General features: G+C 49.8%; 1 protein-coding gene and 1 long non-coding RNA gene across 3 annotated transcripts; one reads left to right on the forward strand and one right to left on the reverse strand.

Annotated features, from left to right (window-relative positions):
* Nucleotides 1-5,618: 5,618 nt before the first annotated feature.
* On the forward strand, nt 5,619-7,215 carry LOC129651466 (uncharacterized). The gene is made up of 2 exons (XR_008714156.1): nt 5,619-5,805; nt 6,629-7,215. It is a non-coding gene; the product is annotated as an uncharacterized LOC129651466 (long non-coding RNA).
* Nucleotides 7,216-26,865: 19,650 nt separating this feature from the next.
* LOC129649829 (XK-related protein 6) lies at nt 26,866-112,647 on the reverse strand. Of its 2 annotated transcripts, XM_055577710.1 has the most exons (4): nt 112,367-112,647; nt 67,005-67,072; nt 43,231-43,427; nt 26,866-28,565 (listed from the first exon to the last, which is right to left on the reverse strand). In XM_055577710.1, exons 2-4 carry the CDS (start codon nt 67,070-67,072, stop codon nt 27,601-27,603), a joined length of 1,230 nt encoding a protein of 409 aa, XP_055433685.1. In that variant the 5' UTR covers nt 112,367-112,647; the 3' UTR covers nt 26,866-27,600. The 2 variants fall into 2 exon arrangements, with proteins under 2 accessions (XP_055433685.1, XP_055433686.1); XM_055577711.1 differs by lacking the exons at nt 43,231-43,427; nt 67,005-67,072; nt 112,367-112,647 and adding an exon at nt 31,305-31,520.
* Between the last annotated feature and the right edge of the window lie 31,164 nt (nt 112,648-143,811).

The raw sequence follows: 143,811 nt of genomic DNA on the forward strand, positions 1-143,811 counted from the left end.
CTGAGCCCACAGCGACCAGCTCCTAGCTGCTTCAGGGAGCACCCAAAGCTGGCTGAGGTCTAGTCACTCTGGGAGGCTGCAGCGTTCTTAAAATATCCTAGGATGTTGGACTGACCAGGGCTGAACCAAAACTTTTTAAGAAGCAGAGAGTGGGCTCTTTTGTGTCTCGTGGGCAGCTTTGAGCTTTCAGAAATCCCATGCAACATTCAAGCCTTCCTGCCCTTTGGCTTTAAATCAGACTTGATGGACACCTTCTATTCCTCTGATTTGCCCTCACCTGCAGAGATGTGAGGCCCATAAGCCTGTCACCACTACTTGATGACCTTATTCCTTCTGGCTTCCACTGCACTGAGAGGACCAGAGGAATGGGTTTTAGACACACCCAAGCTGCAGGGAACTAGGCTTTGAGGCAAGCCGTGCACGTGAACACACATGAGCACCCCTTGAGCCCCACTCTGGGAACTCTGGGAAGCCTTCAAGGAAGGAGAGGGTTTAGCCACAAGGGGACGCCATTCTCTGAATCACATCACCAATTGAAGAGAAACTGGCTGCAGTTTGAAGGACTCTCCTTTCAACGAGGCTTGGTGAATGTGAGCAGACAGTGGCATTGCTGGAAATTGTCTTGCGTTCTTATCAGAAGGCAGCCAACACCTCACATGAAGCAATGATGTCACCCGACTGTAAGCATGGTCAACCCAACTGATCTATCTTTACGTATCCTATGGAGCCTTTAAAACCCAACTCAAAGGCCAGTCCATTTGAAGCTTCCTCTTCTCTTTCTGATTGGAAGCATGGCCTTCTGTTCAGGATGCCCCTAGCACTCTGCACTCTCTCAGGGCTCTGCTTGTCACTGTACTATGATTATTTATGTGCATTTCTTGCCTCTCATATTTTATTCCTTGAGGTGTGTTTTCTTTTTAGCGCCCCTACCATTCTAGCCCTGCTGTTGGCAGAGTAGGTGTTTGATACATATTTGAGAGCCAGCTGACAGACCAGATCTGAAGTGGGAATACTGTGTGGCAGGAAAGCTGCAGCGAGGTGAAATGAGTTCATCATCCACCCACCTTGTCCTTGCAAGGGGCAGAGCACACGGCAGACCTGATGGTCCAAGATCAAGACGTCTCTACCACGGCTGTACCACACTTCAAATGCAGAGTAAGAGACATTCTTGCATCCTTTGCCATATCCCATTGAAATACACTTTCCACCTCTAATTTCAAAGTGACTTCAAAGTACCTCAGGCAAACACAGAAGTCATCCTTGCCTCAAAACAGGCCACCAGAAAGCAGCTAGAGATTCAGAAGTGGAGTCCAGGTTGGAGATTTCCCCAGAGGTTCAAGAGCAAGACACAACCGTAAGCAGGACTGAAAGCAACTCTATCTAGAATGATCACCTCCCGGGACAGTGCCCTCTCCCTTCTCCAGGACAGAGATGCGTCCAGACTAGTAACAGTGGAAGAGAATGCATAGCAGCCTCAGGTCAGTGCCCATGCTTTCCACAACAATCCAAGAACAACGGTCAAGGCCAAAGACCAACCCGCCATGCAGAAAACACCTTTTAACAGTGAGGTGAAGCTTAACTCCCTTCTCCCCATCCTCATGCTCACTCTGTCTTGTTGGAAATTCCCTCTCAACTAAGGGAGCTTTGCTTGTGGGCCAGGGGTGGGGCACCACATGGACCATACTGGCTGATCTGGCTCAGAGGTCATGTCACACCCTCTCCCAGGGTTACCTTTAGAGCCTGGTGCGTTTGGGTCCTTCCTCTATAAGAAACAGATTAAATCTGGTGCTTAGGACCATGAACATGCCTACCTAAAATGCCTCTGCCCCAGCCACAGCAAGGAGTTCCTTCTGTTCACCCTGGAATCTCCTAGCTACCTGTATCCTGGTGGCGATTTGGAGGTGCAATGGGTCTGGTCATCCAGGAAAGGTGACCCCAAGTGTGGAAATGCCCAGAACCTACATGGAGAGAGAAGTCAGTCCAGGATCCAGAGTTTGGAAGGGTCTCCAGCAAACAAGGTCTCCCCTATGGGAAAGTGGGGGGCTTGAGATAAGTGGAAAGACGGAACAAAGACAGGGGGGTGTGCAGGGCTCTGTAGTTAAATTTCTTTCAGCACTGGGCGAGCCGGAAGGTGGTGGTGCAAGAAAGGATCCCATAGAAACTCACCTACAAGTGGGCTCCTCTGAATCTACGTTATGTCCCCAAGGGAACAGGGAATAATTAGAATTGTGCTTTCTAGTACCTAAAAAACAAAGCAAAACACTTCTTAGACAATTATTTCAAAAGAAATTTTGGAATCTTGGGAAGCTCAGTGAGGTGGCAAATTCCTCAGAACCTAAAACCAACTTTGGAAGTCTATTGTCATTGTGCCTATGTGTGTGTTTTGTGTGTGGGTGTGTGGATATATCATATATTTCCACTCACCTACTTAAGGTATATAGATAGATTGATAGATAAATATATATTTATCATTAGATTTTTTTTCCCCTTCAAGTCAACACCAGTGTGTTCCATCTTCAGTACACATCTTATCTGCATTTCGATTTATACACAGACCATTATACCATAAAAAGAGAGAAATAGCTGAGAACAGGCAAGGTATAATCTAGCCAGAGCTGTTGGAATGCCGGTTCGGCATTGTTAAGGAGAAAGGCAAACCTCCCCAAACACAAGTGGAAATTCTTAATACACACAAGCAATTCCTTATGATCATCAGAAGGAAAAAAAAAGGAGGAAAACAGGACATAATATGAAATTGAATCGTAAGCATTTTTCTTTTTTTGTAGTCACTGCATGTGTTTCAAGGGAAAACACGGCATTTGTAGAAATTATTCTCCCCTAATTCGATTACAACTTTTCCCTAGCTCCCTGGAGCTGGGGAATTTTAAAAAAAGACATGTACAGAGTATCACTCAAGTATCATTTTAAAGGCTCTTTAACTTACAGACCTTTCTTTATCCCATTGAAAACATATTTAATGAAGTTGAGAAATGTCTTCCATATTTTGGCAAAAGATACAGAAAAACACGAAGTTTCTAGGACTCATGACCTGAATTGCTTAGTTAAAAGAAAGTCATTGTGTTTGAATTAGAGAAAAGGGGAGTCAATTGCAGATAATCCACCTTGAAATTTCTATTCAAGTTCCCTTCACCCTGTACTGTAATTGGTCAGGATTCTTCTGTAATTGGGTCTTTACGGCATCGCTGGCTTGTCAACTACAAACATTCCCCAGGTGCCATTCCTCTTAACACATGGTACGGAAGAGGGTTTCACAAGGCTGGAGATGTAAGGGCTGGGCACAGGGTGGTTCACCACCAAACGGCACAATGCAAAGAAATCAACCTAGAGAAAACGGCGAAGTCAAAATGTCGAAAGCAGCCAAGACAGATGAGAATGCTAGGGAGTTCGTGGGTACCGTGTTCCATGCCAAGAGATTGAAATTAAAAACAGAAAGCTGGGACATAAATCAAAATCGAAAGCTTTGAAAAATCAAAGCCAAACCAATGTTTCCTTTTTCCCCCTGCGCACAAACCTTTTGTTCTAAACCCAATGGCATTAAGATCCATCATTTTATCTGGAAGATTCAAGTCTGCAGGGACACTTTTCTTCCATTTGATCACATGAGTCCACAGAAATAAAGCACCTTTGGAACCAAGAGTTGTTCAAGAATCCTAATGTCTTATTCAATGTGTTGGAAAAGTACAGTTAAAATAATTAGAAGAATTCATCAAATGACAAACAATAATATTGATTCTGGGTGAATCAGCAAAAGGGCTCCCAGGACAATTCACAACTAAGAGGACAGAGCACAATAAAAGGCTGTGGCATTTCATGAATAGTCTGTGTTATAGCTTTGAACTTTATTGCAAAGCAAAAAATATATATTTATATATATATATATATTTTTATCTACATTTCACCTCTGACATTGTACACAACACGAAAGCACAGGAAACCAAAAAAATCATAATGAGGTAGATACATAACACTTACAGATGAAGGAGACTAAAGAGTTTAAATTTGGCTTAATACTGTGGTCACCAATGTATGCATTTTCAACACAGCAGCAAGCGTGGATTCACAGGGCAAGAAGCCCAGTGATCTCAAACCCCAAAATAAGCCCCATTAAAAAAATACCTGCTTCAAAATGGAAAAAAAAAAATTTTTTTTTTAAGTCAGGGAATCATGTGTGTGTTCAATTACAAGCCCTGGTATAATAAAGAAAGTTTGTATTTTTGCTTTTGTGCCCAGGAAAAAATATATAATTATATAATATATCTCTCTATATAATTTTCACCTATGTAATTAGGAGTAACCTGTCCCACAGGGCTCTTCTCTGGATCCCTGCAGGTGGGGGTGGGGCAGCCTCGGGGGTTCAGCGCCTGGGGGTTGACAGTAAGGGTGTCTATGGGCACCCTCGCCTCTGCAGCCACTGCACCGGGGACCACTGGCCTCGGAGGGCCCTTGACACATGCCTGGAAATAGCTGGCAATCAATTCAGCTGTGACGTCTCCAGCATGACTTTACTTTCCGAGGATCCCCTGCTCTCCTAGTGGGTGAGGTCAAGAGCACCTACTGATTTGGGTTGCTGGGATCGTTCCTTTCCCTTTATCACTTCCCTTTACAGCCTTTCCAAAAGAGAGCTTAAAAGGCCACCGAGAAGGTTATCTTCAGCCTTGGTTTTTACTATAATTGCATTTTGCATCGTAAAATGCGCTGTCAGGCAGTGGTAGCTGATGAGAAAGCCAACTAGTCCTTGTCTGATGTCTTGGATGGGAGAAGGATGGAGTGAGGTAAAGGGACCAGGAGGGGACGCCTGGCTGGTGGAGGCAAACAGTGGAAGGACCAGCCAAGAAAGGGTTGGCTCAGCCAAGTGCAGGCAGAGATCTTAGGGGCTCCAACCAGAAGGCGCAGGAGTAACTCGGGCTTGTGGCTAGTGACTCTCAAGGCCCTGGAGACCCTAGAGGAAGCGCGGAGGAAGTGGGGCTCAGAGACACTGACGGGGCAACAAGCGAGCTGCAGTCAAGCTTCCACGGTCTATTGAGTAGGTATTTTGTCTCTGCTTGTGATCCTGTTTTGGATGGGATTTATGTTGCTGGGAAATAGCTGGGAACGGGTCAGCTCAGGCAAGAGGGAAGACAGAGGGGTCCAAGAGGAATGCCTGGTGAGTCTGGGAGACTTAGGATTGGGGGAGGGAACAGGGTGGGAAGGCTGGTGCCTGAGTGATGGCACGTCAGGGAAGCTTAAAGTCCGGCCCATGCTGGGCGGGACCCAGCCCTGCTCTCCAGGATGGGGGCGTTGCTGTGCTGTCCCATCTGTCTGTGGATCATCTTTCTCCTCTGCTGGACTGCAGATCCCCTAAGAGAGCACCTTTCCCCTCTGCCGCCCCAGTGCCTGGCACAGTGCCTGGCATGTGAAGAGCACCACCCAGAGTGGATTGCATTTTAAGAAAATGCAAGGAGAGAATAGTTTGGGGAAGAAGGGAAGGGGCCACAATGTTGTAAGAACTTTAAAGACCCTATAATTTTCTCCCCCAAGACCATAACCAGAAACCTCCTCCTGTCTTCTGAAGTACATCTCAAGGCAAGAGTCATGTTTGAATTTTGAACATAAAACATCATCCTGAGAAGGAATAACACAGCAGCAGAACCCAGTGCGAGAGGAACTAAAAACAATTCATCTGAGGACGTGCGGAAACCGAGTCACAGCAAAGTGAGCAGCCATCTCCAGCCTGGAGCTGGGCTGTGAGGAGGGGAGGAGGTCGATATATCTTAATTTTGCATCATTTCAGGAGACAAAGACAAGGTGAGCTTATGACCATCATTCTCAAGTGATTCCCAGTCTTGCCCCACTAGGAGTTCCTGGGAAGTGGTGGTCGAGGGCTCACTAATCCAGGGACTAGGTCCCCCTTCCCTCAGAGATGGGAAGCAGAAGAAATCAGCCTGCTGAGCAACAGACAGCGTTGGAGTCCTTACAGGAGGGGGCTGTCTGACTCCAGGCATTCAATAAGGAGTATTTTCACTCGAGGGGAGGCCTTGAGAAAAGTCTGATGCCATTTTGTCTGTGACTGTGTGGACAAGCAATAATCAGGTGGCGTCTGAGTCCCCTTCAAACCCTGAGATTCCATTGTTCCTTTGTGCTCTGAAGAAGCCCCAGCTCTGCCCAAGGACTGGGGTTTTTTTTTCTCAGTAGGTAACTGCTCTGACTACAGCAGGATTAAGGTTGTGCGTGTGTGGTGTGTGGTGTGTGTGTATGTGCATGCGTGAGCCCAGGAGGCATCAAGCTGACATAACTGTAAACGAACATGTAAATTAGGAGGCTGACCTACGTTCGTGAGGAAATAGGGCAATAGGGCTCTTCTCTCTCCTCCTCAGCTTTCCCTACTCTGCCCTTTCCTGCCCATCTGTTTGCCCAGGTGCTCCTCCTCTCTCATTTATCTTGTTTTCCTCCCTTAATCAGTTCACATCACAGTGAAAACCAGTTTTTTCAGCCTAGTATTTCCACGCTGGTCATTTCATCCCTCAGCTTAGGAATTTACAGTGGCTCCCGACGCTCATCATCCCAAAGTCTCAGTTGTCAAGGCGTTCGTGAGTGCGTCTGCCTTTCTCGCTATTTTCGTACCTTTCAGGTTGGGACCCACAACGGAGGTCACCAGGCTCACTTCCATGTTTCAGAGATGAGGAAACCAAGGCTCAAGGAAGACAAGTGCCTGGCCCAGGACGCGGGGACAGAGAGACGATGTAGGTTCCCTGGCTGCCCACACCTACAAACTCCGCTTCTCTCTGAATGCCAGGCTTGCACGGGGACTTGCCTGTCGAGAAGCCTCCTCCTCCCTGCCGCATCACAGCCAGTATCTTCAACAACCTTCTCAGAATTTACCCAGTGAAGGTTAAGTTTCTGATTCTGTCCTAATTCCTATTGGACCCTTAGAGAAATAATCCACTTGTCTGGAGATCACCTCTGTTTTCAAGATCAATCACACAAAACCCACCACTACAAAACCCCACGAAAGGAGACACAGAAGTTCTCAGGACACCAAAGCAGACACCAGCTCTCCAAGAACTCACATGGGAAACATGCATCCTTTCCCACGGGGATACCCCGTCTCATAAACTGTCATTAAACTCTTAGTCCTCTAAAACTCACTCTTCTCCTAGCCTCTATGGCCATCTACAAGGACACAAAAATGCCAGGACAGCCTTGGTCCCAAGCTGTCCCTGCCAGGCACTCTTGGCTAGCTGGCCTCTGTGAACCATTGGGAAAGGGCACAAAGAGAAGCCTGGAAGACCAAAGATCCAGGTCTGACCCCCAGCTGGACCCCTGACTGACCACAGGACCCTTGAGCTCCCCACGCCTCAGTCTCCTCATCTGTAAAATGGAATGGGGTTTCTCATCTTGCCAGATTATTGTAAAGGTTTAGATGACATCACTGTTCGCAGGCACCAGGACACGGCCTTCCATATTGTTGGCCTCAGTTAGGGTGAGCTGCATCTGATGCCTCCAGCCCTCCCAGAAGGTTAATGTCACCTGCCCACAGGTCACGCTGATGGGACTTACTCTGACATCCTGAAACTCCGGGCATCCTAAATACTCTTTTCCTCTAAAGCGACTGTCCCCTTCCCCCACAAGAGGACACACAGCATCTCAGATGAGGCTCTTCCTCCACCACAGAGAGGGCTCAGGGCTGCACCTGACTTCTCTGGCCATGGCATCCAGAACTCTACATATCTGGGGCTGGCACGGTCTCAGATACCAATCAGCGGCCACCATCCACCTGATGGAGGGTCAGCTCCTGCTCCACAGTGGGACTCATCCCCTGAGGGGGAAGACTCTCCTGGGCAAAGATTCTGTTTGTGCTTCGAGTGAATCGTTACCTCTGAACAGGCACAGCCACCAGGTGTAGACTGCAGTGGAAACTCAGTGATGCCACAGCCCCAGGAGGTGGGCATGCCCCTTCCCAGAGAGGCTGGTTGTCACGGCCCCAAAAGAGGTGCTGGACACTCTGACCAGGCCATGGTGGAGGAACCATGGATGGAGACCACGTCCCCGTGGCCCTGGTTCATTTGCCCTCAACTCTGAACATCATGGAAGACCCGGAGCCTCTGGGTCCTCTAGGCTGGCCCAGGGCCTGAGCTCAGGTGAGCTGATGGGAGAGGAGTGGGGTCACAGGGTTCACAGGGTCCCACCAGCCCCTCAGTCACTTTTTAAGCAGGGCCAGGGGTTGAGAAATCTCCTGGTATCCTGGCATCCTGGTATTGATTCCCTAGATGTTTTCTGAGCTATAGAGGTGAGCTGGCTTCTAGGAAAGACTCCTAGGTCTGTGTCAGATAGACTTAAAGGTCTCCAGAATGGTACTTCCAAGGGTAAAAGAACTCCTCTTCAGGAGGAAAAGAGAAATAATGAGTGATAAATTCCAGGGATGGGTCTTAGCAGGAGTGAGCTGTGGAACAGGACAGAATGCAAATGAACAGCACTTGAGTAAGATCCCCTGAGTCGCTAAGAGTCTGTGTAGGATGGGGAGGCAGGGAATGAGGCCAACAGAGAAAATGCATTCTTGTCAGAGGACCGACCTTTCTCATTCCAGAGGAATTCCGTTCAAGCTCCCACCAGCCATGGGGTGGAAGCAGGTTGTGCTGGAGCAGTTAGGCAGTGTCTGAATTTATCTTTTAAAAAGTGTCTCGGATGGCTCGGCCACCTTGTGCAAGATGTGTAAACTGTGTGCAAAACTCAGACTTGTGCAGACAACCGGAGAAGTTGAGAAGCTGCCTTCTGCGTGCAGGGTTGCCCCTGCCCACGTTGTGCTTTGTCTAACCTCAGGATCGCTCTTCCACCCAGCAACTCCTCTGTTACCCCTTGTGAAGAAGGGCTTGGCCAAGATGGTTCCAGGGTGGGTTGTAAGTGAAACCTGGAACCGCTGTCTCCAGAGCTAAGGTTGTGTTGCAAATACCTCCAAGTGATGTGCAACCGAGGGCTGACCTCTTCAGTGCTTCAGGGGTCGAGTTCTTGGAGACATCCTTTCTAACTTTCAGATTGAAAGCAGAGGCAGTGGCCCCACTCAGCGGCTGCCAAGGGAGGAGAGGGCGAGCAGGAAGCAGCGCCAAGGCAGGGAACTGGGCTTTGGCACCGGGTGGAGTGCGTCAAGTCGGTGGGAAGGATGAGGCTGGCATAAAGCTGGGTAGGAAATACGAGTTCACCCTCTGGGGACAGGTTACTCCATATAGAGGCCCACAAGTAAGGAAAGAAAAATCCCCGGATCAAATCCTTCCCAGAGTATCTGGCTCCCTGCCGGGGTCTTTATTCAGGACCAAGGTGTAGGTGCTAAGTTAGCTGCAGGTCCACAAACATCCCCACCCCACCCCCACCCCCACCCCCAACGTCACATGCTCATTGTTCCACTTAAGCCAAATTTTTTTCTTGCCTTAAGTCAACACATCCCCCAAATATCCTATAAAAGTTAGACTTTTATCAAGAAAATAATTATTTTGAATAGATAAGAGGATGGAAAGCTTTTTTGTAAACATATAACCGAAATGTAAAAATACACATCAGTTCACTTACAGAACCAAACAGGGTTACATCGAATCATTGGAAAGAAAAGGAACGTTTTCTTGGGAGCTCTTAAATTTAGGAAAAGAATCACTGTAGCATGCTCACCTTGAACCAGAGGTTGGATATTGTGGTTCTGGTACAAAGAAAAATCTGTGCGGGAGATGGAGCGCGGAGGCGAAGGCGGGAGGGTTTGCATAGTTGTGGAAACAGTGGCTTGTCATCAAGGTGAACAAGTGCGTCGTCTGATAAAATAGCATTTGATTTTTTTTTTTTCTGTTCATGTCTGTTTACGGTATTTTTCTCTGTTCATCAAACATTTCATCCATGGAAGCATATATACAGTACACACACACGCATGCGAACACTAAACTCTGGAATTACACAGCCGTTCTTAAAAGGACCCCACACCACTTGTTCCAGGCAAGGTTTCTGTATTTACTCATCCGCTTGTGCTACAGTCTAACCCTATTTCTTGTCAAAACTCATCTTTTGGGTATGTCTCTTTAGCAAGGGAAGGGGCAGCTGAGAATGGGGGCATCAAGGAAAGCACCAGAAATGGTTCTAGTCTCTTATCGATCTTCTGTGGAAATGCCTCATGTTTTGCTCAGGGGTTCACTACTTCCTAAGAGATGGGGGGAAACAACCGCCTCTGTCTTTGAGCTTTTTTGAGGTAAACATGATTTGTTAACATCTTAGGCAGCAGACGCGTACAGTGCTATCGAGAAAACTTAGAATAAGAGAAAACAACACCAAAGTATAACATCAATGCTCCAAACAACACCAAAGTATAACATCAATGCTCCAAATGGTTAGAAAGCACATCTGTGTTTTCATTCATTTCCCTGTCTTCACATTCAACCAAACTCCTTCTAATACCATGTAGAACAGGACAGTAATAAGACTTATTTCCTATATCATACTAGGCATTCCTTATCCCATCCCACCAGAAACCTCTCTTGCTCACGTACTAACAGTTGCAAACCAACTGAAAATGAAAAGAAAGATGAACATACTTTATGCTTTTTCATTCTTTCCATCTGCCTCAAACATATATATATATATATGTATATATATATATGATAGTTTACATTAATATAGGAAATAGTGAAGGTTTTTTAGTTACATTTTATACAGAATCACTGCATCTTATCTTTATTTTCTATTCTCTCTTTCTTTTTTTTTTTTGGATAAACAATTGGCTATAACAATCTATAGTAAGGCTTCACAGAAAGAATTCTGCATGTTTGTTTTTCTCTAAGAACCAAAGTTTATAAAATGAGGTTTGATTCTAGCACCTTATACAGTATTAGTGATGTTGTTCCCTTGGGAGAAATTAGCACTACCCAACCCTTTAGGTGAGGTCTATCAGTTACACGATTTTCAAAGGTATTGCCGAAGGGAGGACATACAATTTGGTGGAGATGGAAAAGCAGGAGGGGAAGAAAGCAAAACTTCAAGATAGCAACATACAAACTAAATCTTAAAAACATGCCAAGTTGCTGTCTCCAAATTAATCATGATTTCATGTTTGAGGGCCATCATGAATCCTCTGAAGTTACCCTTCCCCGTGAGGTAAGGAAATATGATGTCTATTTGAGATGGGGAGACTGAGTCTGGGAGCCATACCCAGAAAACGGTCTGGGTTAAGTCACAGAGTCAGAGACCCCCAACCTCTAGCCTTTTATTCCCAGTCCCCCATCCCCTTTGATGGGTGGGTCGAGGTTTTGGAAAAGAAGCCTTTTAGCCACTGATGAGGAAGCAAAAGCAACAAAGAAATTTTGAAAATATCAGCACCAAAGGAAGTTCAAAAAAGAAGCTGCTCTTGGCTCCCTTCGCAAATGTTCCACGTTTATGGAGACAGCGACTTTTACAAGAAAGGAGAAGAAAACTCATCACCAGAAGTAACCTATCTCATTTGTTGGCGTCCTTCCCAGAAGTCAAAACTCTCCCCCAGAGCTGTGAGTTCCCGTTGAGTAGTGTCTATTTTTGCAGAGGAGTAATCAACTCCCACCAAAGCTGCATCAGAACCTCAATTATATAATTATATAACTATAGTGATATCTCTATATCTATTTATATATGTATACATTAAGTCTTTTACTGCACTGGCATGTAATACCAAGGAAAAGCCCTGACACTGCTGTTTGCTGCAAGTGGCTGCCTTGTCTGGAGAAACACGAGAGAAGCACCACAAGAAAAGGCACCACGAGGTTTCGAGAAATTAAATTGTTTGTTGTCACTGCCCTGACCTCGCCGTGGTGGGGCAACAGAAAAAGTCTTTCCTCTTGAGCAAGAACCCTGGAGCCAGTGATTCAAACAGCCCAACCCACGAGCATCTACCCACTTCAACTCACCAGGGAGAGAGGGAAGACGGAGCCTGATGCGGTTCCTTTTACGGAAACGTCTTTTTGGCTCATAGAAAAGGAATACCTTTCCATTTTTAAAAAGAAAATTGAGGAGGTGGCGGGGGGCGGGGGGCTGACTGAGACACTGAAAACCGAGCCCTCCTAACAAAAGTGAGAGTCAGAACAAAAATCTGAAGCTAAGGAAAGTCTTTTTATGGACATCTGTCTTTCTAATATGTTTCCTTTGTGGCAATGCATTAGCACACACACACACAGAAAAAAGAGATGAAATGAAGGAATTACATCCATAGGCACTGTTAGCCACAGATAGCACCGGCCTAGATTAAATGAGGACAGAGAGATGTCCACACCTGTCCACAGAGCTGAGAACCATGAGTGTTGGCTTAGAATCTACATTAGAATTACTCCATCTTTATAGTCTGGCCAAGAAAACTGGAAGTTTTTGGCCATTCAGAGCACCAAGAATGATGTGTGCCACTGACAAACCAGAAAAGGAAAAGGGGCAGACTGCAGAGTGCATGGGAAATGACATCTTAATTTTTATTAGTCACTTGCCAGCCTTGAAATAGCCCTCCCTGTGTTTCTCGTTCTAGGTGGGGGACCACACTCGTCATGGGCATGGGGAGCCTGTACTTGCTGCAGAAGGTCTGGACCTGAGGGGGGTGGGGCAGAGCCATCCTCACCAGCCACATGCCTTCTGTCATGCCTGGCTGGGGCTGGAAGAAGGGATGCCAACTGGTCATGCTGGTGTGACCTGCAAGGCTTCTGGGACTTGGTGTTTAAGCCCATGGTGACAGGATGGGGGATCCTGAGACTAAGATCAAAAGACTTACTTGCAGGGACCCTTCTTCCCAAACCCTGGTCAATGCAACAACTCAGGAGGCTGCTCAGAGGGAGTCTGACACTGTAGTCTCGGTGGCAGACTTATTTAAATTGAATTATTGCTTTTCCTTCTGGTTCCTTGAATTGTGTTTTTTTTTTCCCTTAAGTTGTTCAAGTTCTCATGTTTATCTATACCAAAAATGATACCCCGATTTCAGTGTGAGGAAAAATGAATTATTCCTACCACTTTTCAGCAATCTATTCATCCACACCTACTTTGGGGTCGTGGCCAACAGGGGCATAAAAAGACTTTTGCCAGAAAAGACCTCTGTTTGCAGACAGCCCCTCTCTAGCATCTTCATGGGACAGAAAGAAGCCACCTGGACACCCCACCCTCCCCTGCCCCCAAGCCTCCATTCATGGTATTTTCAACCTACACACCTCCTGCAGTAACAGACCTGAGCGTTCAGGAGACTGATTGCCCATAGTTTTAGGAGAATGGTCTCTGCCCATTTGTTCCTTCCAGGGGTTCCCAGAACTTCCTTCTTGATGGGAGATGCATTGCTGACCTCTGAGCCCATTGCCTCTCCACAGACCCAAAGTCATTGGTGTCCTGACCACAGTCCCCGTAACCCCAGTGGGTGGAGTTGGGATGGGTGAGTGCAGTTCTGAGCTGCTGGGACTGGGAGGGCCAGGCCCCAGCCTTCCCAGCGCCTCCGCTGCTGCCAACCAGAAGGGATGGCAGAGAGAAGGGAACCCACATCTGTCACTACTCCTGCTCCCTATATGAGACCAAGAGCCAGCACAATCCCTGGCAGCCAGAAGCGCTGTTCTGTAGCTCTGCAGAAGGGAAATATTGATGGACTTGGCTCAGAGATCTCCCCTTACTGTCAGAGTCGAGTGCTCCCTCAGCTGGAGGGGCTCAGCATTTGCTCTGTGGCTCCATTTATTGAGTGCTAAGTCATCAGTCGTGTCCAACTCTTTGCGACCCCATGACTGTAGCCCACTAGGGTCCTCTGTCCATGGGATTCTCTAGACAAGAACACTGGAGTGGGTTACCATGCCCTTCTCCAGGGCATCTTCCCACCCCAAGAATCAAACTCGCATCTCTTTCGTCTCCTGAATTGGCAGGCAGGTTCTTTACCACTAGTGCCACCTGGAAAGCCATCTATGGTATTGGGTTGGCCAAAAAAAGTTCATTCGAGCTTTTTCCATGTTATCAAAATCTAAATGAACTTTTTTGGCCAACCCAGTATTTATCATCCTGCCTTCCACTAGAGCGCTTTGACTTTCCAGCTGAGTCATCGTGGCCAGAGTGTGTTACAGCTGAAAAGAACATTTTGGAAACAAATAATTGGTTCAAGATCACTCTGAAGTCCCATGGGAAGTCTTTATCCTTAGGATGGGTGAATGCCATTCTCAGCCTTTACACTTTCCACGGTTCAGTGAATGTTTTCCCTCCCTTGGTTCATCACCCATGGGCAAGGACGGTGTTGTGCATACAATAGGTGCTCAGTTAAATGAAATTAAATCAAGTTTTAAGAGCTTCCTTTTGCATCCAAAGGGGCCCATTAATTAAGTAGTCTAGGTCACCTGCCAAAGGCATAAGACCTTTCCCTGGCTTTAACATAGGTTTCCCCTAAGCCTTTCCTGGACAGGTGTGATGAAGGGCAAGGGTATCTCCTTAGCCTTCTCCCCACCTCTGGCTAAACCACTTCTCCACAGACCTACTCCGGAGACATGGAGTTAGAAATAGGCTCACTTATCTTCCTTTAGGTTGAGAATTTGGTCAACAGAAAGGTGGCCGTAAACCACCTTGAGAGGTTCAGCTGATAGGCTTAATCCACTGTCTAGAGTTCACTGTTATTTTTGACATCAGCAAACTCAAGAATAAAAGAAGGTCTGGTCTGAAGTTTGGAAGCTATATTTACTCACATATCTACTTCAGGGAACATGGGGAACTGAGGATCAAGATGAGATACACACAGGAGAAGGGCAAGTCTCAGAAGGTTGACTAAAACTCCTGCAGCCAACTCCCACTTGAAACTGCCGGGTTCTAGAACCTTCCTTTTATAAATGTGTGCTGATCATTTGTCCAGTGGGGAGGCAGTTGTTAGAATCTCCAAATGAATGGTGTTGATGACTCTGCTTCCTTTAGATCCTCCAAGATACCTCCCAACCAGCTTCTCAGACACCGCTCACACTCAAGAGTAACCAAGAAAATATTTTATTAGCCCTTTAGGGGAAATTACAAATTTTATGCCCTCTAAGCTTTGATTTACCTGAGAATTTAAAATAGTTCTGCTCTTTAAAGAGCCAGTTAGGAAGTTTCAGCGGGGTTAAAATGGGAAGAATGACTGATAGAAAAGTATCCAAGAGAAACTGAACAAATGATAAGAGAATGTCCTAGAAATTAACCATTATCTGGGGAAGAGAGACTGGATTCCAGCCTTCTGACCCTGCAGGCAGATGCACTGGCAGAGCCAGTGACTGAGTGAGCGTGGAAGTGCCCCCCACATCCCTGCAGGGTAAGGTCAGTGAGGCCAGAGCTAGGACTGCGTGGCCTTTCCTGGGCAGACAATGGGATTAGGAATGCCGAGAAGCTCTACCCGCTGGCAAACCACAGTGACTACTTGCAGATGCCGAGAAATGGCAGAAACTTGATGGGAATCTATTTTTCTTTTTTCCTCTTTTTGCCCTTCTTTCTTTTTTTCCCTCTTTCTTTCCTGTCTTCCCTTCCTCCTGCCTATTCTCCCTCTCTCCCTTCTATTCCTTTCCTGCTCATATATTTTCTTCAATTGTGCACATTTTTTGTTGTTGTTTTTTTAAAAAGCCACCTGAGTCCATCCATGGCTGTATTCCCATCTGCCAGGTCCCACCTCTGCATTTCCCTCCTTATACCCCAAGGAGCCGCTTTCCTGTGACACCAGTAGGAAACGGGTTTCCTGCTGATGTGTCTGGTCACAGGAGTCCGTTCAGGGAAGAGATAACAGAGCTATTACAGGCTGGGGACTGGCGCTGGGAAGAAAGGGACCCGAAAATGGGGGGAGGAAGGGTCCTGTGTGCTCCCGAGGCGGCAGTCTGCAGCAGCGGGCTGCGTGCCACACCACCCAGGGTCGGGAGATGTGCACCCCAAAAGCTGCTCTTCTGGAGTGAGCTTGGAAAGTTTTCCAGGGGTCTTGTCCAGACCCCGTGGTTCTCTCCTACCTGACATGGGTCAGAGAGCCAGCTCCTGTCTGGATCCCAAACATTCTCAGTTCACAGCTCCATCCCTCACTTCCTGCGCAGTTCTGGTCAGAGCAGAAACCGAAGAACAGGAAGCAGGGCAAGAGAGGTTTGTGACTCAAAGCACAAGTGTAGTATCTCTCCTCTCCAGGTAACTCCCTCAAAGTTCTTCTCCGCTCTGTGGAAGGACCCCTCCAGCGTAACCACACAGCCTGGCACTTTGGGTCGCGTGCATCCTGTCCCTTTTCTACACCACGCACACCTGATTCTTCTCAGCTCTGTCCCCAGACTTGTGACCATCACTGTGCTGGGGAGGAATGTGGTGGCCCTGCTCTGAAGTCAGTTCTGCCTCCTAAAGGCGATTGTCCTGAAATGTCTCTGTCTGTTAGAGTCACCAGGAAGGGAGTCACATTCCCCGAGTCCCTGTGGGCCTCACGAGGTAGCTTCATGCCATTTGCAGATACTCATACTGCCCGGCCAAACCCAGGGGTCTGAGTTTCCGTGGCCGGAGTCACTGGCACCAAAGGACATCTAATGCTGTCTGGACTCCAAGCAGTAACTTCCTGTCTTCCCTGTCCCCCTGTGTGCCCCTGTCTTTCCTGCTCTGATGGCCACCATGCTAACAGTCAGAGTTTCTAGGCATGATCTACTTTCTAGAAAGTGGGGAGCTACTTAGTCAGCTGTGGTATGAGTCTCTGGTTGCCTTGCGAACCTGCTTCCCATCCCGGGGGGAAGAGATGCAGGAACACTACGGCTCAGGGGAGCTCAGCATGGCCCCGGCCAGGGAGAAACAAAAGTCCATCTGGGCGAGGTGTATTTCAAGTCCAGCAAGAGACCTAACATCAAAATACTTCATTTCAGCAACTTTTTAAGCCTTTTAAGAAAAAGATACACACAAATACATATGTGTTTGTGCACACGCATGTGTGCATATATATACAAAGACATACACGTCTGTATATATACACACACGTGTACATACACACGCCCAAGATTGGCATGTTCATGTGTCTCGATGTGTTTAAGAAGCTGATGATGCAGTTAGGTGATCATGGACTTCAATCAGGCTCCTCATTTCTGACCAATCCACCATAATCTCAAAATCTCAGATCAGGTCAGATCACCTCCCAGCTTATGTGTCCTCTTTCTCTCTCTCAAGCATTTCATAATCACTATAATTCCAAACAAGTAAAAACGAAGCCCTCAGTAACTAGGAAGTTAGCCTCCCCTGTGAGGGTGGAGGGGACCCCACCAAGCTATGAGTCATCATGTGCACAAAACTTTCTGCTCTTTTGATGAGAAAATGCCCTAGACAGCCCAGGGGACAAGAAAACTTGTGCTTTCCCTTGAGAGCTCAAGTTGGCCTCCAGAATTATCAGCCCCTTTCTCCCTGACTCCCACCCCATTTCTCAAGTCTCCACTGGGACCCAGGGCCATGCCTTTTAAAGACATGTGTATTTAAGTGAAGGAGGAAAGAGAGCCTGCCCTTAACCCCAGGAAGGCTGGGCCAGAGGAGAGTCTGGGCCTCAGCTTGGAGTCCTGCAGGGTTGGCGGAAGTATGCAGCGATGGGGGCGTCCAGGCAAGGTGTGGGGAGAGCCCTGAAGGGACTGAGTTTCTGACCAGCAGCCCCACCCACAGCCTGTGTGTGCTTAAGGACGGGCTTCAGGGAAGGAAGGCCTCTGGACTCAATGCCAGGGTCGGGAGCTCTCTCGAGCACAGGCTAGAGAGGGGCACAGTGGTGGCCAAGGGTGATCTGAGGCTCAGCAGCATCACAGCCGCAACCTCTCATCCTCAGGGCCCGGGTTGGAAGGACAGGACCCTGACACCCTCTCTCCCCGGTACTACCTTGGGTTCCTGAAGGAACTCACATAGGGCCTCCCCATCCTGCGTCCACGGCGGAGGGGACCACTGTGGACTGCTGAGTGTCATGCCTTTTCTCAGCAACAAAAGAGCCACTTTTCAAACCATATAACCTTCCCTTTCTCTTTGTTCTCTTCCCTCTGAAAGGCAGAAGAAAAGGCTTCTCTTCTTTCCCTAAAGACTGGCATCATCTAATACTTTCCAGAATAACAATAGTTTCACTCTGGTTCTGAGACACTGAGGACACCCCCTCTGAGCTCTGACAATGATCTCTCTGTAGCACAAAGATTTCAGAGGATTTAGGGAGACGGCCCGAGTGATACCAAAAGAGCACTCCCAACACTACAGAGGACCCAGGGCACTTCTGGAAGCTTCGAAGTGGGGCTTGGATTTCCAATCTGCTTAGCTCAGTTGGGGGGCTTTGGCTCTTTGTATAAACTAGTGAACCTTCGGCATGGCGCTGGAAAAATCATATGGGCAATATTTTAGGCTACTTCGGAATCCCAACTTGATTCCTAGAGTGTGTTTTGGAAAGGAAGAACTCTGCACATGGAAAAACAAATGAGGAACTTAAAAAAGTTTCATCTTATGGGAGGCAGCTAAGGAACTGAAAATCCCCCCACCCTGGCACCACCAGAAAAAAACAAAAACAAAAACAAAAAAGGCAGTCGCATGTCTGCTTTCTTTTCTGTGCAGACCCTTGTTTTGGAAGCCAAGACTTGCCAGCAAACAACAGTGTATCAGACTCTCCAAGGACACAAACTAACCAGAGAGCACCCAGCTATTCCAGCACAGCACAAGCAACCCTTCTCTGGGTCAGGAGGGAGATGAAGGCAGTGGCAAACAAGCTGAGGCGGGAGCAATGGCAGAAACAATGGACCCTCATCTGCTGGTCGCAGGACACGCTCACTGAGATCTGCCTTCATTTTCCCCCAAAGGAAGAAGAGTAATCAATTATTTGTTTGCTTCTCAGAAGAGCATTCTCTGATGGAAGTCAAAAGGATTTAAAGCTCTCCCTTTTTGCCCAAATACTTGGGGAAAAAAAAGGAGGATAGCCTTTTGGGGGGCAGAAAGACAGAGAACATCTCTCTTGGCCCATACAGAGAAAACTCTGTTATTCTGCCCTCTTATAATAGCTTTAAAATATCCGTTAATCACAAAAGAGAAGAGGAACTAGATGTCTTCCCCTCTCTCCGCAGCACCCAGTGTGGTACCTGGCACACAGCAGGTGCTTGGTGAACGTTTAGAAGGATTTGAAATAGGAAGCAAACTTGGCAACAGTGATACTTTTATCCTCAAAGTGCTTTCCTAGACATTAATGACTTTATCCTCACAACACCCCTGTGAGGTGAGTAATACTCTTCTCACTTTACAGAAAAAGAATTTGGCCCCAAGAGTGACTTCACTCAGGTCTGCAGAAGGATGGAGTCCTGGGTTGTTGTTACTGTTTTTTTTACTTCCAACGACGTAGTCTGTTCATGAAAGCGTGCCTTTCGTGTCCGTAGATGCTTTCTCTGACCTTCTATTGGAACAATAACACTTCAATATGTCACTCCCTAAAAATCAATTTCCTCTATTGGAAAAGGACATGCCTTGGTATTTCTGCCCCAGAGCACATAGGAAGTAGTGTTTAGACAGATGGTGGCCACTGTTTTCTTTCCACGAATTTCTGGGAGCCCACCTCTTCTTGATCGTTCTTCCTACCCATCCACTGAGTCATTTTGTTCTTCTGTGGCTCCAATCCTCGAAGTCCTCATTCATATATGGCATCCAGTTCATCCGCCATCCATTCCCATCCAAAGAGGAGTGCCGCTGAGAACGGGCGTCTCAGGTTTTCCTTCCTCTGGTTAGCATCAGAAATACTTGTGGAAAGAAAGAATTCCAGCACGATTTGGCCTATCCACAGAATGATCAGATATAAAAATCAAACAGAAGTCATTACTGAATTCCAAACTGTGATCTGGTCCCTTGTGCTGTCAAAACAATAATATTACTTGAGAGCAGAGTCAGAGCAGGTGGGAAAGAGGTCTTGTCAGGGCTGACAAAGAGCAGGAAGTTTGCAGTAGCACCTGGGCCTGTAGGACAGGCTTGGGTGGTGCCTTTTTTTTTTTGGTGAGAATTTTTATACCAGGATACAACCCGAACTCCAAGGAAAGGACCAGAACCAGAGCCAGGTTGACTGAGCTACAATGGGTGAGGCTTCTAGAATTTTCCTCTCTCAGAAGGTTCTCAGAGCCCATAGAAAATCTGTGTTGCAGCTGGTCCTCCTGGAGTCTGAGCGTCACTGACCACTGCTCCCACCTGCCCTCACTCTGGTGTAGATCCTAAGAAGTACATGGAGGTTCTTAGGATGGGTTTATTTTCCTGCTCAAAGGGTATCTTTATAGTTGGATTGATAATAGTCACCCCATAGTAAAAAGAAAAGAAAAAAGAAAAAAAGGAAAGAAAAACTCAACTAAGCATTGCCAATTCAAATGATGAGGGGGAAAAACTAGCCGGATTTGGATAAAAACTATTAGTGATATCCACCAGCCCCTGTTTGTCTCTGAATCTTTGCCTGCAGGCTCCATTCAAAGCACACCAGGGAATGAGTAAAATCTGCCATTGGGACCCACATTTTGACTGAAGGGTTTTTTTCCCCCTGCCAAAAAACAAAGTTTTGCTTCTGTATTCTGCAAAGAGGCAAAGAGAAGACCAGTCCATTTGATGAGATGAGCCTCAACGTTGAAAAAGATTATAAGGAAGAACGAAAGTGAGAGACATTTCCTAAAGCGCTTTCAACCACCTTAAAAACAGTGTCCAAATCCTCTCCGAATTCACCCATTCTCTTATCTGCCCAAAGCTCAGTGAACATCAGGTTTTCAAATGGATCCTTCCCACAATCTCCAATAATTTAGGAAAACTTAACATCAGGACATTTGGTTTCAGAATTACAAGTGGCTGGCTTGAGCCAGGGGACCCCCAGTCGCCTGACCAGAATACCGTTGTGTGGGTTCACAGTGCTGGGAAGTATCTAAAAACTACAAGTTTGTGAGACTTCACCCTGTCCAGCTACGCTGCTCGTCCTGGGGGCTTCCAGGAGCTTCTGTACCTGGACAACCTGCTACCTTTCTGCGGTTTCACTTCCCAAGTAACAAGACCGTCACTGGTCCTTATACAATGCCTTCGCTCCAGGCAATAATGACTGAATCCTCACAGCATCCCTGAGCAGGAGAGAAAGAAGCCGGCCTTCTTCCTCTCCACTTTACAGATGGAGAAACCAAGGCACCGAGAGGTGAAGTGAGTTATCCATGATCACAGTGGGGACCCTGAATCAGCCTGTGACATTTCCTGAACTTTCTGGGTCAAAAGATGAGCTTCTTGGAGGTCAACAGCTGAAACAAATCTTCAGCCCCACTCCGGCCCAAGGACCCCAGACCCATATGGAGGACGGAGAACCTGACCAAGGGGGGTCATCTGCTAGGTGACCAGCTGTCTGCATCCACCATGTCAAACGGCCAAAGGCTGCCTCTAGAGAGGGGTTCACTGGGTGACCACTTGGCACTGTATCCAAAGGAAATTGTTCCTTTGTTTTTTGTTTGAGGATGGATTTTTAGGACGAGAACCTCCTGGATGAGCGTGAGTGACCTGACAGACTTCCGTTTCTGGTACGGGGTCTTGTGATTGCTGTTAGGGATTGGCAAGGGCAGGCATCTCCTATTGGGGTTTGCATATTGTTCTGCATTGGATGGGGGCAAACCAGGGCAGGAGCCCCTGAGGTCCTGCCTGCTCATTTCCGATTTGGTCTATTCTTAGCCCTTGACACAAGGGGCTGGCTGTGTGCAGGGGGAACCCCTACGGTGTCCGTCTGCTGCCCTCAGGAGCTGCCATTTATAGGACTCCCGACCTTTGGCTCCAGAACATACCAACCTCGTCCTGCCAGCCACTGCACGGAAAGGTACAGGGAGGAAGAAGGCACAGTTCCTTCCCAGGAGGAGGGGAAGAAGCAGATGATGCCCAGGAGAGTCAAGTAAGGCAGACAGAACCAGGTGGGCAGAGGAATAAAGCTGCAGGCAGATGAAGGCAGTGCCCTTGTCTTTTGATATTTGGCCAATAGCATAAGATGCAGTGTTTTGAGCAAGAAATGAAACCTTTAAAATAGCTAAGGATGGGCAAAAAAGAGGCTTAGGTTGCCACTTTAGGAAATAAGACTAAGCGTCATCTTTTTCCCAGGGAGGGGCTTCAAAAAAGATCTCTGAATGGGCAGAGTGGCCTTTTCACAGGTTTTGAAACTGAGATAGGCACACACTGATTTAGGGTGCTCTGGGGCAGTCCTCTTATGAGCTTATGGTTTTGTAGCCTGCAATAGGCTGACCACCACCATTTCCACGTCCAGGAGGTCGAGCTGTGAATGAGAATGGAACGTGGCTTATCTGGACGGAATGTCCATTTCTGTGCTCCGTGTGTGACTGTCATGTTTGTATGTTGGTGGCCAGTGTCGGATGAGGAGATGGTGATCAGACTTTAACCTTGAGCAATTTCCCATCTTTGTCCATTTCACATATGTCTGGACTCTCGTAAAAAGCTGATGTTGATTTAGATTCACTTCCTACAGGACACCTGTGTGTGCGTCACGAGGTAGGTGGCCAGACAGAATCTAGGAACCAATCAACGTTTGAGGACAAGATGAACAGAACTAACTGGTCCCTCTAAGGCAGGTCCAGCCCCCCGGGGGCTTAGTCTGCCCTCTGCAGCCCCCTCTTCCCCCTCATGCCGAGGCGCTTCCTTATCTCCCCTGAGCCCCTTGAGATTTTTCCTGGCCATTTTCTGGTCTACACTGGGAATCGGGAGAATCTCATTGCAATGAGCCTTCTTCCCTTCACACTCTCCAAATATAGATTTCCCCTTCCCCATGCCACATTTGGTGATGTTATTTTAATATTTTTCAGTTTGGCAAAGAAATCACAGATTTTAGCATTTTGATAAGGAAATCAGGTGACCGTGCACCAGGAGTGCATCCTTCCTGAGACCACCGCCCGCAGCTGCTGTCGCCACACAACAGGGCCTTGAAAGGCCTCCATTTGAGAAAGAAGCCACTTTCCTTGGCAAAGACAATGCCATCACATGTGCCAAGTGACTGCTAGGGGACTCCCTCCCCAGCTGAGAGCTGGGAGCAGGAATATGACCAGCCTTCTTTAGTTTGGGACCTGACACCCTTTCTTCCAGCCCAAAGGCTCAGAGCTTGCACAGTGCCGTCCTTTTCATCCCTATGTTCCTAGATAATGGAGAACGAACATTTTTCTGCGGTCTGGGAGCATCAGGGTCCAGGGCTCATTAGAGCTCCCCCAACCTCCAGGAGCAAGGAGCAGAGCAGAAAGGGAAAGAGGAAGAAAGCTTCCTCCATCTGGCTTATCAACACAGTGAGCGGAGTCTCTGTGGGTGCATTCAGGGCGTCTATGCCCATTTAGAGGGCTGGACAAGATCAGCATCAAAAACCTCTTATTCGGCCCCTGTGACCCTGTGAGAGGGGGAGAAAGGAGAGGGAGAATGGAGAGAATGATGTCATTCGGTGCTTTTTAAGAACCCATAGGTTTTTCTCTCCAAGAATAAGGCTACTGTTGGGATAGGGTCTGATGCCTCTGGCAGGACATGCCATTTGGCTGGTGGAATCACCCTCAGGACCATGGACCAGACAGGTATTTGTATTCTTTCAAACCTCCCTGAGACTCAAAGGGGCTGTGGCTATTGAGGGGATGGGTTAGGCCCCCGGGTGTCTTAGGTGATTTTGTGCCTGGGGAGTGGAGTGGGGGAGTTGTGGGAGAGATAGAGGAGCCCCTGGGCTATAAGGAAGTGTTGTCTCTCCCAAGAGAGAGGGAGCCTGACCCCCACAGCACCCCCGGTTCCCAGCCTGTTTAGACAAGGCTGACCCTGCAGAGCAAGGGGAACCTTCTGAAGACAGAGTGGAAGAGTAGGTTGGAGAAATGAGAAACTCTGGGGCTGGGTAAGGTCAGTGGGGGCTCATCTGATGAATTTAAATCCTCTTAGTTCCCATTTTGGATCCCACAGACCTGTGACAATGAGCTCAGAGGACATCGCCTCGACGCTGAGGGGACCAAGGTTTCCTTTCCTGAAGGGGCCCAAGAAGAGGCAGACCTACCGAGCAAGGGAGAAACAGAGCTTGAAGAAATGATGCTAACAAAATCAGCCTGATTTTAGAGATGCCACTATATTTCTGAGAAGGAAAAGAAGGACTAACAGGGGAGCTGTGGGCAGATTTGATGGGGGGTGCAATGAGGAAAGAGAGTTTCCGAGTTTATTCTTTAGCTCTCGGTACAGTGTGCTTATCTCCTACTAGACCTAAATATTGAGCCTTGTTAATTAGTTTTCATTAGGAGCTCCTGGGCAAAAAGTGAGCCCAAGGATTTTTTTTTTTTAAACATCATAAAGCATCCTCTTGGGGAGCAGCCAGGGCCTCATGAGCTGGTGCCTCAGCGCCCGTAATGGTTTGTCAGGGGTCAGGTTGATTAACTGGGGTGGGATTCCTGGGGTGGGTTGAGGCCCTCACTTCTCATGGGAGTGACAAGACACAGGAAAACTCTCTTTATGTTTCCCTGACTCCCATGATCTTTACTTCTCTCTTGACTTCCTTTTCCTTTGTCTTTGCAAAACTGGACTTCCCTGTTACTGCTCACAGATGCATATTAGGAAAGGCCATGGCACAATAGAAGGCGTGGACAATACTGGCAGGGGAGCAAGAGCCCTCCTGTCTGAGTCCTATGGAGCCCAGTCCAACCCCCGTGGAAAGAAAGGCTTCCTGAAACAGCCTGTGGTCATCTCCTCTGTTCCCAGTGGCTAAAGCACCCCGAAGGCCCTCCCTGAGTCACCCCAACTTTGGGTGCTCCAGGTCAACGGACATCAGCCGTTTTCTCAGTTGCGTGAAACATACACACACATGTATACACACACACCCCACACACACAAGTGCGTACACACTGGATGTGTTTTAGTAAAACAGAGGTGGCAAATCAAAGTCTGTGATTGCCTTGAAATGAAAAAGAGAAAGGAACTAAAGCTAAGAACGGATGAACAAGCCGAAGTGGCCGAGGTCCCAGAGGGATGCACCAGGGACAGCGTCAAGGACCGCTCTGGTGGCGGACATCCAAAGCGCTGAGGCAGACGAGAGCTGGGACCCCAGCAAGCAGGGAGGATGCGGAGAGCCCCTCAAATGGCCTCACCTCCTCTGGCCTCTGCAGAGTAAGCAGTGAGCTAAGCCCTTGGTAGGGAAGCAGAATAGAAAAGAAAAGCACCTCTGACCAGACTGGAACTCCCAATCAACCACCGAGGGGCCCAGGCCCTTGGGCGGGTGGGGACTGGCCAGCAGGGTCCTCCCGGGGCCTGGTGTGCTCTGTGCGGAGTGCTTCCTGGACCTAGACGCGCCCTCCTGCCCCTCCTCTGCCCTCCTGCTTGCTGCCAGGGGGACCACAGGGGACACTTCGGGAAGGGACGGGGCAGGATGGCACTGCAAATCTATTAATCATCAAGGAAATCCAAGGAGTCTGAACAATTTATAAAGGATCCAGTTTTACAACCCAACTGACATTTAAAATTTGTGGGGTTTTTTTTCTGTTTTGATTTTTACAGATTTAGATAAATAATGAAGGGAGGGAGGAGAAGCCTCTTTGAATAATATTTTTTTAAAAAAAAATCCACAAACATAAAAAAAAAGGTCCTCAGTTTTTGAACTTCTCTTAAGAGTAGTTCAGTGTGAGGCCTTGCACCCTAAACAGTTATATCTGGAATTGAGAAAAAAATCACAGCTACACACAACAAAGACTAACAGTATTTTTACTTAAAAATATTGTGTGTATATATATAGAGAGACTTGTATATATATATATATCTTTTTTGTGGAGATTTTTTTCCTTTTGTGATTTTTTTCTTTTCCTTTTTTTTGTTTTTGTTTTTAGTGCCCAAGTAGAGAGATGATGGGATTGAAACGATGACCTAAAATAAAATATTCCTTACAGGAGCAATACTTTGAAAAATAACGTTTAAAAAATGGTTTGAACATACTTGCAACACCTCGAGAAATTCAACTTGGTACAATGAGAAAATAAATAATTGAAGCAAACCTTCACCCGAATGACACGCCTTCTAAGACCCAGAGTATGCTGCTGCTGTGTCTTGCCATCAGACAGAAACTCAAGATCAAGCCGCATCCCCTCCCCAGCTTCCCAGCCCCTTACACTTGACCTTAGCCATACCCAGAATCTCTCTTATATCACTTTTTCTACATTTCTGGCAAGACTTTGCAGCAGACACACACACACACAAACACGTAAACACACACACACACATGCACACACATATGTGTATGCGTGTGTGTGTGTGTGTGTACTATGGGCACACACAGACACACACACACACACACATGCAACACACACAAAATTCCCCACTCAACCCAGATGCACCAAGTGAGCTGAACACCTTTCAGCCAACCACAATGGTGAAAGACAGAAGCACCAAACAGTCTTTGAAATGGGTAGGTTATTACAATTTGATTTTTTTTATGTTCTAATTTTCCTCGTTTTAACTATTTTTAAAAAGCACAAATGAAAAAATGAATTCTTTCCAGATCAATTTAAGGCTTCCCACCAAATGGAAACAGAAGAGGCCTTCCCCAATATCACATGTGATAAATGTATACCTTTCGCGGCCTTAAAATGACAGAACAGATCATTTTTGCCAGTCACTGATTAAGTATTGTGCCTTTAAATTGATGTCGTTCTTTTTGCTACTATGCTGAGTTTTATTATTACTGATTCTCTTTGATGACGTATATGGAAATCTCCTTTAGTTTGCTTTAGAATTTCCTATTCTTATCGAATTATTAGGGTGGCGTTTGTTTTTTTTCTGTTTTGCTTTTCACCAGGAAACAAATGTGATTCTTACTAGGTGAACACTGAAATGGCACCTAGCTGGCCTTCAGGGAGCTCTGCCAACCATCTGAGTTTCAAATGGCCTCTGGCTCCTAGAAGGGGCTGAGAAGTTGGAGGCAGGGACAGGAGGAGAGGGAGAGAAAGCAAAAAAGAGGGAGGGGGTTTCAATGCTTTTGCTTTGGGTCAATTTGTTTTCTTCAATACAAATAATCAGATAGGAAGAATGATTGCTTTGAGTTTTATCCATCGGTTGGTTGTTTTTTTTGTTTGTTTCGTTTCTAGATTGGTTTCATTTGATTGTTTAATTTTCCCTCTCCCGGTGCAAAAAATCACCAGAGAGTTTTGCATGAGAAAATGTGACAGTACTTAATGAAACTCAGCACCTAAGGGCATAAGGCAGTTGAAGGTTTTGTTTGTTTGTTTTGTTTTGTTTTGTTTTGTTCTTTCAATCAGCACCAATCCCGGAAATGATCTACACTTGGTGTAAGGTATAAAACTGTTTTTTTTTTTTCTTTTGGAGTGGAGACAACCGCTCCTTCTCCACCCTATAAACCATAGTGTGGGATTTTTTTTTTTCAATACTGTTACTTATGTGTAAAAAACAAAAGAAAGGTTTTCTTTTTGTTTTTACTTACAAAACATAGAGAATATCTTTGTATACATACAGCGACTGGAAAGAAAGCTTATCTGAAGGGGTTGTGACTTATTATTTTCTTTTTTTTGGAGCATTGTTGGTGGTGGTGGTGGTGGTGGTGGTGGTGGTTCTGTGTTTTGGGGGAAGGGAGGGTTATATTTCTTGCAGGCGGCTTTACCGCAAACCAAACTTCAGGTCCCCTTCTCAACTTGGGTCAGGATGCTCTCAGAGCGAAGACTCATACTGTAGCAGCTCGTAAAGGAGCGGTCCGTCCCGATACCGGATGCCCACCGCGGTGGGCGTGACATACTGCAGAATGTTAATAGTCCTTCTCAACCTCCTGTCTACAAAATGAGCATCCCAAGCTGGGTATCTCTTTCTCGGCATGTCAATCTTAATGAGGGGCCCTTCTGGGAGGTAAGGACGCCCCGTCGGGGTGGGGGGCCCCATGGGTCTCACTTGGAACACGGGCAAGCAAGTGTCAGCCGTGAGATCCTCCTGTTGTTCCGTTACGGCTCTGGTAGGCGTGACCTGGGTCCCCCGGTACCCAGGGGTCTGAGGCGCCATGGGCTCAACATCGGGGGGCAAAGGGATGCCCCAGAGCAGCTCGGCACAACAGGAGCTGGCAAGGACCTTAACTCGCGGCCCCGTGGGATGCAGCACGCCATAATATAAGAGCATCAGTGCAATCCCAGCCACAAAGCTAATAAAGACGCAACACAGTGCTGGCACCGCATAGAAGTCAGTGGTCTCTGGGTTTCTGTAAAAATACCAAAGGAACGTCAAGGCAGCATTCTCGGTCAAGACTATCGTGTAATAGGCAAACATTCGATATCGAGTCCGCCCTTCCTTGACGTTAAACCAGCAGAAAATGTACACAATCCCTACCACCATGTTGAAGAGGATCTCCTCCCACTTGGACATGCAGAAGTCTGTTCCGCCATGGATGATCCAGAAGGCCATGGCGCACCAGTGGACCACCACGAAGATCCCGAAGTAGAGCTGGAAGATGGAAGCAAAGAGGGCAAAAGAGATCACTCTGGATGAGATGGTGAAGAGGCGCCAGAAGAGGTGGATGAGGGCCCCTCTGTAGCTCATGCTCTTCTTGTCGTCCCTGGAGTCCCGCAGCAGCTTGTGATAGGAGGCTAGCACCCAAGCCAGGGACATCAGGGAAGTCACAGAGGAGACACCTGCCGGAAAGACACAAACCCACACCGTCAAAACCGGGGACGTCCACTGCCAGGCACTGCAGGGCTGCCGGGCCAGGGAGACGCCCACACACAAACACACACACGCTGCAATCTAATGGAGGAGGGGGAAGAGACAAAGCATCAGGAACCAAGCTGGGAGGCCACGGCTGCTCCCTAAGCTGTGAAATCGTGAAACCATGTCAGTAACCCAGTCCAGAACCTCTGGAGATCCACAGCTGCAGGCGGAGGCTGACGTGCTTTGCCAAGGGGCTGGGGAGCCTGGACCACCTGGCTGGCTCATCACCTCTGCTGCGGGTGGGACCACGTGTGTCTCCACTGTAAGAAACCATAAGCTCACCGTGGGGTCCGTGTCCTTGTCACTAGCAGGCTGTGTTCTCAGAGGAGCCAGCAGAAGGGATTATGGGGTGTGAAGACCAAGAGCTTACTCGCTGCCCCAGGCTGCACAGCTCTCCTCCTCTCAGAAGGTGCTCGAGTCACCCTTTGCCTTCTCGTAAGCTCATCCAATGCCCCACGGAGCCCTCAAAAGGCTCTTCTCCCATTTAGCGTCTTCTCATCCACTCCCTGGGCTTCCCTGGTGGCTCTGCGGTAAAGAATCTGCTTGCCGATGCAGGAGACTTGAGTTCGATTCCTGGCTCAGGAAGATCCCCTGGAGGAGGGCATGGCTACCCACTCCAGTATTCTTGCCTGGGAAATCCCATGGACAGAGGAGCCTGGCAGGCTACTATGGGGTTTCAAAGAGTTGGTCACAACTGAGCAACTAAGCAACAACAACAACTACATGTCCACTCCCTAAGGCCACTCTGATCAAGGACCAGGACAGCCTGTGTTTCTTGGGCTGCTTCCTCACTCACTCTTGGCCTCCCCATGGTGCTTTGCCTTCTCCCTCCAACCACTGCTCACGGCTCCTTAAAGCCTTGACCGGTGAATCCCGGTCCCTCTCTGCCCCCGTCCAGCGATGGGAGGGAGCAGGGTAACTCGGGTTTTGGGGATTCTTTGCCCCTCCCTAGCATGGTGAGCTCTCCAAGGCCTCTGCATGTTCTTCCCTCCAAGATTCTTCAACAAGCAGGTGAGCCTGTCTGATCCCAAGTTGTACTTGAATCCCTGTACAGCAGCTTTATTTAGGACGCTGCCTATCTGCTATTTGTAACTCAGTCACACTGAACACACTGAACAGTGACCAGAGTCTCTCCAAATCCACCCACCAGCAGGCAATCATTACTCAGACGTCATCATGAATCCCCTCTAGAGCAAGACTCCCCATCACGCCTCTGCTCCTCCAAGCATCATCTCTACTCAGTCTACCCAGCGCTGTTTTTGTTTTCCCTCTCTCCCCAAATTCCAGAACTAAATGCAGCTCAATTCAGCTGGAGTCCTGAATACTGTCCCGAGGGCCACATCTCCTAACCAAATCCCCCTCCCCCGCCCCAGAGCATGATTTCCCTTTGGCGTTCTTCCAGGCTGACATAAAAGTCACCTGGTCATTTTCTGTCTTCAGCTCCAAGGTCAGGTCCAGAAGCCCTATTCTTAAGAGTAAAGGAGCAGGCCATTCTGCTTGTTTTTCCCTCAGCCCCTGTTCACCTCTCCACTTCTCTCCCAACCTCAGTGAAGGATCAAAGTCCTCTGTCACTTTACCCTCCCACCCACCCCACGCCCTACCCTGCACGGGTTCTTCCTCTCCCAGGCCCCTCATCTCCTCTTTTCCAACATTTCAAGAAGCTGTGCTGGTTTGCAGCTTGCAGAACTTCAGAGTCTGATAACAAAAACCATCTTGCTGGTGGAAGCAGAGAAAAAGCCTGAAAGGTTAACTATTACAATGAGTATGCTTTGGTCTTCTGATCATAACCAATGTGGAAAATACACAGAAGAAATGATCCCAATTTCTCCATCGAAGCCAATCTATCCTGCCAATGCTTCTATCACTTTTCTGGAAAGTTCTGAACACAGTAGTCATGTGTGTCCTGTTTTGCCTGTTGTCACGCAGGACATTTCCACCAGCCTCTCCTGAGGCCACGTGGTGTCTGTGACCATGTCACAGTGGTCATGCTAACCTTTGAGCCTCCTGCATGCCTGTCCTTTGGGAGTTGGGGCTGGGAGGGGGATGGGTCCCCTTGGGAGTCACGTGACTTGGGCTGTTGGTTTCTGGAGGGCAGGGAACATGCCAGGCTTATTACCAGACACTGGAGCATCCTCAGAAAGCTTCTTCGTAATGTCACCTCGCTTCCAGTGAACACTATCACTTTTTCTTGATGCTAAAAGTGATACATCTTTGAGGTGCTTCCACCCTCAGTGATCAAAGGGGAGTTCTACAGCAGCTGCATGGGAAGAAGGCTTGATTTTCCTGTTCCTTCTAATAGAGCAAAATGTATTACTTCCCCTGTCCACAGAAAAGCACGAGTGCCGAGCTCACGAAGTAAGAAAAGGCAGTTTAGCTTTTGCTGAAGCGTGGTCTAATCCAGTCTCTGAGTGTGCTCTCGAATAAACTTAGGGGGCAGAAGCAGGACAGGCCCTCAGCTGTCATGGTCCTGATTTCGTTGCTTGGTGTGTTGTGACGGTAGCCCGGTGCATGCCACATACTAGCAAACTGGAATTCAAATGTCCACTGGCTGCATGTGGTGAAGCCACATCAATCCTCTATCGTCAGTGTAGCTTCTGGGTCACCTATGCCACTTCCAGATCTGTTCCTTCAGGTGGCTTCAGGGTATTACAGAAACCACTCACCTCTGAGCCAAACTGCTTGCTGCCTCAGTCCACGGTCAGTGCTTCTGGAAGTCCTCTCTAGGATGTGGTGTTCCCCAAATGCCATAAGACATCACTGCTGAATTACGAGGAGAGGTTCGGGAGGCGGTCACGTGGAGGACTGAGTGCTGGAACTCGGCCGGGGGTCTGCGGGTCTGCTGATGTCCAGCCCACATCTTACCTCTCTGCCTCGTCCATGTCCAACCTGGTGAAGCTGTAGATCACTAAACATTATATCCTCAGCAGCTACACAGACCACTCACTTCCACCCACTCACCCCACAGGAAACAGGCATCCTCGTGAAAAAACACGCCTGTGATTCACTGAGCAGGAATCTTACTGAGAAGAACAAGTGATGTAGTGACGTAGGTACTTGCTATGGGCTGTGTCTCCATCTCCTCCCCTCTGCCCAGAGTCTTAGGTTGAAGTCCTAACCCCCCGGAGTTTAGTATGTGACTGCATCCCAAGACAGGGCCTTCAAAGGGGCACTGAATTTAACATGAGATCATGAGGGCGGGCCCTGATACAACATAACCTTATGAGAACAGATCACTTGGGCCGAAGGAGATGCCAGGGATGCGCTCATACAGAAGAAAGGCCACCCGAGGACATGGAAAGAAGATGGCTGTTTCTATCAAGAAGTAGAATCAAGATTTAAACTCAGACTCTTTGGCCTTAAAAGTAGCCACTGTACTGAGAGACCCTTCAGATTTGGTCTTAGAAGGGGCTAGGAGCCCTTGGAGTGAAGGATCTAAGCCCTTCTTGGAGAGTGGACAGGAAGTGTAGCACTCACAGGTATCTGAGAGAGGCCCCTGATAAAGGAGCTGAAAACTAAATCCAAGTTCTCCTCTACCTTCCTCAGGAAAGGAACATGCAAGCCACAAAGAAAGAGGTGACCACCAGAATTAGCTGAGATCACTGTCCTCCTGTTAAGTGATCAAAGTGATCACTCTTCAAAGGCCTGACTTTCCTGCTAAGTGATCACTCTTCAAAGGCCTGATTCTCACTCTTCAAAGGCCTGACTCTCCCTCTTCAAAGGCCTGACTTTCCTGCTAAGTGATCACTCTTCAAAGGCCTGACTCTCACTCTTCAAAGGCCTGACTTTCCTGCTAAGTGATCACTCTTCAAAGGCCTGACTCTCACTCTTCAAAGGCCTGACTCTCCGCCTGTTAAGTGATCACTCTTCAAAGGCCTGAGTCTCTGCCTATGAAGGGATCTCTCTTCAAAGGCCTGATTTTCCTGCTGTTAAGTGATCACTTATCAAAGACCTGATTCTCCTCCTGTTAAATGATCACTCTTCAAAGGCCTGACTTTCCTCCTGTTAAGTGATCACTCTTCAAAGGCCTGACTCTCCTCCTGTTAAGTGATCACTCGTCAAAGACCTGATTCTCCTCCTGTTAAATGATCACTCTTTAAAAGCCTGACTTTCCTGCTGTTAACTGATCACTCTTCAAAGGCCTGACTCTCCTCCTGTTAAACTGATCACTCTTCAAAGGCCTGACTCTCCCCCTGTTAACATCACTCTTCAAAGGCCTGCCGTGTATTTCATTACAGAGGGAGGGGGTGCAGGGCTTTCCCTCCACAGCAGCTCACTTGGAAGATTTCTGTCTGGCCTGAGGTCAACCCCAAAGTCAATGTATGACCCTGGCCAAGACCCAGGCCCACATTGTGCTCAGGCTGGGTGTGTTTATGATCCCTCCCACTTACAGCTCCATCACCTTCTGCATTTCAAAGATCAAGCTGGAGACTGCTGAACACTCCTCATTCAGCCATGACGAGTTCCAGGCAGTGACCTTCATGGCTTGTTCATTTTCCCTGGTGCAGCCCATGAGGGGTCGGGGGGACGGTGCAGCTGGCCCCCTGGGCGACCTGAGTCCAGCCTCACCAGCTGGGAGGTCACTAAGTCAGGGCCTCCTGGGGGGCCACCCCCTGATAAAGGCTTGGGTCAGGGGTCTTGGGGCTCTGATCACCAGACTAGGCATCTAAGGTTTCTAGAAAGAGGACGTCTGCACCTCAAGACCAACGAAACGGAGCATGACGGGCACAAGTCTCAGCTGGACATCTTTGACCGGGGAGGCCCTTAAACCCAGTATGGTCACCCTTGGGGGGCCAACATGCTGTTTTGGCCAGGGTTAAGTCTTCAGTCCTTCTAAGGCCCGAGGGGCCTCTCAAGACACTGCCTTGAGTTATGAGCACCCTGTCCAGTCCCTGCTCGTGCTCCTCAGCGTCCCCTTCTCCAGTGGCCTCACACCGAAGTTCCTGTCATGCTGCCAGGCCTTCATCCTGGGCCCTACTCAGGACAGCCCCTGGCTGCTCTGAGGTCACCTCCAGCTAGCTCCTCACACCCACTCTGTCCCACGTGCTCCAGGCACAGTCCCACTGCGGGACATGTGTGCTGGCTCTGTCCATCACCTGCGTGGCCCTTTCCCAGGTCCCCAAGTGTCACCGCATGAAGGCTTTTACCAGAGCTTGCCTTCTCAGCCAGGCCATGGCCAGCCAGACACTGCAAACTTAAGTTCCCAGTACCTCCTGCCACCTTCCAGGCCCTCAGTCCAGTTCAGTCGCTCAGTCGTGTCTGACTCTTTGCAACCCCATGGACTGCAGCACGCCAGGCTTCCCTGTCCATCACTAACTCCCAGAGCTTGCTCAAACTCATGTCCATTGAGTCGGTGATGCCATCCAACCATTTCATCCTCTGTCATCCCCTTCTCCTCCTGCTCCCAACCCTTCCCAGCATCAGGGTCTTTTCTATAGAAGCAGGTCGTCACATCAGGTGGCTGAAGTATTGGAGCTTCACTTCCAGGCCGTATTTCCCACTTTAGTGTCATTCACCATCCCATACACTCTCTGACTCCTTCCCTTTTTCCTTAAGTATGTTCTCACCTTCATGCAGGTGAGCCCCTCAAGGGCAGGGCAGCAATTGGTCTGGTCCTTCTGAAACTATGTGCAAAATCGCAGGGGCATTTTGATTCTCAAAGGGGCTGATGGAGAAATGAGCCCACCAGCTGTCTCACCCTCCCACCATTATCCCTGAAAGCGGGAAAAGAGAACTCCGGGGAGCTTCCATTTATGTGTGCGTCTTTCAGAAGAAACCTTGAGGGCAGAAGGCAGAGGTGAGGAGGATAATACCCACCAAGTATTCCCAATACAGCAGGCATTGTGCCAGACACTTTGCATAAATTATTTCCTTTAATCCTGACAATAATCCCCTGAAATGCTTACTGGTACCCCATTTTATAGGATAGGAAACCAAGGCGCCAGGAGGTAAAAGGATTTGTCTAGTATTAAGGCTTGAAGCGTGTGCTTGTATTCTGATGGTTCCCCTTTGGGGCCATGCTGATCCTGGAGGGACCGCCCCTCTCAGGTTTAGCAAATTTCTAGAAATAGCAAACAAGAGGTGCTTTTCATATACAGACCAACCAGAACAGAGCTCACACCTCCTTCACTGGGCCCTGACACTTTGGGCCACTGTTCCCCTGTCCTAATCACCTCAGGGCCAGGTACCAGACAATTAGGGACAGCCCTGGACCCCAGAGCTTCCTGATATTATTCAGACTAGCCTATCCCAAGCCCCCCACGATGATGTGGCATGCCGGCCTCTTCTTGGGAATCTGTGACAAGTGATTTTTTCAGTGGCAGCTGTCTCCTGATCTATTGGCCTTGAGATGCCTAAACAGTAACAAAAATCTGCCTTTTAAAACAACTACAACATCAGCAAACTGCTGGTGAGGGAGCTTCCAACCCAGTACCTCCAGCTCCAAAGGCCCCAATGCCCTGGGCTTACAAACTCCAATAGTTCCCCTTCTCCCATGGACTCACATGCCAGCTCCCATTAGTGGCGCCCGAGACCTCGGGGTCTATGCCCTGCTCCTGGCCCATGGTCTAGTGATATTAATCCACTCACAGAGGCAGGAGAGCACTGTGGTTCTGCCAGCTGGGTAAAGGCAGACTTTAGAGATTCTAGAACAAATGTCAGCCACTCAGCTGGCCTGGCAGAAGCCGCACGAATGCCAGAATTCTGGCGGGCCTGGAGAACACTGTGAAGGAAGCTGTCTGCCATCACTGGAAGAAGTGAAGTGAAGTCGCTCAGGCTTGTCTGATTCTTTGCAACCCCGTGGACTGCAGCCTACCAGGCTCCTTGGTCCATGGGATTTTCCAGGCATGAATACTGGAGTGGGTTGCCGTTTCCTTCTCCAGGGGATCTTCCCAACGCAGAGATCAAACCCAGGTCTCCCGCATTGTAGACAGACGCTTTACCGTCTGAGCCACCAGGGAAACCCGCCATCACTGGAAAGTCCCGGTAAATCTACCCTCATTGAGGGGTAAACAGCCGACAAGACTCAAAGCTCTGATGCTCCCATGATGATAGCCATTGAACTGTACACTTCAAATGAATGACTTGTGCAGTATACAAACTGTATCTCAATAAAGCTGTTTAAATATATATATTTTTTAAGAAAGAAGAAGAAGAAAAGATGCTCTGCTGACAGGACCATGGGCAGGGCTGAGGTATGGAAGCAATGGAGGCATCATGCCCCATCTTCCCAGCCTCCTGGCTGCTCCCGAAACACTGGGGTCACTTTCTTAGCTCAAGGCCTTGCGTTTGGCTATGTCCTCCTCTGGTGCATGTGCCTCCAGCGACCTGCAGGCTGGCTCCCTCCCTGCTCTACATCGTTGCTCAGAGGTCCCCTTCCTGCTCCCTTATTGAACGCTGGACACAGCTCTGCTCCCCTGTGGCTCTCTTTCCAGCTTTAGAACTCTATATACCATTTTCTAATACAGAAGACAAAATATTTGTTCTGCTCCTTGTCCATGTCTCTGTCCAAGACACATAAGCTCCATGAGAGCAGGGCTTTCTGTCTGTATTATTACTCTTCCCCCAGCTCTTGGAACCATGCCTGGCACATAGTAGGTGCTTAGTAAATAGTTACTGAATACATGGTCACATTATAGTTACTGCTCAGGCTTCTGAGCTGGCAGCTCTCAGAGCCTCCCCCTTGAAGCACTGCTGGTCAGCCTGCCTCAGTGTCCGTCTTGTTACAGCATTTGATGCACAAACATTTTCAGGTGGCCAACTGTTATTTCATCTGTGCTAACTGTTGTTGTTCAGTCGCTCTTTTGCGAGCCCATGGACTATAGCCCACCAGGCTCCTCTGTCCATGGGATTTCCCAGGCAAGAATACTGGAGTGGGTTGCCATTTCCTCCTCCAGGGGATCTTTCTGAACCAGGGATGGAATCTGCATCTCTTGTGCTTCCTGCACCGGCAGGCGGGTTCTTTACCACTGTGCCCAATGAAATTGATGAACCCTGCCTTTCTTAGAGCTGTCCTACCGCTTTAAGGACTCTTCCTCATAGGTACCTACTGCACTTTCTTTTGCACTTAAAATTTGTTAAGAGGGTAGATCTCTCTTGTTCTTACCACAATTAAAAAAAAACAAAACAAAAACAAAGAACTACTCTCTTTTTCTCTTGTTGTTAGGGGCAACCTCAGCCAAAAGGCCTCTGAATTGGATACAAAGTCAAGTTACACAGATGCACTGAAAGTGTCATGTCTCTGTGTAAAATCCGTGCAGATTCTGTTTAAGAGTGTGAGGTTTTAATGTTCTGTTTGATAAGAAGCCACTGGGAGCTGAAGCAGGGCTGTGAGCTGGAGTTCGTTGTTCAGGGAACTCTGTGTGTAGACACCAAGCAAGTATCTGATGGGAAAGAGGGAGGGGTGACTCCTCAGAAGGAGACAGAAACAGAGCTGAGAGAGATCCTCCTCCAGGGAAGTGAGAGAGGCCGAGTCTGTGTTCTGGTGGCAGAAGGCAGGCATGCCCCTCTTCATTGCAGCTATCTGTGAAGATGCAAGGCAGCCAGGGGACGCACACATCTTCCCTTTTATTATTCCAGGAAGAGAAGACACAGACGTGGGATGAGCACCCTGAAGTCCAGACTGGAGGCTGGAAGATCTTTGTATCAATCTGGTCGGAAGCCCAGGAATATCAGCGCCAGCAGCTAGCTCCAGCTCAGCACCAGGGGGGTGGGGGTGGGACAGTAGGTGGGGAGTCAGGGAGGAGGGTTAGGCCAGGTGGTGGCCAACATCACAGAGGATCGGGGCACCAAAACTCCCTATCACTTTGTGCAAGGTGGTTCATTATCTGATGGTGTTTGACACAGTGGAAATTCACAGGTTGGTGTAGAGCACAGACCTGTCACCTTCAGGCCATACAACCACGTAATTGTCACCTTCTGGGCAGCAGCTTTACCGAAGTGTAAATGATCAAGTAACCAACTTAGGGGATTCCCAGGTGGCTCAGAGGTAAAGAATCCGCCTGCCAATGCAGAAACTGTAGAAGACATGGGTTCGATCCCTGTGTTGGAAAGATCCCCTGGAGGAGGAAATGGCAATCCACTCCACTATTCATGCCTGGGAAATCCCATGGACAGAGGAGCCTGGTGGGTTACAGTCCATGGAGTTGCCAAGAGTCTGACACAGGCAATGCACCCGTGTACATTGAGCGACTGAGCATGTACGCAATCAACTTTTGTGACCCAGATTTGGAGGGTAACAACTGATGTCCATACAAGCAGGACTGGAGAAAGCACTTTTCTCATTAGAGGAAAGAAATCTCCCAAGAGGAGAGAGGTGGTCATCTTTGATCACGGGGAGAGGAGGGCGAGGAGGGCCGGTTAACCAAGCCCACAGCTGGCCCTCCTTCCCCTGAGAAGGGAAACGTGGGCAGACTGGTCCTCACGCAGAAGTGAAAGCTGATTAGGAGAGGGAGCTGACGCCTCCTCCAGGATGCGAGCGGCTGAAGAAACAGGCACAGACAGGAGCAGCAGAGAAGGCGGATGGACACCTGCATCTCTGTGGAGTTTCCCATCAGCTCTTGCTGGAAAAAGGAGCAAGTGTGAAGCGGGAGGGTTTCTGATAGAAGAGGAGCCAGCAAGTGAGCTTAAGAAAGAAAAAACCAGAAACTTCCAGTGGTCCAGTGGTTAAGACTCCGCACTCCCAGTGCAAGGGATCTAGGATTGATCCCTGGTTGGGGAGCTAAGATCCTGCATGATGCACGGGAGCAGCTCAAAAAAAAAAAAAGAAGAAGAAGAAAACTAATTAGGGAGGTTAACACCAAAGGGATGGAAAGACAGGGGCCTATTTGGATCTTAGAGTTCAATGTTTCTCTAAAAGAAAACCAATGTTTAAGGATACCCACCGAAGGATAAGCGTGTTTGCAAACCCATTCCTGACACAGCATCTTGCCTATAGCAGAGCAGATGCCTGACACGTGGCGGGTGGGAGGCCGCGAAAAACAGGTCACAGAATCATGTAAGAAGGACAACACCTCAGTGTGAGCTCAACCCCAAAAGGCAGACTCAGGCACTGTGTGGGTGAAGCAAGTGGCACTCCCCAACCCCGGCCAAAAGCAAAAGGCGACAGAGCTGCTAACTCTCAACCCCATCCCCAGAGAGCAGCTTTCATCTCAACATACCCCATCTCAACCTCCTCCCATCACCACCTCCCCCAGGCCTGCTAAGTGTTGCTGATTTCTGCTCCAGAGTTGCCTGCCAATCCGTGCGTTGGCTTCCTCTTCCAAGCACTCCAAGCCCTGGACCAGCTGCCTCTAACAGGTGCTCTGGGCTCTTGGTTTCCTCCCTGCACACCAGGAAAGGGATGTTCTTTAAAAGCTAATCTGGCGCCAATGCAGGAGACATGGGTTCAACCCCCGATTCAGGAAGATCCCACACGCCCTGGGGCAACTAAGCTGTGAGCCACAATTATTGAGCCTGTGCTCCGGAGCCCAGGAGCCGCAACTGCTGAAGCGCCTAGAGTCGGTGCTCTGAGACAAGAGAAGCCACTCCCCACAACTAGAGAGAAGCCCGGGCAGCAATGAAGTCCCATCTTAACCAAAAATAAATTAAAAAAATAAAATTAACAAAGCTAATCTGGGATACCCACCAGTGTTTTAGTGGCCAAGACTCTGCACTCCCAATGCAGGGGGCCCAGGTTAAATCCCTGGTCAGGAAACTAGATCCCACATGCTGCAATTAAAATTCGTGCAGGCAAATTGTTTTTTTAACTAATCTGATCACATAGCTTTCCTACGTAACCCTTCCCACTGCACTTGGTATACACCCAAGCTGTCAGGCCCACGCCTTCCTCTCCACCCTCCCCCACATCATTCTCCGTCCCCTGACTGCTGACCTGCAGCCACACTGAGTCCTGTCATATTCTAGAATAAGGCAGGCTTTTCCCACCCCAAGGCCTTTGTATATGCAATTCCCTCTGCAGGGAAGGTTGTTTCTGCTCCTCCCATAGTTGGTTCTTCCTCATCATTTATATTCAGGCCAAGTGTCAACTCTCTAGAGAGGCTTTCTCTGATGTGTGTGTGCTAAGTCACTTCCGTTGTGTCAGACTCTGTGCAACCCCATGGACTATAGCCTGCCAGGCTCCTCTGTCCATGGGACTCTCCGGGCAAGACTACTGGAGTGGGTTGCCATTCCCTTCTCCAGGGGATCTTCCTGGCCCAGGGATCTAACCCATGTCTCTTACGTCTCCTGTCCTGGCAGGTGGGTTCTTTATCACTAGTGCCACCTGGGAAACCCAGCCCTGCACAAATAAGCTCTCTGCACACCCCACCCCAGGTACCACAGTCTTGGCATCATGTTTGTTTGCTTAAAGCATTTGCCACAATATGCCAGCTATCTAACTGCTCCTGTTATGTCTCCCAAGAGAGAATGGAAGATTCATGAGGGCCTGGACTACCTCTGTTATGCTCCCTGTCACCCTCTGCACGTAGTATGGAGCATGACTGAAAGCATCTTTGTTGACCGGAAGACTGTGTCATATACCCATAACACACCCGCCAAAGTGCTGTAGATGGGTATGTGCAGTTCACTAGACCTTCACAACCACCCAGAGGAGTTATTATGCCCACTTTACGGACGAAGAAGCCCAGTTAGGAGATCAACTTGTAAAGCCAATAAGTGGTGGAGGTGGAATTTACACACAGTTCTGGTGGACTTTTCTTACCATGCGGGGCTGCCTCCCCATCCCTGCGATAGCCAGGAAGACTCTGGAAGCTCCCAGCTGACACCAGGCTCATTACCAGTGAAAAATGGCACTATGTTACCAGGTAAAATGTATAATTTTTATCTTTATTTAAACTTGACTTGAGACATCTGATTTAAGGAGTACTCCAAACGACCAAAATATTCAAGTGAAGGTGAAAGTTGCTCAGTCATGTTCGACTCTTTGCGACCCCATGGACTATACACTCCTTGGAATTCTCCAGGTCAGAATACTGGAGTGGGAAGCCTTTCCCTTCTCCAGGGGATATTCCCAACCCAGGGATTGAACCCAGGTCTCCCGCATTGCAGGCGGATTCTTTACCAGCTGAGCCACAAAGGAAGCCCAATAATATCTGCATGATTTAATATTACCACAACGATTGTATTTTGAATTGATAAGCATCAAAGAATTGATGCTTTTGAATTGTGGTGCTAGAGAAGACTCTTGAGAGTCCCTTGGACAGAAAGGAGATCAAACCAGTCAATTCTAAAGGGAATCAACCCTGAATATTCATTGGAAGGACTGAAGCAGAAGCTGAAGCTCCAATACTTTGGCCGCCTGATGCGAAAAGCCAACTCACTGGAAGAGACCCTGATGCTAGGAACGATTGAAGGCAAAACAGGGGACGACAGAGGATGAGATGGTTGGATGGCATCACTGACTCAGTGAACATGAGTTTGAGGAAACTCTGGGAGATAGTGAAGGATGGAGAAGCCTGCTGTGCTACAGTCCATGGGGTCGTAAAGAGTCAGACATGACTGAGCGACTGAACAAAAACAACCAGTTTTACAGGTAAATTGGATACAAATCCATCTTTCAGGCTGACTACTATAATGTTAACCCAGTTATAAAAGAAGAATCAAAGGTGGAGAGATGGCATAAGGAGAAAAAGTGGAAGAGGCTGGTATCTGGCAAGATCCATGGAAACTCACCTATTACAAAAACAGTGATCTACCTAAGCGTCTACTAGCATTAATGGTACAAAGTGGACAGGTGTCACCAAAGGCCACCAGCTGGCCATGATGTCATTAGCAACGTGTGGTCCAGTTCTACCATCACCATCAACACAATGGCCAGATGCTGCCTGAGGCCCTTGACATTTGTCATGTCAAAATGTTCAGAACAACCCTCTGTGGTAAGTACCAATATTATCTCCATTTGAGAAACGAGAAACCTGAGGAACAGAGAGGCTCAGTACCTTGCCTAGGTCACACAGCTGTCAAGCAGCAGGGGGAGTCGCCCCATCTTTCCAGGCTGCTGCCCTGCAAGAACGCACAGTGTCCACGTCACCAACAAGCTCCTTCCAAGTTCGCAGACTTGGCTGTCCTCTCCAGATGGTGTGGAGCAAGGGGGGATCCCATTGGAGACTGTCCTACAGGTGCCTGTGAACTTGGTGACACCCAGGGCCCACTGCAGCAGCTTGGGAAGCCGGGGGCCCAGAGGCAAGGACCCAGGAGGCCCGCAAGCCCCAGTGGCCAGGGACCCTCTGCCCCAGCTCCCTTGCTACCACGGATCATACACACTCACATCCTCTGGAGTCAGGAATCTCTGCACTGAGTCCTTTCAGCAACATCTCTGCTTGAATGCTCCCCATGACGGGAAACTCACTACCTCCTGAGACAGTCTCTCCATCTCTGGATGGCTCCTGCTGTTTGAAATGTCTCCCACATGGTGAATCGATAACCATCTCCCTGTAGCTCCCTCCCGCTCTTTGGAATGATCATGGTTCCCCTGCTGCTGCTGCTGCTGAGTCGCTTCAGTCGTGTCCGACTCTGTGCGACCCCATAGACGGCAGCCCACTAGGCTCCTCTGTCCCTGGGATTCTTCAGGCAAGAACACTGGAGTGGGTTGCCATTTCCTTCTCCAATGCATGAAAGTGAAAAGTGAAAGGGAAGTCGCTCAGTCGTGCCCGACTCTTAGCGACCCCATGGACTGGAGCCTACCAGGCTCCTCCGTCCATGGGATTTTCCAGGCAAGAGTACTGGAGTGGGGTGCCATTGCCTTCTCCTACATCCCTTCAAATGCTGGGGTTCACATAGCCTACATCTTCCCCAGGATGAAATGTCCCCAGTATTCCCCAAGCATCGTGATCTCCAGCCCCTCCTCACCCTGGACCTTTGCCCCAGTCAGAACTCCAGCCCCACTGAAACAAGTTCTGACATGACTGGACACTTGCAGGCTGGTCTGACTGGGGTCTGCCCTGACATCAGCAACCCAGGGGGACAGTGTGCTTTGACCAGAGGAGTCCCACCTAGAAAGGGCTTCTTGGGTCACTGGGTGGCCTCCAAAGGCTTCTTGCTGCTGTAGAAACCAGTGGTGCCCAGTCCAGCTCCTGGGCACTTGGAGACTATCTGGAGCCGCAGGGGCCAGGAGTGGGGGGTGGGGTCGGCGGGCGGGATACCCTGGGCTCTGGGCCCCCACCCTCCATGTACCTAGAACACAGCTGCTTTAGCCTGTTTTATAAACGGGGCTTCTGCATTTTGTAAACGCGTTTGAAGCACCACGGCTCAAGAATGTCTAAAACTGCTGATGCCGGTTAGCCTCTTGGGCACGTGCGGTCTCACTCACCACATGTGGGCAAACGCCACGGCTCAGGCCAGCGCCAAGATAAGGGGACTTTTCCCTGAACTGGGAGACCCAGGCCCCCTGCTCTGCCGCTCCAGGGACACTGGAGACCCAGCTCTGCTCTGCGCACATGAAGGCCGCGCAAGTGCACACGGGACGGCGGCGGTACGGGCGCCCACACGGGGGCGCAAAGATGCTGCGCCGGGGACTTGGGGATCCGGATGGGCGACGCCCCTTGAGTGTGCGCGGAGGGTGGCCCCCAGCCCCGGGGTGGGGGTGGGGGGACTCACAGGGCAGCGTCTCGGCGCGGCTCTTCTGGATCATTATGCAGAGCTGTAGCACCAGTTGGGGGGCGCTTTCCAGGAAGGTCTCCAGGAGGCGCAGCATGTTAACGTCTGCATATTCGTACATCATAGCCCAGTAGAAGCGTCGCTGGTGTTCCTTCTGCCGCTGGCTCTGAATCCCCAGGTACATGGTGCGGATATACCTGCGAGAGACGGGACAGAACACAGAGAGAGGCATGGGTTGGGATGGGGGTTTTGGAAGGGCCAGGCCCTCCCGGGCAAACCAGCCGCCCCTCCTTGGTTCTGAGGTCTTCCAGGTGCTTGGACCAGCTCTAGGGGTTCTCCCAGCCCACGAATGAGGTACTGAGGCGTCAGGGTGGGGTGGGGTCAGGCCAGGGAAGGGGGCCTGAGCAAGTTGTCTCCTTCCCCACCTCGGTTTGCTCATCTATAAAGTGAGAAATGGAAGAGTGGGACCCAGTGACCTTGCTGCCAAGGAAGTATCACAGGTGAGCTCAGGGGGCAGGTGGGCTCGGTCAAGTTCAGGGTCCCAGGGGGAAAATTTCAGCAGGGTTTTCACCTCTCTGGAGGAGGAAGGAAAGGAATTAGCATTTATGAAATTCCTACTGAGGATCACTGGTGGGCTGCCTGGTGTGGCCTGGGTCCCAGGTGACAGGCTGAAGTATACCCATGTGGGACAGGCAGGCAGGGCTCACAGGCACAGGCTCCAGAGATGGATGCGGGAGCCACCAGGAGCTGGCCGAGGCTGTTTGACCCCAAAACTCATGTGTGCCCCGCTCCACGCTAGGGGGAGCCTACAGTGGCACCTCTGTCGAGGTGTGGCCCAGGACTCAGCCACACAAACACATGGACCCCACTCCCTCTGGGAGGGACACAGGGCCAAGGAAGCGTGGGCTCTGTCATCTGCTAATTGTGGGGACCTGGACTCATCACCCCAACTCTGTGTCTGTGTTACTCTTCTTTAACATAAGAGAGTTACAGCGTTGTGAGGCTGATGGGGAGCTTGGGGAGATGATCCAGCTGCTGGCTGTGGATCCAGGCCCACAGAAGAAAGCCCCCATGCCCGCTGCAGTTCTCCCTAAACTGTAGACACTTTCTCCAAGCCACAACAAGGGGAGGATGGACTGTATCATCTAAGCCAGACTTGGGAAGATGCCCTGGAGAAGGAAATGGCAACCCACTCCAGTATTCTTGCCTGGGGAATCCCATGGACAGGGGAGCCTGGCGGGCTACAGGTCATAGGGTCGCCAAGAGTTGGACACGACTGAAGCAACTTAGCACACACAGAAGCCAGACTCAGCCAATGGCCTCTGGGGCCAAGCCCAGCCCAGAGGAGCTGGCAGCGCCAGGACCAAAGCAAGGTTCAGAAAGCACAGTCGGCCCAGTTAGGATCAATCGGGGTCATGCAGCATCAGTCGGGGTCATGCAGCATCAATCGGGGTCACAGACAACAGGACAGAATGACACCTGCATCCCTGGCCATCCCCTGGGAATGTGTCTTCTAAACCACCAAGCCAGAATCACAGAGGTTGAGAGAGTGGCTGGCCCCCTACATGGTCCCTGCTGTCCCCAGGCACCCCATCAGGGGCCCACTTGGGGGTCTGTCTCTATCGCCACTGCCAGCCTGGTCTCCGCCATCACCCCCTCTCTCTTGGATCAGAGCAGAAGCCTCCTAACTGGCCTCCCAGGGCCCACTCTTGCCCCCAGAACAACCCACTCTCTGCCCAGCAGCCAAGGCACTTTGTCAAGATCACAGACAGCCCTCCCTGACTTCCCATCATGCTCAGAAGAAAATCCCACCCCTCCCTCGACTCCTGGGCCTTGCCCGCCCCCCAGCCCCGTCACCGGTTCTCTCCCCAACTTTCCCGTGTCTTGTCTATCTCTCATGGACACGTGAGCTTGTCTCTGTTCACACCTTCCCTCCCCGGGGTGGGGGGCTGTGGAAGAAGGAAGACTCCTGCCCCCCCGGGCTGAGGCCCCCTCCAGGACACACTGTCACAGCACAGCAAAGGCAGCCCGCTTCCCCAGGTACACCGACTTTCTAAGAGGCTCCCAGAGAAGGGCTCTGTACTCCCCTCCCTGAAGCAACGGGAAAGGTGGGCATTGCCCAGGAAACTCACGTGGATTTTACAGCGGATTTTACAGCAGCCCGTGCTTTAGAAGCAGAGGTGACAAAGCCTACATTTGCAAAATAATACAAAACTACAGTGATGCTCCTATGTAAGTCCAAACTGGTGGGCCCCCTACCTATGGAAAAGACCTTGAAGAAGACCCATCGGGAGGGGGCTGAGAGGGACGCCTTATTTCCTGCATATACACTCCCTGGGGTGAGCGGAGAACAGCCCCGCAGGAAACTGCAGGGAGGCAGGCGCTGGAACAGGAATGGTGTCAGGCTGCAGTGAACAGTGCGAGGCGCAGGGCGTGACAGCTCTGGTTACCGTCACTTAACACCTGGCGAAACAGAAGCTCTGAAGCAAAGCAGGGCGTCGAATCCCTGTCTGCTCCAGGTTCTGCCGCGTACTGGCTGCGCCGCGTCCCACGAGTCACTGCCTCCCTCTTGGCCTCTGTCTGTAAGTTCCCAAAATCACGGGACCAGGGGAGAGGCAAAGGGAAGGAGGGGGATCCCCGGGGGTTGCTTGTTGAACCTGACCTGGAAAGCTACAGGGCCACTGCGAGAAAGGGGCAGAGACTGAGAGACACAAGAGATGGCAACAGAGAGAGATGGAGACAGGTGGAGAGACAGGGAGAAAGAAACAGACCTGTACACAGAGGGAAGGGAGACGGACAGAGAGCTCTGGAGGAGACTGAAAGAGAAAGGGACAAAGGAGAGGGAAGCTATGTCAGAACTGAGGGCCTGAAGGAGACCGACTAGACGAGGTGACCGTAGCAGCAGGCTGGGCGGGGGAGGCCGCTCTAAGGACATGTGGTCCCAAGTAGTTGGAAGGGGCTGGGGAGCCGGACTCCAGAACCCCGGGCAGAGGTCACGGTCAGATCAGGTCGGATGGTGGCCTGGGGAGACAGAGCAGGAGGGGTCGAGGGTGCCCTGGTGAAGGGGCTGAAGCAGGGCTTCGAGTCCAGAGGCTCCGCACGGGCACCCAGAATAGCCACGTGGCCAGGAGAGCCCTGGTGCCATGGGTCTTCCAGGTCGGATATGGTCTCTCTGCTCCTAAACTCCTCTCTACTCAGATGTGGCACCTGCAGGGCACAGTGCCGGGGGCCACAGACTCCCTCAGGGGCAGACCACACAGCTCTACTTTCTCAGGTCTACTCTCTCAGACCACAGCCTCTGCCTCCCCCAGCCTCACAAGCGGGCCCAATGGGGGAACGATTATGTCTCATAACCCAAGCCTATCTACGCATTCAGGCCCCCAGGCGAGGTAACACCAACGCTCAGGTTCACCCAGGTCAGCCTCACCAGGGCAAAGGGAGCTCTTGGTCTGCCCTTCCACACCCGTGTTCCCCAAGCCACTAGCCCCTCTGTCCAGCATGGCCAGCGAAATGGAAGACAACGAGCCCAGAACACGTTGCTTCAACCATAACATCTGCCAGAGAAACCAAGCTTGCCTCTATGGTAACATCCAAGATATGGGAAGAGATAAGGTAGGAGTGGGCAGAACCGGAGCCAGTCCCCACCCATAAGCAGACAGATGCTTAAGCCCAGTGTGCACTGGGATCAAGTCTGAGACCAAAACTGGCTATCGTGCCTCCTGGGACACGAGCTCACGTAGCCTGCCACCTGGAGTAGGAGCTACATCAGAGTCCAGTTCAAAATTCCCAATCAAGGGCCTTCCACCCAATTCTCTGGCTCCTGCACCCTCCTCTTCTGTCCTCAAGTCCCGGGGTCCCTGGTAGACCTTATAGAGTCCAGAGTGGGGTCTTGATGACCTCTGCGGAAGCCCAGCCAGCAGCCTCTTCTTGCTAAGCTGTCACCCCTGTGCAAAGACAGCCATGGCCCATGGCCACTAGGTGGCGCCAGACCCTAAGCCACGCAGGAAGGCTGCTCCTCCGCACCGTGATCTCATTCCCAGCCGGCGGCCTCTCAAGGCATGCACCTTTCAATGCGGCAGCATCAGGGTGCAAGGGGGCGCCTGGCCAGGCCGAGGGGCAGTCCCAGATGTGCCACGTCCCCACGAGAAAGCATCTGCAGGAGACACAAAGTGGGCTGCTGCTCCCTCGCCTTCTCCCTCTCCTTGGCAGGTTCCAGAAATCTCACCTCCCCTAGAAAGGTGGTTTGGGAGGAAAAACATCCAACTCTCCTCCTCCTGACTGGCTTCCACCTGGATTCTGTGTCACCTGCTGTCACACTATTTCTCTCCTAAGAACATTGGATCATGAAAGGCACGGATCTAAAGGCAGGCAGGCAGCTGTCCTTGTGGAGTGAGGACTCAGGAAACCTGTGTCTGGTGTGAGGTCTGCAGGGCTGCTCGACCTTGGGCAGTTCACCCATCTCAGAGGGGCAGGCCGAAGGATCGCTAAGCCGAAGGATCCTTTTATTAACTCCATCTTTCTCTGGCCGAGCCTCTTGACAAGTAACACCCAGTGTTTGTGTGGCGCTCATATGTGCCTGGCACTGCTGTGAGCATTTTGTATTTATTAACTTAATCCTTGCAACAGATAAATAAGGTGGATGCAATATTACTCCTCTTTAACAGATGGTAAACTGAAGTGCCAGGGTTACGAAATGTGCTTCGGTGTACCCAGCTCAGTAAGGGGTTGAGGAGGGCCGTAAGCCCAGAAGTCTGCTCTGGAGCCAGTGCTCGGAGTTCCCACTCACACAGCTCTATGGTAGACCAGTTGTCTCCTTCCTTCTGCCCTTAGTGCAACTTGCTTGCTTTTACTGCAGTGGAAAATCATGGTTTGCCCCTAACACCTGGGTTCTTTTTCAGTTCTGTTCCTGGCTGTGTTGCCTTGGGGAACATCTCCTACCCTCATGGAGCCTCAGTATTCTCATCTATGCAATGCCTGGCCCAGAGGAGGACCCTAGGACATGGTGAACGAATGGATGCATGTTATCGTGGTCCCCTTAGCGGGCCTCAGGGGACTCAGATGAGGCAATGCCTGTGAGTACAGACGGGAGACCAGAGGCCAAGGATGGCACCTATTACTGACCCCCACAGAGGGCTCTCCTGTCTTCCCTTCAGTCTATTCTCCTTATTCCCCTTCCAAGGCTATCTCCTCCCCTTACTTCATAAACCACAGAACTGTTTAAAGTTCCTTATGCCTCCAGGAGAACTCTCTAGTTCTCTGAGCACATTTTCACCTCTTACAGCACACTCTGAAGGAGACATATTTGTCATCTTCTCCTCTTTGGTTCATCGGAGACTCAGAGAGGCTGAGTGATTTCCCCAAAGTCACACAGCAAGTCATGATTGAGGTACATCAGAGGTCTTGGCCAAATTATGTTGCCCCACTGGCAGTTAGCTAAGGGAAGCTAGAAGCGAGAGGCTGAATAATTTCACCTGTCTGGACCTACAGTACCCTGCTGCTTCTTATGACACAATGTGAAGTCTCTATTGTGGACAGCAACTCACCCTCAAAGTCCCAGACAGGGCGGAGTCTAGGTTTGGGGGCACCTGAAGCTTTGGGAATCTCTAATAGAAAAATAAAGTCTACGAAACACTGGAAGTAGAAATACTGACAGCATCAATTCTATACACTTTTTTTCCCAGAAAAATAAAAGAGAGAACACTTCTGTATTCACTTTATGAGGTCAGCATTACTCTATCAAAGTCAGACACATACCACACAAGAAAATAAAACTACAGACAATATCTCTTATGAAAGTGAAAGTGTTAATCACGCAGTCGTATCCAGCTCTTTGCAACCCCATGAACTATAGCCTGCCAGGCTCCTCTGTCCATGGAATTCTCCAGGCAAGAACACTGGAGTGGGTAGCCATTCCCTTCTCCAGGGGATCATCCCAATCCAGGGATAGAACCTGGGTCTTGTGCATTGCAGGCAGATTCTTTACTGTCTGAGCCATCAAGGAAGCCCCATCCCTTATAAACACAGATGCAAATACCTTTAACGAAATACTAGCAAATCAAATTCAGTGATATATGGAAAGAATAGTATTTGATAGCCAACTGGAGTATATTTGGGGAATGTAAGACTTATTCTGTATTCAGAAATCAATTACTGCAATTAATGATATTAACAGGTAAAACCACACACTACATTAACTGATGCAGAAAGAAAGCATTTGACAGAATTCAACATCCACTGATGATTTTTTAAAAAAAACTCTCAGCAAACCAGAAATAGAAAAGAGCTTTCTTAACCCGACATAGATGAAGGACATCTATAAAAATTAATAGTTAATATCACACTTAATGATATAAAGACTGAAGATCTTAAGATCAGGAACAAGACAGTAATGTCTACACTCACCATTTCTATTTAACATCATACTAGAAGTCAGTACAATAAGTCAGGGGAAAGAAATAAGATTATACAAACTGCAAGGAAAGGGACTTCCCTGATGGTCCAGCAGTTGAGAATCTGCCTTCCAATGCAGGGGACGAAGGTTCGATCCCTGGTCAGGTAACTAAGATTCCACGTGCTGTGAGGCAACTAAGCCCCCAAGCCACAACTGTGACCTGATGCAGCCAAAAATAATCAATCAATTAAATTTTTTTTTTTAATTGCAAGCAAAGAAGTAAAATTGTCCCTATTTGTAAATGATATGACTATCTGGATAAAATCCCCAGGAATAAAAACAAAGTTCACAGAACTAATTAGCAAGTTTAGCAAAGTCTCATGATACAGGGAAGACAGAGGAAGGAGCCTGATGTGCTGCAGTCCATGGAGCTGCAAAGAGTCTCACCCGACTTAGCGGCTGAACAACAACAACACAATACAAGGTCATCGTGTGGAAACTGAATGTATTTCTGTAGACTACTAATGAACAATTGGGAATTGAAATAAAAAAAAACCACATACCACTTAAACGAGTTCCCTTAGGGGAAGGCAGGACAGGGGAAGGGGATTAAGAGGGACGGACTATGAGGCATTGAATAAATGAGTCACAGGGATGAACGCAGAGCACAGGAAATACAGTCAGTACGTTGTAGTAACTTTGTTCAGAGTATAATCTACAAAGACGTCGAATTACTCTGCTGCACCCCTGAAGCTAGTATAATACTGTAAGTGACTTATACATCAATTTAAAAAACTTTTATATTTTTTTACTGTTTAAACACAAGCAGCCCATGCCTCCGGGGGCATGTTGATCCTCGTCCTGGGTGGGCATGGAGCACTGTCTCACAGGCACACACAAACCACCACCACCACCACCACCAAGAACGCTCCACACAAACACCACACAGACACTCATGCACGCCGCACTCACAATGTGGACACACCACCACGTGTGTACATGCCAACCACGCGTGAAGTTCACGCAGCCTCAGCCGCATGCGTGTCCTATGCAGCAAGACACACACGCACACGCCGCCACACACCCGAACACGCTGCACGAGTTCAGGTCCTCGCGTGTACAGACCCCCGGAGCCCAGGATCATATCCTGGTGTCAACAGGCTCCAACCCGGGATCCCTGAGGGGGTGGGTCCCTGCCTGCCCCTGGCATCACAGCTGACTCAGAGGACGGACGCAGAGGGAAAAAGGCTAAAGCACGTCACTTCTGGGGAGAGGTGGGAATCTACCACTTCTCCCACTGGTAGCCGGGAATCGCCAGAGAGAGGGTGCTGCAGCCACTAGACAAGGAGAGAGGGGATGCAGGGCTGTCACCATGGGAGGAATCCTGCCCCCGACATCAAGGACAGAGCTGGGCCAGCTGCTACCTCCACACACCCTCGAGCTCACTGACATCCGAACTTGTGCAGCCCTGGCCCTGCTCACACCTGTCCTTCTTCACCTCCACCTGAGCCTGGCAGATGCGGAAGCCTGGCTTATGGTCGTGGTGAAGGCGTTGAGAGCTGTCATGATGATGTCTGATCTGCACTCCCGTCGGGTCCCTCCTTCTAGGTGGAGGGGCTCCTTCCCGTGTGTCCTCTGCATCGCTGACTGCATCCCAGGGGCCCAGGGCCAGATGGCTGTGCCCCAAAGCAAGGTGGGGCGGTTTCAGGGTTCTGGGCTGCGTGGCGCTTGTGCAGGAACCTTGCTGGTCTGCGGTCTATCGCCTGCTGAGGATGGAAGCTGACCGGGGTCCCCAGGCGTTAACGGGGGCTCCAGGGCTGCAGTGTCAAAAAGGGGGTGCTCCCACCTGTAGCATACTGACTCCATGCCCAGGTGGGAACCCCTGAGAGTCTTCCCTGGGGCCCCAGGTCAGTACAGAGAGAAGTCCTTCAAGCTCTTCTAGGCCATCACAGATCTTGGGGGCACCCAAGCTGTGGCAGACAGGATCAGGGTTCAGCCTGCCTGCCTAACCTCTGCCAAATACCGATACTCCCATTTTTACAGATGAGGAAAATCAAGGCTAGCCTGGATCCAGTATCCCAGGGGGCTCCCTAGTGGCTGTGCAGTGAGGTATCCAACCTCCTGCCTCCGCCCCACCACCCACACACCTGCTGGTGCTCCCCGCCCCTGGCCACACCTGCTGGCCTCCAGTCCCAGGCCTTCCTGGCATGTGCTCGTCTCAGTGTCTTGGCTTCTGCTGTCCCCATCATCCTCAAAGGGCCCAGTTCTCCCCATGTGTCTCTCTCCATGCCCAGGTCACAGCATTTCCCTTCCCCACTCCTGTTACACTGGGTCCTCAGTACAGTAATAACTCCTATTTGTGGGGTTTTCCCTACATAATAGGCACAGTGTGAACCTTCTACACATATTACATCATTTAACCTGACAACGTCACGATCATCGGCAGATGAAGAAACTGAAGCGAGAGGAAGTCCTGGGACGCGACTGCCAGCCTCATCCAAGACCTGGACTCCAGAGGCGGTGCTTCTAACCCAGAGACGCTACATTCTTCTATTCCTTATCATGTCCCCCTTTCCTCTCCTCCCACTTCACTTTCAATTCTATGAATCAGATCATCTATCAGCTCCGTTTTATAGAATCAGAAAACTGAGGCTCAGAGGCGTTACACCGCACACCGGGTTGGAAAGTCAGATTTCAGCCTTGATTTGATTGGCTACGCCACACACCTGGTCTCCACCCCTAGAGGTCCCTCCCTGCTCTCAGCCCATCTGTACTGGAGTCACATACCCAGAGGCCTCTCCAGCTAGATCTTAACCCCCGGGTTAAGCTGCTGTACAGCCGCTGCCCCTACCCCACCACGGTAAGCATCCACGCAGAGGGTGCTATGGTGCATTTATCCCCTGCTCTGATGGTCTCATTTGACCAAGAGATGCCTGCAACACCACCTTCAAATACATAGCATACATGTTCCCCGAGGCAGATGGCCAGAGCGGGTGTGAGGAGCACAATTAAAGCAGGAATGACCTGGGTTGGAGAAAAGAGAGAACCTACCAACCAGCCTGGCAGGACACCACTACGACAAGGCAGGATTTCTGCCCTCTCTGGACAGTTTCAGAGAGAAGCAAAGCTCCGGGGCTGTGAGGGGTCAGAGGCCCACAGCTCACAGAGCAGAGGGGCTGAAGCCATCTTTTCCAGTGTATCACAGGCATGGTGCGGTGCACCCAGGGCCCACCTGGGCATATACACGTAGGTGTCCACACAGAAGTCCTAGCTGAGAACCCCCTCACACTGCCCAAACGCTGATGTGGGTGGCTCACAGGGCCCCTAAGCTGGCACACTGGGAAGAGTGTACCAACACAGCCCCGGCTGAGGGCTCTGGGCCCTCTCTGAGTGTGAGAATGGATTCTGGAAACTTCCACTGCCTGGCTGGCCTGGAAGCCCCCCACCCCTCCCCTCCCCCCACTCCAGCTGAGACGTCTTCAGTTCCCAGGAAAAGGTGGAGGGGCCAGATGCCGGCTCAGCCCCGGAGAGCAGCGCATCAAATCGGAGCTATTTTTAGCCCTTCTCTCCAGCGTCTAACATCAGCTGAGCAGTGGTGGCCGGCTTGGGGCACGCATTTGAGAGAGCATGTCTTAGCAGGGTCCCAGGGAGATGACGGGGAAAGCGCCCCCAAGCTTCAGGGAAGGGAGGTGGCTGTACTGGGTGCCACCTGGTCGTCTTCCTGGGTCTCAGGTCCTGGTGGCAAGGTGGCCTCAGCATCCCTCAGAGCATGGGTGTGAAGCGCCCCACCCGCCTCAATTCCCCACTGGCACAGGGGGGCCCGAGCGATTGCTTCTTCTCTGAGACTCTGCAAGACACCTGATTTAAAAAATCAAAACGCCTTTGCAAACGTACATGTTGGAGGAACGCTGTTTCTCATCAGCTCCCAGAAGGACAGAGAGCCAAGTTTTGAGGTGTGGGTTTATCTCGGCACACCTGGTGCACGGCACGCTGCTGGACGCCTGGTGGACATTCCGTGTTTGTCTCATGAATGAGTGAACCAACTGGTCAGCCTGCTAGTCAAATCCTTGTGCCCTGGGAAGTGTAGAGCGCAACAGGTATAAGGAAAACCCCTCTCTTCTCCAATATCAGCTCGGAGTGTCCACAGGGGGCGTCCGGGAGCTAGAGCCCAGAGTGGAAGCTGGAGCCCTCTTCCCTGCTCTTTTCCGGCCTCCCCATCTGCCCCCAGCTCGTCCTCAAGCCTCACTCTCTGGCTTGCTAAGTCCCCAGTCCTGAATGAACAAGGGACTGCCTTTCTCTCTTAACCAAGTGAGCAAGCCCGTCGCTGGCCCCTCCCATCCTTGTGAGTCTCTGTGGGCCTCTGCTGGGAGCTGGAACCGCTGCTGTGTCCACCATGGAAAGGCCGCTTCACCTTCATCTGGATGAGAACTGAAGACTCTGACGATGGCCCTCCAGCGCTTGCTTTGCCTGCCTCTTGCTGGAACGGCTTTACTGGTCTGCACCCGAGCACTATGGGAGGAGGTTGGCCCTGCCCAGCGAAGGCCACATTCAGAGTGCCTCACCACCTCAGCAGGGATTCACTGGCCCAAAGTAAAGTCACGTGCACTCTGGTATGAGCTCTGAATCATGTGACCAACATATAAGCGCAAGCCTGCCCAGGGCAACGGCGCTGAGGATCCCTGGGCCCGGGTAGCAGGACACGCCTGTGCCTTTGCCGTAAGCCTCTGGTGCAGGGTGTGGCCAGCACATCCCGGTGTCCCTTTTCTACCCCAGAGTGGTGGTGTTATTGTTCAGTTGCTCAGTTGTGTCCGACTTTGTGACCTCACGGACTGCAGCCCGCCAGGCTTCTCTGTCCTTCACCATTTCCCAGAGTTTACTCAAACTCAGGTCCATTGAGTCTACGATGCCATCTAACCATCTTGTCCTCTGTCATCCCCTTCTCCTCCTGCCCCCAATCTTTTTCACCATCAAGGTCTTTCCCAATGAGTCAGCTCTTTGTATCAGGTGGCCAAAGTATTGGAGCTTCAGCATCAGTCCTTCCAATGAATATTCAGGGTTAACTTCCTTTAGGATTGACTGGTTTGATTTCCTTGCAGTCCAAGACTCTCAAGAGTCTTCTCCAGCACCACAGTTTGAAAGCATCAGTTCTTCAGTGCTCAGCCTTCTTTATAGTCCAACTCTGATCCGCACATGACTACTGGAAAAACCATAGCTTTGATCATATAACTTCTTTCCAAATCTCCACGTCTGAGTGGACAGCCGAGCAGACACCCTTTGTGGGAGGGTGATAATCGTGGCGATGGTAGCAGTGACGTGGATGGAGCCACGGGGCCGGGGGCCACTCAGGTGTGGGCGGGGGGTGCCTTGGATGGAGCCAAGGGGCCGGGGCAGCCACTCAGGTGTGGCGGGGGGTGACTTGGATGGAGCCACGGGGCCGGGGCAGCCACTCAGGTGTGGCGGGGGGTGACTTGGATGGAGCCACGGGGCCGGGGCAGCCACTCAGGTGTGGGTGGGGGGTGACTTGGATGGAGCCACGGGGCCGGGGCAGCCACTCAGGTGTGTGGGCGGGGGGGAGCTGGCTGCTTCGGCCCGGGCTGAAGGAGGGGTGGGGTGAGAAGCAGCATCTGACCTGGAGCTCAGATCACCTGCCGGGGAGGCGTTTCTGAGGTCACTGCCCCCCCAAACCCCGTTTTCAGGCAGCAGCACTACTTCTCAGGCCCACGCCAGATGGGGTTTAAGAATAATAATGAACAATACAATGACTCTACAGTGTCTCTTGCCATGCGGGTACACTTTTTGACCCCTCTGACACACCTGACTTCCTCATCGCCTTCTTAAGTTTCCAGCAAGGTGGTCTGGACTCTCCCCTGAAGTCAGGGTGGAAAGCAGGGCTCCCCTGGCAGCACAGGGCACAGGCTGTATGAGCAAGAGACAACCCCGGGCCCTGCCTCTTCCCCGCGGCTCTGACCTCTTGCTCTCATGGCCAGGAAGGTACATCATTCATGGAACAGTTAGTTACCTGAGAGGAGTGCCAGAGGCCTCCCACGTGCCAGACACAGAGCCAGGCACAGTCCAGGCCCGAAGGAGCTCCTGTTCAGCAGGGAGAGGAGAGGGCACTTAGTCAAGGGCCAAAGGCTACGGACTGCATGGTCCCCCAAAGCAGGAGGGGCTTTGGGTAAGGAAGAGGAAGTTTCCAACACAGTGGGGGAAGTGAGGAAGGTTCCAGGAGGAGGTGAAGTCTGGGCAGAATCTCAGATACTCAAGAGACCAATTCTACAGGCCATAAGCCCGTTTCCCAATCCTGTCTGCCTTGACCCAGGGGGCATGGGGCCAAGCTTTGGCTTCTTCATCGTGGCCCTCTCCTGAGATAACCCATGGGGTTGAAACTGGGAGCTTTCTGAGGTCGGGAGTGGGGTCATCCTCACCTTTCCTTCCTAGCCCAGGAAAGAATGGATAGATGGATGGGTGGACTGACGGTCGGATGGATGAAGAGGGAGTGGCTAGGACCAGAGAAGGTCCACATAAAGAGGGAGGGGCAGTTTTTGAGCAGGGGAGGGTGGGATTCTGCCTCCTCCAGCAGGTGGGCTAGGCCTGGCTGGTAGGTAGTGTGAGGCTTCCGCTTTATTCTCATTCACTATTCTTTCTGCCTCCTGGTGGCTCAGACGGTAAAGCATCTGCCTATAATGCATCTGCTTTCTAACATTTATTGAGTGGAGATCTATGTCAGATGCAGATCTGAGTGGACTGTGCATATTAGCTCACTTAATGTGACCTGTGGGGTAGGGTCTACCATAGTCCCATTTTACAGATGAAGAAACCGAGGCAGAAACTGACTTTTACCCACTAAATTCCTGCACAGCAGCGCAGGCTGGTCTCTTGGGGGTTTCCAAGACCACCCTCCAAGATCAGACGACTTGGTTCCCAGCTCCTCGTAGCCCCTGCAGCCATGTTCCTCATAATCATCCTGGAATACTGTCACCGGGCTTACAGAGAAGTCACTCCCAGAAATGTCTGCTTAAGACCCAGTTAGGGGCTAAATTGTGTTCCCCCAAAACCCATATGGTGAGGGTAACCCCTCAGACTGAGTATCCTTGCAGATGGGACCTTTAAAGAGGTAATCGAGGTAAAATGAGGCCATAATCGTGGGCCCTGACCCAACATGACAGGTATCCTTATAAGAAGAGGGGATGAGAACACAGGTAACACACAGACTGGGGGGGGGCGGGGACCACGCGAGGACACGGCAGGAGGCGGCTGCCAGACTGAACTGTGTCCCCCCCACCCCGCCCCTAATTCCTATATTGAGGCCCCCACCCCACAGTGACAGCATCTGGAAGTGGGACAGTTAAGGAGGTGGCTGAGGTCAAATGAGGTCTCTAACCTGATGGGGCTGGAGACATCTCCCTCTCCCTCTGTGCACACCCAGACCAGACAGAGGGCCATGTGAGGACATGGGGACAAGGCGGCCACTTACAAGCCAGGAAGAGAGGCTTTGGCAGAAACTAACCCCGCCTGCACCTGATCTCAGACTCCCAGCCTCTAGAACTGTGAGAAGATACGTTTTTATTGTTTAAGCCTCCAGTTGGCGGCACTTTGTGAGGAAGTCTTGGCAAACCAGCACAGTCCTGGGCCTGTCCTTGGGGAAGAGGCGTCTCTGTCTGTTCTTTCAGCTGACAGCTGCCGCCTGCTGCCAGGGCCAGGCCTCGTGGTCATCAGGCCAGGAAGCAGGTGGGTAGGTGTCCGACTCTTTGCGACCCCGTGGAGTGTAGCCTGCCAGGCTCCTCTGTCCATGGGATTCTCCAGGCAAGAATGCTGGAGTGGATAGCTATTCCCTTCTCCAGGGGATCTGCCTGACCCAGAGATCAAACCCAGGTCTCCTGCATTGCAGGCAGATTCTTTACCATCTGAGCCACCAGGGATGCCAGTTTGGGTGCAGAGTGTGGGTTAAAGGGCTCTGAACCTGGAGGTTCAAATTCTGGTTCCATTCCTGCTGTTACACAGTCATTCCTTTGACTTCAGCCAAAGGAGGTAACACATTCTATCTCATTTTGCAAGAATAACAGAAAGTTAGAAGTGAAATGGCCAGGAATCCAACCAATTCCTTTACAGATGAAGAAAACTGAGGCTCCAGAGAGGAGCCTGGCTGTGATGATCCACCCCAGGTCTCCTGACTTCCAGCCTGTGGTTCAGCACCGTCTGCTCCCTTCACTCATGGGGCTCTTCTGGGGTGCTGCGGGGGCAGGGTGAGGGGAAGGGGCAGACAAGAGACCTGGCACAGCATGACTCTCACAGTTTGCCTCGAGCTGGATAGGAAATCAGCCTCACCTTCCTCAGCAGCCTGAGGCACAGACTCCCCCGTTCACCATCCCACCCCCCAACCCCGGGCGGCAGTCCTTTACCTGGCTCCATTCCCCAGTACCTTCTGCACCGCCCAACCTGGTGGACGGCGGGGATGGATGCTGGCGGCTTGTCATGCTTCTAGCCCTGCCTTGGTCTGTCTTCTCAGCCCTGGGGGGCCAGTTCCACCCTTCCTGCAAGGCAGAGCCTGACCCTACTCAGAGGAGACGTGCCCCAAGAAGGCAGAGAGCTCACCTGAAGGGGGGAGGGACGCTCGGGCACAGCGATGCTCGGACACCACCAGAAGAACACCGAGGTGCAGAGCCAGGTGAGCCCCAGGGGGTGAGGGTCTGCAGCCACGCAGGGGGCTTCCCAGAGAAAGCAGTGGGCACCAAAGGAAGGGGCGACAGCGGAGCCAGTGACTTCACAGGGGCCAGGGCCAACACTCACAGCAAGGTGGCCGGCTGCCCCTCTGCTCCTCCCATGCCAACTTCCACCCCAGTGCGGTGAGGGATTGAACTAGAATTTGGAATTAAACTGCCTTCAGCTTCTTGGGGACAGGTGAGGCCTCTCTTACCCATTCCCATCAGAAGGGAGACCCCCTTCCCTGCAGACGGGCCCTTCCATTCAGCTGGGCATCGTATGCCTGGAACAAGCTTCCAGCAGCAGACTTGCAGTCCCCCGTGTGTCCCCCACCCCACTCCCTCCCCTTGGCAGTGACAGGCTCCCCGGGACTGGGGGATGAAGCGTTAACGTCTGGCGGGCTCCCAGGAGACAGACAGGCAGGCCCTGAGGTACCGATGCTGCAGTCAGTCACTGACAGGAAGAAGAGATGAGAGGGCTGTGGGACAGATGGAGGCTCCAACTGCCTGCCAGGAGCCACGGACTCCCGCTGCTCCGAGGCCCCCTCTCCCTCTGTGCGGCGTGTTCTCATCCCTCCCTGATGTCCAGTCCCTCCACCGGGGGAGGATGGAGCTCGTCAACCGGGGACCTTCACCCCAAGCCCGAGAATGTCTCTCCTTCGCTCCTCCGAGCCAGCCACACTGGGGACCGAGGGAATCTGTTCAGATCTGAGTTGGTTGTGTTTGGTCCAGGAACTTGAACTAAACCAGATTAAGAGCTGACATGCGTGCTAAGTCATTTCAGTCGTGTCCGACTCTTTGCGACCCTACAGACTGTAGCCCGCCAGGCTCCTCTGTCCATGGGATTCTCCAGGCAAGAATGCTGGAGTGGGTGGCTGTGCCCTTCTCCAGGGGATCTTCCCGACCCAGGGATGAAACCAGTGTCTCCTGCATTGGCAGGCAGACTCTTTACAGCTAGTGCTACCTGGTATGCCTAACCTCAGAATGACCCCCTAATATTATTATCCTTTTTTAAGCCGATTTTGTAACTGTTAAAAAAAAAAAAAGCTATTATAGTTAGATTTGTAATTAACCATGGACATTTCCAAATGCACTAGGCCAAAACAAACTGGAGAAACCATGGTGATTTGTAAAGTCTGTTGGTCTGGGGATGTGCTGTGTGACCTTGGGTAAGTCCCTCACCCTTTCTGGGCCTCAGTTTCCCTCATGTGCATCAGGGTAGAAGATCTAAAAGGCTCTTAGCCCTGCTTATCTAATCCCCGAATCTCAAAATAGTCTCCACATGGACTCGGCAAGCCCTCCGTTAAGTTCGGTTCTCGGCCTGGATGATAACCAAGACAAGTCATCTGGAAAAGGAATGTTCTCTGTGTGCCATCTGTGATGAGCGTGGGGGACAGGCCCAGACCCCGGGACTCAGGCAGCCTGCTGACTCTTTGGAGCCGGCATTAATATAATTATGTGATTAGGACATTCACCTCGGTTTTCACTGTGCTCCATGTGGTTAAATCAAAAGTGACAATGAGCTGCCTGGTGGGTGACGCCATTCTCCCAGAAGGGCCCACGGAAAGTTATTCTAGGCGGGGGTCATCCTCAGGGCTGAACATCCACTGGCGAGACGGGCAGTTTCACAGGCATCTGTCACCTGGGAAGGAGTGTGCTTGCTGCTGGCAGGGTGGGAGTCACAGAAGTGGGGGTGAACAGGGTTGGGGCCACCCCCGCCTCATTCTCCCACTTCCAGATGGAGAAGCAGGTTGGTCACTGGCTGACAGAGGTGGTGCCATTTCAGCTGTAATTTCTCATCTTTGAACAGGCTGGCTCACTGCTTCTCTATCCCACCAGGAGGGAGGAGCTCAGCGGAGAAAGTGACGCTGAGTCTGAGAGCCTCTGGAGAGGGGACAGGGGGAAGCATCAGGACTGACGGCTGTCCCGGGGGGCATCCGGGTCTGCGGTCAGCAGCCAGGCCTGGGGGCAGTACTGTTTGTGAAGTGGGTAACTCCTCCCGGGCAAAAGTCAGGTCTACTCTTCAACAGGAAAACACTAAGCCTGAGAAGGGGGCCTGTCCTCCCTGGAGGCTGGAGGACAGCCCTCTGCAGGCCTTCTGCAGCCAGAATTGGGGTGCTGATGCCCTGAGGGCCCCTGCTTGCTCTGTGGCTCCTTCCTGTAGGCTCACGCTAGGATGAACCCTCCAGGACGGCCGGAGGGTTCCTCAGGCGCCTCTCCTCCTCTCCTCCTCCCGCTCTGCAGTGAGCTTGGCGTGGTGACTACAGAAACAACAGAGGAACTGGGTCCCTCTCTGTTGCCACCAATTCCCTGTGGCCTCGGGGGCAGGAGCGGGGGTGGTCAGGACCAATGGTCTGACACTACGGGGAGACTGGTTTGGCCTAATATCTCCATCAGCTGGGACTGCTCTAACCAAATAAGAGGGTGGGCGCAGGACTTAAACAGCAGACAGACATCACTTCTCACAGTTCCAGAGGTGGAGAATGTCCAGATCAAGGTGCCAGCAGTTCAGGTCTTGGTGAGGACTCCCCTCCTGGCTTGCAGATGGCGACCTTCTCTCTGTGTCCTCACACGAGTTTAGAGCTCATAACAGAGCTCTGGCCTCCTCTTCTTTTTTTTAATATTTTTTCTTTTTAAAGTGAACCATTTTTAAAAGTCCTTACTGCATTTGTTACAACATCGCTTCTGTTTTATGTTTTGTTTTTTTGGCCACAAGGCACGTTGGATCTTAGCTCCCAGACCAGGGATCGAACCCACAGCCCCTGCACTGGAAGGCTAAGTCTTAACCACTGGACCACCAGGGAAGTCTCCTCCTCCTCTTCCTATAATGGCACAAGCCCATCACAGAGCCCCACCCTCATGGCCTCACTTAAGTCTAGTTTACTTCCCAAATGTGGAGACTGTCACCTTAGGAGTTAAGGCTTCGACACGACTCTTCGGAAGACACAGCACTCGGCACTCAGAGAAGATAGGAGCAAATCACAGAGGAGTCAACTATCCGTGGAGCTGGATGCTTGGCGTGCCTTCGGCAGGGATGGCTGGGAGGTCCTTCTCGGGGTCCCTTCCAAACAAATGGCTGGAGCCATGAGGGGTGAAGGGTACAGAATCCAACCTGTTCCTTGCTCTCATGTATGACCCTGAGCTTACAACAGCCCTGTGGAGTGAAGTGAAGCCCTTCTCACTTCATGCCCCAGCGTCCCGCTCGCCTCACCCTCAACCTGCCTGAGGTCCAGGCTGCCTCCCGACCGGCAATGCACGCAGGTCTCTTCCCAGGCAGGTGGGTACTGGTATAGTTTCCTCCAGGAGATCAAAGGAAGCCTCAAGCACATTAACCTACGAATATCAGGAGGAGTTTGAGGCCTACCCTTGACAGCCAATCCCTGGGAAAGGAGGCATATGTTCCCAAAGGCAGAGGGGAAACAGATTAAAGTGAGAACTGAGGCCTTCCCTTTGATCAGGAGAGGAGAAGAGAAGAAAGCAAACTCAAGAATTTTCACTGTGGGTCAGACGGTCTGCCACTGAGTTGTGGTTGTCTGATTTGATCCCCAAATAGTCCAGCCAGAGAGGGTTGTTCTCCGTTTACAGACAAGAAAACAAGAGGCTCAGAGGTGTAAAGGATTGGTGGCTCTGACAGTAAAGAATTGCCTTCAATGCAGGAGACGCGGGTTTGATCCCTGGGTCAAGAAGATCCCCTGGAGAAGGGAATGGCAACCCACTTCAGTATTCTTGCATGGTAAACTGCATGGACAGAGGAGCCAGGTAGGGGGACTATGATCCATGGGGTGGCAAAGAGTCAGACATGACTGAGCGACTAACACACACAGAGAAAATCGGAACTTCAGGTCTGACATTAAAGCTGCCTCAAGTCCCAAGACCTGCATTTTCACTCCTTCTCTCTCCCTCATGCACTCCGCCACTCACACCTTCATCAAACAGTGCTTGACGGCCTGGGACACAGCATGATTTGTTCTAGGAGCTTGGGATACAGCTGGCATTCTAGTGGTGGGAAAGAAAGAAACACCTACGCAAAAAACAAAACAAAACAGTAAGTCTTTTCAAGAAAACAAAATGAGGGCCATGTGACACGGAGCGGCTGGGCATGCCCAGTTGGATTGACCAGTAAGCAGGGCTCTCTGAGGATGGGATGTGTGTCCTGAGTACTAAGGTCCAGGGTTAGAATGCTGCAGGCAGAGGGCAGGGTAAGCGTCTGGGCCCACAGAATGACTGAGGTGTGATGAGCAGGGGACAGCAAATGCCATGACACCAGGTCAGAGAGGAAAGCAGAGGTGACCTTTGAGCCCCCATAAGCAGGTGGGTTTTTCCCTAAGTACAAAGGGAAGCCTTTAGAAGGACAGGATTTAAAGATTTAAACTTTAAAAAAATAGTGGCAAGATCCAATTTACTAATTAAGGAGATGGTTCTGGCTTTTGTGTGCCCACCAGTGGGGAAGCTGGACACCACGGGGCTTCGGCAACATTCCAGAGAAGAGAGGGCAGTGGCCTGAGTGACAGTGGGCAGAGAGGACAGAAGTCATGACACAGAACGGCTTTTAGACCCAGAGCTCTGCGAATCCCTACCTGCCTGGCCAGGGCTGGCCGGAGACACAGGAGTCAGAGATGGGACTCACTGTGAGCCTAAATCCAGAACCCCTGACATGTGGAGGGAGATGTGGAAAACCTCTGATGAGTTGAGTGAGTGAAGAAATCCAGGAGAATTTCAAGACTGCCCCTTCGGGCAGAACCTCCCACACAGACACCCACTCAGATGGAGGAGATAAAGGGCTCCGGCAGCCATCAGCGGTATCCTGGCCCAGGGGGATGGGAAACAGGGACTGTACCCCTCGATTCGCCTCCTCACGTTTTTACGTGAGGAAGTGGGAGTATCGAGAGAAAGAAGGAAGGCCAGTGACCATGGCAGGGGCCTCTCCTCCCGCCAAGGGCCACAGGAATGCTTACTTCACTGATGATAAAATGGGGTGTTTTGCATGCATCTGACACAGATGTCAGTCTAACTATACACCACCTTTTTAGAGTAAAAGCTATACCTTTTTTTCAAGGGAGAGCGTTAAGCACCTTCTCCCTTAAGTACCGCTCTGACTGCACTGTTCTCTGAGGCACAATGAAAGATCTTGGCTTAACCACCACTTTCACCTCTGATGGGGGGACTGGTGCCCAAGTGTGGAGCAGGGGCCGCCTCCTGAGAGCATGGAGCGGACTTATTTTCAATCTTTTCTAAGAGGTAAGAAAATGCAAACCATAAGTAGGCTTAAATGCTTCTTTCCCAAAGCATAATATTACCATACAATGGAGAGGTTATTAAATCACATAATACGACTCAATTCTGTAACTTGAGTTGGGTGACCCTGCTCTACATCTCCCCCCGCCCAACCTCGACCCTCTTCCTTGAAGGAGCTGGCCCCACCTCTGATGCCCCAGCAAGCCAGTGTGTTGCGCTCTCACATGTCCACTTTATTATTGCTGTTGTTTAGTGCTAAGTCATGTCCAATTCTTTGTGACCCTATGGATTGCATCAAGCCAAACTCCTCTGTCCTTCACTATCTCCCGTAAGTTTGCTCAGATTCATGTCCACTGAGTCGGTGATGCTATCTAACCATCTCATCCTCTGGCGCCCCTTCTCCTTTTGCCTTTAACTTCCTCCAGCATTTCCCAGGCCCCAGACCCACAGGCTAGCAAGCTCTGGCCTTGTGGACAGCAGTTCCCTGGGCCCTGTGGCTATCAGTCCACCCTAAGCCCTTGCTACAGTGGCTGAGCTGAGTTCTGATGCGGCTCCACCCAGTAGGCACGGCTCTGAGTCAGGTCTATCCCCTGGATCTGCTCACCATAGAGTGACTAGAGCTGCAATAGAAGGTGGCACGTCTCCTGAGCACCTTGGTTCCCGAGGGCTCAAGGGCCCCCTAGACACACCCACATGGGGAGCTGACGGGCTCGCTGTAAATTTTCACTGTGGGTCACACGGCACCCAGCACAGTGCCTCTTCAAGCAAATAATTTGTGAGGAGTACAAGAATAGGGCTATCCTTCTGGCTTTCTGGTCATTTTACATGGTAATCGCAGGCACCCAGGGGCCCTGTGGGAGCCGTTCTGGATTACTCTCTTTCCAGAAGGAAAACCAAGACAGCAAACAGCTCACTCGAGACGTGGGGGGACTGAGGGCTTGGGGCCTGAAAGCAGCATCTCTCCCAATCCGGCAGCTGCAGGGCGTTGCCGGGGCAACAGAAGGCTGTCTGACAGGATCTGACAATTTAACTCTTACTCTGCACAAAACACAAAAGTGAGAACAATTTAACAGATGTTCTTGCTTCCGACAGTTCACACGACGGAGAGAAGCTTCTGACGCATCTGGTCGGGGCCAAGTCAAGGCACTTCCCATTTCCAGGTGGTGCTGTCTCACACCCCATAGATGGAGGCCGCCTGCTTCCCTGGGAACCAAGACTGATTTCAGTATCTCCAAGAACTAGGCGTCCTCCAGGAAGCCCAGCTTGCCTTCCAGCCCAGGGGACTGAGGGGTCTGAGTTGGGAGCCTTTTCAAGTACAGCAATGCCAAGAGGTCTACAGCGGGGGCTCTCAAGCTTCAGAGTGCACCAGTATTACCTGGAGGAGAGGGTTGCTAAGCCACAGATGGGAGGGGTTTCTGGACCCCAGAGTTTCAAATTCAGTGGGGCCCGACAATCTGCATTTTTAACAAGCTCCCAAAGGATGCTGCTGGTCCAGAGACCACCTTTGAGATGCTGGTCTGTACGACCTGGCCACTAAGGGCACCATTCTGTGCCAGTAGGTTGGGCATCGGCCAGGCATTTGTCAGGCATTCAAGTTCTCAGGCCCTGCTCTCAGACCTTTGGAAGAGCATCTCTGGGGGCAGGGTCAGGAATCTGGGTTTGAGCTCACCCTCCAGGAAATTCTGATGCTCTTTGACATTTCAGAGGGGCTTCCCTGGTGACTCAGTAGTAAAGAACCTGCTTGCCATTGCAGGAGACATGAGATACAGGTTCAGTGCCTGGGTCAGAAAGATCCCCTGGAGGATGGCATGGCAACCCACTCCAGTGTTCTTGCCTGGAGAATCCCATCGACAGAGGAGCCTGGCGGGCTACAGTCCATAGGGCCACAAAGAGTCAAACACAACTGAGAGACTAACACACACGCTTACCACACACACATACAACTTAAAAAAAAAAAAAAAAAAAAAAAACTATGCCAAGAGTCACACTCTGTAAGTCCCTAGGGAAAGCCTGGTAAATCTCTGGGAGGAATCTGCCTAAGTTCTTGCACATGGAGTTTGCAGCAGTTAATTTGGTCATTCGGTAGTAGCTTTGCTCTTTCTCATTCCTTGAGAATGTACCTGATAGACGAGGCTTCAGGTTTGATTCTTCCAGGTCAGGAGGGTATTACTGCACATTATGCAGAAGGGTTCCTTGAGAACGCATATCACAGAAGCAGAAACCAAATTAACAGGAACTGATGGACCACCCATTCTGAAAGAATGAACTTGACCCATGTTCTAAGCTAAGAATTTAAAGTAACCCAATGCTAACTGCCATGGGCGTCCCAGTGTCTCAGTGACCATCAGCAAGTGTAAGAAAACCACGGTGGCGGAGTAAGACACTACAGTGACCATTCCTCCCAGGACAGGCATGGAAATGTCCACTGCCCAGAAAGCCTGTGAAGCATCCCCTACATTCTAATCTGTGCCTGCCGGGCTCCACACTGCGAATAGAAGAAGGAGTGATATTACCTAAGCCTCAATGTACCAGACTTTCCACACACTCTCTCCTTCAGTCTTCCCAATTGCCCTCTGAAACCTGCTTTATCCCCACTTCACAGATGAAAAAACTGAGGACCAGGGAGAGCGGAAGGCTGCTGGTAATTCTTGAGCACCACTTTGCATTGGTATCATGAACAGGTGCTTTCCAAATAGGCTTTGCTTTTGGGGGATATTACTATCATTCCTTCCCCCCCCCCCACAAATAGGAAATTGAAGCTCAGAGAGGTGAAGCTATTTGCTTAAGGTCACATAGCAAATGAATGATAAAGCCAAATTGGAAAACATATCTTTCTAACTGCCCAGTGATGCCTCCCTTTGTGTCCCCATTGCCTCTGTGAGATGGTGGGACAGAAGAGAGGAGCAGATACTTCAGAAGGCACCGGCAGCTAGCTGGGGCTCTGTGGATGCCAGCAGACTCTGACATCTTAGTCTTAAGAGAACAGCGTGCTGTATATTTCTAGCTTTAACAAATAAACCAAGAATTAGAGTGAAACATGTCTCCTTAGGCATGTGGAGGACGTTCTACTGATAGAAAGATGGATGGACAGACAGGACAGTCACCCAGTGGGACCACTGCAGCCTGATTCCTTCCTGTGTTTCTCTTCAAAATAGCACTTTGGCAGCACAGCATGGGACCACCAGTTTGGCAGAGGTAGATATCCCAGGAGAGGTCAGACTTCCCCTCTTTGGCCCTAAACCTGGACCACAGGCCCTGCCAGACTCTGGTCTTGGGGAAGCCCCAGCCACATCCTGGGCTCTGGCCTTGGCAGGAAAAAAATTACTTCTTATTTCACTCCCACCCCCAGCTTTGGTGGGGGAGAGGTGCCAGGTGAATAGCTGGATTGCCACCTAGGGTGTCTGGAAAACAGTCTCACTTTCATCATCATTCCCACTTCTCCATCTTACCAGGAAATGTCACCTTCACGAGATTCTATTTCCTCTCCAAGAGCTGCTTCCCTAGAAAAAGGCTCCATCTGTACCAAGCAACAGAGGAAAGAGCACAGAAATTGATGTCAGTACATCAGGGTCCGTGAGGGGAAGGGAGATGGTGCTTGTCCCCCAAAATTTATATGCTGAAGCCCTAGCCCCTTGCTGTTGTTCAGTAGCTAAGTTGTGTCTGATTCTTTGCAACCGCATGGATGCCAGGCTTCCCTGTCCTTCAAACTCACCATCTCCCAGAGTTTGCTCAAACACATGTCCATTGAGTCAGTGATGCCATACAACTATCTCATCCTTGGCCACCCCCTTCTCCTCTTGCCCTTAATCTTTCCCAGCATCAAGGTCTTTCCAATGAATCAGCTCTTCGCACCAGGTGGCCAAAGTATGGGAGCTTCAGCATCTGTCCTTCCAATGAATATTTAGGGTTGATTTCCTTTAGGATTGACTGGTTTGATCTTCTTGTTGTCTAAGGGACTCTCAAGAGTCTTCTCTAGCACCATAGTTCAAAAGCATCAATTATTCAGCGCACAGCTTTCTTTCATGGTCCCAATGCGATGGTATTAAAAGATGGGGCCTTTGAGAGGTGATTAGGTCAACATGAGGTCATGAGGCTGGGGTCCTCATGATGCAATTAGCACCCTTAAAAGAGAGGAAGAGAGCTCTCTTTCCTTCCATGAACACACTGGAAGGGCTATGTGGAGGCACACCAAGAAGATGGCTGCCTGCAAGCCGGGACGTGAGCCTTCACTGGGAACCCAATCAGCTGGCGCCTTGATCTTGAACATCCCAGCTCCCAGAACTGGGACAACTAAATCTCTGTTGCTTAAACCACCCAGTCTATGGTTTTCTGTTACAGCAGCCTGAGCTAAGACAGACGGGCCGTTATAGTTTAGTGTGTACCAGAGTCCCCGCTGAGAGGAGGACAGAATCCTGGAGATGCGTGGTGGTTACAGCACAGAAGGTTAAGGGACTCAATGCCACAGAACAACGTGTGGTTAAGACAGCAAATTTTATGTCGGCTTTGCTGCAGCTTACAAAATAAACGTTTTAAAAGAACACTTGGGCTCAAAACTCACGCTAGGCTGGGGGGGCAGCCTGGCGTCTCTGAGCCTCAGTTTCTTCCTCTGTCAAGAGGCCCCATGATGCCTGACCTCGGCAAGGCTCCCTCAGGTAGGGCAACAGCTACAGGGTACAGGAAAGAACTGGCAGCCATGCACCGGCAAAGAGTCCCTGGGCGGTCCCCACAGAGTGCTGTGGAGGGGGCGTGGCTGACGCAACCCCACACAGTCTCACGAAGAAGTCACAGACCGACCTGCTTCCCTGAGCAGGAAGAGGACAGTGGTGTCAGCTGCCCAGGAAAGAAAGCAGCTCTGGCAGATCCCCCAGCTCTTGGAAAAGTGACATTCAGATAAAGCTACACTGACAAGCGGATACAAGCAGCAACATATCCCCACCCTTCATGGCCTGAGTGGGCAGGACCCAGAGCTCTCCCCCTGGGGAATGAGCTATGTAGGAAAGGCATTTAACCTCCATGAGTGGGTTAGGATCAGATGCTTCCCTGGTGGCTCAGGTAGTAAAGAATCTGCCTGCAATGCAGGAGACCCAGGTTTGATCCCTGGGTCCGGAAGATCCCCTGGTAAAAGGAATGGCAACCCACCCTAGTAGTCTTACCTGGAGAATCCCATGGATGGAGGAACCTGACGGACTATAGCCCATGGGGTTGCAAAGAGTCGGACATGACTGAGCAACTAACACACATCAGAACACATGACAGGCCCTCAACTTTGGACAGCTCTTATTTCGGCAGCTGATAGTGATATAGGTGATGACCGAAGACATAGATTTTGGAGAAGACACTGTCACCTCCATCTCTCCAACTTCCAGAGTTTTGCTCTCCTGATTCCACATCTGAAACCTAAATGGCCCACTGACTCAAGCCTGCTTCCCATTCCATTAGAGGGAGTGATGGAGATGAAGGAGATTGGTCCCTTGTTCCCGTGCACCACCTGAGTCCCCAGGGATGTCCAGGGATGCCTACCCCTCCCCCCACCACCACTTAAGCCATAACTTGCCTCAATTCAGAACAGATTCATAGGAGAGAACAGATTTACTGCTTGATATGCATATTTAATGACCTTCAAAGATAGTTCATAAATACACCATGCAATTTATTGACATTTAATGTTATGCATTAATTAATAATTTTTTAAACCATCCAACATTCGCCAGTTTGAAAAACTTAATATGACATTCAATAACTCTTGTCAAAACTTAATAAATTTCCATGGATTTATACATCCTGGGGAATATACACCATCTAAAACAAATTAAATAATGCATGTGATATGGTGGGGGGCAGTACAGAACAATTTATTAGAGCTTAATTTAATAGGAAATAGGGGTATTTTATGAGGTTCTTCTTAGAAACTCTTGTGCATTCTCTTCCAAAGACAGAGAGCGGCACATAGGCAGCCTGCTCACCATGGCCATGTCAGCTGCAGTGATAGCCTCTGACCCAAACACAGGAGGAAACGAGCTGCTCTTGCCCTGCCTGCCCAGATACATCCTGGGCCCCGTCTCTTCCCTGCATCGCTTCTTGGCTTTGACAAAGGCATTTATCCTGTGTCTCCATGGATATGCCCACATCCACAGGCTGCTGGGGCTTCTCCACCCCATTCAGTGCCTCCGGCTCAGTGCAGCTGTGAGGCACTGGGCACCAGCCACCCTCCCTGGCCCCAGAGGTGGCTAGACAACTCTCCTCTGACCCTCCAAAGGCTGACGCACAGCCTTGTCCTGCCACTTCCTGCCTAGGAAATCAGCTGGCTCCCGTGGCTGTAGGAGCTTCCCAGGTGGTTCAGTGGTAAAGAATCTGCCTGCCAATGCAGGAGACGCAGGAGATGTGGGTTCTATCCCTGAGTCAGGAAGATCCCCTGGAGGAGGAAATGGCAACCCACTCTAGTATTTTTGCCTGGAAAATTCCATGGACAGAGGAGTCTGGTGGGCTACAGTTCATGGGGTCACAAAAGAGTCAGGCATGACTAAGCATGCATCCACGTGGCCTATGGGCAAGGCCACACTTCTGAGCTGGACATTTCCGGCCTCCTAAACATCTCCTTGCCACCTTCCCAGTGACAACTCTAAGTGACCCCATAAGAAGGTTCCCTCTAGGCAAATTTCTCTGCTGCCATGACCAGCCCTGGCTATACCTCCCACTGCCACACCCAGCCGGCTGACTTTCCTCCTGCCTGGAATTCCCACCATTCCCCTCCTCCTTCTCCCTGAGTATCAGGGTCTAGCCCCATCTTCAACCTTCTCCTTGAAGCCTCTCTGAATCCACAGCTGAATAAGAGCTAGTCCTCCCCTGAGGTCTCTGGGGGTCTCATGGCATGTCTAACCACCTCTCTTCCCACTCTCTCGCACCAGGAAGGGCATCAGGAAGGACTGAGGCCCATTCACCCTGTCCCCCCACCCCTGCGGGGCCCAGTGGGGCGCAATATGCATTTGCTGAAGTAACACATAAAGAAAACCAATGAATGCTCCTTTGTATCTGCAGAAAAAGGAAGCAAGTTCCAGAGTCCTGGTGGCTCTGGGCACATTCAGCCCCAGCCAGCAGAAGGCAGCCAGCATGTCCCAGGTTCCTGGGCAGCCCTGTCTGGAATTAGCCAGGGAGATGAGGCAGCAGCATCACCATGTCAGACCCAATCCCTCTGACATTTCCTCTCCTGCCAGCCACGTCCTGTGCAAAGACTCCTGTCTCTCTAGCCACCTTGAGACTGGAGGGACTAGAGTCAGGGAAACTTCTGGGGAGCAGTAGGAACCTCTAAGTTGTTGCAGCAAAAAGGATCCCAAAAGTACATTAATAGGGGAAAATGCCAGATACATGCAGATATTTTTTCAAGTTTAAATTCCTACCCCATCTCCCCCCAAACCCTTTGTCATCTGCTACTGTTCATCCACTGTCAGGGAGACCCAGGTAAAAGGATGAATGAGCAGAGAGGAAGCCACAGCTCATGCACGAACACAGAGACAGACCTGTGTGCTCATGGATGTGGGTCTGACTGCACACACAGGATGTAAATCACTTTTCTGAGAGTGAAACCATTAAGAGCTCCCACAGCAGGATTCAATGGATCATGGGGAAAAGCAAGAGAGTTCCAGAAGAACATCTACTTCTGCTTCACTGACTACGCTAAAGCCTTTGACTGTGGATCACAACAAACTATGGAAAAGGCTTAAAGAGATGAAAGTACCAGACCACCTTACCTGCCTCCTAAGAAACATATATGTGGGTCAAGAAGCAACTGTGAAACAGGCATGGAACAACTGACTGGTCCCAAATTGGGAAAGGAATATGACAAGGCTATATACTGTAACCCTGCTTATTTAACTTCTATGCAGAATGCTGCTGCTACTGCTGCTAAGTCGCTTCAGTCGTGTCCGACTCTGTGCGACCCCATAGACGGCAGCCCACCAGGCTCCCCGGTCCCTGGGATTCTCCAGGCAAGAACACTGGAGTGGGTTGCCATTTCCTTCTCCAATGCATGAAAGTGAAAAGTGAAAGTGAAGTTGCTCAGTCGTGTCCGATCCTCAGCGACTCCATGGACTTCAGCCTTCCAGGATCCTTTGTCCATGGGATTTTCCAGGCAAGAGTACTGGAGTGGGGTGCCATTGCCTTCTCCGTCTATGCAGAATACATCATGTGAAATGCCGGATGGATGAATCACAAGCTGGAATCAGATTTCTTGGAGAAATAGCAATAATCTCAGATATGCAGATGATACCACTGTAATGGCAGAAAGTGAAGAGGAACTAAGAGACCCTTAATGGTGAATGAGGAGCGTGGAAAAGCTGGCTTAAAACTCAGTTCAAAAAACTAAGATCATGGCTTCTGGTCCCATCACTTCATGGCAAATAGAAGGGAAAAAAGTGGAAACAGTGACAGATTTTCTTTTCTTGGGCTCCAAAATCACTGCAGACAGTGACTGCAGCTATGAAATTAAAAGATTTTGCTCCTTGTTTCCTGAAGGAAAGCTATGGCAAACCTAGACAGTATATTAAAAAGCAGAGACTTCACTTTGGTGACAAAGGTCCACAGAGTTAAAGCTACCGTTTTTCCAGTAATCATGTTCGGATGTGAGAGTTGGACCATAAAGGCTGAGTGCCAAAGAATCGATGCTTTCAAATTGTGGTGCCAGAGAAGACACTTGGGAGTTCCTTGGACTGAAAGGAGATCAAACCAGTAATCCTAAATGGACTGAAGGAGATCAAACCAGTCAATCCTAAATGGACTGAAAGGAGATCAAACCAGTCAATCCTAAAGGAAATCAACCCTGAATATTCATTGGAAGGATTGATGCTGAAGTTGAAACTCCAATACTTTAGCCACCTGATGCGAAGAGGAAACTCATTGGAAAAGATCCTGATGCTGGGAAAGATTGAGGGCAGGAGGAGAAGGGAGTGGCGGAGAAACAGATGGTTAGATAGCATCACTGACTCAATGGACATGAAACTGAGAGAAAGGGAGATAGTGGGGGACAGAGGAGCCTGGCATGCTGCAGTGCACGGGGTCGAAGAGCTGGACGTGACTTAGCAACTGAACAACAACAGCAGGATCGATTCCACCCATTGTCCATGTGGTTTTGGATCCGTGGCAGTGGGCGTGGGGTACTCTGAACCAAAGCACCTCACAGAACCAGGAGGCACGGGAGAGACGAACCAACCAAGTAGAGAAGACATTTCCAAGACAGAGCCAGCAAGCCCCAGTGACATATCAGACGTGAGGGTGAGGACAAGGCTTGGGGAAGGGATGAAGAGGTTTCAGGAAGTGCCCAGGTCCTGCTGAGCTTCACTGTCAGAGGGATGCGACGGAAGTAGTTTAAGAACAAAAGAGAGTCTACCATCTCTAAACCGTGAAGTCTGCACATGTCAACTCAACTCTTTATGACGTCCATCCAACCAACTCTCTTTTGAGGGCAAATGGCGGAGGGTAAAATGAATACGTGGCAACAAAGCAAAGATAAATAAAAGATACAGGGAGAATTGCAGTCTCCCTTTGATTTTTCCCAGTTGAAAATCACTGCCAAGAGAGCAGGTGAACTGTTTTCTTTTACAAGACAAGGAGTCTGGGGAGATGCGCTTTGTGTCCCGGTTTCTCTAAGATGCCTTCGTACGGTGAATGCGAAAGTGACAGGGACACCTGCTAGCCAGGTGCAGCCCCACCTGGAGAAACAGGACACGTGGTGCTTCTTATGAGCGACCCCTCCTCCTACTCTGCTGCTCCAGGACTCCATTCGAGGGCCACGAACCTGTGTTTGATCCACCCCCGAGGCCAAGAAGGAGTTCTAGTGGCTGTGTTGCGACAAAGAGGAAAACACGGAAAATGTTCTCTTGGCTGTCCAGGTAGTGTTGAGGGAAAGGCCACAGCCCAGGAGAGATCCTTCCAGGGTCAGCTTCATGAGCTTATAAGGAAGGATTTGGGTGCAAGTGTAGGAAAGAATCAGCAACTGCTTTGTGGCTGGAATTAGAGGTCCTGGCCTTTCTCTTGTGACTCAGCTGGTAAAGAATCGGCCTGCAATGTGGGAGACCTGGATTCGATCCCTAGGTTGGGGAGATCCCCTGGGGAAGGGAACAGCTACCCACTCCAGTAAGCTGGCCGGGAGAATTCCATGGACCGTATAGTCCATGGGGTCGCAAAGAGTCAGACACAACTGAGTGACTCACTTTCATTTCTCTGAACCTCCACACGCTGTGATCTTCACTTGCAGATGCTGAAGTGGCTGAAGGAGAGTGGAGTTTGGTACAAACACCAGAAGGTATGGGGATGGGAAATGACCCACAGACAAGCTGGGAAAAGACCCCCTGGGGAGGGTGGGCACCACTGGGATCCCATCTCTGCTCCTTTCTCACTCTGTAACTTTGGGCAAATCATTTAACTTCCCCGTTTTCTAATTTGTACAACAGGGGTACTTGCCAATTACCTTAGGGGTTCATAAGAATCAGATGAAAGAATATATATGAATTATGTCCTGCCATTTATAAATAATATCATACAAACGTAAGCTCTGAGGTAGATCTGGAGAAGAAAACTAAGTAATAAAATAAACCTAAGGAAAGCAAAAGCAGAATTAATTCAATAAAAAATTAATTAATCAACATTTTATTAAAATTTTTTTTTTACCACATCATGCGGCTTGTGGGATCTTAGTTCCCAGGCCCTGAACAGTGAAAGTGTGGAGTCCTAACCACTGGACCATCAGGGAAGTTCCTCAACGATTTTTTAAGTGAGTTGCTATATAAATTTAAGAGCTGTTTCTTTGAGAAAAAGTAAAATAAACTGCTATCTATCACAATCAAGGAAAGAAGGGAAGAAAGCAAAATGCACAAGATAAGAAATGAGGTGAAGAAACAACGACTTAGTTGCTCCATGCTACACAGCTAAACCTGCAATCCCGAATGAAATGAACTATTTTATAGGAATGAACAAATTACCAAAACCAATCTTTAGAAAGATATAAGTAAAGAAAATAATGATCATAGAAAAAAGTTGTTAGAGAGTTGAACCCACTAAAAAAAACTGAGCCCAATTAGTTTAACAGAAAATTCTATTTAATCCTGAAGAAATAGACAACTGCCATGCAATTTAAACTATTCTGGAGCACAGAAAAAGAAGGAAAGCTTACAAAATTTTTTATAAAACCAGTAAAACACTGGCAACAAAACCTAAAGAACAATAACATAAATTAAAACTATAGACCAACCTTACTTAGAAATAGTATTGCAAACTCAAATAAGATGTTAGCAAAGAATCCATCAGGACAGTAAAAGACATATCTCAGAACAAACAAGTTATGTATCCTACAACCATAGGGATATGTTAAGAAGTCTACTACCATAACTTTCTATATTAATGGATCAAAAGAGAAAAATCATATGATCATCACCATAGACACTGAAAAAAACACTTTATAAAATTCAACAACCATTCTCAATCAAAACAAAACTCTTGCTTTCATCTTAAAATACAATAAAATACTTAACTTGCATACATGATCACACATACACACCTCCCTCAACTCAAAAGGCTGTATCATGCTTATTTGGGAAACATTCGAAGTATCACAAGAATGCTTTGAAATGCCAAGAAATACAAATTTTTAGCATTGGTCTGAAGGTATCAGTGAACTCAAATTAGAGACAGAGAAAGAAAAAAATATAAAAACTAGAAAGAAGAAGGTAAAATTATTATTATTTTCAGGTGAAAACTCCAGAGAATTAAATGATAAGTAAAGGAATCCAACTGGGTTGTTAAGTACAGAATTAATAAGCAGCAGTCATCAGCTTATTAATAAAGTCATCAGGAGAAGGCAATGGCACCCCACTCCAGTACTCTTGCCTGGAAAATCCCATGGACAGAGGAGCCTGGAAGGCTGCAGTCCATGGGGTCGCTGAGGGTCGGACACGACTGGGCAACTTCACTTTCACGCATCAGAGAAGGAAATGGCAACCCACTCCAGTGTTCTTGCCTGGAGAATCCCAGGGACGGGGGAGCCTGGTGGGCTGCAGTCCATGGGGTCGCACAGAGTTGGGCATGACTGAAGCGACTTAGCAGCAGCAGCAGCAGCAATCATCAGCTTTCCAAATGAAAAGAACCAGTGAGTGAAAGTGCTGTATAATAGTAACACAAAAGCTAAAACACACAGAGATATGCTCACTAGGAAATGCGTATGCAGAAAATATTAAAACTCGACTATGACTTAAACAAATGGAAAGGCATCCTGTGTTCCTGCACAGGAAGTTCCAACATCGCAAAGATTTAAAATTCTCCCTAAGTCGATCTGTAAATTTCACTTGACTCCAATAAAAACACTAATGGATATTCGTTTAACTAGATGAGCAGGCTCTCAAATTCACATGGAAAAATAAACAAATAAGAATACTTAGGAAATTTCTGGAAAAACAGGAGTAATAGCAGAATACTAATAAATGATTTTAAAAAAACATTACAGGGGACTTCCCTGGCAGTCCAACAGTTAAGACTTCGTCATTCAATGCAGGAGGTGTGGGTTCTGGTCTGGGGAGCTAAAATTTCATATGCCTTGTGGCCAAAAAGCCAAAAACATTTTTTAAAAAATAGAAGCAATGGTGTAACAAATTTAAAAAGACTTTAAAAATGATCCCATCAAAAAAATTTTAATTACAAAGCTACATAATATTAATAGTTAAAACAGTGTAGCCCTGACAAATAAGGTACAGTCAGATCTATTGAATAGAAAGGCCAGAAACAGACTGAAAAGCAACATGTATTTCGAGTCAGTTGGGGACAGGGAGGGATTATTCAGTAAGTGATGATCACACAGATCTTTGCGTGTTAAGTAGCTTCAGTCATGTCTGACTCTTTGCGACCCTATGGACCAGAGCCCATCAGGCTCCTCTGTCCATGGGGATTCTCCAGGCGAGATTGGGAGTGGGTTGTCATGCCCTCTTCCAGGGGATCTTTCCCACTCAGGGACTGAACCCGTGTCTCCTGTTGCTCCTACATTGCAGACAGATTCTTTACCACTGAGCTACCAGGGAAGCCCCACACAGATCTTTAGAACCCGAGAAAAGTGAAAAGTGGACACTGCTTCACAACATTCACCAAGTAAATTTCAAATGGAGCAAATAGTTAAAATGAAATTGTTAGAATTAGGAAATTATTTTATAATCTCATCATTCAGACAGCCTTGCTAAATATGACACTATGCCATGAAATTAAAAGACGCTCACTCCTTGGAAGGAAAGTTATGACCAACCTAGATAGCATATTCAAAAGTAGAGACATTACTTTGCCAACAAAGGTTCATCTAGTCAAGGCTATGGTTTTTCCTGTGGTCATGTATGGATGTGAGAGTTGGACTGTGAAGAAAGCTGAGCGATGAAGAATTGATGCTTTTGAACTGTCGTGTTGGAGAAGACTCTTGAGAGTCCCTTGGACTGTGGGGCGATCCAACCAGTCCATTCTAAAGGAGATCAGCCCTGGGTGTCCTTTGGAAGGAATGATGCTAAAGCTGAAACTCCAGTATTTGGCCACATCATGCGAAGAGTTGACTCATTGGAAAAGACTGATGTTGGGAGGGATTCAGGGCAGGAGGAAAAGGGGACGACAGAGGATGAGATGGCTGGATGGCATCACTGACTCGATGGACATGAGTTTGAGTGAACTCTGGGAGTTGGTGATGGACAGGGAGGCCTGGTGTGCTGCGATTCATGGGGTCGCAAAGAGTCGGACACGACTGAGCGACTGAACTGAATTGAACTGAACTGATGCCCTAACCCCATACAAAGAATCTACAAATGTGATTTTTAAGTATTTTTTCATGAAACAAAATACCATAAAATCAAGACAAATAATCAATTGGGAACAATTTTATAACCCACATTAAAGATAAAAGGACCACTATCATCTTTATATTTCAAGACTGGTATGATGGAGAAGTTTTAAAATGATTTTTTGCTACAAAGAGGTGGTAGAACTCTGATCAAAAGAGGGGGGCTTTTGGGTTTTGAGCAAAGAAAGGAAGTGGAAGGCAGTAGGCCAGTGATCCACAACCGTTTTGGCACCAGGGACCAGTTTCATGGAAGACAGTTTCTCCAGAGACCAGAGAGTGGGGTGTGGATGGTTTGGGGCTGACTCAAGCATGTTACATGCACTGTGTGCTTTATTTCTATTGTTACATCAGCTGCACCTCAGATCATCAGGCATTAGATCCCAGAAGTAGGGGGCCCCTGCAGTGGACTGCCAACAGTTAAGAGAAAAAACTTTAGGATTAGACACTCTTAGGTTTAAATTGCAGCTGTACCACAGATAGGCTGAGTGATCATGGCCATTTTTCCTTTTGAGTTCACTGATCTTCAGTTTTCCTATCTGTAAAGTAAGGATGTACGTGCATGTTAAGTAGCTTCAGTTGTGTCCCCCTCTTTGCCATACCATGGACCATAGCCTGCCAGGCTCCTCTGTCCATGGCATTCTCCAGGCAAGAACACTGGAGGGGGTTCTTGAACACTGAAGAGCCATTTCCTCCTCTAGGGGATCTTCCTGACCCAGGGATCAAACCTGTGTCTGCATTGCCAGGCAGGTTCTTTACCATTAGTCCACCTAGGAGAAGGCAGTGGCACCCACTCCAGTACTCTTGCCTGGAAAATCCCACGGATGGAGGAGCCTGGTGGGCTGCAGTCCATGGGGTCGCTAAGAGTCAGACATGACTGAGCGACTTCACTTTCACTTTTTACTTTCATGCATTGGAGAAGGAAATGGCAACCCACTCCAGTGTTCTTGCCTGGAGAATCCCAGGGATGGGGGAGCCTGGTGGGCTGCCGTCTATGGGGTTGCACAGAGTCGGACACGACTGAAGTGACTTAGCAGCAGCAGCATGTTCATTGCAGCATTATTCACACTTGCCAAGATATGGAGACAACCTAAGGGTCCATCAAAAAATACATGGATAACTAAAATGCAGTGACTATATATAAAATACCACATTACGCAGCCATGAGATAAAAGAAAATTCTACCATTTGTGACAACGTGGATAGAGCTTGAGGGCATTATGTTAAGTGAAATAAGCCAGTGTTGTTCACTCGCCGAGTCATGTCTGACTCTGTGACCCCATGGACTGCAGCACGCCAGGCCTCCCTATCCCTCAGCATTTCCCGGAGTTTGTCCAAGTTCAAGTCCAGTGCATCGGTGATACCATCCAGCCATCTCATCCTCTGATGCCTCTTCTCCTCTTGCCCTCAATCTTTCCCAGAAGCAGGGACATTTACAGTGAGTTGGCTGTTTGCATCGGGTGACCAAAATATTGGAGTTTCAGCTTCAGCATCAGTCCTTCTAGTACAGAAGGACTAGAAATAGGCCAGTACAGAAAGACAAATACTGCACGATCTCACTTATATGTGTAATCTTAAAAAATTAACATAGAACTCATAGAAACAGAAAGTAGAATAGGTTGCCAGGGACTAGGGACTGGGAGAAATAGGGTGAAGTTAGAAAAATGGTACAAACTTTCAGCTCAAGATGAATAAGGTCCGAGAATCTAATGTGCAACATGGTGACCAAAGTTTCAAAAAAAAACCAAAGTTTGTATTATGGTTCCCAAGGCCCCTCCCCCATGATACCAGCCCGATTTCCTCTCTGATGTCCTCTCCCGCCACCCTCCCTTGTCGTCGTCCCCCATCCAGCCTGAACGGCCTCCTTGCTGTCCCTCAAACATTCTAGGGGAGCTTCTGCCCCAGGGCCTTTGAAGGAACCTGCAACACTCTCTCCCCAGCATCTGTGTGCCCCACTCCTCACTACTCTCAGGTCTTCTTACTCAAGACCCACTTTATCTGGGTCACATGTACATGAAGTTAACAATGCTCTCTTCTCTACTTTGGAGTGTATTTAAAATTTTCCATTAAATTAATAGTTAAGTCAGTTTCTTGCTGGAGTTTTCTCTGGCTAGCCCATCTAAAATTTTAGCACTCCCTCCAACTTCACATCTGCATCCCCTGCTTTGATTTTTGTTCCTTGTTACTAACATTTTCTTTATTTACTTTATCTATTATCTGAATATAAGTGCCATGAGACCATGAGTTTTTAACCTGTTTTGTTTGCTATCATCTCTCCATCATTTAGCACAACTCCTGGCACACACACAAAGAGCTGCTCAATAAAGTTCTGCTGAATAAACAAGTAGGTGAATAGACCCAGTCGTTCTCCCTAAGACATCCAGTGATGTGTAGTTGTGTGCTCAGTTGCTCAGTCATGTCTGACTCTTTGAGGCCCCATGGACTGTAGCCCTCGAGGCTCCTCTATCCATAGTATTTTCCAAGCAAGAATACTGGAGTGAGTTGCCATTTTTTACTCCAGGGGATCTTCTCGACCCAGGGATCGAACCAACGTCTCCTCATCTACTGCACTGGCAGGCAGATTCTTTACCACTAGACCTCCTGGACAGCCCCTAGTGACGATGAATGGTGAATTCATTTTGTTTGGTGAATCCTGGTCTCCTTTGGAACCTTTTGCTTTTCGTGCTTTGGAAATCCCCAGCAGGTCTTACAGACATTATGTAGATCTACAGGTACCACTATTGCTTCCAGGAGAGCTGAGAACCCCATTGCCATGTAAGCGTCACCCACAATCTGAAGGAGCAGGACTCTAAGCTCTATTCTATTTCCCCCATCACCTTTCTGCTTTTCCATGCAAGGTGCACACAGACCATGGGAGCTCTTGAGGAGCAGACTGTATAGATGTCATTACACATGACATGCAAAGGTTAAGGACTCTGGGCCTGTTCTGAGGCCCATCAGTACCTCAGAGCAAGGAGGTGGAGAATGTATCACAGCCATGGAAGCTGGCACCACCTGAGGATGCCAAAGGAAGAAAGAGGTCAGAGAGAGACTGGTCCCAATTCTTCTTCATGAAATAAGCTTGCAAAAGAAAAAAAAAAAAAAGTCATGGCTGTCTGAATTCAAGGTCTATAATCTGCCATAGGCCCTGCTGCGGACCTAAGGTGCAGAGTTACCCTTCTGTCCAGTGATTGGGGAGTGTTTCCCAATGACAAGGAGTCACAGCATTCTAGGTCACTCACAGGAAGAGACAGAGGACACCACCCCAGACATGAAGAACTGACTTGACATTGGCAACGAGATTCAGCCCTGACAGTCACTGAACACCACTGGGAACCAGCTACATTTTTCTGTTGATTCCCTGCAACTACTTGTGTTAAGTATCAAGACATAGACGAGGGGGTGCATCTACAGCCTAGTTAAGGGGCATGGGCTCTATGACGGTTATATTATACAGAGAGTGGGGTAATGTCCAGGAGGGCCGACATCAAGGTGAGAGCAATCACCTGGAGAACCCAGGAGTTAAACAGAAAGCATGAGTAACTGACGCATCTGCTTGAATTAAGGGCAATGAATAGTAAGATAGCACCAAGGCTGACAGAAAGACTGTACATGGGTGAACGCTTTTCTTATCATTCCCTTGGCTGAACTGTTTGTGATAAAAACAAGACAGCCAGAGGGGTCATTACACAATGACTTACAATTGGATATGAGAGTCAGCTGAAACTCGGCTAAGCCAAAATCTCAAACCATGTGAGACATGAGATCGCCAATATCTACATGAGATATAATTCTAAACACCAGATCCATTTCAGTAGTTGAAAGAAGTCATGAGGAAGGGAGAGGAGGCTAAAATAATAGCTCTTAATATAGTACAGTGGCTGGAAGAATAGGTTCAATCCTGGCTTTACTATCTGTTGGATAGGTAACATTTAGTAGCTGGATAGGTAACATTTAGTAGTTGCTTGGGACTTCCCTGGTGACTCAGAGGGTAAAGAATCTGTCTGCAATGTGAGAGACCCTGGTTTGATCCCTGTGTTGGGAAGATCCCCTGGAGCAGTTGCTTAGCCTCTCTAAATTTTAGTCTTAACCACAAATGGGACAATATGTGCACCTCACAGAACCGAAGTTATGAAAATTAATGAGACCACGCATGTAAAACATTTAGAATAGAATCTAGTACTATTATTATTGCTATTGAGAAAGTATTATTGCTATTGAGAAAGTATTATTAATAACATTGTAGTGATGCAGGGGGGAGGCAAAATACACATGTAAATATCCTATCTAGGTTGCAGACTATTAGGAAAAAAAAGTGCTTCCTTATAAATGGGAAGGTGTCTGGAAGAGATTATGTGAGAAATGATCTAGCCAAATCAGTCCCTCCTTCCTGGTATCTTTTCACTAACTTCTCTCTGCTACATGTGATGGCAACAGACAAAATGTTACGATTTTGCCTTGATCAGTAGGTATTTATGTGATCAGATGGTCTGCAGAGAAGATCATGAACTGGGAAATCAGGTTATGGTCACTTTTGCACAATGTGACCTACAGGAGGTTACCATGCTCTCCTAGAAAGCAATAGCTTTCCTTTTAAAATTCTGATTGAGATCATGATACTCCTCACCTCACAGAAGAAGCTATAAAAGGGACAGACCCATTTTATATAAAGTTATGTGTGTGTGTGTGTGTGTGTGTGTGTAAAGTTTTGAAACAGCATGGTATCTGGATGGGCAGTGGTTATACTTGGAGTGATTTTCAATACAGTGTCAGCAAAGAATTGCTCCTGTACAAAGGAGTCTCTATCTGGGGCTTTTAGTGTGGGCTGATGCTGGCTGTGGTTCTGAAAAATCGGCTCTGTGCACCCACCTTCCCCACCAAAGCTGTCCTTAGTCACAAGCCAGTATGGTTGGGAGATAGGATATGGAGCAGGATAGTTTACTGCTCTTCTTATACCAATAGTAGCGGGAGTTGCTGTCCATGGTTCTGAAAAGCCTTCTCTGGTCCAAAGAGTTGCTGTCTATGGTCACAACCCACTGTGGCTCAGACTTGTTCTCAATGTTCAAAGATTTGCTCTAGCTGAAGTTGCCTTCCTCCCTTCCCTTGAGAGTTCTAGTTAGTTCTTCCTTGATCCTCTTGCTAACAGATTAGCCTGGGGGTCATGCTGATTCAGAGGAATCAAAGAAGCCAGTTCTATTTCAGGATTAATTTGGATGTTATCTGAACAAGATGAGTCTATCTTTTCTGGGTCCTCAGGATTGCTATGGGATTTCTCTGGTGGCTCAGCAGTAAAGAATCTGCCTGTCAATTCAGGAGACTCAGGTTCCATCCCTGGGTCGGGAAGATCCCCTGGAGGAGGCATGGCAACCCACTCCAGTTTTCTTGCCTGGAGAATCCCATGGACAGAGGAGCCTGGTGGGCTACAGTTCATGGGGTTCCAAAAGAGCTGGACATGACTTAGCAACTGATCAACAACAAAGAACAGGATTGCTACAGGTCTCAATTAGCAGCAAAACAACACTCAAATCAATATAAAAGCAGCCTCTAGGGGGCCTTCTACACAAAGAATGACCCAGGTTCCAGAAAGGTTCTCTATGGACTTGAGTAAGCAGTCAGTGAACCTCTGGACCCAGACCAAGAACCATGGTTTCTAGTCTAAATTTCATTAAAGGCAAAGTCGCAGGATTACTGTCTTCAGTAACTGATCTTCAATATCTATCTCTGTTCACTCAACTTTCTTTCTGCATCCTGTGTAAGAGCACTTTTTTACTCCTGACCATACATCTAGATTGGAATTGGTTCAAACACTGTTTTTCTCTGGTGTGTATATATATGTGTATATGGAAAAGCTTAGTGGAAAAAAATGTGGGAAAGTAGAACTGGGTAATTCCATTCTCCATTTAGATGCTGGCTCCATATTTCAGCTTCCTGCTTATAAACAGGTGGTTAACAACGGATATCATGAGACAGCCATGTGATGCATACAGCAGGAAGCACAGAACTGGGCAGGAGTCCTACCCACAGGCCTTCACAATCTAAATATCAAGCTCTGCACTCTTCAGGGAATGGAGATCTATAAATAGCTGAGTAGTGACATCATCTTCTTCCAGCCTGTTGTTGTTCAGCTATCAATTATACTTTTTAAAGAGCTTACAAAAAAATTAATAGATGGTAGGAAATTCGACAGCATTGTTTAGCCATAAACACACACACACACACACACACACCCTGCAGGTCAACAGATTTGAGTGGCTACTTATTAGAATAAAAGGGCTTCCCTGATAGCTCAGTTGGTAAAGAATCCGCCTGCAATGCAAGAGACCCCAGCTGGATTCCTGGGTTGGGAAGATCCCCTGGAGAAGGGATAGGCTACCCACTCCAGTATTCTGGCCTGGAGAATTTCATGGACTTGTATGTATAGTTCATGGGGTCACAAAGAGTCAGACATGGCTGAGCAACTTTCACTTTGTATGCTTATTAGAATAAAGGCTTCATCTAGCCCACTCCTCTGAATGTATGCCGGAAATCTTGAGTCTAACAAACCCCTAATGCCCTCTTTTTGTCTAAAGGGGCAGAGTTCTTCTCTCAATAAATCCTTGGCACTGTCTCTAAAAAAGGTCTCTATTTCTTTGAACAGTGAGAAACTTGAAACGTGGGTTCAACTTTGAGTGAGTAGCATCCTGTGATCCTTTAAAATGCATCTGAGACTTCCTTGGTGGTCTAGTGGCTAAGACTCCATGCTCCCAAGGCCAGGGGCCCACGTTTGGCCCCTGGTCACGGAACTAGATCCCACAAGCCACAGCTAACAAAAAGAGTCAGTAGGCTGCAATCAAGGCCCTGTGTGTTGCGACAAAGATCCAGCACAGCCAACTAAGTAAATAATAAAGTATTTTTTAAATAACAAATAAATACAATAATATTAAAAAGTAAAATAAATCTGATGTGTTAACGGGAACTCCCACCCCTCTTGTTCCCATCATAAAGTGAGGTCCAGACCTGACATAAGGAGGAAGGACTTGGGGAGGGGAGCCTCTGCTTTCAGTCGACCTTGAACCGATTTCCTGACCTCCTCCATCTTGCTAACCAAGCAGCGGCTGTGTATCAAACAAGTCAGCTCTATATCTGGAGAGCAAGCCTCCGAAAGGACAGGTGATGCTGTGACTGTCTCATGGGAGATGGAGAAGGGAGTGGTCCTTGGGGTATATCCTGTACCTCCTGGGCAGAGCATCACCAAATAGACACAGGTGACCTCAAGCCCCACTCCACTAAATTCCTGCATGGTGCCACCCTCATGCTGACCTGAAGCCGAAAAGCCCCTTGGAACGTCAGAGAATGTCACCTTTCCCCAGTGACCTTGGATTATTACATTTCTTAAAAAAAAAAAAAAAAAAGAAAGAAATGGTGTCTCCCTTATAAGGAGTAAGAGAAGAGGGTAGGCGGGAAATCGAGAAAAGATTCTGTTTAAAAATGTATATGTGCGTGTATCTACATTTATATAAATAGCAACCGAAATGGAACGTGGAGGGGCCCGGGCTATTTTAAGGACGAGCTGCAGTCGTAAAGTAATCTCCTGAGTGATGCTACTTTCTGGCCGCGCGCCCTCGCGTCCAGGCGAGGCGGTGGTGCTTTTTATTCTAGTCACATTGAATGCCTCTTACGAATCCATCCATCTTAATCAGCACCTACCACTCGCGGCATCTCTGCAGTCAGGAAGCAGAGAAGCAGACGGCAGCGGGGCATGGACGGGGTGTGAGGGCAGTGGCGAGAGGTGACGTCAGGTAAGGAAGGAAGGAGAGGAAGGGGGTAGGGCAAAGAGCTGCTAGGGTGGGGAGGAGGTGCAGGCCCAGCCACGGAGACCCCTCTGACTCCACCTCTCTCTGTGAAGGGACCCTCCTTGGCAGGTGTGACTCAGCGAGGCGGGGGGCTGAACGGTGAGGCGGGGGGCTGAACGGTGAGGCGAGGGGGCAGGGCCTGCGTCTTCAGGGGGGCCAGATCGAAAAGCTCTGGCTCAAATAGCAGGTGCCCCTGCAATCAAAGCTCCTGATACACGGGGGTTGGAAGTGGGTGCGGAGGAGGAGAGAGGGCCAGTGGCTGGCCCCTTTATCTTCCCTCTGCTGTCTCCTTCCCAGCCTCGGCCTCATCCGCTCCCTTGCCTGGAGCCTTGCTGTCATAGAGCAGTCCTTTCCCCCAGCCCTCTTGACTCCTGACACTTTCGAATGCCGGGCTCCTCCTCTGTGGTCCCCTGGGAGGTTCCCATTGGCGTTTCAATCACCCAAAAGCCAAGTTCTTCCAAAGAGGGTTGAGGGCTCCCCGGTCCACTCAGCCATAGCCACAGAAGCAGTCTCACCTGCACCTCACTCCACACCTGCAACCTCAGCCCACCCGATAGCCGTCAGGGTGGGGTCTGGGGTGAATTCTGAGCTCCGCAAACCCCTGTGTTCACCCAGTCTGGGTCGGCCCTTATCACGTGGCCGTAATTCCACTTCATATTTCACTTACTGCTGCAGCCAGAAACACTGGAGACTGCGTCCTCCTTGGCTGGGCACCTGAAAGGCCTGCCAGGCCCTGGCTCTGAACTCATCCCCCAGCAGGGAGCTGAGGCCCCTCTAGAAACATCCTCTAGCTGAGGTCCCTCTCGTTGCATCCCTCTGTGATGCAACGTGGCCACCCACCGACATCACCACGCCAGAGGCTCCAGGGAGACCAGCGCCATCGGACTCAAGCCCGGGCTCGTCACACACCTCCAGATGCTGTCCTTTGGAGTGGCTGCGCTGCCCTCACGGGGCCAGCTTCTCAGGCCTGGAACCAAAGCGGGTGGCCACATTGCTTCATGCGTGCTTCTAGAGGGACCTCAGCTCCCAGGTGGGGTGTGAGGTCCCAGGCCTTTCAGGTGCCCAGCCAAGGAGCATGCAGTCTCCAGTGTTTCTGGCTGCAGCAGTAAGTGAAATACCGGGTGGGATTTTGGCCATATGACAGAGGCTGATCCAGACTGGGCAAGCACAGGGGGAATCACCCCAGTCTCCTGGAATTGTGCTTCCAGGCAGGGCTGGGAAGTCTTGAGAGGTTACATTTGTGTGTGTAACCACATTCACACACCATTTATCATATTACCCACAAATCTCACATTGGTTTGGCTCCAAGTATTGGGATCTTTTTTACAACACCTCATCTCTTTGAGTTGGGCACGACTGAGCGACTTCACTTTCACTTTTCACTTTCATGCATTGGAGAAGGAAATGGCAACCCACTCCAGTACTCTTGCCTGGAGAATCCCAGGGACAGAGGAGCCTAGTGGGCTGCTGTCTATGGAGTCGCACAGAGTCGGACACGACTGAAGCAACTTAGCAGCAGCAGCAACATCTCTTTGCTGAACATGGTCAGGTGAGGGCTGAGTGAACGTGATGGATCAATGAAAAATGTGCGGTTTGCACTGGTCAGGTGTCCTCCAGCAAGTCACCCTCTTGGGCCTCAGTTTCCTTACTTACATGACCACAGAGGGTGAACTGTATCCACTCGAAAACCCCTTCAGGAAGAAGTTTTGGGAGCCTATGCTACAGATCCACAGAAATCTAAATGTAGAGAGAAATTTTAAAGGAGGCAATGGCTCAAAAATGACATGTTTTCTTTGGTCATCATTATCTGTTAGCAACTTCTCAATCAATGACATTTTTCATGGACACTGACTAAAATATACCTTTGTAACTCACCATGACTCTCTCTGTTCTATTAAGAGGCTCTTCTGGGGGTGAGTGGATCAATAGGCACACAACGTTTTATTACATCTGGGCACCCAAAACTCCAGACGTCACGTTCCTACGTTGCCAGTGGTTCTGTCCTCTTCTGTCCTCTCCTGACAATATTTTTGGATGGCCTCTGGCTAATTTGAGCAAAGGCTTAGAGCAGCTTTTCTACAGACTCTGCTTTTCTCCTAAATGTTCTTCATATATGGTGGAAGTTAAGTGTGAAGGAGCAGAGTGTGCCTCTGTTCTGTTGAGAGCAAGAAATAAAATTTTCCCCAATGGCAGATTTCCTTTGCAAGTTTCCTCCTTGGAAAAGAATGAAACATGATACCCACCTATCCCTGTTTTCTTAGCTTTTTGTCTCCTGGTGCTGTCAACAGAAGCGTGCATATGTGGTTGTGTAAAGACAGTTCCTGTCCATGAGAAAAGGACTGGCCTTAGGGAAAGGGGAGTGAAATAAGCAAAGTCTTCCTCCACCAAGTAGACAGATGTGTACACACACACACACACACACACACACACACAAAGGCGTCTCTCCAGTTTTTCTCTCAAACTAACTTATCTGTACTGACTTTCATATTTTCTTTTCAAGATTCTTTTAATGTGGACCATTTTTAAAGTCTTTATTGAACTCGTTACCACACTGCTTCTGTTTCATGTTTTGGTTTTTTGGCCCCAAGGTATGTGGGATCCTAGCTCCCTGACCAGGGATCGAAACCACAGCCCCTCCACTAGAAGGCAAAGCCTTAACCACGGGGCTGCCAGGGAGGTCCCTCGTATTTTCTATATTCACTTTATTAAATATGACTCCACTCAACAGAAACTTAGGGGCATCCAGCGTATGTCAGGCACCTTGCTTAGTCCTGGGACCGCAACGAAGACAACCATATCAGCTGTAAGTACCTCAACTCTTGTGTGTGTCAGATACTGTTCTAAGCCTTTTACCTGCTTTAGCTCCCTCCATCCTCACAACCTCCCCATGAAGCAACTACAGGGAGGTCAAGACAATGGAGCACAGATAACTGGAAGCCAGAGAGCTAGTAAACAGAAGAGCCAGGGTGTGAACCCAGAGTCTATGCTCTCAGCCACTTCTGAATATTGCAGACCTTGCTTTCTCCTAGCCGGTGAAATGCCATTTGAAAAAATAATCAGGGGCTTTTCTGGTGGCTCAGTGGTAAAGAATCTGCCTGCCAAAGCAGGACACATAGGTTCGATCCCTGATCCAGGAAGATCTCACATGCGGTGGAACAACTAAACCCATGCACCGCAACTGCTGAGCCTGTGCTCTAGAGCCCGGGAGCTGCAACTGCTGAGCCCACGTGCCGCAGCTACCGAAGCCCGAGCACCTAGCACCCATGCTCTGCAACAAGAGAAGCCACCACAATGGGAAACCTGCAAGCCACCCCGAGAAACTAGCCCCTGCTCTCCGCAACTAGAGAAAAGTCCATGCAGCTTTGAAGACCTACTACAGTCAAAATAAATAAAATTACTAGAAAAAAAAAACTAAGGCACCAAGAATAGAATTTCTTCTTATATAAGAGGAGACCATTCCAGGGGGAAGGGACAGTATGTGCAATGGCCTGAGGACATGAACATCTGTAATGGGGCATGAAAATCCCTGAGTGTGGGCCATGGGGTGCTGAGACATTTGCTCAAACATTATGCTGGGTGTGGCTGTGAGGGTGTTTCTGGATGGGATTAGCATCTCAATCAGTAGACAGGAGTAAAGCAGATTGCCCTCCCTAATGTGGGTGGGCTTCACCAATTAGGTGAAGATCTGAATAGGAGAAAAAGGCTGACCTTAGCAGTTCTCCTGGGTTCCCTTACCCTACTGCTCTCCACCCGGGTGCCCTTTCCCAATAAAGTCTCTTGCTTTGTCAGCACATGTGTCTCCTCAGACAATTCATTTCCAAGCGTTAGACAAGAGCCCAGTTTTGGGCCCTGGAAGGGGTCCTCCTTCCTGCAACAAATGGCAACTCTGCTGGGGACTCTTCTTCGCTGAGATTGACATCCTGACCACTCGGGGTACCCAGGGGCCAGCTTGCCTGCCAATGGACCAGACCCAGCGGCCGCAACTGGGACCCTTTAGTCCCTGGTCTCCTCCTGGCCAGAGTGCCCCGACCGGTAAGGAACAGGAGACTTTATTGACCTCTCTCCCCTTCCCTCTCTCTTTCCTCTCCTTAACCCTTCCTATCCTTCCCTGTTTTTCTAGTCCCCCGGTCCTGGACGCAGGAATCTGGTCGAAGGGCCCTCAGCCTGAGCTGAGGATTGGAGACTGATCACCTCCTCTTGGCAGAGAACTCAAATTCTGGTTCTGGTCTGGTCTGATTTCTGGTAGGGCCAAGTTCCAGTCCTCCCTTCTCTGGAGGCCCAGGGAAAAGTCCCATAATGCCTGGGTATCTGTAGGTGGCAGGAGACATCTGTAAGGCCACCCCTTTCATCCCCCCTCTCCCGCCTCCTCCCCCTTCTTCTTTCAACCTGGCTTCCTTTCCTCCCTTGAAATCTTTGATGTTAGTACTTGGATCTGAAGTTCTGTGTCTCTATAGGAGGTTTTCTGAGAGACTGTATTCTTGGATTTAAGGGCTTCCCTGGTGGTGCAGAGGTTAAAGCGTCTGCCTGCAATGTGGGAGACCTAGGTTCGATCCCTGGGTCAGGAAGATCCCCTGGAGAAGGAAATGGCAACCCATTCCAGTATTCTTGCCTGGAGAATCCCATGGATGGAGGAGCTTGGTGGGCTACAGTCCACAGGTCGCAAAGAGTCAGACACGACTGAGCGACTTCACTTTCCCTGAATGAGAGAAAATTCTTCCTGCCTGACAGCCTTTGAACTGGGATGATGACTTTTTCCTGCCTTCAGACTCTCACTGAAACATCAGCTCTTCCCGGGTTTTGGGCCTGCTCGCCTTCAGACTCAGACTGGAATTACACAGCAGCTCTCCTGGGTCTCCAGCTTGCCAGCTACAGACCATGGGGGCTCATCAGCCTCCGTGACTGTGTGTGTCACTTCCTCATAATAAGTATCTCCTTGCCTCTGTCTCTGTTTCTACTGGTTCTGTTTCTCTGGAGAATTCTGGTCAAGATGGGTGGGAAGTGCTGTGTGCCTAGTCACTCAGTTGTGTCCGACTCTTTGCGACCCCATGGGCTGCAGCCTACCAGGCTCCTCTGTCCATGGGGATTCTCCAGGCAAGAATATTGGAGTGGGTTGCTGCGCCCTCCCTCAGGGGATCTTCCCAACCCAGGGATCGAACTCAGGTCTCCCACATTGCAGGCAGATTCTTTACCACTCAGCCACCAGGGAAGCCCGGGAAGTGCTGGGGGAAATGAAAACAAAAGGCAAGCTGTGTCCAGATAAGGAAATGTGGCTGAGATCATGGAGGACCAGGAAACAGACAAAGCTGTCTCTTGTCCCTCCCAGAGAATTCCTGTTAAAATGAATGGCCAAGTCTTAGACTCTTAGAGCAGAATGGTAGGCATGACCAGGGTGAGTAGGGGATGACTGGGGCTCACGATGATGATACACTAGTGTGCCAAGAGGCATCTGTGGTCCCAATCACAGGATCCAGATCTGGGGACGAAGGGGAATTTTTGTTGTTGCTCAGTTGCTAAGTCGTCTCTGACTCTTTGCGACCCCATGGACTGCAGCACACCAGGCTTCCCTGTCCATCACCAACTCATGGAGCTTACTCAAATTCATGTCCATCGAGTCGGTGATGCCATCCAACCATCTCATCCTCTGTTGTCCCCTTCTCCTCCTGCCTTCAATATTTCCCAGCATCAGGGTCTTTTCCAATGAGTCAGCTCTTCACATCAGGTGGCCAAAGTATTAGAGTTTCAGCTTCAGCATCAGTACTTCCAAAGAATATTCAGGACTGATTTCCTTTAGGATTGACTGGTTCGATCTCCTTGCAATCCAAAGGACTCTCAAGAGTCTTCTCCAACACCACAGTTCAAAAGCATCAATTCTTCAGTGTTAGAGAGGTCCTAATTCCCCTCACTTCCACCCTGCCCTGTCATTTATGGAAGAGAAGGCTGAGGTCAGGGAGGGGAGTGCAGGTCTGGGGTGATGTCTCTGTGTGTGACAGAGTGCATGTCACAACTTCCCCCTAAAACCCAGTCTGGAGTTCACTCCCCAAATCACCCATCCTCCCACCACCCCAGCTGGCTCCACCTCAGACATGTCTAGGAAATCTGCCCCACAATACAAGGAGGAGAAAGGGAAGTGTGGCCACACGCACACACATATGCCTTGGTTGTCATTTTGAGCCTAATTGTTTTAACACCAGCTGTCAGATCTGCAAAATTCTTCTCTGGTACCAGTGACCTGTAAGATCTAGAATAACAAGGATGTGTTTAAAAATAGTCCACATTCCTAGAATTCAGTTCTCCTTCTCACCTGCCCTTCTCCATCTTGCTGACAGGCCTGGTAAGAACTCCACTTCAAATTTATGAGTACAAAGCCAAACGCTGTGATTCAGATTTATTAAGAGCGGTAGAGAAAAGTGGTGGACAAGACGCAGGGACCCGAGCTCATTTTCAGCAAAGCAGGCTGGAAACTTTGGCAGACACTCAACCCCACACCCCAGCAGAGTCACCTCTCCCAGTTCTCCAAGCTGGGACACTCATTTATCCCACTGCCCCAAATGGGGATCCAGTCCCCCCAGGCCCTCACAGATAAGCTAAGACCTGAACACCCCTTGGTAGTGAGACCACAAGCTCCCTGCAGCCCAGACCCCCACAGACTCTGCTCTTTCTGCCACTGAGCAGCATGGCAGCAAAGGAGAAGCCAGCTCTGCAAGCTAATTCAAGGTCAGATCCTGCACAGCTGCTAACTAGCCATGGGACGTGACAGTCAAATTCCTAAATCTCTCACAGTCCCTGTTTCCCATCTGCAAAACCTGGCTCCCATGACTGTTCTAAGAATAAACGTAAGGTACAAAGTACCCCACATCCCACAACTGGAAGGTAACAGAAACCCTTTTCTTCCCCTTCCTAAGCCCAGCTGTCTCACTCTTTCAAACACATCTTGATAATAGTAAGTAAGGGGAATTTCAGTCAGTTCATGGCATCGCATTTATGACATGGAGAAACTGGAGGCAAGTTCAACACCCAACGTTGAGGATATGGTCAAATTATGATTCATCTCTTCTATGAAGTTACGTGCAAGCATTCAAATTCTGTTTTATTGACATGAGAAAACGCTCAAAACATGATGCTAAGAGAAAAATCCAGCATGCAGATTGTATTTATAGTATGATCTCAGTAATGTGAATGAAAACACAAAAATAAAACTAGGCAAAATGTTGACAGATATTTCTGGGCTGAGGATTTATCAGTGAGAGCTTTCCTTTATGTTTTTTTCTTTCCAGAACAAAAATGTTTAAAGAAATAAAGCGATGGTCACCAGATTTTTCATTTCAAAAGAGAAGAGTTGGGCCAACACAATGAGGGGCTAAGAGTCTCTTCCTGGACAACAAAATTTATTTAAAGTTCTGAATAAAAGCTGTTTGACATATCTGACCCAACAGTGAGGCAGCTGAAGGAGATGGAGAAATGAGTCTTGTTCTGGACCTCTTTAGGTTGTGTATAAATGAGTTGAGGGGAAGCTTTAAAGCAACTGACTCTCTTCCTGTGGATGAGGTAGGCATCAGTGTGTGTAGACAGAACCCATCAGTTTGTGTAGACAGAACTCATCAGTGTGTGCAGACGGAGCCCATCAGTGTGTGTAGATGGAACCCATCAGTGTGTGTAGACAGAACCCATTAGTGTAGACAAAACCCATCAGTGTGTGCAGACGGAGCCCATCAGTGTGTGCAGATGGAACCCATCAGTGTGTACAGACGGAGCCCATCAGTATGTGTAGACGGAGCCTCATCAGTGCGTGCAGACGGAACCCTATCAGTGTGTGCAGATGGAGCCCATCAATCACTCTCAGGACAGCATGAGATGCTCAGCTCCAGGCCAACATGAAGTCAAGGGCACGGTCAAGAAGGCTTCTTCCATGACCCCAAGATTTAAGGTCAACTGGGAGAACTTTCATGTACTTATACACTGACAATTTAGAGAATTAAGAGAAATGTGAAAGAGGAAGTTGTCTAAATGCCCAGACCAAGAGCAGCTAACAGAGATGTCCATCTGTGAGTACAACCAGAAAGTTCTATCCTTGGAGAAGCCTTGAGGAACACCTAACCCAACACACTCAAGTTACTGATGAAAAATACAGCCTGACAGAGATGAAGTGATATTTCCCAGAGTTGCCAAGCCAAGAAGCGTGTGTGAATAACCTAGAGAGCATATTAAAAAGCAGAGACATTACTAACAAAGGTCCATCTAGTCAAAACTATGGTTTCTCCAGTGGTCATGTATGGATGTGAGAGTTGGGCCATAAGGAAAGCTGAGCACCAAAGAATTGATGCTTTTGAACTGTGGTGTTGAAGAAGACTCTTGAGAGTCCCTTGGACTGCAAGGAGATCCAACCAGTCCATTCTGAAGGAGATCAGCCCTGGGATTTCTTTGGAAGGACTGATGCGGAAGCTGAAACTCTAATACTTTGGCCACCTGATGCAAAGAACCGACTCATTTGAAAAGACCCTGATGCTGGGAAAGATTGAAGGCGAGAGGAGAAGGGGACAACAGAGGATGAGATGGTTGGATGACATCACCGACGCGATGGACATGAGCTTGAGTAGGCTCCGGGAGTTGGTGATGGACAGGGAAGACTGGTACGCTACAATCCACGGTGTCGCAAAGAGTTGGACACGCCTGAAGGACTGAACTGAACTGAGAAGGTACAGGAACCAAGCCAATGCACAGCCTTACTGCCCTGGCGCCCTCTAGTGACAAAAAACATCATTGCAGCTAAGCAGTGTTGGGATTCTCCAGGCAAGAATCCTGGAGTGGGTTGCCATGCCCTCTTCCAGGGATCTTCTCGACCCAGGGATTGAACCCACATCTCTTATGTTTCCTGCATTGGCAGGCTGGTTCTTTACCACTAGAGTCACTTGGGAAGCCCATATGATGTGTACGTCATCACAATAAAAAACAAGGAGACGGGTGTGCATTAATACAGAAATATGCAACAACATTCTGTTTAACGAAAAACATAATATGTTGTGTTATGTTAAACATACATATTTATGCTAGCACAAATATTAAAATGTATGAATCAAACTGTTAACAGTGATTATTTCTGAACCATGAGATGCCATTTTATTGTCTTCCTTTACATACTTGGGTTTCTCAGTTTCTACGATGGACGTTATAACTTACAATAAAAGTGTTTTCAAAGATAGGAGGAAGAAAAATGTGGGAGACAGAGACTGATGGAATGATTGATTCACTAGGGAGTGGAGTGAGAAATGGGCTGGGGAGGAAAAGAACAGAAGCAGGAGAGCCAGTGATGTGGCCTGTGCCGCAATGAATGAATGAATGCCCACAGGGTGCCCACTGTGGGCAAGCCTGGCTTAGAGAAGAAGGCATCTGCCTGGGGACAACTGGGGCAGAAGGCACCACAGTGTTCACTGCTCACTCCTTACTTTGTATGTTGTATGCTCTACGACACATCAGTCACTGGAGACACCAGTATGACCAAGATACTTTATCTGTCTTCCCAGAATGGACTATGATGGGAAATAAAATACATTCTATGATGTGAGAGAGAAAAATAAGCCACCAAGTGATACAGAGCAAGGCATCCGTGGACGTACAGAGTGCTGGGAGACAGGAGCCAAGTAAAAGGGGACTTCTCTGCGAGCTGGCACCTGCAGACTCATGCTGGCCAGACCCAGAGGAGCAGAGTTTGGGGTTTCAACCAGAGGACACAGCATGTGTAAAGGCTCAGAGGTCAGAGAGCCAGGCAGTACACTACGGACAGGAGCTGTGGGATTTCTTCCCTTGAAGAACTTGCAGAACAAGCAGGCATTCCTGTCCAACTGGCTATGGGGTTTTCAGTGGCTGCCTCTGCAGGTTAATCAGCAAGAAGCCATCTCCCTCTTCTCCCTTAGCTTACAGAAACTCATCTCTGTTCCAGCCGCAAAGTGGAGAAAGTAGGCTCCTCCTCCAACCCAGGGAGTGAACATGATTGGTTTAAGTCAAGCAATTACTCCTGTTTCTCTTTTCTGGTAATTAGTGTAGAAGTGGACATATAACCAAATTTTGGCCAATGAACCCTAAGAACCCTGCTAGGTGGCTTCTGGTTAGGGTTTTGCTCCTCAGCAAAAGGAAGGAGCTGCTAAGGAACAAGTTTGTGTTATATACCTGTTCCCTTAGATCCAGCCTGGGATGCTGCTCTGATAATGGGAACTGTGGCAGCCACTTTATATGCACGAGGGTCAGGCTAGGAGAGTTGCAGAGACAGGGGTCCAATGTCCTAACATTTTCGAACTACTAAACAGTTCTTAGAAATACCCATCTCTAGCATTCTGTTATGTAATATAATTAAATGCTTTTCTCATTAAGCTTCTGTCAGTTGGTTATTCTGTTTCTGCTGCTAAATGCATCTTAAGTAATATGCCAGCCTCAAGACCAGATGATAATATGAGGGCTTCTGTGGGTCTGGCAGTAAAGCCCGGGTTCATCCCAGGGTTCATCTGATGCCTGGAGCCAGTACTTCCCTTCCATCAGGTCAGCCCTCCCCTGCAGCCTTTCACAGGCACCAAGAAATAAAGCTGTTAACATTGTTGCCAGCCAGCTATCATCATCACTGCCATCAATAGTGATGACCCGGGTGCAAAACAGATTCTACCAAACCCACAGAGGAAGGCGGGCTGGTGGAGTCAGCTCTTCTTTCCCCCAAACAAAGCACACTTGGTGAAAGCAGCAGGAAATGAAACCAAAGGAAAAACATCCACTCAGATCTCATCTGGTTGTTGTGGGTACAAGGGCGGCCACATCAGCACCGGGACACCCCTGCCTTCCTCCCAGGCCCCCTTGCTCCCCTTCCCCAGAGGTAGAAGAGGTAACACTCAGGTGAGTGAGTGAGGTGAGCAGGGCAGGATCCTGAGACCACAGGGGTGGGTGGCAGAGCTGGGGTGTGCAGGGCTCCCCTGAGCAAAGCAATGTGGGCTCCGCCTGAGAGAGAGGAGAAGGAAGCATGCATCCGCCTTATTGGCAGACTGATGTTCATTTCTGACTGTGAGGTCCACCCAGGGAGCAGGACGACGCAGCTCTGCTCCAACCAGGTTCTGGCGTCGTTTAGCCAGCTTTCTTTCATTTCCTTCTCATGTGCTTGTCCTGCTCAAACGCCCTCCATGGCTTCTCCTTCTACAGAATCTAGCCTGACCTCTTGTGACTGGTCCTCCACCACGTCCCCCATCATGCCAGCTTTGTCTCCCACTTGGCTCTAGTGTGTACCCAAGGCCAAAGGATGATGTGGGCTCTCAGGCAGGGGGGCCGACTGTGAAAACCCTGTGAACTACATCGGGGGTCTCTTTGATTCCCTCTCTCAGCGAGGTGCCCTTCCCCACTTCCTGTCCATGGCCCCCGAGGCCTCCATGCCCAACATAACACATCCATCTGGGCCCAGGCGCTGCTGGGAGCCCTGGAAGAGCCACGGGTCAAGCTGCTCAACTCATACCCCTAGATCCTAAGAATCCATTCCAGGCCTGGGGCTCCCTAAGCTGAGGGACACTGGCTTACCTCATGAAGACCTTCTAGCTCAAAAAGAGCAAGGGCCTGAAGGACTGTCCCTCTTAAACTGTAGTCTGAAGTTGGGTACAGCAGTCATACATGGATGTGAGAGCTGAACCAGAAAGAAGGCTGAGCACTGAGGAACTGATGCTTTCCAACTGTGCTGCTGGAGAAGACTCTTTTGAGCTCCTTGGACAGCAAGAGGATCAAACCAGTCGATCCTAAAGGAAATCAACCCTGAATATTCATTGGAAGGACTGATGCTGAAGCTCCAATACTTTGGCCACTTGATGCAAAGAGGTGACTCACCGGAAGACACTGATGCTAGGCAAACTGAAGGCAAAAGGGGAAGGAGGCAGCAGAGGATGAGATGGTTGGAGGGCATCACTGACTCAATTCATGAATTTGAGCAAACTCCAGGAGATGGTGAAGGACAGAGGAGCCTGGCATGCTGCAGTCCATGGGGTCGCAAAGAGTCTGGCATGACTGAGTGACTGACCACCACCAACAACAAAAGCTGTGTAAGGGGGTTGTTAGCACAGACGCAGAGTCAGGCCCCAAATCACACCTCTCCCCAAAGGTCAACAGACGTGGGTTGGTCCTGTTCTGTAGCTCCTTGCTCAGTCACTAAGTTGCATCTGACTCTTTTTCAACCCCATGGACTGTAGCCCACCAAGTTCCTCTGTCCATGGGATTCTCCAGGCAAGAATACTGGAGTGATGGCCAACAAACACATGAAAAGGTGCTCAACATCGCTCATTATTAGAGAAATGCAAATCAAAACTATGATGAGGTATCACCTCACACCAGTCAGAATGGCCATCATTTAAAAATCTACGAACAACAAATGCTGGAGAGAGTGTGCAGAAAAGGGAGCCCTCTTGCACTGCTGGTGGAAATGTAAATTGATATAGCCACTATGGAGAACAGTACAGAGATTTCTTTAAAAACTCGACATAGAACCACCATATGACCCAACAATTCCACTACTGGGAATATACCCTGGGGAAACCATAATTGAAAGAGACATGGGTACCCCAATGTTCATGGCAGCACTTTTTACAATAGCCAGGACATGGAAGCAACCTAGATGTCCATCGACAAATATGGATAAAGAAGTTGTGGTACATATATACACAATGGAATATTACTCAGCTATAAAAAAGAGTGCATCGAGTCAGTCCTAATGAGATGGATTAACCTAGAGCCTATTATACAGAGTGAAGTAAGAAAGAGAAAGGCAAATATTGTTTAATTATGCATGCGTCTGGAATCTAGAAAGATGGTACTGACGATCTTACTTTCAGGAAAGCAATGGGAACAGATTTGTAGGTGCAGTAGGCGAAGCAGAGGGTGGGACGGACGGAGAGAATAGCAGGGAAACATATACACTACCATGTGTAAAATAGAGAGCAAGTGTGAATTTGCTGTGTGACACCAGGATCTCAATCCAGTGCTCTGTGACAGCCTAGAGGGGTGGGATGGGGCGGCAGATGGGAAGCGGCTTCAGGAGGGAGGGGACATATGCATCCCTGTGGCTGACTCATGTTGATGTCTGGCAGAAATCAACACAATATTGTAAAGCAATTATCCTCCAATTAAAAAAAAATAGAAAAAAAATATTGGAGTGGGTTGCCATGCTCTCCTCTAGGAGTTCTTCCCAACCCAGGGATCGAACCCTTGTCTCTTATGTCTCCTGCGCTGACAGGCAGGTTCTTACCACTAGAGCCACCTGGGAAGCCCCTCAGCCTCTGGCAAATCGCTCTAAGGGTAAATCAATCTCTCCCTCCGTCCGCCTCCACCTATCTCTCTCTCAATGAAGAGAAAGAGGGTCTGATGGAAATAGAAGGAGCTTTGGAATAAAACGGATTTAAGTTCAGAATTGGTCCCATTCATTCTACAAAATAAGGCTTCTCTGATAGCTCAGTTGGTAAAGAATCCACCTGCAGTGCAAGAGACCCTGGTTCTATTCCTGGATTGGGAAGATCCGCTGTAGAAGGGATGGGCTACCCAGTCCAGTATTCTGGCCTGGAGAATTCCATGGACTTATTAGCTTAACATTCTACAAAATGCCTGACCAGTGTTCCTCAAAACTGTCAAGGTCACCAAAAAGAAGTCTGAAAGGCAGCCAGTCTAAACAAGTCTAAGGAGACATGATGACTAAAAGCAAAGCCATGTCCTGGATGGGATCATGGAACAGAAAAAGGAAGTTAGAAAAAAAAAAAAAAACTAAGGCAATATGATAAGGTATGGATTTTGGTTAATAATAATGAATCAATCAGTTCAGTTCAGTTCAGTCGCTCAGTCGTGTCCGACTCTTTGCGACCCATGAATCGCAGCACGCCAGGCCTCCCTGTCCATCACCAACGCCTGGAGTTCACTCAGACTCACATCCATCGAGTCAGTGATGCCATCCAGCCATCTCATCCTCTGTCGTCCCCTTCTCCTCCTGCCCCCAGTCCCTCCCAGCATCAGAGTCTTTTCCAATGAGTCAGCTCTTCGCATGAGGTGGCCAAAGTACTGGAGTTTCAGCTTTAGCATCAGTCTTTCCAATGAACACTCAGGACTGATCTCCTTTAGAATGGACTGGTTGGATCTCCCCGCAGTCCAAGGGATTCTCAAGAGTCTTCTCCAACAACACAGTTCAAAAGCATCATACTGGTTCAAAAATTGTGACAAATGTTCCACGCTAACGTGAAGCGTTAACAACACGAGAAACTGGGTATGGGATATATGGTAACTCTCAGTAACACCTCTGCAGTAATTTTGTAAATCTAAAACTAGTCTGAAATAAAATGTTTATTAAAAATATGATAATAATAACTGGTCCTGGGCACTTAATAGTGGTATAACTTTGGGGAAATGATTTCCCCTCTCTAAGCCTCAGTTCCACATTACAAAATGGGATAAAAATATCTGTGTCATGGGGATGATGGAGCACCTATAAAGTGCTTTCACCATGCCTAGCACACAATCTGCACTCATTAAACAGTCCTTTTTAAAATCCCAACCAAGAAGTGTATTTGATTCACTGCTAGCACGTAATTAAACCATATTTAAAATTTCCATTTTCCCCCAAAACGTCCTTTATAACTTTTGTTTTGGCCCAATACCAAGGCTCACATAGTCCATTATGTTGTCCTTTAGTCTAAAACAGTGGCCCCCTCCTTCCCCCTTTTTCTTCATGACACTGACACAAATTTAAACCAGGTACTCCCAGGAGGTCAAAGAACAAAACCTGTCCACCAGAGTGGGAGGTGAACTCTGGCATAAGTGATGTGGCCATTTCTCACTCACTATCCCGTTACGTCATGCCCTGCCTACCACATGCCGTGCACTCTGCTAAGGACATCGTATGCATTGCCCCTACGATTCTCAGCCATCCTGTCAAATTAAGATGAGCATCCCTATTTGACAGTCGAGAAAACAGAGGCTAAGAACAATTAAGTGCCTTGCCACAGTCCTACAGCAGTCACTGGTAAAGCTGGAATTTGAACTCTGACTCAAAACTCAAGTTCTTTCCCCAAAACCAAAAACTATAGTCGTTTGAGGGCATGCGTGTGAAGTTGTTCAGTCATGTTCAACTCTTTGAGACCCCAAGGACTGTCGCCCTCCGGGCTCCTCTGTCCATGGGATTCTCCAGGCAAGAATACTGGAGTGGGTTGCCGGGCCCTCCTCCAGGGGATCTTCCCAACCCAGGGGTCAAACCTGCGTCCCTTACATCCCCTGCACTGGCAGCTGGGTTCTTTACCACTCATGCCACCTGTCCTTTCAGGGTGCCCCCATTTACTGGGAAAGACTGGATGGAAACAAGTTATTGCAACAATACAGTGACAAAAGAGCCAATACTCAAGCAAGTGGAGGATGCCACAGGGACCAAGAGAAAGGAAGCAAGGAGTCTCAAGGGAGAGCAGAGAGCCTTTTCAGGTGGGGGAGAGGGGGAGAGCCAGGCGGGGCTGTAGGGGAATCCTACCCTGCAGCCAGAGGGGAAGGGCCTTCGCTAGAGGGCACAGGTGCACGGTGGGCAAGACGAGAAAGCAGGTGGGCACCAGGCTGAAAAGGGTTCCTAAAGTCTTCATTCATGTTTCTATATGCTCATTCATTCATTCACTCACCAAATGTTTATGGGACTTCTCCTAAATGCCAGGTCTGTCTGAGATGATAAGGATACAGCAGAGAATAAGGGGACACAGCCCCAGGTCACATGGAATTCACAATCTAACCAAGAAGGAGGTAATAAATAAATAAGTGACATGGATGGTGTTAAGTGTAGGGAGAAGAATAAAGCAGAAAGTGAAAGTCGTTCAGTCATGTCTGACTCTTTATGACCCCATGGGCTGTAGCCCACCAGGCTCCTCTGTCCATGGGATTCTCCAAGCAAGAATACTGGAGTGGGTCGCCATAACCTCCTCCAGGGGATCTTCCTAACACAGAGGCAGAACCCAGGTCTCCCACATTGCAGACGGATTCTTTACCATCTGAGCCCCAAGGGAAACCCAAGAATACTGGAGTGGGTAGCCTATCCCTTCTCCAGCAGATCTTCCCAACCCAGGAATCGAACCAGGGTCTCCTGCATTGCAGGTGGATTCTTTACCAGCTGAGCTACCAGGGAGGTGACGGGGAATGGCTGGGGCCAGAGGGCTGCGATTTTCAAGAGACAGAAAGGCCTGGTTGAGATATCTGAGTAACGATCTGAAGGAGGGTGTGAGGAGGCTGGTGGTGAGGGTGGCAGGGGAAGAACCCTGCAGGTGGAAGAAGCAGCTGAGGCCAAGGGTGAAGTGAGGCAGGAAGGGAGGATGTGCCCAGCAGAGGGGGCTGCACTGGTACCTACTGGAGATACATACTCCTGCTTGAGGGCTCTGTCTGGCAGAGGCAGGCTCCAGACAGCAAAGGACTAACACTCAGACCAGCAATTTGTCCCCACAGATTCACTGAGAGAGACACTCAATATGTGGTTCCCTTTTGTGATTTCACAGTGCCTAGACTTGGCCCCGAATCTGTGTTGCTGATGGGAATCAGTGTGTGTGTGTGTGAGTGTGTGTGTGTGTGTGTGCACGCGCGCACGTGCTCAGTCGGTAAGTCGAACCTGACTCTTTTGTGACCCCATGGACTGTAGCCCGTCAGGTTCCTCTCTCCGTGGCATTCTCTAGGCAAGAATACTGGAGTGGGTGGCCATGATGGGAAGCAATGCCATCCATTCATCCGGAAGGAGCACAAACATCATATATATATGGAAACCAGTGCTTGTATCCACTTCTACAGATGCTGTACCCTTACTTTGCAGGATGAATTAAACAAAAATTGAAATGTACTTCAGAGGGGTTCCTTAAGTAGTAGGGATTTGCTATATGATGTCCGTGGGCTTCCCTGATGGCTCAGTGGGTAAAGAATCTGCATGCAATGCAGGAGACCTGGGTTCAATCCCTAGGTCAGGAAGATCCCCTGGAGAAGGGAATGGCAACCCACTCCAGTATTCTTGCCTGGAGAATCTCAGAACAAAGGAATCTGGCGGGCTACCATCCAAAGAATCGCAAAGAGTCAGACATGACTAAGCAACTACACACATCTGAGGGCTGTGGAAGGACCCCTAGGGTCCCCCGTCCATGGCCCTGTCTTCCAGCCCATCTGTACCCAAGCCACTCATGTGGGGGCTCCTCCAGCATTGGCTGCAGCATGGGCTGTCCTCCTCCTCCAACAACCAGGCCTGCAGGACAGACCCAAATCCATCGCAGGCCACTGCATGAAACCTCGGCTTTGTCCAAACACACCTTCTTCCCTCACACAGCAGACAGGCCTAAGAGGCCAGGAGGGATGTGTGAGGTTCTTCAGATCCATCATAATCTGAGCGCTTAAGGGTTCCCCAATGCCCTGTTTAGACAATCCCCATTTTCTAACAGCCAGTAAATACTCTGAGACCCGGTCAGCATTTTTAAAGGTCCTTAAATAGCTCATTTGCATAATCCATATTTTCAGAGCCCCTAAGCATTTGTCCTGCCTTCCTAATCTCAATCTTTATTATGCGTGAGGAAGAAAGGGCTTCCCAGGAGGGTAGCAGCCCTTCATATCCCTTCTGGGAGGATTGATTCTTGTTTTTTTTTCTTTTTTTAAATGACCACATTTTCAAAAGCAGGCACAGAGCTAACCACAAAAGGAAAACATTTAAAGGGAAGCTGTTAACCTGTGCAGGCTTGCTAATGTTCTTTCCTTGAAGGCAGGAAACCCCCGGGCTCCCAAGGATGCTAATTACACGCTGGCCCCTGCGAATGCTTCAGTGAAGGCCGGAGCCCGTCCCCCCCTCCCACCCCCACCCCCCGCCCCCCGCCCAGACTGGTTCCCTCCTGGAGCCTCGAAGAACGCAGGCTCCAAGAACGTAGGCTCGCCTGAACATCTCTTTCAGGATCAGCTTTCCAGTTTCGGTCTCAGCTCAAAGCCTTCCCTGTGGAAAGGAAAGGCAATTTGCCAGGAGAAATTTCGGTGTCAGGAAATTGGGGGCTGTTCACCACGAATCTGGGGGGAAGCCTTTGCCCAGTGAGTAACAGGAACATTTGATTCCTGCAGGAGAAAGCCGCATAAGCTAGTAAGGAAAAGCCACCAGGAAGATGGATCCAGACAAGGAAGACCCCTGCTGCAGCCCCTCCACTCTCTTGGGTGGAAAAATGATCTGTCCTGTTGGGAAGGACATCCAAAGTCCAAAACGTCTACAACCACAGTCAAACATGGACACTGCCTCCCTCCAGAATACTGAGCCAAAGAAACCAGGTCTTAAAAGGTACATACTGTATGATTTCCTTCCTGCTGACCTTCTAGAACTGATAAAAACAAACCTGCAACGATGAGGGAAGCTAGGGTTACCCTGGAGTTGGGGCTGGACAGGAGACTTGGGAGGCGCTTCCAAGGTGCAGGTGAGAGCTCGATCTAGGTGCTGTTACCTGGGTGTGTTCACTCTGGAGATATGTACAAAGCAATACACCCTCTCTTTTCTTTTTTGAGGTTATCCAAATTGGCTTCCCTGGTGGCTCAGACTGTAAAGAAGCTGCCTGCAATGCAGGAGACCCAGGTTCAATCCTTGGGTCAGGAAGATCCCCTAAAGAAGGGAATGGCAACCCACTTCAGTATTCCTGCCTGCAGAATCTCATGGACAGATGAGCCTGGTGGGCTACAGTCCATGGGGTCACGAACAGTTGGACACGACTGAGCAACTAACACACACACAGATCACCTTAGTTCCAGTTTCAACTCCCCTCCCCCCACCCCCCTACTTCCCCACCCCCGGTTTCTCCTACCATGGCTCTCAGATCCCCTCCCAATAAATACACCTTTGTTCATCCAGGAGCCCAGCTACCTGTGAAAAGGGACACTCCCACTCTGTCTAGACTTCTGATTTAGGAAGGATGAGGGGTATTTATAGTAATGTGCTGCTGCTGCTAAGTCGCTTCAGTCGTTTCAGACTCTGTGCGACTCCATGGACTGCAGCCTACCAGACTTCTCCGTCCATGGGATTCTCCAGGCAAGAACACTGGAGTGGGTTGCCATTTCCTTCTCCAACGCATGAAAGTGAAAAGTGAAAGGGAAGTTGCTCAGTTGTGTCCGACTCTTAGCGACCCAATGGACTGCAGCCTACCAGGCTCCTCCATCCATGGGATTTTCCAGGCAAGAGTACTGGAGTGGGGTGCCATTGCCTTCTCTCCAGAAGATTCTAGCTGCTTTTAAAATACAGAACTAGAGACCTCTGACCCACCAGCACTAAACTCAGCTCCTTGCCAGACTACCTGGGCTGTTAAACATGTTTTGCCGTAACAATGGTTTAAAGGACCTGTAGTAACATAGACATCTCTAAATGGGCTGGAGGCTTCTTTGCCATTCTTTGCCCCTTAACTCCCATACCTGCTAGAAATCCACTTTGGAGAGGGATGGCTAATGGGGGTGAGGGGTAGGTGTTAAGCGCAAAAGCAGCTGGCAGAGAAACTCAGCCAGGTCTGCCAAAGAGGGATCTCTCGCTGTTGAGTGTCTTTGAAGCTGGGAATGGGCACCGGCCCAGGTGGCGCCCTGTTCCTCCAGCCTCCGGCAGACTGCAGGGCTGGCTGAACTTGAGACCCACTGCCAGGCCCTCCAGGGACCGGCTGCTGCTCAGAACCAGATGGAGGGGGGCAGAGAAAGCTGGGGAGGGGGTTGGGAAGGGAGATGAAGGGAACGACGAGGGAAAGGCGAGAAACGAAAGGAGAGAGGAAGAGGGTTATTTGATCTCCACTGAGGGCCAGCAGGGCGCTAGTGGGTGGCAGTGCAGCCCTGTCCACCGACGCTGGCCTCTCTACATCTCGGGCTGCTGAGGCGGTGGTAACTGGGGAGGGCAGAGGAATCCGCACACTGCACTCTCAGCAAATCCGTCGCTAACATCTTGCTCCTCCCGCTGCCCCCACACAATCCCGCCCCAGCCCACTGGCCTCGCCCCCTGCACCCTCCATCCCCAGTGCACTCCTCCCGGCGCCTCCTGCACTCCACGCAGCCGGGCCAGCCCAGGGATGCGCGCCCAGGAGATGCGGAAAGGGCGGGAGGCTGCGCAGAGAGCCCGATTCCCCGGTGGGAGCTTCCTCCGCCCCCACCGCGTCCCCTTTGCCCCCTGCCCCGGATGGGAAGAGTCTGCGTTCCGAACAGCAAGTCAGCACCGCGGCCTCGGGTGACGTCGCGCGCTCGGGCTGGCGACCCCGGGTGAGTGTGCGCCGGGGACGCGAGCACCCTACTTGATCCCGAGCCCTCCGCACCGGGAGCCCCGTGACCCTTCCTCCCGGCTCTTCTCGGCGCCGGTCGCGTTCGCCTGCTTCTTCTCGCCCGGAGTCCCAGCGCTGTCACCAAGGAAGCCCCAGTCCGCGCCCCGAGAGCGCCTCCCGGGGGCTGGCTGCGGATGCGCGGAGCTCTTGGCGAGGGCGTCGCAAAGCCCCCGCCTCCCTGGTCTTGGCCATGGATGACATCATCCCCCTGGAGCCCTCGCCCCCGCGCCTGAGCTCCCCTGGTGCCGCTTCCCCTGCACACCTCCGCTGGGAACCAGCTCATCGTTCCTACCCACCAGCTCAACTCTTCCCGAGTCCAGCCCGCAAGACCCAGAGCCAGGCCACCCTTCTCTTCCCTAGTTTTCCAGTTTCTTCCCAGCTTCCACCTCCTCTCAGATCCTCCAGCGCCCAAATGGTGAGCGAGTCACCTTTCAGATGATAGACTGACAGATAGGGACATGATCAATGGATGGCTTGATACACATAGATGATAGATAATTATATGATAGAAAGAGACATATACATAGATGCTAGACAGCCAATAGAGACGGATGAATGACAGACATATGGATAGATGGTAGCAATAGATAATAATGGGTAGAACAACAGAAGATCCATGGGCAGATGGAGAGAGATGAGTGTATACTAAGGGGCAACCTAGGACCTCAGTCTGGCCAGGTCAGCACCCAGGCTTTCACAACTTGCTTAACAGAAACGAAGCTGTAGCATTCCAGCGGCATAAGCTGTGCAAACTGTAAAGAGCTTTGCACTCCTTTCTAACTAACCACAACAGCAGTTTAGCCTGGAAGCCCAAGTTTCTGCTTGTCGATGGTTTGGGCACAGCTCTGATTCTGCCGGGCTTGCCTACTGACATCAGCACCCTAATTCATCCTTTTGGTCAACCAGCATCCACTGAGCCTATGGTAGCTGCACACTCTTGGGTCCTGTCACCCAAGACCAGCTGGGCATCTGTCTGCTCATGAGGGGCTGACCTTCTGGTGGGCATCAGATCCCCCGACACACACATAGGTAAGTTCATGTGATAGGTGCCCTGGGAGAAGTTAAGAATGGAGAATTATGAAGCATTGGAGGGAAAGCATTTGACTTGGGTCTTGAAGAGTGGGTTGGGCGTTTCCACAAATACACAAGGGTGCATGCACAGCAGTGGAGACCTGATCTCTCCTGAGATGGGTGATGCTGGGTAGTAGATGGTATTCAAGAGAAGAGGAGAAGGTCGGTTGGTGCTAGGTTGAGAGCAGCTCTGACCACCAGCCTATCTCCTTGGTTACCGGGTCCTCTGCTAGACCTGTCCCCAGGCACCTATGGTGACACAGGGTAAACCCCCAGGCCCCTGGGCCAGATCTTCAAACTGTGGACACACGAGAGTCCGAGAGTTCTCTATTGGAGAAGCTCTGGCTGTCACAGGGTTACAAGGCTTTCAGCAGGCTCTCCATCTGTCTGACTTAAATCCCCTCACCCCTATCCAGGCACAGCCTCCATCTCAGGGTGACTCAGCTCCTGGCTCCTTCCCTTCCTGCCACCCGCTGAGACGTGTGACCGGTTACCATGGTGATCGCAAGGCGTTCGGTTCATACCTGTCTTCCCAGATGAGACCTGGATGTCTAAATTGCTCCTGAAAGGAATGCCTGGGCACAGCTGCTCACCTGCAGAGGTGGGTGTCAGATGACATCTCAGGGCTCTCCATCCCTGTGTGAACTCGGGGTGGGGGCAGCAGTAAGGATGGGGACAGGTGTCTCCACCATGGGGACTCTAGGCTGGTATTTCTCTCCGTAAGATTCGGGTCTCCAGAGGGAGGGGGACAGAGCACCTGGAGGCAGCAGCTGAGAATGGACAGACCAGGTCTTTCCACTATTCCAGGTCATAGCATACGTGTGTATCCTTGGAGAATACACTTGGGGGAGATGCACGCTTATTTGTCAGATGGTATCATTTTCATCAAAGGTTTCCCAGGTGGTTCAGTGGTAAAGAATTCTCTCACCAATGCAGGAGACACAGGAGATGTGGGTTTGATCCCTAGGTTGGGAAGATCCCCTAGAGAAGGAAATGGCAACCCACTCCAGTAATCTTGCCTGGAGAATTCTATGGACAGAGGAGCCTGGTGGGCTACAGTCCATGGGGTCCCAAAGAGTCGGACACAAATGAAGCAACTTAGCACAAACAAACAAAAAAATAAATAAATAAGAGACTGGGGCTACAAGGTAGAGGGGTGGGACCCGTTACTCATGGACGTCTGGACCAATCGAAGTGGCACTTCCTCCATCCCAGCTCTCTGAGCTGAGCTGCCTAAGGGGAGGTGGGCTGCTGGGCATTCTCTTTTGCAGATGGAGACAGGGCTCCCTGGCATCAGGGAGTGGAGGTAAGAGACCCAGGAAACAGGCTAGTAGAATGCCTGGCTGGTGCTCCCAACACACCCAGGCCCAGCCTCAGGGCATGGAACCCACTAAGTGGAGCAAGCAGTTAGCTGCAGGCTCCAGCCTTCAGGACACAGCTGGCCAAGGCTGTGGCTGCAGCCCCCAGAGACCCCAGCTGAGCCTGCACACACAGCTCCCAGAGGCAAGGCTAACGTGGTTAATTGGTTCCAACCTTCAAGCTAAGAGCACCAGCATTGATTGGGCACCCGGGGGGCTCGGAAGCTGTGACCTCGGAGGATGCTTCACTTCCTTATAGGCTTGAGCCCAGCAAAGAGAAATATGATCAGAGGTCATGGCTCTCACTTCCCAGCTGCGCTGAAGCATGGCAGAAAGGCGGTGGGTTATAAATAGTGGAGCAACCACTGACAAATCAATGGTGAGGAGGGAAGATGGCTGTCTTCTGCAAGGCGGGGCATGGCCAGCTCTCCAGGGAAGAGCCAGACCTGATGAGAGCAGATGGGAGGAGACAGTGAGCCTCACGCCTGCTCCCCGCAGTCCTGGTCCCCTGGCCTGTCTCATAAGGGCATGCGTCTGCCCTGACTTCCCCAACACAGGAACTTCCAGGGTGGGGAGAACGGGAGGGCACTTCAAGCAAAGGCCTTGGCATTGAGCTTGGGCTCCCGGTGGAGGCGGGGATGAGCCCCAGTTAATGTAGTTTAAGGCAGGAAGTTAAGGCACACACACAGTGCCCCGACCGCCACCCTTCCCCTGTCACTCATCCATCCCCACCAGAATCTCAACCACTGCCCAGTCTTCCCAACATCAGGTTGTTCAAGAATTAATCCAACAAGTAATTTGGGAAGGTCATGTATACACTGCTATATTTAAAATGGATAACCAACAAAAACCTATTGTATAGCACATGGAACTCTGCTCAATGTTATGCGCCTGCCTGGATGGGAAGAGGGTTTGGGGGAGAATGGATACATGTATAGGCATGGCTGGGTCCCTTCACTGTTCACCTGAAACTATCACAACGTTGTTAATTGGCTACACCCCAATATAAAATTTCTTTGGTGTTAAAAAATAATAAATAAAAAAGATATCATCAAAAAAGAAAAAAGAATTAATCGAACTAGTAAGAACTCAGTTCCTACTCTACCTGTTGCTGCTGCTGCTGCTAAGTCGTTTCAGTCGTGTCCGACTCTGTGCGACCCCATAGACGGCAGCCCACCAGGCTCCCCTGTCCCTGGGATTCTCCAGGCAAGAACACTGGAGTGGGTTGCCATTTCCTTCTCCAGTGCATGAAAGTGAAAAGTGAAAGTGAAGATGCTCAGTCATGTCCGACTCCTAGCGACCCCATGGACTGCAGCCTACCAGGCTCCTCCGCCCATGGGATTCTCCAGGTGAGAGTACTGGAGTGGGGTGCCATCGCCTTCGCCAACTCTGTGCCTAGCCCTGTGCTAAGGTCCTTGTGATCCACCCTGTAAAATGGAGGTGGTTCCACCTGTGCTTCCACAGGGTATTTCTGAGAATCAAACAAGAAAGCAAATGCCATGTGCTTACAGCCTGTGAAGTGTTACAAGGTGTGGTTTTGACAAGAAGAAGCCCTTTGGGCGCTTCCAAGAGAGGAATGTGCTAACCCCTAAGGGACCCCTTCCCCTCCCTTGGTCCTTTCGATCTCAGCCAAGGAGCCGTTGGTCGGCATTTATGGGCTAATTTCTCAGGCAACTTTGTATTTACTCCTAATAGAAGGATTTAGAATATATTTTCAGGATTCTTATAAAAGCATGCTTCCCCAGAAACTTGCTGTATGACCTTAAGCAGGTTGCTGGCCTCTCTGTGTGTCAAGTTTTCTTATCTGTATAATCTGTAAAACTAAGATCATGGCATCTGGCCCCATCGCTCCATGGCAAATAGATGGGAAAACAATGGAAACAGTGACAGATTTTATTTTCTTGGGCTCCAAAATCACTACAGATGGTGACTGCAGCCATGAAATTAAAAGACCCGTGCTCTTTGGAAGAAAAGCTATGACCAACCTAGAAAGCATATTAAAAAGCAGAGACACTACTTTGCTGACAAAGGTCCGTCTGGTCAAGGCTATGGTTTCTCCAGTAGTCATTTATTGATGTGAGAGTTGGACCATAAAGAAAGCTGAGTGCTGAAGAAGTGATGCTTTTGAACTGTGGTGTTGGAGAAGACTCTTGAGAGTCCCTTGGACTGCAAGGAGATCCAACCAGTCAATCCTAAGGGAAATCAGTCCTGAATATCCATTGGAAGGACTTATGCTGAAGCTCCAATACTTTGGCCACCTAATATGAAGAACTGACTCATTGGAAAAGACCCTGATGTTGGAGTAGATTGAGGGCAGGAGGAGAAGGGGATGACAGAGGATGAGATGGTTGGATGGCATCAGTGACTCGATGAACATGAATTTGAGTAAACTCTGGGAGATGGTGACAGACAGGGAAGCCTGGCATGCTGCAGTCCATGGGGTTTCAAAGAGTCGGACTCAACTGAAGGACTGAACTGAACTGAAAATGGGGATAATAAGATTAACTGAGAACTTCCCTGGTGGTGGTAGTGAAGACTCCAAACTGCCAATGCAGGTGGCATGGGTTTGATCCCTGGTCAGTTAACTAAGATCCCACATGCCGTGTAGCACAGCCAAAAGATTATTTTAAAAAAGAAAAAGAGTAACTGTCTTATAGGACTGCTGTGAAAATCTGAAGAGTTAGTATACATGGAGTGCTTAGAGTAGCAGCTGGCTCACACTATGTAAAGGAGAGCTACTTAGGACCATGATGCGATCCTGCTGGTGGGAAAGGAGGATTCAAGCTAACCTTTTATAAAGGATCCGGGGGAGCCCAGTGGACAAATGCTTGGCTTTAAGACACATCAAGCCCTGGTCTCCCCACACGTTAACCCATCTCCCCACAACAGCTTCCTTCGGGAGGAGACTCTTACAAGCTCAGCCTGGAGACTCTTGAGTCCTAGGACACCGCAGCCTCTCAGAAAAGACACAGCAGAGCCTCCCAGGGGAAGGACAAGCAAATACAGAACCCATCTTTCCTCTTCCTACAATCAGGTGGGTGAAAAGTTTGGATTTTTGTTGTGATGGGGAAGGGAAGAACAAGGCATATAATAAAGTGACAGACACCTGGGAGTTCCTAGATGTGCAGGCTGCTGTTACATTCCATCAGATTAAAGATGCTCTTAGCACAGAAACCCATGGGCAGGGGCTCTGCCTTGTGTGAGTAATGGTTCCAATGATGACACAAACATTAATCAGTAATAATTTACTCCTTCAGAGCCCGGCACAATTCATAGTAGCTCCTAGCCTTCTGCCCCCTCAAGCAGAAAACAGCTCTCAGCTCATAAACTCAGAGGAAGCTGCAACCAGGAACCCAAGGTCACATGGGATCCCCAAAGCTCCAAATCCATGGAGACTTTGTTGTCAAGAACATCAGAATTCATGATTGCTATACATGCTTGGTCCTGACATACTGTTAAATTCCAAACAGCATCCAATCAGAGCCTCAGGTCTCCCCTCCCTGCTTTACTGCTCCATTCTACTATGCTAAGACTGAACCAGCTTCCAGAGATACCAATGTGATAAGACAGAATCCCTGCCATCAAGGGCTTCCCAGGTCTTGCCAGTGGTAAAGAACCCATGTGCCAATGCAAGAGACGCAAGAGACATAGGTTCCATCCCTGGGTAGGGAAGATTCCCTTGAGGAGGAAATGGCAACCCACTCCAGTATTCTTGTCTGGAGAATCCCATGGACAGAGGAGCCTGGCGGGCTATAGTCCATGGGGTCGCAAGAAGTCGGACACAGCTGAGCACACGGACTGCCTTCAAGGAGCTCTTAGGGTAAGCCTATCTCCTTGAACTTGGCCTTGTTCTCTACAGACCTCTATCCTCCTGCCTGCCTTCTTCACCATCATCATCACCAGCTGGTACTGAAAACCTGCTTCTTGTTTCAAGCAGCATTCACTTAACCCTTACCTCCCACTGAAAAGGAACAAAGCCACCAACCTTGAGGAGCCTACAGCCCCCTAGGGAACTTTTCAAGAAACGTAACCAAAACAGCCCTTGCCCTGTCCAGGCAGTGTATCTGAGACAGATTGGTCCCTCTCTTAAAAAGAGTCCAGCCCTTCTCTTTGTGTGATTATGCATGGAACAGACAGCAGGGGCCAAAAGCACCAGTAGCCCTGAAAAAGGTACTGCAGAACAGTGCTTGCAGGAGCACTCCTGGGGAAGGCCTGCAGGTCATGACCAAGCTGGCCGACCTGCTTGGTCACTGTGACCATTACTAGGAGGAGCGGCATGGTGGACTCCAGTATTTGTCCTCTGCATTCAAAGAGCCAAAACTGCTGCAGATAAGAAGTGGCCAAGTGGTCCCACTGGGTCCAAGGCAAGGTCCACCCCAAGTGCAAGAGTGATGAGGAGGGACTTACCTGATGGTCCAGCAGTTAAGAATCCACCTTCCAATGCTAGGGATGCAGGTTAGATCCCTGGTCGGGAAACTAAAATCCCACATGCCCCAGGGCAAGTAAGCCCACGTGTTGCAACTGCTGAGCCCACTTGGTCTAGAGCCAGCATGCTACAACAGAAGTTCCCACATCCCAATGCAGCCAAATTAATTAACTAATTTTTAAAAACGTGTTAAAAAAAAAAAAAGTACATGATGACATTAGACAAATCCCAGAAGTCAGGTCCTGGATGCAGCATATGGGACAAAGACTGAGCGTCAAAATGCCAAACTGAGTCCTCAATCAAGGGATGAAGTGGCCAGTGGGAGCAGAGAAGGATTCATATGCTTTCACCTGTTTTCTTCTCTCTTCCTTACAACACAACAAAGGTTGATTAGTCCCCTTTTACAGATGCAAAAACAGAGGCTCAAAGGGGTTCTGTGTCCCAAGGCTCCTCAATGGTTAAATGGAAGAACCAAGACCCATGGGTTTTTGTTTTTTTTTTAATCCCTAAAGCCTGAGCTTTTTCAACTATGCCATGCAGCCTACAAAAATAGAGCTATCATTTCCATTTCTATATTTGCTATTAATATTTAATTAATCAATATTTAATTCATCAGGCACCGCTTAAACATCCTCTGTGTCCTCGGGTCGCAGCTGGGCGTCCCCAGCCCACGGCTCCCTCCTCCCCAGGCCCCCGAGAAAGACACGCCCACCACCCCGCCCTACCTCTCCCCGCGCAGCCGCCTCGGCGCTGACTGTGCAGTGCTCCGTTACCCCGCTGAGGCAATTTCAGCTCAATTTGTTCAAACTCCAGACCAAAGGCTCAGACTCAGCCTCTGATGTGCTGAACAAAAACCAGAGACAGGAACCTGTCTCAATCAGTGAGTCAGGGCGCCGGTGAGAAAGTGCCGGGGCGGGGATGGCCGGCGCTGGTGGCTCTCGCGGTGTCCCCATTTCCCCAGGTCGCGCTGTCCCCACGGTCCTGCCCTGGACGCGGCCCGGGGTTGGGGAGGACACTGCTCTCAGACCCAGCATGTGCTAGAATCACCTGCAGACCCCGACCCACCGCACTCTGCCCCGGGAGGGGCGTGGCTGGGGTGCCTCACAGGCAACCCGACCCCACCCTCCAGGCATGTGATACTGGTGGTCCCTTGGCTCTAGTTTGAAAAACACTGCAGGAGGCAGGAGACAGGTGTTCGAGGCTGGAGCAGGCGTGGGCGGGGGTGGGGTAGGGGGGTGGAATGGGGGTGGGGGTGTCACTGGTGGAGATTACTTTCCAGAGATGCTTTTTATCTTAAAATCTAAGATGGTCCTTTGAGGATGGGAGCCGTAGGAGGGGCTCTATTTAGAGTTGAGGAAATCCACACCTACAGAAGATGTCCCCAGTCTCTTTCAGTTAGCATTTCCCCAAAGGCACCCTCTCCACAATAGAGCCTTCCTCCAGATGGGACTTTCTCCCCTGTATTGGACAGCAAGGAGATCAAACCAGTCAATCCTAAAAGAAATGATCTCTGAATATTCCTTGGAAGGACTGATGCTGAAGCTGAAGCTTCAATACTTTGGCCACATGATGCGAAGAGCCGACTCATTGGAAAAGACCCTGATCCCGGGAAAGACTGAAGGCAGGAGGAGAAGGGGATGACAGAGAACGAGATGGTTGGATGGTATCACTGACTCAATAGACATGAGTTTGAGCAAAGTCCGGGAGATGGTGAAGGACAGGGAAGTCTGGTGTCCAAGGGGTCACAAAGACATGACTGAGCCACTGAACAACTGCATTGCCTGAAGCTGCACTGCTCCCCTCCTAGGGCCAGCCTGTCACTCGAGACCTTTCTTCATTACTGAGGCGTACTGTCTTTCCCCAGCAGAATGGGTAGAGTAGGTGGGAATATATATAGAAGGGAACTTAAAACCTTAGAGGAAGGGACTTCCCTGGTGGTCCGACAGTGGTAAGACTTCGCCTTCAATGCAGAGGGTATGGGTTCCATCCCTGGCAGATGAGCTAAGATCCCACATATCTCGTGGCCAAAAAAACCAAAACATAAAACAGAAGGCATATTGTAACAAATTCAATAAAGACTAGAGAAAAAGCTTTATAGGAAGAAGAGGGTGGGGAGAATCACGATTGCAGTTGAACCTAGGCGAGTTCTCACGCCTGTACCTAACACACCACACACATTGTCACACAGTCCTCTACCAAAGACGTTTACACATCTTAAAGGAGGCATGAAATATCATCTACTGTTAATTTCCAATGTCCATCCTTTGCTCCATGGAAGTGGTTTAGGAATTCCCTCTTCCAGAGTTGTCATAAAATGTTGATAAATTATGTTTGCCTTGTTACAGACACTATGTCTATTAGGAGAGGGGTGTGTGTGTGTGTGTGTGTGTGTGTGCGTGCGCGTGCGTGTATCTGATTCTCTGTCCAAGTGTTTATCCTTTTTCTGCTTTTGTGACTTTGGGTTGTTGATTCCTGTGTCCTGCCTCCCCTGCCTCCACTGGTCCTCCCTAGCATGTCTCTCTCTGTGGATCTGGGCAACTGAAGGTACTGGGGAGTGGGGGGCAAATGCCCCCAAATGAGGGCTCTGACTCGAACAGAGAGAACACGGGGCTGCCAGGTTCTACAAGGCCTTTGAACTGATTGGAGTGTGTCATGTGAGGGTGAGGCAGAATTCATTTCATCAGAAGTTCAAATGCCTGGGACAGATTTCCTGACACTTTTGTTCCAGCCTCGTGTCCCAAACACACATCTATCTGCTGGAGCCCTGTGCTCCCCTCTGCCAGATCCATGTCTACGTGAATAAAAACTTCAATCCACTGGTTATGTTTGATGTCCCTGCTGCCTTTCAATACAGTTTTTACATAATCTGACTTTAGAGCCTTTTCTTTATAATATGCTTCTTTTTAAAGGAACCGATACTTTGGTTGATGGAGTCGATTCAAAAAATGCCTATTGAAAACCTGCTTGCGCCCGCTAGGAGCTAGACACTCAGGGGTGCAGGGAAGGGCTGGCGGGGAGAGGGAGGGATGCACGAGACACATCTTTTCCCTCCAAGAAGCTTAGAGTTGGGGCGGCATCGAGGGAGACGGTGATTCACACAAACTAACTCAAACGCATGCCTGGCTCGGATGAACACTCCAAAAGAGGCGAACACACATTGCTTCAGGAACAAAAGCCTAATTGCTGTGTTTGCACGGGCCTGTGATTGCAACTTTGTGAATTCATGAGTTAGAATTTATGAACACACAATCATGGTGCATGAAATAAAGCTCTTGATCTAATAATACTAAATACACACTAGGTAGAGTGTGACCAGACAAGTGATTAGCAGAGTTCTGGGCTGTGATGCCGCGCAGGAAGGGAGGTAAACTGCCTCTGTTGATGAACCGTTGTGTTCTCCAGCATGGCAACCTCTGGCTGCACGTGGCCAGTAAGCCTGGGAAATGTGTCTGGTCCCAACTGAGATACATGCCCGCCAGCCTCCTCTGTCCATGAAATTTCCCAGGCAAGAATACTGGAATGGGTTGTCATTTCCTCTTCCAGGGGATCTTCCAGTCCAGGGATGGAACCTGTATCCTGTGTCTCCTGCACTGGCAGGCAGATGCTTTACCACTGCACACCCCTACTAAACACACACCAGATAGCAAAGATCTAGTCCAGGGACTGCCCTGGCGATCCAGTTGCTAAGACTCCATGCTCCCAATGCAGGGTGCCTGGGTTCAATCCCTGGTCAGGGAACAAAATCCCACACGTTGCAACTAAGAGTCCTCATGCTGCAATAAAGATTGAAGTTCCCATGTGCTGACCAAGTAAATAAATATTAAAACAAACAAACAAATTTAGTCCCCCCAAAAGTGTAATTGTCTCATGAACAAATGTTATGCTGATTACATGTTTAAATGATAATTTTTTACACACTGAGTTAAATAAAACTTCATGTTACACAGTGTTAGTCGCCCAAAGGTGTGTGACTCTGAGACCCCATGGACTGTAGCCCACCAGGCTCCTCTGTCCATGGGATTCTTCAGGCAAGAATATTGGAGTGGGCTGCCATTCCCTTCTCCGAGGAATCTTCCCAACCCAGGGATTGAATCCAGGTCTCCTACGCTGCAGGCAGATTCTTTACCATCTGAGCCATTCATTTCACCTACTTCTCTATTTTTTTGAATGTGACTACTAGAAAATGTAAAATCCCAAATGCGGCTCGCATTTCAGGTCCACATTATAATTTATTGGCCAGCACAGACCTACAACATTCATATCCATTACATCATTTAATACTCACCATGATTCTACAAAGTAGGCATTAGTCCCATGTTAAAGCCAAACTAACCATGGCTCAGAGAAATGGTGAACTGGCCCGGGTCACTCCACCTAACTCATCTGGGTCAGTGGCTCATGGCCCCACCTGCTTCCTCACCTGTGCCGCAGGGCTCACCCTTCCCTGACAGAAGAACAGAAGAAGTAGATGGACTCGCCTTTCAGGTGGGTCAGTCACCATTCTGTGAACCATCCTAAAAATAACCCCTCCATCCAATGCTCTCTGACCTCAAGGCCCAGAGTTAGAGTCCCCAAGGGTGGGCCAGGAACCCCTTCTCCTGGGAGCTGCCCCCACGCCCCGGCATCATGGTGCTCGGCGGCCATCAGCAGATGCTGGCCGAGCCCTCCAAGAGCCTAAGTGGCTCCTGAGGGCACCTCCCCCTCCCTCTTCTCTCTGTGCTGGATGCTGAAGTCTTTGGACAGTCAGTGCTCAAATAACTGCTTAATCAATTCACTGTTGAAATGAGGACCGCCTCTGCACAGCCACATTCCTTTTTACTGTTTTTAAAATAACCAAGTTTATTTTTTGAGCAGGTTCAGAGTAAAATTGAATGGAAGGTATAAGGGGTTCCCATATAGTCCTTTGGGCTTCCCTGATGGCTCAGATGGTAAAGAATCCACCTGCAATGCAGAAGACCTGGGTTCAAGCCCTGGGTTGGGAAGATTCCCTAGAGAAGGGCATGGCAACCCGCTCCAGTATTCTTGGCCTGGAGAATTCCAAGGACAGAGGAGCCTGGCGGGCTACAGTCCATGGGGTAGCAAAGAGTTAGATATGATTGAGCGACTTTCACATTCTTTCTTTTATATAGTCCCTGCTCCCCATATGCACAGCCTCCCCCGCTACCACCATCCCCCATCAGAGTGGTCTGTCTGTTACCACGGAAGAACCTATGTCATAGACACCCAACGCATTCATGTGTATTTGCTCAGTCGTGACCAGCTCTTTGTGACCCCACGGACTGCAGCCCTCCAGGCTCCTCTGTTCATAGGATTCTCCCGGCAAGAATACTGGAGTGGGTTGCCATTTCCTCCTCCAGGGGATCTTCCCGACCCGGGGATTGAACCCAAGTATCTTGGGTCTCCTGCACTGGTGGTTGGATTCTTTACCAACCACGCCACCTGGGAAGCCCAAAGTCCATAGCTGACATTACAGTTCACTCTTGGTGTGGTACACTCTATGGGTTTGGACAAATGTACAATGACATGTATTCACCATCCCAGCGTCACACAGAATGCTGATTTTGCAGCATGAATGCAGAATTTTCAGCACCCTAAAAATCCCCCGTGCTGCACCTATTCAACCTTCCTTCCTCCCAGCTTCTGGCAGCCAGTGATCTTTTTACTGCCTGCATAGTTAACCTTCCCCGGAATATCACATAGTTGAAACCAAACAGTACATAGCCTTTTCAGATTGACTTCTTTCACTTCATAAGATGCTTTTAAGTTTCCTCCAGTCTTTTAGTGGCTTAATAGCTCATTTCTTTTTATTGCTGAATAATATTCCATTGTCTGGATGTACCACAAGTTATTTATCCCTTCACCTGCTGAGAGACATCTTGGTTGCTTCCAGGTTTTGCCAATAATGAATAAAGCTGCTATAAACAGCCATGTGTGGGTTTTTGTACGAACATAAGTTTTCAGTTCCTTTGGGTAAATACCAAGGAGCACAGTTGCTAGATCGTATGGTGAGAATATATTTAGTTTTGTGAGAAACCGCCACACTGTCCTCCTAAGTGGCTGCAGCATTTTGCACGCCTAGCAACAGCGCGTGAGACCACAGCACCTCTGATAAACTGACACCATGTTTTCCGGTTTCGGGCAGGGGGAGCTCTTTCGTGCTCCCTGCCTCCTGGGGCCAGACCCCAGCCACCCAGTCTTGCAGGTGCTTCTGCAGGCTGCATCGAGCACTCAGTGTACTGGGTAACTTTCCTCCATAATAATGATTATGCTAATAGAAAGCACTTAATAAGAGCTGGATTCCAGGCAAAGCTCCTCCCAGGTACCAGCCCACCAATCCTCACAGAAGCCCTGTTGGGGCAGGGCGGGGGTGGGGGGGGGGCGCTGTCATTCTTTTCCTTTACACAGACTGTAGAAACTGAGGCTCTGGCATGTCCAGTGGCTTGCCCGAGGTCACACCATTGGTCGGTGTCAGTGGTGGGATTTGAACCCTCTGCAGATGACCCCTGGGGGATGTCCTTGGTACCTGTCTCTCCCTCTCAGCTGTGAGCTCCTTAAGGGCCGGGACTACACTCACTCACCTGAAATCACGCCTGTACCTGTTGCCTTCCCTGCAGCCATAAAATGATGCTGACTGAGCCCTCAGTGACCCTCCAGTCCTGTGTTCACGGGCACTGCTCTTTCCTCTCCATGAGCTATCCCTAAGAATCCCATCCTATTTCCAGCCATTCTCTCCATGCCCCTTCCTCCCAGGCCCTGCACCCTCACAGCCCCAGTCTTCCTTCTGGGCTTTTGACCCCTATGTCCTATATTGCCCAGACCTTGTGTGAGGACCTCCAACTCCCCTTAGATCCCTGACCGTCCTTGGGGCTTCTCCCTTTAGAAGGCCTTCACTGCCCCCATCATATTCTCTGCTATGGGTTGAATGCTGGTGTTCCCCCACCCCACAAATTTGTGTGCTGAAGCCCTAAATCACAATGTGGAGGTGGGTGACTGGGGGTGATTTGGGTTCCATGAGGTCATGAGGGCCTTAGAAGGAGAAGGGACCAGAGCTCCCCTTCTCCATCATAGGAGGACACAGCTGGAAGGCAGCTGCCAGTGAACGGTTAATAAGAAGTTTCTCATCAGAACCCAACTATACGATCTCCCTGACCCTGGACTTCTAGCTTCCAGAAACTAAGAGGAATATTTTTGTTATTTAATCCCCTCAGTCTATGGTTTTTATTAGAGTAGCCCAAGAGGACTAAGACGTTCAGCATGTCAAGCAAAAGAACTCATGGTCGCCCTTGCCAAGGCACCCACCTCTGCATCCTCAATGGGATTCCTGTTGCCTTCCTGCCCATCTGAAACCTGGGATTCTCTTAACCCCTCCCTCTTGCTCATATTCTTGTCTCTCAATTTTTCCTTCAGAACTTCTCTTGGACTACTCCTTTCCTTTCTAGCCCTGCTGTGCCATGCTGGTTGGAGCTATTTTCCATCCACTTTGGAACAACTGTTATAGTCTAACTGGTCTACTAGTCTGTCCTACAGACAAATCTGCAATAATAACACTCACGACACACACACATCACTCCACGACCTGCTATGGCTCCCGAGTGCCCACTGGATTAGGTCCATTCTTTATTCAACATTCATGCTCTGCAGTAATCCAAGTCCCCACCCCATGCCTGTCTCAGCTCATCCTGCACATGTCTCCACTCCAGCTCAGTCAGCTCCCTGTCTCTTTCCTGCCCAAGTTGGGCTCCTTTCTATCTCTGTGTGGCTCCTCGTACTGTCCCCTGGCCTAAATGCCCTTGTTCCTATTCCCTTTCCATCTGGATGCCAACACATCCTCCAGAATGGTTCAAAATCCAGCCACACCAGGACAATTGTCCTGATAACATCAGTCTCACGGTTTTGGTCCTTCCAGACTGCCCAAATCAAGAACCCTGTGTGGCCATTGTTCTTTCTCCTGATACCTGATAGCTGGGGTCCCTTATGTACCAATGGGGTATCTTACAGGGAGGTGTGTGTGTGTTAGTCACTCGGTCGTGTCCGATGCTCTGCGACCTTATGGACTGTAGCCCACCAGGCTCCCCTGTCCATGAAATTCTCCAGGCAAGAATACTGGAGTGGGTTGCCATTCCCTTCTCCAGCAGATCTTCCCTACCCAGGAATCAAATCTAGGTCTCCCGCATCACAGGCAGATGCCACCAGGGACAAGGCACTGAAAAATCCTCAGACTGAAGACCCTGATCAACTCAAAAGTAAAAAATGATCCTAGTGACAACTCCCAGTAAAATATAACCTTCCTCTTGAGAAATATAGCACATATCTGAATGACAACCCACCAGCAATGACCCCCTGCTGAGAACCTGAGGCCTTGCAAGTCAAGCACCATTTCTGGTGGGTAGGCAGGTTGGGGGTATGGACAGACAACTCAGGGTTGGGGGTATGGACAAACAGACAACCCAGTGAACGCCCTTGTGCCTGTGAGGAAAGGACCACACTCCCCTGGCCCAGCCTCCTGTTGGGCAGGAGGGAGCTGGCTCTGCTGGGTGTATCAGGAGACTCACGGCAGTCTGCTAACCAGCCACAACTACGATCTCCAAGGTGTGGAAGGAAGGTGGGGACAATGTGACATAAAACCTCCTACTTCAATGCCCTCATCTGAAAGCATCCAGATGGGGAGACCCGCCAGGGAACGCCTCCCTTCAGACCCACCATCCAGCACGTGTCACCACCATTTAATAGATATGAGCCGGGCTTCCCTGGTGGCTCAGTGGTAAAGAATCTGCCTGCCAAAGCAGGAGACATGGGTTCGATTCCTGATCCAGGAAGATCCCACATGGTGCAGAGCAGCTAAGCCCATATGCCACAACTACTGAGCCTGTGCTCTAGAGCCCAGGAACCGCAACTACTGAGCCCACGTGCTGTAACTATTGAAGCTCATGCAACACAGAGCCTGTGCTCTGCAACCAGAGAAGCCACCGCAACGAGAAGCCTGTGCACTGCAGTGAGAGAGCAGCCCCCACTCTCCACAACTAGTGAAAAGCCCATGCAGCAAAGAAGACCAGCAGAGCCAAAAATAGATAAAATTATTTTACAAAAAATAGATATCAGCCAAGTGCCAGGCCTACAGAAAAGCTCTAGGTGCTGTCTCATTTAATTGTTACAAGAAGACTATGAAGTAGGTGGTCTTGTTGCCATTTTAAAGACTAGCCAGTGGAGGTTCAGAGGGGTGGCATGGCTAGTACAAATAGAGTTGGCACAGGGGATGCAGAGCGGCCATCTCCCCAGCTCACGGTGACCCTCCCATCTCTCCAACTGCCACTCCCCCATCACAGGATGGACCCTGCCGGCCTTGAGGAGATGACCCTATCCACTGGCTCCTGTTAGCTGGACCACAGGCAGACTGACTCAGGCTGGGCCAATCATAGTCACTTCCCCAGATCCCTCCCTCTCACCAGAAGAGCACTTGACCCAAGCTGAGCCCCAAAGAACCTGACCCTGAGAGAGAAAATGCTGAGGGGGTAAGGGGAGGGAAGCGTCTGGGGTCCTTTGGGCTGCTCCCTCTCAGTCCATGATGGTGCCCAGGCCCAGATGCACATGAGCGTCACGTCTCATGGGACAGCACCTCTGCGCTGTGCTGGCTCCGTGGTTTCTCTTATATTCAGAAGGTTGCTTAGCACTGAAGTCTGAGCACACAGCCCGGCAAAGACCAGTGTGGCCTGCTCAGCAAGTTGGTTCCATGGTGGAAAGGACCACTCTACTCCCACCATGGAGATGGGCCACGAGAACCAAACTGCAAGGCTATGAGGGTCCAGGAAACGAGCCTAGAAAAGCAGAGACTCAGAACATTTAGCAGCTGTCTGCCAGCACGGGAAGACCTCACAGACACACACACACACACACACACACATGCACACACACCCCCAAGGGATTCACAGTGAGCTGGTCCAGGAAGAAGAGGGAGGGAAGAGAGAGGCAAGGCTCACACAGCCAACTCCAGTGCACCAGCAAGGACCCCGGTGGAAAGTTCAGGCTCAAACTGAGTGCCACCTCCTCCCCCTAACACCTCCCTCAATTCCCTGGCTCAGATGAACGTCACATATGGAACTAGTTATTCACAGTTCTTAGTCAATACAGCTCACTTCTTACTCAATGTTATAGTAAATAAATATACGAATCTCACTCCTTTCGTTGTTTAGTTGCTCAGTTGTGTCCGACTCTTTGTGACCCCATGGACTGTAGCCCACTAGACTCCTCTGTCCATGGGATTTCCCAGGCAAGAATACTAGAGTGAGTTGTCATTTCTCCCGGGGATCTTCCCCACTTTGGGATCGAACCCACATCTCCCGCATTGACAGGTGTGTTGTGAACCACTGAGCCACTCGGGAAGCCCTACTAGTCTGTGCGGAGGCAGAATCTATGACTGATTCATTTCTGTAATCTCAAAGCCCCCAGACCCAGGCCCCAGCCTGTGGGAAGCAAGTGTGGCAGGATTTGTGTTGAACCAATGCACACCAGGTGGGACCCCCAGCCTGCCTGTGCCCTGCCACAGGGGTGTCCCCCACCCAGGGCTTCTGAGAGGGAGCTGCTTTGGGGGACATGAGCCAGAGCTCAGCACCAGGTCTCTGGTAAGTTCTGAGTTGCAGGATTCGGGTGCCCCTCTAAGAGAATCTTGCCTTTGCTCAACTAGTTTTCCTTTGCTTCCTTCACAACTTGGCACCAGACGTAGGGCTGAGAGCCAGATTAGCAACGAAAACTGTCAAGAAATATCTCCCCTCCAGAAAAAGCAAGGGAAAACAACATCTTGGTGGGGTTTTTCCAGGGGAAGAAAAAGTGAAATAGTCTCTTTCTGCCTCCTCTGTGTTGGCCTAAAATGGCAGTTTTGCAGAGGGAAAACATATTTCTTCTGAGCAAAGCTGTTTGTGGAGAGAAAGATGGAGTGTGTGTGCTGAGCACAAAGACACAAATTGGCCTGAGGCTCAGCTACACAAGCTCTTTTCACAGGAGTTTATGTGGGGGAGGGCGAGGTTGAAGAAAGGAAAAGTAAAATCTTTGTTTTGTGAAAATGAAAAGAAAAATGGGAGCCTGGATCAAATTCAAACCTGGCATCTGATATGAAGGAGGCTTGTAATAGAGCCGTGCGGGTGAAGGAATGGGTACTAAGGGGAAGCCCCCAATGTGCCTGCTCCAGACGCAGCTGGTCGGCTTGGCACCTGAGCTATCCACAGACTCTGCTCCGGGGCACGGCCAGGCATCCCTCTGAACTCTGCCTCCTGCACTCCTGGGACCCATCTCACAGGGCACTTGAGAAAATTGAAGGGGGGGCTTCCTTGGTGGTCCAGTGGCTAAGACCCCCATGCTCCCAATGCAGGGGGCCCCGGGTTCGATCCCTGGGCAGGAACTAGATACCACAGGCGGCAACTAAGAGTTCGCACGACACAACTAAAGATCCTGCTTGCTGCAACAAAGATCGAAGGTCTCAGAGTGTCGCAACCAAGACCTGCCACGCCAAATAAATCAGTCAATAATTTTCAAAACTTGTGGTAAAAAACTACAATGAAGTATCACCCCACACCAATCATTGATCATCATTTTAGAAGTCCACAAATAATAAATGCTGGAAGGGGTATGGAAAAAAGAGAACCCTCTCCCACTGCTGGTGGGAATGTACATTGGTGTAGCCACTATGGAAACAGTATGGAGGTTTCTCAAAAAAAAAAAAAAAAAGTTAATAGAGCTACCATATAATCCAGCAATCCCTCTCCTGGGCATATATCTGGAAAAAAAACTATAATTAGAAAAGATACATGCACCCCAAAGTTCACTGTAGCAGTATTTACAATAGCCAAGACATGGGGGCCACATGATGTCCAATGATAGATGAACAGATAAAGAAGATACCGTATATACATGTACACAACAGAGTGCTGCTCAGCCACATTAAAACGAAATTAATGAAACACTGTCATTTGCAGCTACATAGATGAACCTAGTGGAGAAGGTGATGGCACCCCACTCCAGTACTCTTGCCTGGAAAATCCCATGGACGGAGGAGCCTGGTAGGCTACAGTCCATGGGGTCGCTAAGAGTTGGACACAACTGAGCGACTTCACTTTCACTTTTCACTTTCATACATTGGAGAAGGAAATGGCAACCCACTCCAGTGTTCTTGCCTGGAGAATCCCAGGGACGGGGGAGCCTGGTGGGCTGCCGTCTATGGGGTTGCACAGAGTCGGTTACGACTGAAGTGACTTAGCAGCAGCAGATGAACCTAGAGATTATCATACAAAGTGAAGTAAGTCAGATAGAGAAAGACAAACATCATACGATATCTCTGAAATGTAGACTCTAACATATGATATCAATGAACTTATTTACAAAACAGAAACAAGTGTCACAGAGATAGAAAACAAACTTATGGTTACCAAAGAGGAAAGGCAGGGGAGGGATAAATTAGGAGTTTGGGATTAGCAGGTACAAACTACTACACATAAAATAGATAAACAACAAGGTCCTGCTGTATAGCACAGGGAACTGTACTCAGTAGCTTGTAATAGTCTATAATAGAAAAGATTGCGAGAAAGAAATATATATATATATCTGAATCACTCTGCTGTACACCAGAAACTAACACAATATTGTAAATCAACTATCCTTCAATTAAAAGGAAAGGGCCTGCCTCAAAGTCAACCTGGACCGGAGTTGCTCAAAGAGAGTCTGAGAACCACCTGCATCAGAAAGCTCTCTCTGCGGGTAAATTATGCAGATCCACAGAGGCAGTCAGGACAAGACCCAGATCCTCCGATTCCGAGAGCTGGGTGCTTGTCGCCCTAGCATCAGCTGTGAGATGTGCTGAGTGCCAGCTGTCTGCAGACAACTGTCCGGAACCACAACCAAATGAGACATAGTTCCCGCCCTCGACAGGCACATGCCTGGGTGGAGCGGGAGAGGAGACTCTGGGAAAGTGGTGAGGCCAAGGCCAGGGGACAGAGGAGGGGCTGCACTGGGGCTGGGGCATGGAAGCCAGAGCCTGGAGGGTCTCAGAGGTGCAGGACGACAGATGAAGGAAAGGCACTATAACTGAGCTTTGGGGGGTGGGGACTGGACACTGAGGGCAGGGAAGGCAGCATAAGCCAAGGCCAAAGGTAAAACATCGAGGACGTTTATGGAAAACAGGAAGAAACTCCAAGTGGGATGCAGCCGCACGGGGCATGAGGCCAGGGAGCCAGAGACACGGGCCTCGTGCTGGGCTGGGCAGTCCAGCTCTGACCTTGTAAGTCGCAGGGAGCCCTGGGAGGCATTCCAGGAAGGGAGAGGTGTGCATCTTAGGAAGGTCAGCTCGACAGTCACTGAAAACTGGACAGATAGGAGATGACCTGGGACCCTAAAGGTGCCAGCACCCAGGGAGGCTAGTGGTTGTGAGGTTCCTGGTGGGACAGCTGCAAGCTGCCAGGCCTGGCTACCCTCCTACCTCCCCGCGGCCTCTCATGTGGACGGACCAACAGGTCACAATGGACACAGCACACCCACTGGCATATATGCCCCCAGCCCAGCCTTGCCTGTCCCCTTGCAGTGACAAATAACATGGGCTTCTCCTGGGGAGCACTGCTGACGTGCTGGCTCCCAGCTGGTGCTCCAAAGACTCCATACACACTGAGTAGGCAGCAGTGTGACCTAGTAGTCAGCATGGATCCTCTCTGAACAGTCTTCTGATCTGTCAAATGGGGATGTATACTTACCTTAAGGGGCTGCCCTGAGACCGAGAGACAAAACATGACAAGTGCAGCCTAGGGCCCAGCTGCACCATCTGGAGGCTGCTTGGATGATGATGATGATGATGACGATGATGATGCAGCCCCCACCATCCAGCTCGCACCATCGGCATCACCACCAGCATCAGCACTACCATCAAGTCTGCTTCCCACGTTGGGGCAGCTCCCGCTCCTCATCAGCCCACAGGAGCCAGGAGATCAAGACACCCACAGAGCTCTTTGGTTCAGGCCCTGAGTTGAGTACAAGCCCAGGAGAGATGGAGCATCAGGCCGCATCTCAGCACCCACCCATGCTTGTCTGAGCCCCAGAGGCAAGGGATCAAATGGGGTGAGCTGGGCTCTGTTGCTGCTGTTGCTTCATCACTCAGTCACATCTGACTCTTTGCAACCCATGGACTGTAGCCCACCAGGCTCCTTTGTCCATGGGATTTCCCAGGCAAGAATACTGGAGTGGGTTGTGATGCCCTCTTCCAGGGGATCTTCTCCATTCGGGGATTGAACCCAAGTCTCCTGCACTGCAGGTGGATTTTTTACCATCTGAGTCACCGGTGAAGCCCCCTTATCCTCTAAGTCACGTACTAAATTTGGATATCTCTGGCGGCCACTGAAAACTTTAACCTGGGGCATGTTTATCTGATATTTGTGCAGTGGGGCCCTGAAGCCCCTCATGCTTGAACTCCTTGGAACATGGCCACGGCTGTGTAGAGGTCTCAGGTGAGGACAGAGTTGGACATGCCCAGCCCTGTTAAAGCAGGAGCTTGGGTGCTCAGACAGTTCCTGTGGACTGCATTCAGCAAACATGTATATAAGCCTGTAATACCTTCCAGACTAGGCATGAATGGCAGCCACGCAACCTCAGAAAAAGTGCAACCCACCATCTCTCCTCATTCCATAGATAACATTCATGCCTTTTGTGAGTTTTTGTATGATTAGTATCCCATTCACAAGCATGATAAGGAATGGACGTCAGAGATTCTACTATGAAAAGATGATTAAGCAAAACCCTCCATCACGTTACTGGATCTGTTTCACTCAAGAGGAAATAACTCAACAATTATCAGTCAAGCTCTTAGAAAACTCTTACTATTTACAGCTGCAGATGTGAGCTGATGAGGATTTTCTTAAGACTGTGTTACACATACGCAAGACGGATACACTGAAATGCCAAGACTGATGTGTAAGTCTATTAAGTATAATCCCCGATTTCAAATCTCTGCTTTGTCACAATGGACCCATTTTTCTCATTTACTGATTTGATCAAAAGTGAATATTCTAAGTCTTAAAGTAGGATACGTGCGTGCCCAGTGCATGCTCTTTGCGATCCTATGGACTGTAGCCACCAGGATCCTCTGTCCATGAGATTTCCCAGGCAAGAATACTGGAGTGGGTTGCTCTTACCTTCTGCAGGGGATCTTCCCGACCCAGGAATCGAACCTTTGCCTCCTGTGTCTTGTGCATTGGTGGGCGGATTCTTTACCACTGCACCACCAAGGGAGTCCAAGTCTTAAGGTAGGGGACCCATTCTTATGGGAACACATTATTTGTATCTGTTTTGTATTTTGAGACTTTGTGTCAGATGTATTTTTAGGGAAAAAAAACGCCTCTGCTTTCAAATGTTAGAAAATTAGTACTTTAGGCCAACCCTCTCATTTTACAGGTTAGGGGTTTGCACCCCCAAGAGGTTTTGAGATTCAGCCAAGGTGATACAGGTACTGTAAAGTATAATTAAACAGGGAGCAGGGAAACAATTGTTGTGCAGGGACACTAAATAAATGGAGGGGGAAGGGAAGAGTACACTTCAGGAACACAGAGAAGTAATCTGAGCCATTTAATAAATTAAGCGGTTTTCATCCATCAGGGATTTGGAGAAATAACTAGCTTTGTTCAGTCTGGCCAGAGGGGGTCAGGTGGGCTTCTGTAGCTTAAGCCACGGGTTATGTTCATCCATTGTCCACCAGGAAAGCCCCCAAATCCGCAACTCTCAGCTCACACACACACACTCTGCTCCAGGAAGGGGAGGTTGTTCAGATTTGGCCAAGGTGACCGGTTCGGGGAGGCCCAGAGCCCAGCTGGAGCCAGCAAGAGCTGAGAGACTTTGGGAGAAGAAGTGTGGAGTGTGGTAACTGCACAGAGGCCCAGAAAGGAAATGATCACCACTCGACCCCGCTTTACCAAGGAAAAGCCAAGAGGAGGAAACGTGAAAAGGTATTCAAGTCACAGAACCCCACTGCAGATCGAACTTAGAGGCGGGCAAGAGAAAAGAGGCAGAGTGTAGGTCAAAAAGCAGGGGGGAGGACTCCCCTGGTTCCAGTGGTCTAAGAATCCACCTGCCAACGCAGGGGACACAGGTTGGATCCCTGGTCCAGAAAGATTCCACACGCCAGGGGGCAGCTACGCCTGTATGCCACAACTGCTGAGCCTGTGCTCTGCAGCCCGGGAGCAGCAACTACTGCCGCCCACTTGCCCTACAGCCCATGCGCTGCAACAAGAGAAGCCTCCGCGGTGAGAAGCTCTCCTACTGCAACAAGAGAGCAGCCGTCACTGGACGCAACCAGAGAAAGCCTGGGAGCAACAGCAAAGGCGCGGTGCAGCCAAAACAGAAAAAAGCAGGGGGAAGCACCACTGAAGGAGTGAGACTGAGGACCTGGGGGCAACAAGAAGGGAGTGGCCAGTGCGTCTGGGTGGAAGCACTGCAGCCTCGAGGGCTCTGCAACCATCATGACCACCCTCCCCTTTCACCAGACGCCCCTATGCAGGGGAACAAGCACTCATGGGCTGGAAGAACGTTAAGGGACCTCTGTGTGCTTCTGTCCTTTTACAGATGAGGACAGTGGAACCCAGATGGACATGGCTTCAGCCAACAAAGCGCTTGGAGCAGAGACCAGCCCACCATCCCCGGCAAGCAGGAGGAAGGAGACTGCCGGGTGTGAGTGGAGGAGCGGTCACCTCGACGAGCACGTGGGCCAGCTCCTGTCTGGACTCACCCCTTCCCCTGCGTGGCCCCCAGCGGGTGCTTGAAGCCTTGTTTACTGAATGAGCCAGCGATTGTTCCAGGCCCTCCCTGTGTGTGAGCTCCCAATCGACAAGCTCACACCCAAGTCCACGGAATGCAAGAAAGCTGCTCTCCAAAGAGCCGAAGGATGTCAGACCGTTAGCTGAACAAGCTCCCCATTCACTCCTTAAAAGCATAACTTGCTAACTGCTGATGCACTGAATTATTCATGCCCCCACGGCTGGGGTTTCCCACCTTTCAACAACCACTGACCTCTTCCATCCTGGCTCCAGCCAGCCAGCCACCTCCCTTGGTTTAGGGAGCTGAGGAGGTATGAAGAAACGTAGCCCCAGGCAATTCCTTAGAAAGACCAAGGCTTTGCAACGACAAGCCCAGGGCGGGCAGCGGGCAGCGGGCAGAAAATACGAGATCCCACTTTCCACTGCCTTCCTCAGAAACAAACTTCTGCCTACCTCCTTCCCTTCCTCCCTTACTTCTAGGCCCCCAACAGCCTCCTGTCCTCCTGTTTAATGGGAATCACTGGTTGGGGATGTTGCTTTCTCATGGGGAGAACCAAACCTCAGAGTTTGGGGGCTTGAAGAGACCTCCTAGATTCAGGGGGCTGTGCTGGCCAGGCAGACACATAAGGCATTTCTTGGACATCTGCTGTGGTCTCTTTATGGACATCAGCGCCTTCTGTCCCCTCCACAAGCATCTGAGGCAGTGGTCCCTTCCCCAGCCAGGGTCGGAGTGTAAAGGCTGCTTAGAAACTAGGAAGCAGTTCAAGGTACAGAACCTCTCTATAATAAATTCTAGAAATGTTTTTCATGAGGATTTTATAAAAATGTGGGGAACGTTGATAACAGAATATTCAGGAGAAACAGGCAGAATAGAAAAGGGTAGGAAGAGCATGATATCAACACAGCTTTTGAAAATCATGTCGATGATGCAGATGTTAACAAAGCGCAAGAGAGGAACGAGAGATAAAAGTCGATGACCTCCGAGTAGGAGGCTGTGTTCACTTAGAAATCAATGTTTGATATCTTCCGAGTTTCATCCCATGAGAACACACTGCGGCCACAGCCTGGGGGTGGGGGCGTGGTCGGGTGGACACGGGTCATTATCGGTTGTGAACATCTCAGGACAAACAGATTCGACAGACCAGCCGAGCAACCAGGCCAATGAGACGGGTGAGCAGGCGCACTGAGAGGGAAGATACCAGCCGCAGCGCAGGAGCGGCCAGGACCTGAGGACATGGCGCAGGCGCAGAGTGCTGGGAAGGAGGCAGCGGCGAGTCCAGATGTCGGAGCCCAGGAGAGGGAGGAGCCGGGCCCAGAGCCCTGGAGACTGGGAAGGGCTTGAGGGCCCAGGCTGGGGCAGCAAAACCCTGGGCCTCATATCATTGGTAGAATAAGACATTAAAGATGGTTTTCATATACTCACACTGTTCCAAAATTTGTATGTATACAAACATATATATATATGTTTATATATATATATACACACACACACACACAAAATTACATATATAAATACAAAATGATACATGGCTCAGATGGTAAAGAATCTGTTTGCAAGCACTTGCATTGCAATGCTCGCAATGAAGGTAAAGGATTCTGCTTGCAAAGACTCTGCTTGCAATGATCAAACCTGGGTTCGATCCCTGGGTTGGGAAGATCCCCTGGAGAAGGAAATGGCAACTCACTCCAGTATTCTTGACTGGAGAATGGATAGAAGAGCCTGATGGTCTATAGTCCATGGGATTGTAAAGAGTCAGATACGACTAAGCAACTAACACACACACACACACACACACACACACACACACACATTGTATACATACATGTGTATAAGGTCCTCCTGACACTCCCCTACCCAGGCCACAGCCACATTCCATCCCTACAGATGCCCTTTATTTGCACAGAAGCAAAGATGGATACACAGTCTGATTTTTTTTTTTGCCATGTTTTTGCCAACAGGAAGCACTGACCTGCATGCTGCCCCTTTCACATCATACCACTCTGGCCATTTACACTGGGGCCCCCAGTAAGGCTCCTGTCGTGGCCCCTGCTGCTGCAGATGTGGGGTAGCCTCCCTGGGCACCACCAGCACTCAGGCCCCAAGGAAGCCCTACATATGACTTTCCCAGCTGGGTCTGCAAAACTCAGGGAAAGTGAGGGGAAGAGACCAGGGGCCCCACCAGCCAACCCTGGTGGAGCGTGGCCCGGCTCCCAGATTGCAGTGCAGCAGTGTGTGGGTCATGCTGCCAGGCCCCTAGGCACCGCAGTGCCCCCGCTAGCCTGGGTAGACCAGGCCCACCCGAGGGGCTCCTTCTCAGGCGGAATCTCCATGGAGTGTCCGGGCATGCTGGCTCCCCAGAGACTCCATGCATTATGAGAGGATAAAAGATTTAAGCCTATAAAACATAAAATATTAACTTAATTATCATAAATAATACATGCCTGGGAATTCCCTGGTGGTCCAGTGGTTACAACTCCATGCTTCCACTGCAGGCGGCAGGGGTTCCGTCCCTGGTCAGGGAACTAAGATCCCACATGCCACATGGCGTGGCCTAAATAAGTAAATGAAACATGCCCAGTGCATTTGTGCTGAAGAGGAGGGAAAAGAAAAAAGACAAACACTCTAAGCAGGAGGACTCACAGAGGGGATGAAGGTAAGAAGCCAGGCTGGGTGAAGTCTCCCAGACAGGCCACAGTGGAAACCGGGAAATCCACCTTCTTTCTCCCAGGATGCCTGCCTCCTCCATGCAGCCTACCTTGATTTCTCACTGCTGCACCTACCTAAGGCTCTCTGGAAGTTCTGCCTTGGGGAGCCAAGTTTTGGTCATGGGCGCCCTAGTCTCTTTGCCCACCATCTACAGAGCTCCTGGAGGCAGAGACTGGATCCTGTACACCTTTGAATATGTCCTTCTGTAGACAGAGTCAGCCCGGGAAACTTCTACCAAATGAATGAACTGCCTCCCCCGTCCCAGTTCTTATGGCCTCTCTCCATCACCACAGCCGGCATGGAGTGAGCTCTGTGGCTTATTAAACATGTCTGCAAGTGTTCTCTCACATCACCCTTACACCAGCTCTGTCTCATAAGTAGATGGGGTGACGGTTTTCCCATTTTACAGGTGAGGAAACTGAGGCTGGGGAAGATGAGCAACACATTAGCTTTCTAATCTCAACTCCAGGGATCTTTGCTTCCCCATGCAAATATTTTATTTGTTCTTTGCATTACATTTTCCACCCTAAAATCGCTCTTATAAATATTAATTCTATCCATCTGATTCTGACTGTACCAATAACTCCAGTAGGGGAGGAAGGGTAGGTACCCCATGCCAGCCCCTGCCTCCTCTGGTCTGTGGGACTCATTATGCTGTTTGTTGTTTAGTCACTAAGTCGTGTCTGATTCTTTGCTACCCCATGGATTGTACTCGCTAGGCTTCTCTGTCCATGGAATTTTCCAGGCAAGAATACTGGTGTGGGTTGCCATTTCCTTCTCCAGGGTATCATCCCAAGCCAGGGATCAAAGCAGCGTCTCCTGCATTGGCAGGCGGATTCTTTACCACTGAGCCACCTGGGAAGCCCGTGGGGCTCATTAGAGAACTACTCAAAGAGATACTACAACTACTAAACCCTGGTTACTGGGAGTGTTAAACTAAGTAATTCATCTGGAGGGCTCAGCACTGCACAGGGACTGCCCTGGCTGCTCTAGCGTCGTCCTCATCATATCCACGGGAAGGACTCTCCGGCTCTGGGAGATGGGGGCCTCCAGCAGACACAGAAAGCAGGGCCCATCCCTGCCCCCGGATCCCGTGGACGTGTCCGGAAGGTTCTCAGGGGTCTTCACTGAGGCTCTACTGTCAGCTGGCCTTCCTCAGCCAGTGCACACGCCCGCACACACAACTGCACCCCTCGACGCTCACCATCCGGCAGGGGTGTGGTGACCCCTCCCCACCCGACCAGCTGCCCTCAGACCTGGGCTCTCCTGACACCAGGTGGAGGGCACAGCCCCCCAGAAGCAGAGAACGTCAGGAGCTTTCCTGAAAAGCTCTACAACTTCCAGAGATTTCCCGAGAGCCTCCTGTACCTCATAACTCAGATCAGCAAACCAGCAGGAATGGAGGTCCGATGACGTGCCAGCCTGTCTCTGTATGTGAGGCAGGCGGCAGTACGCAAAACAGACGAGCCCATGGAAGCACAATTTCAATGGCAGCGGACAGACAGCTAGCTGCTAAGCAAGTAATGAGATAATTTCAGAGGGGTATGAGTGCCGTGCATGAAATAAAGCCAGGGGACGTGATAGAGCAACGGGCAGTAGCAGGGCAGAGCCAGTTTCAGGGTCACCAAAGGCCAGGCCAGCACTGCAGGACCTCTGAGAAAAACATGAGGAATATATGAAAAACACAGATTCCTGGGACCAGCTCCTGAGCACCGGATTTTCTGGGTAGAACTGGGAAATCTGCATTTTTCCAAGCATCCCAGGGTATGTGGATGAGGCCAGAGGTCTGGGAAGAATTTATCCAGGCCTCTCCCAGGTTGAAGACTCCACAGGGACCAGGGCCCCTTTCTGAATTCCTCTTGGACTCTCTCAAGCCCCGAGGCCTTTAGAATTGGAACTACTCCTTGGTTTGTGAGACCCTGACTCCAAGCAGCACTCCTAGCCGGAAGCGTGGGCGGACCCTGGCCTCTGCTTGGTTCCTCTGTGGCAGAGTCCCCTGAACCTCCTACCTCACTCCCCCCAGCTCGGTTGCCCATCGGTGAATGAAGCAGGCCTTGGCTGGCTGCCCAGGCGCATGGCGGAGGCGGTGGCTGCAGGCTTTTATCAATGGGATCAACAAGGCGTCTGCCAGGACTGATGCGGGACAGGATCCTTGTGACGGTGCCCTGGCCAGCATTTTGGAGGTCACCCTGCAGAAGTGGCTGGCCTTGGTGGCAGGAAGCTTTTCACGGGGAGGGTAAGTGGCTCAGGGCTTTGAGGAGCTTGGAAGCCCTCCCCGGGACAGTCATACTGTTTGCTGGCTTGCCGCAAGGCAGCTTATTCTTGTGAAAGTCTTTTCTGGGGTTCTCCTGGCTAGAACAGACCCATTTGGCTTCATGAAATCATCCCTCAGCTTCTCCCACTGCCTTCACTTGGTTCTTATTTGGTGAGGCGCCAAAACCTCTGTTTCTCAGGACAGGGTCAGACAGAGGGCTGGTGCCGTGCGTCAGTCTGTTTATTTGCAGGAAGATCGATGCCTGAAGCAGAACCGAATCCTGGGAACACAACCTTGGGCCTGGGGCTGGCTGTGGCTCCCCCCTCCCCTCCCCAGGCCTCTCTGCAGTGGCTGCAGAACAGCACTGTCCAGGGTCTGGAGACCGAAGCCTTGCAGGACCCCCAGGTCAGCCAACACTACTACTACCAATTCTTTACTGGGAAACCCAAGAGAAGGGGACTGAACAAGAGAGAAGGAAACTAAGCAAGCCAGCCTTGACACTCAGACCCACCTCTGCGGGGACACCTGTGCAGATGCTGGATGCTCCCACCTTCCCCAGGGGTTCATGGGGGCAGCTCCAAGGGAAACACCTGACCAATAAATCCCCAAGGGTGTGGCTAACACCTTCCTCTAGTAATAGCTGAGAAATAAGAAAGAAAAAGAAGAGGTCAACCAGGGCTTTCCTGGTGGCTCAGTGGTGAAGAATCTGCCTGCCAATGCAGGACACATGGGTTCGATCCCTGGTCTGGAAAGATCCCACATGCAGTGGAGCAACTAAGCCCTCAACTGTGCCATACCTGTTGAGCCTGTGCTCTAGAGTCCAGGAGCTGCAACTACAGAGCCCACGTGTCCTAGAACCTGTGCTCCCCATAGGAGAAGCCACTGCAACGAGAAACCACTCTTGTCAAAAGTCAGCACAGACCTTAGTCTTCCCAAGTCCAGGGATCAGCTCTCAGGACCCATCTTACTTGGCCTGTATCAACCATTGGGCATCACTGTCTGTTGAAAGCCATTTTTCCCTTGGTGTCCAGACAGCCTTCTAGGTTTCTTCCAAGCTCACAGGCCACTGCTGGCCTCCCTGTAGCCTCCTCCACTCCCTGTACTTCAAGTGCTGGAGAGCTCAGAGCTGAGCATGTGTCTCTTCCTAAGTGGTCTCATCCATACTACATGTTTAATATCACCCCCACACTGAAGACTCCCAAACTTAGGTCTCCATGCCTCATGTCTGCCCAAGTGTCTTCATCCACTACTACTGCTATAACAAAAAAACATAGTTAATGTGGCTTATAAACAACAGAAATTTATTCTTCATAGTTCTGGAGGCTAGAAGACCAAAATCAGGGTATTGCCAGAGTCAGGTTCTGGTGAGGACCTCTTCTGGTTGCATCCTTATTTGGCAGAGAACAATGAGAGAAAGGAAGTTCTCTCATGACCCTTAGAAGGGCACTAATCCCATTCATCAAGGCTCCACCCTCATGACCTAAGCACCTCCTAACACCATCTGCTGGTGGGCAGGGTACGTCCTAATACCAACCCACCCTGCTGGTGGGTAGGGTGTCTGGTGGGCCTCATCCAATGCACTGAGGGCCTGGACAGAACAAAACAGCAGAGGAGGGGGGAAATTCTCTCTCTCTGGTTGAGCTGGGACACCCATCTTTTCCTGTCGTTGGACACTGCTGCTCCTGGGTCTCAAAGGCCTTCAGACTTGGACTGAATTATACCACCAGCTTTCCTGGGACACTGGCTTGCAGATGGCAGACTGTGGGAGTCCTCAGCCTTCAGAGGTGCGTAAATCAATCCCTCACAATAAATCTTTCTCTATATTTATATCCTATTGCTTCAGTTCTCTGGCAAACCCTGACTAATATGTCCTCCTATAGTGAAAGCCCTCCATGGCTTCCTATTAACATTTAACGCAAAGTCTCAAGTTCTCTTCACGGCCTGCCTCTCTATCCCTACAGGTCTCCCATCCACTCTCTGCTCCAACCACACTGGCTTCTTTGCCAGTCCTCACATGTTCCAAGCATGTTCCCACTCTGGGACCTTAATACTTGCTGTCCCCCTGCCTGGAGGGCTCATCTCCAGACTGTCTCAGACCTCAGGCGCCCTTCCCATCACTAAGGACACCGCTCAAATGTCACAGCTTAAATGTCTTCCCCTGACCTCCAGCTTCACAGGTGCTGCCCTTCCCTGACTTTTTTCTCCACAGCACTTACCATCATCCCAGATTAAATGATTCACTGGGTTTATTCATGGGCTTCCCAGGGTGGTAAAGAATCCACCTGTCAATGCAGGAGACACAGGTTCAATCAGCGTCAGGGTTCAGGAAGATCCCCTGGAGAAGGAAATGGCAACCCACTCCAGTATTCCTGCCTGGGAAATTCCATGGACAGAGGAGCCTGGCGGACTATAGTCCATGGGGTCACAAAGAGTTGGACACGACTGAGTGACAGAGCACACACGCAAGTATTTGTTTATAGCCGCCCCCGTGAGACTCCATGAAGGGGGAAATCTTCTCTGCCTCGCTCACCACCAGTAAGTGCTTACAATGGACTCTGGTACACAGACGATGCTTGATGAGCGCTTGCTGAAGGAGGGAGTGGGTGAAGGGATGATACACTGAGGGCATCTCTTTCAGCTTGTCCAGCTTTGCTCTCTCTCTGGTTTTCTCTACCTGCTCTCCCCACCTTGAGTCACAGTTGGCTTTCTCTCTTCCCTTCTCCCCATTTCCTGTCAGGATCACCTCACCTACTTGGGACTGGCCCAGAAGGAAAGCTTGGGGACCTCCATGAACCAGGCTTCCCCGTCTCTTCCCCCAGGCCCTGCCCCCAAGCAGCTATCACACAAACTCCTCACTTCTGAGTCTCGAATCACCGAATCACTGTAGGCGCCTTCTCTTCAGGAAGCCCTCTTGGTCCCCTGATGCTGTTGGGTTGGGCCGGAGACAGGAGCACTGCTGAAACCCTGCAAGCCTGACCAGCTATCCATGCTCTGTGGTGCCCTTCCAGCCTCCCCCTCAAACTCCTGGTCCAGGCACAGCAAGCTGGAGAAAGCTGAGAGTGACCCAGTCCACCCTCTGGTCTTATGAGTGAAGGAACTCGGCCTTCATGCAAAGCAGACTCTCCCCATCCATCCACCCACTTTTCTTCGCTTCCCAGAAGTTACAGCAAAGTTTAACTATTTAGCACTATTAGCTGCCTGTCCTGCAGAGCTCCCACTGGAAGGTCAGTCATCAGGGCGGAGACTGTATGTGCCTTGCTCACTGCAGTATCCCAGCATCTGGCACTTAGTACGGGCCCCATGATCAGCTCTTGAATTAATGAATGAAGAAGAGGGAAATAAGCTGCCTGTGAACACCCTTCAGGGAACTAGAAGGTGACAAGAGGGAAGGTAAGCGAGAGGAATGCAGTGCCAGAGTACTCCGACTCCTGGGGGGAGAGCCCCAGAATAAAACATCACGCACCAGGCAAGGACCCAAGCCCGGTTCCTGATTCCCAGGCAGCACACTTCTCCTGCTTTCCATTCACGGCTTTGGGGTCCTGCTTTAGCACTTGCACCAGCATCATCTGTATGTACCGAGCACCGTGCAGGTGGCAGGGGTGGGGAGACACAGCAGTGCCCCCAACAAAGCCCTCACACTCCCAGCCTGAGCGTCCTGGGGAAGGCAGATGGCCTGCTTACTCCCATGTGCTCAGAGAGGTTATGTAAGTTGCCCAGGGACACACAGCCCTGCAGCAGCAGACGCCAGGTTTTGATTCATGTCTGCTTGCCTCCCTGTGTGCAGCGCAGCCACGGGCCTGCCCTCCCCTGCCCCTGGCCCCCGCACACACCTCCACCTCCTCCCACTCTTACTCAGCCCCACGGGTCCCGCTCCCTGCACTTGCCGAATGAGCCAAGGTCATGTCCACATGGCCAGAGATGCGTGCTTTGTCCTCAAAACCGGCAAATCAAGAGGTAAACAGCTGTGGGACCCAGTGCCCCAGATAAGAACAGAAGGAAGGACAGGAGGGAGAGACGGTAGAGGGAGCCTGAGAAGGCCTGGCAGAGGTGGGGCTGGGGCCCAAAGATGCAACCACTTGGGGAGGAACACCCCCAAGTGAAAATGAACGAAGGCATCTCCCAGGGAAAAAGCTTCTGTTAAATGCCTCTGTTCCCATCACCTGTAACAGCAACGATGATGCCTGTGTGTGCCTCTGTGCGTGCACGTGTATACACACATGCGTGTGCAGCTCCTCCGGTGCCTTCTTTGCACCCGGAGAGCTGCCAGCCTGGCCCAGAGCCGTGGGGACAACTGGCCTGAGCTCTGCTGAGAAGGGTGCCCCTGCCCAACCAGAGCTTCCAGGGCATGTGCACCACACCATCATCATCTGACCTCTGGCCAGTTACCAGCCCCCTCAGCATCAGCCCCTCAGGGCTCAATTCTCACAGGTAGAATCATCACTTAGGTGTTCAGACTCAGAACAGCTTGGTGGCAGCGCTGCAGGGGTTAACATCAGGGGTGGGCCTTGCAGAGGCAGCCGGGGGCTGACGCCCACTAGCCTTTCCCCTGCCCTGCCTTGCCTGGGGTAGGCATAGGGTGTCCTCTTGGATAAACCACTTCCCTCTCCAGGCCTATTCTCCTCAGCTCTAAAGGAGGGAGGGCAAGGGTTGGGAGGTGGGGTCATTTGGTTTCTAAGTAACCTCAAGCTCTCCAGCACTGAACACTTCACACTCTTCCAAGAGTTGCCGTCCCCATGGACCCAGGCAGACCTGTCAATCACAGGCAGAGATCAACCCTGATCCTCCTGCAAGCTGGCTCTGGGGAACTGGACCTCGGCCTCATTCCCAGATGGTGCAGGGGGAGTGGCCAGTGGCAGGACTGCACCCATCCCCAGTCCCCTGCTTCCCTTCCTGGCTCCTGTGGGCTCCCACAAACAGAGGAGTTCCAACCGCCCCCTGGGCATGCAGGAATTTATCAACGACTCCTCTCTGGGACAGCTTTCACTGATCAGCTCTGTGTCTAGCCTTCTGTTCCTGAGAATCCCCATGGGGACCAAGATTTGCCTTGGGGATAAAAATAAAAACACCCCCAGTCCACAAAATCTCACTTTCCTGCTTTCTAACAAACACACCACAACCCAGGAGAAAGGAGGGACCTCACCCCCACCTAAGCAGGGAGTGGGGATGAGATATTCTCTAGCTCCTTCAGCTCGCTAGAATTCAGGGATTTAGAGTGTCCTCAAACACATGCAAACATGCACACATGGGCAAGCTCCAGCAGGAACACGGGACAGCAAAAGAGCCACTGGACTGCTGTGCCACAAAGGTGGAGTCATGGACTGCTTTTTCTTCTTTAATTCTAATGTTGCAATATTACTGATTCATGAGAAATGAAATAGGATGGGAATAGTGAACAGGGAATCCAAGGGTCCAAGTTCCAAGAACACAGGCTGTCATGATTCCTGGGTAGGTAGCACCCAGCAATGATGTCTTAAAAATCAACGTCGTTTAGTGAAGTTAGCAGCTAAAGGGAATGAAACTTCCTTCCACAGGGAAGAAGGCACCATGAGGGGAGCCATATCCTCCTTCTTCCACTAGACACTGCACTTCCCGTTGGTCCAAGGCAAACAACATATGGGCAGTGAGGGCTGAGCAGGATCAGAGAATGAGAAACACAGCTCAAGGAATTACATCTTAACTGCTGACTCCCCACTGACGACCCCTAGAAGTCATGAAGCTGTGAGCCCCTGACAAAAATGTTACCTGTGTACAGGTGTTCAGGTTGCACACTGCCCAAGGATGTAATGTCTTGGGGTGGGATGTTTATACGACAAACATACACCAAGTTATCTGAGAGTATGTGACTCTGGGTCTCCTAGCTGAGTCCCATAGCAGTAGGAGAAAGAGCCCTCCTACATACATCCATCTACACCATTCATTTATACATGCCCATGTTACGGCATTGTATCCCAACTATGCTCTGGGAGGGACCTGAAGCCACTTCCTTCTCCTGCCTGCCCCCTTAGGAAGCCCAATTCCTGTTCCCTCTAAGAGAACAACATGGAACAGTTCCTCACCTTGGTGGTGGGTGGGAAGAAGTGAGGGGGGTGTGATGGATGAGGTGTGATGAGGCTGGCCTGTGTGTGAAGCCAGAGGTGGGGGCTGGATCACCTTGTACCTAACTAAAAGAGTTATTCAAGGGAGGGCCCGTTTTCTAATTCATGCAAAGGCCCTAAGGGCTAGTAGAGGCCTGGGTGGGAGTCAGGCCTGTATACTACTACTATTAAGTTGCTTCAGTCATGTCCGACTCTGTGCAACCCCATAGACGGCAGCCCACCAGGCTCCCCCATCCCTGAAATTCTCCAGGCAAGAACACTGGAGTGGGTGTATGCTCCTCTATAAAAGGAGAAAGCCAGAGGGCCACTGAGGGGCACAGGCAGCGATTCTGCTTGGACGTGGGTAGGAGGAGGGCTCACCCTCCCTGAGAGCTCCAAGCCCTGCCTCGAGGCCGCACCCTGGACTCACAGCTCTCCCACCTGCGCTCTGCTCTGGGCTTAGGCGGTAACCTTCCAGGGAGGTAATTCCTCTGTTAAAAATAGAAGGCGGCCTCCTGCAGATCTCATCAAACTTGGGAACACAGAACCAAGCCAAGCCTGATTGCTATTCTCAGGAGATTGCTTGCTTTTTATTTATGCGTTTACTGGGAAGTTCTTTATTTACACTGTTGTAATTTACATCTCCCATGTTGTAATTTACATCTCCCACAAGCTCCTCGGCTCCCCAGATCCCTTCCTTTCTAGATGATGCTCAGCTCCTGAGATGCTCCCGACTGCCAGCGGCTCATAAGGCTCTTCTGAGAACTGCTGGGTAAATATTCCCTGAGTTGACTAGAAAGTGGTGAAAGAGGGGGTGGGCATTTCTTTACAAATAACTGGGCTCACGGCTGGGAGACGGGCAGCTCCCTCAAAGGTGATTCCACAGAGAGAACAATCCTCATAAAAGCACTTCTCACAGCCGGAGTCAGATCCAGCTGTCCTGTGATGGGGTGTGGGGACCACCAAGTTCCAGAACCCAAGTGGTCCACAAAAGCAGCCATACCATGCAGCAACGAATACCTCTGCTGATGTGGGGGAAACCTGACAATTACGCCTGCTCCTCAAAACCCGCTAGCCATTCTCAATGTAAAAGGGAGATGAGAACCCCTTTTACATGTACCTCCAGTCTCCTGTGTCTACCTTCCTGCCCCTCTCACCATTCCCAGCTCCATGTAGGTGATCAGCAGGGAGGAAGAAGCTTTCTGTGTTCCTCATCACCCCTCTTGGCTCACCCCCAGCCTCACCTCTCCCAGCCCAGGCTGGCCCAACCCAGCCAAGGAGGCCACAGGCAAGGTAGCTGCCCCCAACTTGGGTGCCCAGCTTTTGCCCAGATTTGGGGTCTCATCCTTGGCTGCCCAGTTCCCCTCTTCTGTTCTCCCCTTTCCATGGCCACGGTCTCCCCACTGCCTGGCTCCACCCGCTTCAAGCCTGGAAGTAGGAACTCAAGCCCCATGCTGTTCTGTTCGGAAGCCTCAGTCAGCACCCTGAGACACAGCCTATTCTCAAAAGCACTTGCCTCCTGCTCTTGGTGACTCCATATGACCTGGTTTCCACCCAAGTGAAATGATAAACAAAAGTTATGTCAATTCCCCTACATGGCATCTCCTGTCCTGGCCCTCTCTTATCCACTGCTTTGTCTTTATCACATTAGTCACTACCTCACTCACAACACAGGTTACTTATTTTTCATATTCTCCATCTCCCCCGCACACCAGTAAGGAAGCTGTACGAGACAAGAAGCTATGTCCATTCTGTTCACTGCCATGGACCGCACAGACCCTGCCACACGTAGGGGCTCAAGCCCTGCATGATGAATGAACACATGAACATGCAACGGGAAGTGACCTGTGACCAGCAAGCTCCTCTCTTCACATGCATCATCTCATCCTTGTGACAACGCTATGAGGTAGGAGCTTTTACTTCTCTTCATGTCACACAGGAGAGAACGTTCAATGAAACTCCAAGTCACAGTCTGCAGGGTAGTGAAGAAGCCTGACATAGCTTCTTCAGCATGATGGTCCCCAAGTTCGGAGGGATGAAGAAGGAACTGGGCCCAACTGACCCCAATGCCCAAGCTCTTAGACATCACTCTCTGCTTCGGAGCCCCCCTCCCCCTGTGCCACCCACCCCCTCCAACCCTCTTCCCCTCCTAATGATCAGTCCCCACTTTGCCTATCCTTCAAGGCCCATTTCCTCCATGAAGCTCTCCCAGATCCCTACAGCTGGGCCTTGAGCTTCTTAATCATTTTCAAAAATTGTATGAGTTTTTCACATCTACTTCCTACAACAGAATGCTGAGTTCTTGGGGACACAATGCATGGATCTGAATCACAGCCCAGAACACATACAGCGCTCTACAGATAATGAACGTACAAGAAACACTTGTTAAATGAATGAAGCGAAAGAAAATACCTTTATAATTGCTTTGTCTGGGCTGATCGAACCATAATGGAAGCAGTGCTTAATATATTTTCAAAGTAGCAACATACACAGATGAATGGATAAAATATATATGAAAATTTTCATATAGCTAACACTTTTTCACAACTTTCACATATTAAAGTTCACTCTTCTTTATGTGTTACTAAATAACTTCTTAAGGATATTTAAGGAAGCATTGCTATGAACAAAGCTAGTGGAGGTGATGGAATTCCAGTTGAGCTATTTCAAATCCTAAAAGATAATGCTGTGAAACTGCTGCACTCAATATGTCAGCAAATTTGGAAAACTCAGCAGTGGCCACAGGACAGGAAAAATGTCAGTTTTCATTCCAATTCTAAAGAAAGGCAATGCCAAAGAATGCTCAAACTACCACACAATTGCACTCACTTCACACACTAGTAAGTCAGTCAGTTCAATCGCTCAGTCATGTCCGATTCTTTGCGACCCCAGGAACCGCAGCAAACCAGGCCTCCCTGTCCATCACCAACTCCTAGAGTTCACTCAGACTCACATCCATCGAGTCAGTGATGCCATCCAACCATCTCATCCTCTGTCACCCCCTTCTCCTCCTGCCCTCAATCTTTCCCAGCATTGGGGTCTTTTCCAATGAGTCAGCTCTTCACATCAGGTGGCCAAAGTATTGGAGTTTCAGCATCAACATCAGTCCTTCCAATGAACACCCAGTAAAGTGATGCTCAAAATTCTCCAAGCCAGGCTTCAACAGTACGTGAACCGTGAACTTCCAGATGTTCAAATTAGATTTAGAAAAGACAGAGGAACCAGAGATCAAATTGCCAATATCCGTTGGATCATCAAAAAGGTGAGAGACTTCCAGAAAAATATCTACTTCTGCTTTAATGACTATGCCAAAGCCTTTGACTGTGTGGATCACAACAAACTGGAAAATTCTGAAAGAGATGGGAATACCAGACCACCTGATCTGCCTCTTGAGAAATCTATATGCAGGTCAGGAAGCAACAGTTAGAACTAGAACAACTGACTGGTTCCAAATAGGAAAAGGAGTATGTCAAGGCTGTATATTGTCACCCTGCTTATTTAACTGATATGCAGAGTACATCATGAGAAACACTGGGCTGGAAGAAGCACAAGCTGTAATCAAGATTGCTGGGAAAAATATCAATAACCTCAGATATGCAGATGACACCCCCCTTATGGC

Source organism: Bubalus kerabau, chromosome 4, assembly GCF_029407905.1.
Source record: "Bubalus kerabau isolate K-KA32 ecotype Philippines breed swamp buffalo chromosome 4, PCC_UOA_SB_1v2, whole genome shotgun sequence".
Classification (NCBI taxonomy): Eukaryota; Metazoa; Chordata; class Mammalia; order Artiodactyla; family Bovidae; genus Bubalus; species Bubalus kerabau.

Coding starts and splice junctions, on each gene's coding strand:
- LOC129649829 (XM_055577710.1), bottom strand. CDS start 67,072: ATGGAGCCTTTTTCTAGGGAAGCAGCTCTTGGAGAGGAAATAGAATCT. Junction 43,428..67,004: donor CGTGAAGGTGACATTTCCTG/GTAAGATGGAGA, acceptor CGTCTCTCGCAG/GTATATCCGCACCATGTACC. Junction 28,566..43,230: donor CCGCGCCGAGACGCTGCCCT/GTGAGTCCCCCC, acceptor TCTTTCCGGCAG/GTGTCTCCTCTGTGACTTCC.